This window comes from Saccopteryx bilineata, chromosome 1, assembly GCF_036850765.1.
Source record: "Saccopteryx bilineata isolate mSacBil1 chromosome 1, mSacBil1_pri_phased_curated, whole genome shotgun sequence".
Taxonomy (NCBI): domain Eukaryota; kingdom Metazoa; phylum Chordata; class Mammalia; order Chiroptera; family Emballonuridae; genus Saccopteryx; species Saccopteryx bilineata.
Window position 1 is genome coordinate 13,230,021 of NC_089490.1, and position 127,958 is coordinate 13,357,978.

At 53.8% G+C, this 127,958-nt stretch overlaps 3 protein-coding genes across 10 annotated transcripts; all 3 read left to right on the top strand.

Moving 5' to 3' along the window:
* The first annotated feature begins 824 nt into the window (after positions 1-824).
* SCUBE3 (signal peptide, CUB domain and EGF like domain containing 3) lies at positions 825-41,299 on the top strand. Of its 6 annotated transcripts, none has more exons than XM_066232981.1 (23): positions 825-1,380; positions 14,913-15,035; positions 16,463-16,588; positions 19,337-19,471; positions 20,415-20,540; positions 20,804-20,920; positions 22,972-23,019; positions 25,242-25,358; positions 26,778-26,900; positions 27,734-27,850; positions 28,303-28,428; positions 28,672-28,788; positions 28,939-29,043; positions 29,337-29,453; positions 29,784-29,942; positions 30,815-31,030; positions 31,392-31,553; positions 31,738-31,905; positions 32,422-32,583; positions 32,985-33,182; positions 33,665-33,817; positions 33,945-34,024; positions 37,070-41,299. In XM_066232981.1, the coding sequence occupies exons 1-23, from the start codon at positions 1,296-1,298 to the stop codon at positions 37,217-37,219; spliced, it is 3,030 nt and encodes a 1,009-aa protein (XP_066089078.1). In that variant the 5' UTR covers positions 825-1,295; the 3' UTR covers positions 37,220-41,299. The 6 variants fall into 6 exon arrangements, with proteins under 6 accessions (XP_066089078.1, XP_066089245.1, XP_066089125.1 ...); XM_066233148.1 differs by having other exon boundaries at positions 32,985-33,008; XM_066233028.1 differs by having other exon boundaries at positions 20,418-20,540.
* A 2,588-nt stretch (positions 41,300-43,887) lies between these two features.
* On the top strand, positions 43,888-88,922 carry ZNF76 (zinc finger protein 76). 3 transcript variants are annotated; one of them, XM_066233439.1, is made up of 14 exons: positions 43,888-44,227; positions 71,677-71,845; positions 76,630-76,710; positions 76,823-76,900; positions 78,783-78,982; positions 81,196-81,312; positions 82,103-82,178; positions 84,182-84,307; positions 84,438-84,617; positions 85,641-85,894; positions 86,031-86,132; positions 86,788-86,952; positions 87,405-87,518; positions 88,080-88,922. In XM_066233439.1, the coding sequence occupies exons 2-14, from the start codon at positions 71,773-71,775 to the stop codon at positions 88,185-88,187; spliced, it is 1,674 nt and encodes a 557-aa protein (XP_066089536.1). In that variant the 5' UTR covers positions 43,888-44,227; positions 71,677-71,772; the 3' UTR covers positions 88,188-88,922. The 3 variants fall into 3 exon arrangements, with proteins under 3 accessions (XP_066089536.1, XP_066089364.1, XP_066089444.1); XM_066233267.1 differs by having other exon boundaries at positions 85,641-85,874; positions 85,969-86,132; XM_066233347.1 differs by having other exon boundaries at positions 43,888-44,113; positions 85,641-85,874; positions 85,969-86,132.
* A 1,622-nt stretch (positions 88,923-90,544) lies between these two features.
* Positions 90,545-120,188, top strand: DEF6 (DEF6 guanine nucleotide exchange factor). Its single transcript, XM_066233951.1, has 11 exons — positions 90,545-90,726; positions 108,590-108,730; positions 109,398-109,583; positions 111,989-112,225; positions 112,315-112,461; positions 115,817-115,925; positions 116,126-116,424; positions 117,549-117,715; positions 117,827-118,025; positions 119,283-119,373; positions 119,595-120,188. The coding sequence occupies exons 1-11, from the start codon at positions 90,631-90,633 to the stop codon at positions 119,816-119,818; spliced, it is 1,896 nt and encodes a 631-aa protein (XP_066090048.1). The 5' UTR covers positions 90,545-90,630; the 3' UTR covers positions 119,819-120,188.
* The last annotated feature ends 7,770 nt before the right edge of the window (positions 120,189-127,958 follow it).

The following is a 127,958-nucleotide window of genomic DNA, read 5'->3' on the forward strand; positions in this document are numbered from 1 at the left end:
GTACTGAGAGCATTAGAATGTTTTATATGCGAGCCCAGGTCTATTCAGGTAGGGTGGTTCAGTGGGCTATCTCTAAGGCCTTCACTGCAACGGAGCTGGCCCTGGAGCTGGTAGTTTTTGCTGGGGGCAGACTGCTTTCTTCTCGGTCCTCAATGAAAGCGGACTCAGCACCCGGAATGGGGATCGAGCCCTGAAGGTGAGAAGTGTGGTGGAGTTTGGGAGGGCGTCCGTCGGCCCGTTTTCCAGCCGTTCTGTTTGTTCGAGGTCCTGTGTGTGGTTGTGCCCCGCGTGCCGGGTTGTGCCGGCGGGACAGTGCGACCCTGTCGGCCCCAGCTTGCCCGACACTCCGCGCTCTCTTTGTTTCCTCGTGGAGGTAGGTGTGCGTGCAAACCTGCGTTGCACGGCCCTCCTCGCGTGCCAGCGCGGGGGCGCGCCCTGAACCCCCACTCGTTCCGCGGGGAGAGAGGACGAGCCGCCGCCGGGTGCTGTTTGGTCTGGAGCCGAGCGGAGCTTGCATTGATCCATTGATTGTGCGCGGTCTGCGCCTGACCTCCCTGCTCCCGGGGAAGCCGTCTCCATGGAGACCGGGCCCGCTCCCCCAGCGCCGGATTGTAAATTCCTGCAGGCAGCGGCCCGGCAGCCTTGGGAGGGGGCCGCCGCGCCCGGGCGCGCAGGGGGAGCGGCCGCCGCGCCGAGGCCCCATTTGAAAGAAAAAAGGGCTCGGAAAAGGAGGTGGTGGTGGAGGAGGAGGGGGGGAGGAGGAAGAAAACGAAAAGCAGCGAGGAGAGGAGGAGAAAGAGGAGGAGGAGAAAGGCGAAGAGAAAGAGACGGAGCCTGAGAGACGGAGAAAGAGCGAGAGAGGAAGAAAGAGGCAGAAAGGGCGTGTTTCTGGCGCGGCGTGTCCCCTCCCCTTTCTCAGGTCCCTCGCCCGGGCTCTGCGCGCTCCGGCTGCAGCTCTCTCCGGGCGAAGCTGGAGACTGGGTGGGATTACACGGAGTAACCCTGCCACCGCCGCGAGCACAGCCCGGCGTGGAGAGGCCGGGGGCTCCCCTCCGTCCGCGGCTACGGGCGCCCCCAGCCTCGGGGCGCCCTCCGCCTCTCTCCGCCCGGCGTCGGGTCGGGAAGCCGGCAGCATCGGGAGCCTGCCGCCCGGGCGCCGAGCACCCGCAGCCCCCGGCAGGGCCCCGGCGGGGCGCCCCCTCCACCTCCCCCTCCGGCGCGCGGGGGCCCGGCCCGCTTCCGCCCTCCGGGAGCTGCGAGACCGGCCCCGGCTGCCTGGCTGCGGGAGCTCCAGCATGGGCTCGGGGCGCGTGCCTGGGCTCTGCCTGCTCGTCCTGCTGGTCCACGCCCGCGCCGCCCAGCACAGCAAAGCAGTGCAAGGTAAGGAAGGAGGGGCGCGCGGCGGCGGGGCTGCTGCCGGGGCCGCGGGGCCCGGGGGCGGGGGCGCGATTTCCGAAGGGCAGGGCAGGTGTTGGGAAGCGTGCTGCTGTCAGCACCGGCACCGTGCGCCACACTCCGGGGCTGGGGGCCCGAGCCCTGGGCGCTGCGCCCCGGGCGAAAGGCTGGAAGAGCCGGGGTGGCACGGGGGAGTGAGAAGTTGGGGTGTCCTGGGCAGACGTGACCACGCACCTCGGGTTCTGCCTACTCCACTGCCACCCCAGCGTCTCCGAAACGCTTCTTGTCTGCCAGAGAAGTATGGGAGAGACTCCTCTCAGACCGTGCCAGAAACTCCAGTTGTGGCCCGGAGAGACTGAGAATGAAAACTTTTCAGCCGTGCGGTAGATCTCTTCCCCTCGCCCCCAATCCTCGTGCAAAATTAGACAGAAATTTCCAAGTTGTGGTTTTATCAGTTAGGAGAACGTGAAATTAAAAAAAAAAAAAAAAAAAGATCTTTGATGGAAAAACCAACTCGTTTCTCGCTGGATGGTAGGGGGCTGAAAGAGAGGAGAAAATTTCTGTGACTCCGGTTCCTGGGAAGAATGTTACGTTTCTCCTCCTTTGGGGGGGAAATCTCTTTAGCCTAGCATGGCTTTCATTTCTTATCATAATATTTATTTATTAAGGCCTCCGGTTTCCAATTCCATTTAAATCCAGGTCAGAATTGCATTAAAATAACAAAGTAAAATTCCAGGCTGGGGAACTCTGACAGATCCCTGTAGGAATTAGAGAGAGAGACAGACAGACAGACAGGGAGGCCCTCCCTCCCCGATCCCTGACCCCAGGCCCATTGCTTGGCGGGTCCCCAGGCTGTGCTGACCGAAACCGGGTGGGTGGGCTACTGTGCTCTTGGGGACAGCCTCCCCTCCCCCTTGACCTCTCTCTGCACCCTTCCTCCATTGCGTCCTCACCCAGGAAAAAGATTTATATGGACAAAAAGAAAATTCCATCTCCAGAAGGAGAGGATCCTTCTGCCTGTTACCGCAGGGGCTCCTGAAGCCAGGCTAGGGTGTGGAGGTGGCTGGGCAGAAGGGCAAGTTGCACTTGGGCGTTGGGGAAGCCTGAGTCTCTCTGGTAGAGTCAGGGCGCCGTGTCCGGAGCCTGAGCACTTGGCCCTTAGGCAGGATGAACTCCCACCCTGTTGAAAGAAAGGAAGGTGCCATGTCCATGCCCCCCTCTCCTCCCAAAACACTGCCTCTTCAGCTAACCCTTCCTCCTCCAGCCTGACCTTCAACAGAACCAAAGCAGGAGAGACCCTCAGCTGTCAAACACCAGGCCCCTCCCCAATTCTTCCCAACCCAGACTGCTTCTGTTCCAGCCCCCCTCCTGCCCCCCACCTCCTCCCAGACAGCCCACGACCACTGCCACCCCCAGCCTGGGAGCAGCCCCTCTCCCACTGTGGATTGGCTTGTGTTTTCATAAACAAAGCTGGCTTTTGTAGTGTGTGCTGACTTACTCATAACATGGAATTAGCCAGAGAGAGTTTAGTCTGAAGGAAGGAACAGATTTCACGCAGTCATCTGGAGACAAGATAAGGGCCTCTTTCAAGTTGGAGCCGGTGTCTGTCGTGGCCTAATGAGACTGGGGGGGGGGGCTGGGGACAAAAGGGGGAGCAAGTGGTATATTCATTCAGGGGGATTCCCCGGGGGGAGGCAGATGGTGACTCCTGGAAGGAACAGGTGCTATCCAAGCCTGGGAGATCAGCCCACCCTTCAGGGACAGAATCACTCCCAGGGGACCCCGGAGCTCACTCTGTCCTTGCGGGGAACAGTGCAGCTGGAGCGAAGGCCCCTGCCCTCAGGGAACTTACAGGCTCACTGTTGTGTCCAGCGCTTATGTCATATTTGGGCCACCCACGCTCTTACTGGGCTCTCGTTAGCTTGGCATCCTTCTTCCTGCTGATCCCTAAGTCTAGCTGGGCATAGAATTGGAAGCCTGTCATTTCAACTACCTTTGACCCTGCAATTCAGGAAATTTATCCACCCAGTCTGCCAGAGATGTCCAAACAATAGGCTGACTGAGTCAGAGTGATGTCTCTGGACCCGAAGCTGCAGGCCAGTGCCACAGGAAGGACAGGCACTGACTGGGCAGGGCAGCGTCACCCACAGACAGAATGCTGTGGACACCATTTGCTCCCAGACATATCTCCTGGGTTTCGCCAGGACCCCAGAGCTGCCTTGAATGCCACATGCTGTTAAATGAAGCTGTGCTGAGTCTTGAAAATACAAATGCCCTTGGGAAGTATCTTGCCCAGTGACTACACCTCTGGGGATATCTTGATCTCTGTCCCTTCTCTCCAGAGATTCAGGTTGGGGGCGGGGACCAAAGTGTCGTGTAATGGGGAAGAGGGGAAGAACAGGGAAGAGAGCCTGAGTGTGTGGGTGAGAGAGGGAGTGTGTATGCACGCACGCGCCTGCTTGGCTCACCAGGATCACCCGCAGGTAACACAGCTGAGTGTGTAAATTGTGTCTTAGTTGTTAAGCGTGCATACTGATGTTTGAGTGTCTTTGAGAGCTGCGTGTGGGTGAGTGGGTGGGTAAGCTGTGGGGGGGGTGAGTGAGCATGAGGGTCCAAGGTTTGGAGTGTTTTTTAAGTGCCTGTCTGAGTATTTTAAAGTAGACAGACTGGATAACCAAGATAATTGTTAACTTAAAAGCATTAATTTGCTTTTTTTGGGGGGAGGGGGTGCTGCAGTGGTTAAAAAGGCCTAATCCTGGTCTAGGGCTCAGGTTACAGCTGAATGAAAAGGTCTCCTGGCCTCGGGGAAAACTTGTCCCCGGGAGGGGCGCGGGCAGGGAGAGCTGGCCAGCCTGGCCGTCTAGTTTACCTGGTTGTTTTCCCTCCTCCTCAGGGATCGAGTTTTGATCAAGTCGTGTATTTAGAGCTTCCCAGGAACACCGTCCCGGGGACTGAGAGCGCTCCTCTGGCGGCAGACAGTGTCTCTCTGTCTGGTGCGTCTCTCCGGGTCTCTGTCTGGGTGTATGTGTGTCTCTCTCTTTCTTCCCCCCACCCCTTTCTTCCTCTTTAATGTGGCTGTTTCCTCTCCTCCCCGCTTCCCTGGGCTCCTGTGGCCGGCTCTTACAGTGAGGGGACTGTTCCTCCTGGCCCCTCCCTCCAAAATATGAAATGAGAGCCATGACCATGTCAGCGGGTGAGGGTGGCCCCGTGGGCAGCGGCTCATGCCTGTTCCCCGTCCAGGCCGCCCCAGGAGAGATCTGTCCCCACTCCTGCAGCCTGGCCTTCCATCTAAGCCCCCACCCCCTCCACCTTTTCCAGGGGGTAGAAGGGCCGAACTGCTTAGAAATTCCTCAGGAATCCCTTTGACCTCTCTTTGCTCAGTGACATGTCCCCTGGGGCAGTGGGGCTGGAGAACTTTCCTACTTCTTACCCCTCATCTCTCCGAGTCTCTGCAGGGTGGGATGGGAGAGTGGGGTCTGGAGGACGCAGGAGCCAGGATTCCCCCCGGGCAGAGAGAGAGAGGGGACAGTTAGTGGCAGCCCCTCCGTGAGATGAGATTGTTTTCTGAAACCTACAGGAATCTGAGAGCCTGAGAACCAGTTTGAGATGTGAGCAGCTGGGACCTGTTGTAAAGGGAGCTGGCCCTGGGTGTGAGCATGCGTGTGCACGACTCCGGGTGTGTGTGTGCATGTGCGTGTGTGTGCCTGTGCACGGCGCTCCTGTGAGAGAGACGAGGAGGCCGGGCGATGTGCGTGTTTCGGTGGAGAGGGGAAGGAGGAGAATGGCTTGGTCCAGTGCCCTGGCCTGGGCGAGGGAGAAGGGAATTGATGACCTCGGACCCTCCTGAGAAGACGAAGGTGGAGGAGTTGCTGCTGGAACTCACCCCGGCCCCTTTCCCTTTTCCCTGCTTCGGGTCCCGCGTGTCAGGGTGTGGGCCTCCTTTGATGTCCTGTACCCCTAGCACATGACTGCTTCTAAGAAAGAGTCCCTGTCAGGTCTGGAAACTGCGGAGCTGCTCTGAGGCTGGCAGTGCCTGCAAGAGGCCCAGACCTGGGGACAGCTTCTCAGGGCTCCGCTGTGAGACAGGAGTCTGGATACAGAGAGACTAGCTGCTGGTCTTTTGCAGAAAGGTGATACAACCGCCAACCCAAGGATGTTTGAGGGGTAGAGGAGCTTGTTGCCTAGGCTAAGAGGGGACATGGACCCTCAGCCTCTGCCCAGAAGCCCCTCTGTCACCAGACTGGCCACTGTCCTCCCCCGCCAAGGGCAGGGGGTGGGGAGCACGGTACCAGCGGGTTTCCGCAGACGCAGAGCCTGAGGATGGAGGCTGCTGAGGCAGCTCTTCTCCTCCTCACTTGCAAAGTGGACCCGAGTATCAGGAGGGTCCCCTGCAGCTCTGAGATCCTGCACCGCTCACTGAAATCCTTCCCACCGAATGCTACACCTCGGCCCCTGCAGCTCTGAGATCCCGCACCTCTCACTGAAATCCGTCCCACCGAATGCGTACACCTCGGCCCCTGCAGCTTCTCCAGGCCTCTCCCCTGAACCTCTCCTCCCTGTCTGGGTCCGCTCTTCCTTTCTCCCCTCCACCCCACTGTCCTGGACCCCACGTACCTGTCCTTTCACTGGGGCGCTCCCCCCTGGAAATAGGCTCTGCAGAACTAGGGATTCTGTGAATGTGGGTGCATCCAGCAGCGCTGGGAGGCTGAGTGTTTGTGTAGTGGGAACTGAAGACTCCAGGTGAGGCCCCGGGGCCCCTGTTCCCACTCTCCTACGATACATTCTTGGCTCTGATACTGGCCCTCCGCATCCTGCTCCAACCTGGATGTCTCGCTCCTTTCCAGACCAAGGTCCCGGCTTGGAGTTGCCACTGGATGCGGGCTGATGGCTCAACGGGGCGCTGTGGCTCTCACTCTCGCCTCAGGTTTCCCTGTGGCTGTAACCATAGCCCTGGAGAGCTGGGGGCCGGGGGGGGGGGGGGCTGTTCAGAGCTTCAGACCAGTCCCGGGACAAGCTGAGCAAAGACCTGGGCTGAAGACCCAGAGTGAGGAACCGGATCTGGGGAATCCCTGGGTGAGGGGGGTGGGGTGTCAGGATATATGGACATGGGGGTGGGGTGGGAGAAGGGGGGCGCTTCAAGGGGAGACCCTGGGGAGCAGGTTTACAGAGAGGACGTTTTTACAAGTTTCTAATTATATTTATTTGGAGTTTTCCTCTGGTGGTTTGAAGCTGTTAACAGCAGGAACCTGTATCCCTGGTGTTTGTTTTTGTTTCTAACCAGCTGCTTGGCCCGGCATAGTGAATCCAAGGGCAGGAGACACCTGCCCACTGCCGCGCGGCCCACCCCTTCCTCACTGCAGCTCTGTGTGCGCCCACCGTGGCGCACTGGCCTCCGCCCGGGCCACGCCCTCCCCCTGCGGTCCCACGCCCAGAGCCGGAGAACATCAGCAGGCCCGACCTGTGTTGGATGTTCGCACCATGCTGGACTAAGCGCTGAGCTGGGGTGGGAGGGGGCACAACAGCAGTTAAGGCGTGGACTCCTCCCTCCCGTGTTCACAGACAGTGTGTGGTGAGTGAGCACTGCCCTGGGAGCACTGGTCCTGGCTCTGCGCTGGCTGTTTGCTCTTTCCCCACCTACCCTCTCTGGGCCTGGTCCTTATCTGGTGTAATGAGAGGAAGGACCATTTGAGGACCAAATGAAATAACCCACATGAAAGAACTTTGTACACTTAATCTGACATCATTGGTTTTTGTTTTTGTTTTCTTGAGACAGAGAGAGAGAGAGAGAGAGAGAGAGGAAGGGAGAGAAATGAGAAGCATCAACTCATAGTTGTGGCACTTTAGTTGTTCATTGCTTTCTCATACGTGCCTTGACCCGGAGGGGGGGCTCCAGTCAAGCCAGTGACCTTGGGCTTCAAGCCAGCGACCTTGGGCTTCAAGTCGGACACCTTGGGATCACGTTGATGACCCCACGCTCAAGCCCATGAGCCCACACTTGAGCTGGTGAGCCCGCGCTCAAGCCGGCAACCTTGGATTTCGAACCTGGGTCCTCAGCATCCCAGTTCAATGCTCTACCCACTGCGCCAACCACTGGTCAGACTGACATCATCTTTCTTTATGCTGTTATCGTTCCCATCAATGTAGAGAGATAAAACTGATCATCGGGAAACCTGCCTCTGCCCACTGCCTGCCTCCCTGGCCCTCCTCTCCAGTTCTCTGTTCTTTCCTCCCCACCTCCCCTACCCCTTCCCTCCTCCCCCCTCCCCTACCCGGTCCTCTCAAGGCCTGACTCAGGGTTGATGGTTTAGTCCTCACTGAAAGGGAGAAAAGTGTTGTCCATTTAAAGGTGTATTCAGATGAGCCAGGAGTTGGATTGGGGATACAGCAGGACTTCAGCAGGAACCATCCTCGCGGCCCCGATGGGCAGCAAGGCTGCCGGGCTCAGAGCCTCACTCCCTTCCGGTCACCAGGCTCCAGCTGCTTTTCCTGGCTCTTCAGCGGACAGGCCAAGCTTGAGTAAGAGGGAAGGGTACTTGTTATTTAAAAAAAAAGAAGAAGAAGAAAGTGCTCTGTCTTTTCTCCTTGGGGTCATCTGTGTGGTCTCCTAGACTCTCTCCGGGCCTTCCGACCCTGCCTAGGCTTTGTCCAGGCTGAGGATGGGCCCAGACTCCAGCCGAGGGAGCAGTGTCAGCCCAGTTCGGCATCGGAAAGGGGTGTTGCGGAACCCAGAGGGGAAGCCAGGCTCCGCCCATTTCCCTAGCTGCCCTTCAGAGCCAGGGGCAGAGCAGATGTGCGCATGCACAGGTATAATTATGGACGCATGTGCTGCAGGCTAGCGTGTCACCGCCGAAGCTCAGGCTGCTTCTACTTTGGATGTTACTTGGATGGTGGGAGGCAACATGGAGTAAAGGATAAGGGAACTGACCAGGAGCAGCGATGGGACACTGGTCTCAAGTGGCCCCTGGTGCTCTTGTCACTGAGGCGGGCGGAGGGGGGCATCTCTCTGACAAGGATGCTCTTAAGAGATATCAGAGCAGACACAGGTAACATCTGAAGACCCTGAGGTCCTATGGATTCTATAGAATTCCCCAGGAATCTGATCCTAGATTCATTGGTCCCAGTCTTTTCTGTCCTCGGTATCACCACATTGGGGGTGCCTTTAAACAGGTGATCTTCTCTATGTCCCGTCTCCCTACCTTTAGCTTAAGACAAAACTTCCTGGGACTGCCTAGAGAGGTTGCCACAAATATGGACCTTATCCCCTCATCCACCAACCCATCCATCCATCCATCCATCCATCTAACAAGTGTATACTATAGTAAATGCCTTCAATATATGAGCTGTCTTGCTCAGAGCTGAATGCCCAGAACCTGGCACAGCACTTGGCATGTTGCAGATACTCAGTAACTGTTTGATGAATGGATATGCTCAGCTCTTCCAGCTACTGTGTAGGTTTCAAGGACTCAGAAGCCATGGTCTCAGAGAGCTTACAGCTTCAGTAGGAAGATAATATCTATGAACTAAAATAATAGCACAAAGTAGCCTATCGGAGGGATCACAGGATAGTGATTGGTTTAGGTGATCAGACAACCTGTCGGTAGAAGCCCTCAGAGTTAAGAGGAAGAGGACATCAGAGAAGGATGGAACGGCTGCAGCTAGCCTCCCAGCAGTGGCACCTGAACTAGTCCTCACTGGTGGGCAAGATCTGAAGGCACTGAAGGTGAGGAAAATAGAGGAGAGATGTAGGCTAACACCAAACATCCCAGCTGACATGGCTGGAGCGAGAAGGATGTCACAGCTATGTGGGCGCCTTCGGATGACAGGCAGGTTGCTTTGGACCTTCTCATTGGGCCCACCCAATTTGTGTGTAACTACCCAGCCCCTGTGAGTGGTTAGGTGACTACTGGGGTAGTGTGAAGGTGGGGTAGACTCTAAGAAGGGGTGTCTGCTTAGCTGCAGCCTGTATTCCTGATCATTCCCATTTGTTGTTATTCTGAGCCAGACCTGGGAGAAATTTTGCAATAGGTGAAGTGTTTTTCAGGGGGTGGGGGGGGGAGGATCTTCCTTGCTTCCATTTTGGAATATACTTCCCCATCGTCAGAGGGGAATCTTGGGACTGACTGCCTGTGTTGTCATAACCGGCCTTTTCTGGTCTGCCCTCTAACCTTCACATCCTCACCCCACCCACCCCTCCTCCCTGTTTTTTTTTTCTGAAGTGAGAAGCGGGGAGATAGACAGACTCCTCCCGCATGCGTCCAACTGGGATCCACCCGGCACGCCCACTAGGGGGCAATGCTCTGCCCATCTGGGGCGTCGCTCTGTTGCAACCTGAGCCATTCTAGCGCCTGAGGCAGAAGCCATGGAGCCATCCTCAGTGCCTGGGCCAACTTTGCTCCAATGGAGCCTTGGCTGCAGGAGGGGAAGAGAGAGACAGAGAGGAAGGAGAGGGGTAAGGGTGGAGAAGCAGATGGGTGCTTCTGCTGTGTGCCCTTGTCGAGAATCAAACTCAGGACTTCCACATGCCAGGCCGACGCTCTACCACTTGAGCCAACCAGCCAGAGCCTCCTCCCTGTGTTTAGCAGTTTTCGGATTGCCCTGCTAGGTATACTGAAGCCAATCCAGAAGCAATGCGGGGTTGCACAGTCATGCTGGGAGAAGGTGAGGCAAGGAGGGCCTGGCTCCTCTGTGCTGTCTCTGCAGTCATCACTCGCCCCCAGTTCAGTTCTTGACCCAGCCCGGCGCCTGGGATGGGGGTAAAGGCAGGAAGGGGGTCCTTCACACAGCATTGCGGAAGGCAGCTCTGTGGTTCCCAACTGGCTTCTCACCCACTTCAGCCTCCTCCTTGGGCGGTTCCCGACACAGGGTGGAGTGGGTGGTGAGGCAGGTACGGTCTCCCCCAAATTCTCTGTACCATCACACGTCTCCCACCCAGGTGCTGCACTTCCTTACAGCGGACTTGAAATGGGGCTTCGGAAAGGGGAAGGTGGGAGGAGAGAGGAGACGGGGAGAAAGTTTGCAGAGCAGCACCAAACAGAGCGAACCTTTCCTGAGCGCTTGCCGTGTGCCCGCACTGCCGTGTTGAGTCCCTGTTCCGCGGTCCCTCCCTAGATGCTCAGGGCAGCCCCCTCCCACAGGGGCTATGACGAGGATTCCCATTTAGGCAGGAGGGAGCAGGTGAGCTCAGAGGCAGCCCGGGACCACACAGCCATGGGTGGGTTGCCATCTGAATAGACACAGGCCTACCCTTGAACCCCTTTCCTCAGACACTCCGTCCCGTCGCTGCCTGGGCCTCTTCCCAGCTTGAATAAAAGAGTCTATTCAGGTCACCTGAGCTGGGAAACGGAAGACAAACAGCAAGCCAGCTTCGCCCTGGGGATCCTGACTTGCTGGTTGAGGAGAATGGCCGGACAGTCACACTTTTTTGAAAGGCCCTCCGGCTCGGTGTGCAGCCGGTGTTGAGAACCACTGGTCTAAACCAGCCCGCTGAGCTGAGCCTGCTCACTGCTTGGTCAGGCGTGCTAGGCCACGCCCACAGCCTGGACAACAAGCAGAGATGCCGCCGCCGCCACCGTGGGTGTTGATGGGACCCGGTGCGCACACGTGGGCGTGGGCGGGCGGAAGCTCTGAAAGAAGGAACCGCAGAGGAGGAGGAGGCGGCGCTGGAGATCATGGGGAGGGGGGGGGTTCTATTTCAAGCTCTGTGTTAGGCCTGTCCTGTTTTGAAAGATTCCATCCAAGCAGTGGAAGGGTCCCTTCCTGGGCCAGTGACCAGCCAAGTGAGAACAGAGCAACGAACCACACGAGGTGACTTTGACACCGTAGCAGAGCGGTGCAGCAGCAGCAGCTGATGCTGAGCCTGATTTGGGGAGCTGGGCACAGCGCGCCAGGAGAGAACAGAGGTTGCGTCCCAGGTGTGAAGACAGAGATGTGTGTGAACGTGTGGAAAGTTGTTGTTGGGGAAAGAGGGAGGAAACAGAGTCTTCCAGGGGAGGGAGATCCTGAACCAGGAGATGGGGGGGGAGGGGGTCAGATGGCGGGAAAAGCCCAGCTGCTGGAACATTCCAGCGGCTCCCCCAGGAAGCCCAGGTTTGCTGCGGTCAGCACCAGGTCCACTCTGGTACCAGGGGGCTGCACAGGAGGCTAGGGAGGGCAGGGAGTCCAGGCAGCCAACCGCAGACCTTAGGGAGGTGCCCACTGGTCCAGAGACAGGCCATTGGGGAGGGGCTTCGGGATGAATTCCCAAGTCCCCTTGCTGGCGGCTGGGGACGGGATGGAGAGACACCAGAGAGAGCACTCCAGGCCGGATGGACAGGATGATTATTAGGCACTGGGATTGTCCCATGTCTCCCCACTACCTGCCTCTGAGACTCCCAAGGGTCATCACAGGGAAAGGGGTGATCAGTCCGCCCTCTTCCAGAGACCCAATAAGAACATATAAAACTAAGCCTTAAGTCATTCAAAGTTCAGAATTAGTTTTAAAAATCATTTCCCCCAGCATAAAGAGCATGTATAAATGGGGGCGGGAGGGGGACGCAGAATAAGGACCAGCTAGCTCTGGGTGCCCGGTCTTGTGTCACACATTCAACCACATGACAATTCCTCTTTCCCATTCTGACTGTCCAACATTTATCCCACCTTCAAAACTCAACTCGAATCCCACTCTGTGGGGAGATTTTTGGTCCACCCAGGCCCTGGTGGAATCCCGTACTCGGAACTCTTGGGGCAGGGCCGTGATGTTGGCCATGCCCCGTGTCTGTGCTGTCCACGGTAGTCACCGTCTGCCACAGGTGGCTATTGAGAACTTGGCCTGTGACTAGGGCAGCAGAGGAACTGAACTTAAGTTTAAATTGCCGCGTGTGCCTGGGGGCTGACATCTTACACCAGGGGTCCCCAAACTACAGCCTGCAGGGCCACATGCGGCCCCCTGAGGCCATTTATCCTGGCCCCCGCCGCACTTCCGGAAGGGGCACCTCTTTCATTGGTGGTCAGTGAGAGGAGCATAGTACCCATTGAAATACTGGTCAGTTTGTTGATTTAAATTTACTTGTTCTTTATTTTAAATATTGTATTTGTTCCCGTTTTGTTTTTTTACTTTAAAATAAGATATGTGCAGTGTGCATAGGGATTTGTTCATAGTTGGTTTTTTTTATAGTCCGGCCCTCCAACGGTCTGAGGGACAGTGAACTGGCCCCTGTGTAAAAGGTTTGGGGACCCCTGTCTTACACAGCGCAGTCCTTGCGCGTCTGTTGTCCGAACCAGCGGTTTCATACGTAAGCATCGCCACAAAGCTTCCCTCTATTGGGGGTCTGCTATTTCCCAGACACTGACTAGGGACTTTGCACAAATTATCTCCTCAAGTGTTCCACGGCCTCTCGTGAGGAGGTATTGTCACCCGCGTTGGAGGAGGGAGAAATAAGAAAGAGGCCCCCCCCCCCGAGTGTGAGCTGGACTTGGGTCTGGTGCTGGAGCTCAGGCTCTTTCCATGTGAGCACATTTCCGAGGCCCGTGTCCTTCCTTGTCGTCAGCTGGACAGAATGATTCTCCACCCCACCTCTATATATAGAGGTCCCTCCTGCCCTCTCTTGCGGACTCGGCTTCCGTGCGCCCTTTCTCCGCGCCGTCTTTGAGCTGGCTCCCCAGGGTGGGCTGGTGGCCGGCACCATGACCATGGAGCCTGAGGGAGGTGGAGAATTGTGGGGTGGGGGTGGAGGGTCCCAGCAGTTAAGACTCTCTGGCCGTGGTGGACCCCTGCTGAGGGGTCGGAGAGGGTCGGAGGGTAGAGTGTGGAGCCGAGAAGCAGCCCAGAATGTTCGAGGCAGGGCATTCGGGGCCACTCTTCCAAATGTCACTTCTCGCCTTAGCTCCGGGAAGCCTCCTCAGCCCTGCCCCCCTGAAGCACATCTTGAGACTGGGAAAGCCGAGGACAGTTAACTGTTTCAGGCTGGGGGCTCACGAGTGTCTACAAATCTGCAGTGATGGCCGGCCCCCTTGTTCGTTCATTTAGCAAAAGAGATTTCAAGCACCTTAAGGATTCAAGGGTTCAAAAAGGTCAGCAATAGGGCCTGAGCACCTGCATTTTCACAAAAGCCAGGCAATTCTACAGTCCAATTGATCATACTCGGAAGTGAGAGACGTAGTCTTTTTTATTGACAGTCTTATATCTCTTTTATTTGCAGATGGCTCCTTATATGTTCTCTTGAGTTTCCCGATTCACAGCTAGAAACAGTCCCTTGTTCCTCTGGTCTTCCCCTTTGTCAGATTCTCAGGCCTGGCTGCGTGCTGACCTTACCTGGGGAGTTTCAGGAAACCGCTGATGTCCAGGCCCCAGCCCGGGCTCAGTGGCCAGAATCTCGGGGTCGGGGGGGTTGCTCAGGCATTTCCTGGGGGAGTCGACTCTGGTGTGCAACCACGGTTGAGGACCCCCCTGACGTCATCTCTCGTGACTCTGTGGCACTCAACAACCGCACCCTTCTTCGGGTTACTTACTTCTATCTATCTCTCCGTTTGGGTGGCCCGAGTCACCTCTGAGCCTCCACACCTTTCAGCATGGGACCTTTTACAAACACCTTACATGGCTTTCTCAACTGAAACATTTTCTCCGATTTCAGATCAGCTTTAAGGAGCACCATAACATTGCCCCAGAAGTTGTAGTCTTTTGCCAAAAGGCAACGAACGATTCTATTCTCTCTCCTACGTCCTTGCTACACCCTCCTCTTTTGGCTAGGAGGTCTTGAATGGCCTCGCCCGCTTAGCACAGGTGTTTGAGGAGCACCTTGTGTCAGGGTGAGGGCCAGGAGAGCGGAGCACTGGCCGTTAGATGACAGAGCTCAGGGTGGCAGGATGGGTGAGCTGCCTGAGTCAGCTGGAACGTCACCAGACTTGGAGCATCGGCCAGCTCCCGGTCCCTACGGCACTGACGGCACAGGGGCCCCGGGGGGATCTTCCAGGGTGGAACTTCTGTGCTCTAAAGGTTCTTGGCACCGTGGTGGTCAAGGGGAAGCGGATCTGGTCGGGGGCAGAGTCATGAGGCAAAGGAGGATTTCTCAGATGCCCCGTCTCCCTCTCTTCCTCCTGTAATTACCGATGGCCTGGACACTGCCCTTTCCCGGAGGCCATTGGCCACTTGCCTTTCCTCTTCCCCCTCCCTGTGAGCTTGCTCCCAGATCACAACGGTCGGTCGCCTAGTTCTAATCAAGTTCGGTGTGCTGGCCAGGCTTCGGGGTTTTGTTTGTTTTTAAATCAAAGAGGAGTGTTTCGAATAATGTCATTGTGGATGAAGTATTTTTGAAGGAAGTGGGGGTTTTGGGTTTTTTTGTGTGTTTTTTTTTCCCCTGAATTCCTGAAATTGCAGAGTCAGGCCATTCTGAGATCAGCTGGGTGCGGAAGAGCACCTGCCGCTGGAGGAGCCCCTGTCTCTGGTTTGGAGGAGAGGGGTTGGCCCTTGGGGAACCACCTTCACGACACTCTTTGGGAGGCACCAACAGAGGGGTCTCATGTGCGCCCTCTACCCCTGCCAGATGTGGATGAGTGTGTGGAAGGGACCGACAACTGCCACATCGACGCCATCTGCCAGAACACCCCCCGGTCGTACAAGTGCATCTGCAAGTCTGGCTACACGGGGGATGGTAAACACTGCAAAGGTGAGGCCGGGAGGGGCGCCCGGGGAGGGGGCCCCGCCGAGGAGGGGGCGCCAGCGCCGCTGCCCGCAGCTGGCCGCCGAGGCATGCCACCCCCACTGGCACTGGGAGGGGGGTCAGTGGGGAGGGGGAGGAACTATTTCTGCCCAGAAAGAGCACCGTTTTCTAATTTCCACGAAGGCACCTTATAGGCTAGCTGAGGCCCTGGTTGGAATAGTTCACAGCCCGACAAACTAGGTTGGGTGGGGGTGGGAGGGGTCCCAGTCATGGAACTAAGTAAACACCGAGATTCCCTGACATTGGGTCCTCCATCTTCAGACCCTTAATTAATCTCGTGCCCAGATGAAAACAGACAGTCAATCCCAGGGCAAGTTCATACCGTAAACATATACATCTTCCCCTCGTAATTAAAGCAATGCGAATAAAGCCATCTTGCTTTAGAAGTTATTTTAAATGTATGACCTCCACTGTTGGTAAGGCTTCTGTGGGCAATTCCTGGTGACATTTTAAACTGAAAAGTGATTTTGTCAATACCTAGCAGGAACCCTAAAAGGCATTGATACCCTTTGACCCAGGAGTTTGGCTCTTAGGAACTTATTCAAAGGAAATCCGAAGAAGAAACAGACTAATATATGGAAGAAGATATTCTTTGATACCTTATTTATGATGTGAAATAAATGGAAAGAATCTAACAATAGAGGAAAACAGATTATGTTATAGCGACACAGTGGAATATTCTGCAGCCATTTACAGTGGTAATTAGAAAGACTGGGTGGAAACGTAAAAATGTCTGACTTTATTTTTTTTATTTATTTACTTAGAAGAGAGAGGCACAGACAGGGACGGACAGGCAGGAAGGGAGAGAGATGAGAAGCATCAACTCATAGCTGTGGCTCCTTAGTTGTTCATTGATTGCTTTCTCATATGTATCTTGATGGGGGAGGGGGCTGCTGCAGCTGAGCCAGTGACCCCTTGCTCAAGCCAGTGGTGACCTTGGGCTCAAGCCAGCGATCTTGGGCTTCAAGCCATTGACCTTGGGCTCAAGCCAGCAACCTTGGGCTTCAAGCCAGTGACCATGGGGTCATGTCTGTGATCCCACACTCAAGCTGGTGACCCTGTTCTCAAGCTGGCGACCCCACGCGCAAGCCAACAACCTTGGGGCTTCTAACCTGGGTCCTCAGCGTCCCAGGACAGTACTCTACCCACTGCTCCACCACTGGGTCAGGCAAAAATATTTGACTTCAGATGAAAATAGCAAAATGCAAAGTGGCTTGCAGGCTGTGAAAGCAACTATGTAAACACAGGCACACACACACACACATGGAAGGTGGTGATTTATCTTTTTTAAAACCCTCACAGGGCTGAGCCCAGGGCTGGACAGTGGGGGGCAGACTGGTGGGTTCACCTTCTCAGCTCCTCTTTGCCCACAGATGTGGATGAGTGTGAACGGGAGGATAATGCAGGTTGTGTGCACGACTGTGTCAACATCCCTGGCAATTACCGATGCACCTGCTATGATGGCTTCCACCTGGCGCATGACGGACACAACTGCCTGGGTGAGCACGGGGGAGAGGACGTGGGTGGCGGGGGGCGTGTGCAGAAGGAGGTGCTTTCAGCATTTCCCATTTCCCAGGCAAGGAGAGGAAAAGTGACCAGGAAGCTGCAAAATAGGGAACAAGGTCAGTTTCCCTTTTGAGACTGAGGAGGAAATTGTCCTGCTGCTGGGTGAGAAGCAGCACAGGAGATGCTGCCAGAACGTGCTCCCAGGGCAGGGCCAGGGGCAGGTGGCCACAGTGGGTGTGGCCACAGTGGGCGGGGCGGGAAGGTAATTCGGTCCAGACAGAGCCCAGCTCTGCCGCTCACAGGCTGTAGTGGCCTCGGGCAGACCCACCAGTCGCTGGGCATCTTGGTGTCCACGGAGGGCTCTGGTTGAGTCACTGCGAGGGGACATGGGTAGAGTGCCCCATAGAGTCTTTAGTACAGAGTGGAGGCCGCTGGGGCTTCCCTGTGCCCTGGGGGGCCTCTGACCCTAAAGGCCCATCCTGGCATCTCCAGGCTTGCCCTCTCCTCAGGTCTGGGGCCTCCGCCTGGCCTGCTGTCCTTCGTCCCGGGCGCTGGGTCAGAGAGAGCAGAACCTGTAGAGAGCTCCGCTCGCCTTTGGTGTCTGTCACTCACTAGGACTGTGTCAGAATCTTCCCCAAGTAGGAAAACTGAAGTCCACCGCGTACAAAGATCTGAGATAGGAACCCGGGGGTCCCTCCCTCAATTCCTGCTCTCTGGTGCCAAAACAGATTGTCAGAGACTGGTGAGCAGAGGACCAGTAAGGGAACAGAGGCAGGAGCAACAATGCGCAGAGTAGCGGGCTAGCTGCTCCCTCGCCCCACCCCCAAACAGAGGAACTAGCCGAGGTCCCGAGACCTAGCAGAGCCTCCTCACTGCAGAGCCACCCTGTGACCCGGTCCCAGTTCATCCTTGGGCCAGACTTCCGGTCCCCACTCCCAACCCAGGTAGCAGAGCCTCCTCACTGCAGAGCCACCCTGTGACCCGGTCCCAGTTCATCCTTGGGCCAGACTTCCGGTCCCCACTCCCAACCCAGGTAGCAGAGCCTCCTCACTGCAGAGCCACCCTGTGACCTGTTCCCAGTTCATCCTTGGGCCAGACTTCCGGTCCCCACTCCCCACCCAGGCCTCTAAGCCCTAGTTCCTGCAGGCCCTCACCCTCAGCCTGGCCTCCTCTCTTACCACTGTAGCGACAGGGAAAAACCTCACTACCTGTCTGCCCAGTCATACGGGAGGGCCTCTCTGGGAACTCCTTTGAAAGAGAGGCTGTGGCACTTGGACCAGGACAACGATTTGCCTACAGCTTCTAAGTTTTCTTTCAGTTGCCTTTGACCTCTCTAGACGCCCCCCTCGCCAAGTCTTGTTTCCTTATAAAACAAACCAGAAGATACGAGAATGGGGGGAAGGGATGGAAGGGGTCCTTTGGAGAAAGGTCTGCCTCCTTGGCTTTCCTGACAGGTGCGTTTCCTGGGCAGGGCCCTGCTGGGTCGAAGCCCCTCTGCCCGAGGCCAGAAGGGAGAAGGACGGGGTGTTCAGGCTCAGCAGAGGGGGTGGGAAGAGAGAGGCAGACGAGGCCCTCAGGAGCCTGGATTCCAGCCGCTCCACTTGGGAGCCCTTGCGCCTCCTGGGTCACAGGAAGCTGAGAATGGCAGCCGGGCTGGCAGCAGGGGACAGAGTCAGGTGTAGAAGGGGGAGCCCCGGGTGAGCCTGGATCTGCAACCTGCGGGAGGTGATTTGGGGTGCTCCCCCACCGCCCCCCACCCTCGCTGCAAAACTACCAGACTTTGTTTTGTTATACCAAAATAGGAGAGAGGCTAGGGAATATGGCAGCCAGCCCAGGCATGGGGGGAGGGGAGCAAGGACCAGGCTGTGGCCAGTCCACAGAAATGGTCTCTGCCCTGAAGGAGTGGAGGCACACTACCTTCCTCGCCCTGCCCTGTCACACCAACCTCAGCACCTTGGCAGCCGCAGCTGTCCCTGCACGCAGCACCCTCTCCCAGGTCCTCATTCCCTGGCCACTCACCACCAGCTGCCCCCTCCAGGGCCTCGCCCCCTCCCCTCTCCTCCCTTCATCTCTGCCTGCCGTTATGTGCCCACCGGGATCCACCCAGCATGCCCACCAGGGGGCGATGCTCTGCCCAGCTGGGGCGTTGCTCCATTGCAGCCGGAGTCATTCTAGCGCCTGAGGTAGAGGCCACGGAGCCATCCTCAGTGCCTGGGCCAATTTTCTCCAATGGAGCCTTGGCTGTGGGAGGGGAAGAGACAGACAGAGAGAAAGGAGAGGGGGAGGAGTGGAGAAGCAGATGGGGGCTTCTCCTGTGTGTCCTGGCTGGGAATCAAATCCAGGACTTCTACACGCTGGGCCGACGCTCTACCGCTGAGCCAATTGGCCAGAGCCCATCTCTGCCTCTCTTGCTCTGCCTTTTTTCCTCATCCCCACTGCTCTCAGACTGAATTCCAACAGGTTATAGACAGGGGAGCAAGTAGTCACCTGAGTGAGCCTTGTTCATACGTCCCCTCCCTCCCTGCTTAGCCCCCAGCCCCGCTCCATGTGGTGGCCTCCTCCTGAGCAGTAGAACCCGGGCTGATGAATGAATGGGTGGTCACAGCCTGCCCAAGGGCTGGGAGTTGGACTGGGGAGCAGGGGGAGGTGTGTGTGCTCCCCACCCTTGGTGCTGAAGTCCCAGGGCCCAACCTGGACGCTGGCCCGCAGCCCACGGCCTCACCCACCCCTGTCCTGCGCAGATGTGGACGAGTGCGCTGAGGGCAATGGTGGCTGTCAGCAGAGCTGTGTCAACATGATGGGCAGCTACGAGTGCCACTGCCGGGAAGGCTTCTTCCTCAGCGACAACCAGCACACGTGCATCCAGCGGCCGGAAGGTCAGCCGTGGCCTGGGGGTCCCCGCACCATGCTCCCAGGCCCCCCCCCCCCGCCATCTGTGTCTGCTTGGGGCTTTCCCTCAGTAACCCCTGAGTCGCACACCGCATTCTCAACTCCATCAGCTTCTCTGGTCCTTCAACTTAGGTCACATCCCGCGACGATCATTTTGTCTTAGAACGAAATCGGAGGGAATTTATTTGGGGTTGGAGGGCCGTATGGGACTAAGGCTACTACTGGACGACCCTTGTCCAGACCCGAGGGGGATCTCATTCCTCATTAATCGTGGATGGCTGAGCTCTAAGCTGCCGTCATCTGGGGGGGGCTGCATCACCGAGAAGCCGTATCCCCTGGATTGGGTGGGGAGGGCAGGCAGTAGTAGACGGATGTGTCTTCCGTCTGTGGGGCTCCCTCACCCCCAGATGGGTGACATTTCCAAGGGCAAGGGCTCTGTCCGGTTCATGCCACTGTGCGTGGAGCTGGAGCTTAGACAGTGGTTGAACAAAAGTGTACAGTAATTACAGTTACCTGTACCGGCTCCTGTCCACTCACACTGTTGCCTCCTTCCACTTTGACTGTAAGCTCTTTGAGGACAGAGGCCATGCTCTATATTGTACCTTATCCATGGGTCCTCCCTAAGTCCACCCAGGACACAGCACAGCGCTGGGCAGCGGGTTGGACTCTAGAGATTGCGGCTGTTTGGAGGGCGGGGGTGATCATGCAGGCTCTCCAGGGCCTGCACTTTACTCGAAAGGGCTCCGAGCTCTATGGGCAGGACGCGTGGGGCCCCTGTGCGGAGGGGAGCAGGTCTCCTCCCTGTCTCGCATCCTCTGTGGAAAACTCTCCCAGCTCCCTGGGCCCAGCAGTCCCTCTGGCCCTTTTTGTCCCGGGGGGATGGCGGCGTGCGGAGGTCTCGAGCGCTCACGCGCCCCCCTCCCCCTTTAGAAGGCATGAACTGCATGAACAAGAACCACGGATGCGCACACATCTGCCGGGAGACGCCCAAAGGGGGCATTGCCTGTGAATGCCGCCCCGGCTTCGAGCTCACCAAGAGTCAGCGGGATTGTAAACGTGAGGTCACGGGGACTGCCGCGGGTGCGGGGTGGGGCCTGGGCAGCAGGAGGTGGCGGGGCGTGGGCGAGGGAGGCGGGGCGTGGGCGAGGGAGGAGGCGGGGCCTGGGCAGCAGGAGGAGGCGGGGCGTGGGCGAGGGAGGAGGGCGCGTGGGCGAGGGAGGCGTGGGCGTGGGCGAGGCGGCTGGACCCGAGGGCCGGTAACGGAGTTATGCTAACCCCGGGAGAAGCAGACTGACAGGCCTCCTGCCCTCTCTGTACAGTCACGTGCAACTATGGGAACGGGGGCTGCCAGCACACGTGCGATGACACAGAGCAGGGTCCCCGGTGCGGCTGCCACGTCAAGTTTGTGCTCCATACGGACGGAAAGACATGCATCGGTGGGTGAGGCCAGCGGAGGAGGACGTAGTCCACCAGTGATGAGAGGGGGGAGGGGGGACCTGGGGCCCCAAGCGCTGGCACGGAATGAGTGGTGAGTGAGTTGAAGACCCAGACAATGCCAGGTCTAGACAGGGACAACTCCGAGAGGCCGAAAGGCCCACCTGATCCTCTTCTACTCTCCCAACCCGTTGATTCCACTTCCCCTCCACCGGGAGCCCCACCACCCTCTTCCTCCTGGATCAAGTGTCCCCCAGCTGGGAATAATTAGCAGAGGCACCTGTGGGCCAGGGCTGTGGCAGAGAAGGGGGAGGAAAGCTGGGATGACACAGGATTAAGTCTGACCAGAGAGGCCCAGTGTGGCAAGATGGCAGCTGTCACAGCCCACAGTCCCGTCTGGAACCGAGAGGGTGGGACAGACGGCTCTTTCCTGAACACCCAGCCCTGAACTAACAAGTGGGCTTTCCTGACTCCGGGCTTCTTTTCCCCGGGACCCCTTCCCCTGCCTCCCACTTCCCTATCTCCTCCGCTCTCGTCCACTTCCCAGCGGGATTCCCTCGCTCTGCCCGTGCGTGGCCACCTCTCACTTCCTCGCCACCTGCAGCCTTCTGTTCTTCTTGCCCTGGTGTGGGGCCTTCCTAACACCTGGATCCCTTTCCCTGAGTTCCTGAGCCTTACCTCATGTATCTTCGGGGACCACGGATGAGTTGAATTCCTTTCGTGTAATGCCTAGCTCCCAAAGTCTCTCGGTCTTGACTGTGAGCTCAGCAGAGTGCTGAGGAAGCTGATGGGACTGACGTCCCCTTGGAGAAAGGGGGCTGAAAGGGAGGAGTCAGCCAGGCACGGGTGAGCTTGTTCTGGGGTGCCGTATTCAGGAATAGCAGTTCGTCTCGTGGGCTACGACACACGGGACAGGACGTGCGAACGCAGTCGCTCTGCGTCTAGCGGAGTCTTGATGTTCAGCTTGAGAACCAGGCTGTCCCCCCCTCGCTCCGGAGACCCACCCCGTCTCTGCAGACAGCACGGCCTTCCCCCCGAGACCAGCACAGGGGCGCAGGCGCTGCCCTTACAGGCCTCCCGCAGGACCCCGCTCCAGAGACGTGGCGCGCACGGTTCTCTGGGTCTCCCAGTAACATCTCGCCTGCTCCATGTCCGCCTCTGAACTAACTCTTCAAAGACCCCGGAACCTTTTCGGGTCTTCCTGTTGCCTTCTCTAGGCTGGTCGTTCAGGCTCCTTTTGTTTCTCCCTCGTGAGTCTAATTCTGCTTTTTAAGCCCCCACCACCACCCCGGGACGCACACCTCCCCGGAGTCTCCCGAGAGGAAGTGCATGCAGTCCCTGAGGGAAAGCTGCATGTGTGAGCTCGGGGCCCCTGGGTGCAGGGCTGGGGGCGAGGGTTCCTCCCGGCAGAAGGCCCTGAGCACAGCTGCTTTTGAAAATACCCCCTGTCAAGCTTGAGCTCTTCCCCTAATGCAAGACCCATCCTGCCTTCTAAGCCGCGGCCTGGTGAGGAAGAAGAGAGCACACGAGGCCGTCCTGAGGGCCACAGCTGCGTTCTTCCCCCCCCCCCCCTCTCTCTCTCTCTCTCTCTCCTCCAGGAGAACTGACTTGGCCTTGTCCTGCATCTCGTTTTTCTCCCAGCCCTGGGAGGCGGGGGCTCCGTTGTTTGGGACCGTCAGGACACTGAGATTTAGTGGGGAGACAGGGCAGGCTGGTTTAGCAGAGAGGGTGGGCACCCTTCGGGATCTGGCAGGTTGTAAGACTTGAGGTTGGGGTCCCCGCGCTGCCTCTAGCGTACCCTGTGGTCTGGGCCCACGATGATTGCCCCTCTCTGAGACTTGCCTGTCAGTCACCTGGTGGGAGCCCAGCTTCCGAGAGGGTACCAGGCAGGACAGGGCCGGGGAGTGAAGTTTGGGAGTCTCAGGGCTCAACCCAGGGGGCAGTGGTTTGGGTCCGCAGGGCGGAGGAGGGCGGGGAGGGCTTCGCTCAGCTTGGTGGGCCCCAGTGGCTCCCCCGCCCAGCATCTAAACAGCTTTTTTACAATGTCAAACAGGGGAAAGGCGTCTAGAGCAGCACGTCCCCCCTCAGGCCGTTTCTAATGGTAAATATGTCTGCTCTCTCCGCTTGCTCTCACCGGCTTGCTAGGGGAAGGGCTAACCTGCTGGGGGTCCCACTAACCGCATGGCATGCCCGCTGGGCCGCCTGCCCCGGCTCCAGCCTGCCAGCCAGCCGCAGGGCTCCCCGGGCGGCCTGGGCACGTGGCCTCCCGAGAGTCTCCCGAGTGTCCCCAGCAGCTGGTCCAGGAGCCTTCTTGTTGGTTTCCTCTTTCTCTGCTCTTGTCACTCTCCTCTCCTGTCCCCTCCCTCCTGCCACCTTCTCCCTCCGCCAGCCTCTAACACCTCACCCCTGCCCAGCCATCAGCCCCTTCCCTTCTCTGCTGACCTGCTGGGTGAGGTACCACCCCTCCTTGGGGCGCCGTGCCCACGGCAGCTCCCAGGTCTGGCCTCACTCAGCACCTCCGCCCTGCCCCAGCGGCGTAGAGCCTGACATGCGAGTTCAGACGGACCCGAGTGTGAGTCCTGCCTCCACCACTCTCTGTGTGACCTCAAGCAGGCGCCTTTCCTGTCTGACCCCCGGGTCACTCTGTGAAACCGGCCGGCTGAGCCCTGCCCTAGGGCCGCGGTGGTCGCTGAGATAGTGTGTGTAGAGCATCAGAAGGCTCCTGGCACAGAGCAGGCATAGAGTCACCTGTGGTTCAGTACCGCAGCCTGAAGAGCAAGGGTGGAGGCCGTGCCAGCCTGATGCCCCAGCCGTGCCCACGGCTGCCCTGTCGGGGCGGGCAGCTCTGCCCAGCACTTCTCCAGCCTGGGACGACCCCCGTACCAGCTCTACCCCTCCGCATCCTGGGTCCCTCCGACTCGACCTTGACTTGACGCAGGGTCTCTGTTCCCTCTCCCTGCTCCAGGGCTCGGGGGACCTCTTCTTCTACTCAGAACATTCTTGGGGGGAATGGCTGGGCTTGGAGCCTGAACCTAGGGTTCCCTCCCGGGTTCCTCCCGCCATCTTGGGGACCCTCAGGAGAGACTAAGGTGGGGGCGTGCCACAGGGGAGGTCTCACTGTGTCTGCTCCCAACCCTGGGCTTTGGAGGGGCAGGCGCACTACCAGGGACCCACCGGCCGAGGAGGCCTTCTTGTGCCCGGGCCTTGCTGGTCTCCCCGGGGACGCGGCTTGGGCCGAAGGTTTAGGGGGCAAAGATTCCAGATGACAGTCCTCTCTGCTGCCTTTCTCACTCCGTTGCCCCGATTCTGAGAACCTCTCTCCTCTCTGCCCTCGTGCAGGCCTGAGGGTCTTGCCTCTTTAACCCCCTCACCCGACCACCCCTGAGGACGGATGGTCCCTGGTCCCTGCCTCAGGGCCTCGTACTGTTTAAGCTGATGGCTTTTCCCTGGGCTCACCTCACACTCCTTGGTGGTCAAACCTGTTTTTCTCCTGCTCTGAATTCAGAAACTACGGAGAGGGACCCATCCATTCACCCCCTACGATGCTGAGCTCTCAGCAGAGGGGAAAACCCACCAGCCAGGAGGGGGGACAAGGGGAGAGAGCCCGCTCTGAGGTTGCCTCCCTCTCGCCCACCTTCTCACGCCCTCCCTTCCCTGACTCTTCTTCTCCGCCCCCTCCTCCCCTGCCCCCCTCCCCACTAGGAAAGGGAGACAGTGGGCTTCCAGTCCCCCTGCACCCCGGTTCAGAGAGAGGGGGCTGGGAGGCGCAGGTGGTGGCCGGGAAGTGGCCGGGAGCCCATCCTGTCCTGGAACTGGGGACTTTAGAGACAGCTGGGCAGGGAGGGAGGAGCCGATGCCTGGACGGCCATCAGCTGCCTTAGGACTCATCGGGCGGGCTCACCCTGCCCCAGACTGTCCCACCATGACGCCCACCCACCACCCACCCGAGAGATGGTTGGTGGAGAGAGGAGGAAACTCGTCCACCCCTTCTTGCTCCCTGGGTAGCGGCTGCTCCCATCCCTCCTTGCGCCCCCCCCCGCCCCCTCAGCGCATTCCTGCCTGACAGCTCTGGCTTGTACCTGCCGCACTGCTGTCCACCTTGTTTCAATCAAGTAGGGGGCAGGGACACGGACTGCTTGGCTGTACTTGTGAGGGGATGGGGGCTGGGAGCCTCCGCTTAACGCTCCTTCTAAAGCGCAGGGGGGCAGCCAGGCCTTCCCTCTTCCCTCCGGGCGGGGGGGGGGGGCTCGTGCTCTCCACTTTGCTCGAGTTTGGGGCTCCTCCAGGCCAATAACCTGGTGACCGCCTCCCCCTCCTTAACAGAGACCTGCGCTGTCAACAACGGGGGCTGTGACAGTAAGTGCCACGACGCAGCGACCGGCGTCCACTGCAGCTGCCCGGTGGGCTTCATGCTGCAGCCGGACAGGAAGACCTGCAAAGGTACGGGCTTTCAGCGGACAGGGACCCCGCGGTTCCCAGGCGGAGGCGGGGTCTGAGATAACCGACCTATTCGAGGACCAAACCTCCTGTACCCCTTGGGACGGGCTCTCCTGATTGTAAAGAACTGATGTCACGACCAAGGCTTGTCTCCTGCCCAGCTTTCCCCCTCTCAGTTCAAGAGGCTCAAAGTCCAGCAGCCAGTCCCTTAGTGTCCCCTGCCCCTCATCTTCCCTACCCTCTCCTTCCTGTCCCCTACGGATCCCGAACCCTCTTGGTTAATGACCATGGCGTTGACATCTGTCCCTGGGTCTAGAAGGATATTTGAGCCTCGTGTGTGTGTGTGTGTGTGTGTGTGTGTGTGTGTGTTTTTACACGTGGGTTCCGTAACCCTCCTAGCCCACATCCGCCAGACCTTCCCGGCACTGGTCAGATGGGAGCGTGGGGAGCACGGCTCTGTCCCCTGCTTTCCTTAGCCAGCTCCTTAGTGTGGGGCGGCCGTACTGCAAATAATGACTCATCAGGGTCGAGTTCCCTGGGCGCAAGGGGTAGAGGCTGGAAGGAGGTCTGGGTTCGTTCTTCTTCGTGTCCTTTGGCCCAACAGCTGGCAGAGAAGACTGGGGAGGTGGGGAGAGGTGGGGTGGGGGTGCAGGGGCAGCAGGTCAGACAGCCAGAGTTGAGAGGTTTCCTGCTGGGAAGGACTGTTGACAGGTATGCTGAGACTGAAGTGGCAGCCGCCCTCCCCGCCCCCGCCCCCACCCCACGGAGAGGCAGGGGTGAGGAGCCTGGGTCCTGTCTGCCACCAGCTTGGGGAACTTGACCTCAGGAAGGAAGCTGGTCACCCCCGCCCCCCCCCTCCCATCCTAGTGCTGAAAGCGCCTCAGGCCTGAGTCTCTCCAGACCTCTCCCCGCCCAGCCTCCCGCCCCCGCCTGGCCCCCTCTCCTGACCCCCATCAGCCACCCCACCTCCTGGCTTCTCCTCTCTGAAGAACTACCTGCCCCTTTGACTCTGCGCCACTCCGTGCCACCCGCCCGGCTGGGCTCCCGTGACAGGCAGGGATGGGAGGGCCGGAAAGCAATAAACCCTATCCACCATCCCTATCCAGGGATGGGGGAGGGCTGTCAGCAGCAGAGTGAAGGTACGGACTAGCCTCCTAGGTCAAACGCCCACCTACTTCCTGAGGGCCCCTGACTCAGGTCCCACGTGTCCCCTTCTGAGGAGACTCAGCCTGGGGAAGGGTGTTGTTGCTCGAGGCAGAGCCGTGCCCCCTGGCCGGGGGGAAACAGAGGCAGGAGAGGGAGAGTCCGAGGCAGGCTCGGGGCGCTCCCTGATTCCATCTGGGAAGGGGCGGACGTGTCTGCGTTTGTCCCCAGCCTGCAGCCTCACCTTTGATTTTTCTCCACTTTCTCCTGCTTTCCCAGACATAGATGAGTGCCGCTTGAACAATGGAGGCTGTGACCACATCTGTCGTAACACGGTGGGCAGCTTTGAGTGCAGCTGCAAGAAGGGCTATAAGCTTCTCATCAATGAGAGGAACTGCCAGGGTGAGCGGACCTGGGCCGAGGGGGAAGCCTGGGGAGCTTCCTGGGGTAGGAGGGCTTCCACCCGGCCAGAGCCTAAGAGACAACAATAGACACTGGGGAGAGTTTAAGTGGTGTCGTGCTGCAAATGACCGTATTTCCCCCATGTAGAAGACGCTCCCATGTAGAAGACGCACCTTAATTTGGGGGCCCAAAATTTGAGGGGGGAAATGTGTTACGTCAAGTTATTGGACTTACGTTTTATTCATCATAAAATTCATACAACTCCTCATCACTGTCTAAACTCCCATCGATTAGCTTATCCTCCTCTGTGTCTGATGACGAATCACTGTCTTCATAGATGGCCTCGTCCTCAGTTCCACCTATGGCATTTGAAATGCCACAACCACTGTATGAGACGCACCTAGTTTTTAGACACCTAATTTTTGGGGGAAGGGTGCGTCTTATACGTGGGGGAATAGGGTAACAGATGCACACCTTCTTTTTGGCGGCCAAGCTGTATGTCGGGACACATGTCTTGGCAAGGAGTGAGGGGTGGGTTTCACCCCCATTAGTGTCCTGGGCAGGTCTGACCCTGCCTAACCACACGCAACCCTGATCCTACGTAGGCGTCAGATCTTGCCGTTCCTGACCCCAAGGACTCCACGTGGAGGGCGCAGAGGGGGTGGTGGGCAGGCATCGCTGAGTCCCCGGTTCCTAGGGCTGGGCCATGAGTAGGGACTTTGAATTGAAGGGAAGAACCAAGGGCCCTCACTTAGGCCCTTCACCTGAGCAAGGGGGCCCCAGGGTCAAGTCCCCCGAGACAGACTCGGTGGTTCGAATCCTTGTCCTTCCAGATATAGACGAGTGCTCCTTTGACCGAACCTGTGACCACATATGTGTCAACACGCCAGGAAGCTTCCAGTGCCTCTGCCATCACGGCTACGTGCTGTATGGTGTCACCCACTGTGGGGGTAAGCCCCGGGCCACCAGGCCCCTCCCACTGAGCAAGCTTCTGGGCTGGCTTGCGGCCTGCCGAGGGCACTCCCCAGGGGCGGGCACACGCACGGGATGAAATGGGCTTTGGGAACTGGGGAATAGCATCCTGCCTCCAGAACGTCTTATTTCCTGTCCCCAACACGTCCCCTTGACTCCATCCTGAGCTCCCAGATCACTGCCCCACGGGTAGGTAGGAGTTGGGGGGGGGCGTCAGAAAGCTCATCAGCGTGGCTCCTTCTCAGTAGTCCTTTTGACTGTGTGGACAGAGAAAAGGGGAGAAGGCCCCAGGTTTGAGCTTGCTCTTCTCGGGCCAGCTGTCATCTTGAAGTGCCTGGACCTCGAACCAAAGATCCCTGGCTCCTTCCCCTCCCCCACTCCCCCACTCATTGTCCGTCTGTGTCTCCCCGTTCCTCCCCCCCCCCCCCAGATGTGGATGAGTGCAGCATTAACCGAGGAGGCTGCCGGTTCGGCTGCATCAACACTCCCGGCAGCTACCAGTGCACCTGCCCCGCGGGCCAGGGCCGGCTGCACTGGAATGGCAAGGATTGCACAGGTGGGCGGCGCCCTCTGCTGGCCGCGTCTAGCACCGCAGCTTCGGGGTTCTGGAAAGGGAGGTGTATGGCGTTGAGGAAAGAGGGGAGGGGGCAGGGAGTGGAGGAATGGAGCTATTTGAGTTCGCCTGTAGCTGATTCTCTTCTTCCCAATGTCCCAACTGAAGGCGGGTGTGTGTGTGTGTGGGGGGGGTGACAGGAAGGGAGCAGAAGGCCCCCTGCTCAGGCTTCTCTACCCTTCCCAGAGCCCATCAAGTGTCAGAGCAGCTCCAGTGCCTCCAAAGCCATGCTTAGCTGTAACCGGTCCGGCAAGAAGGACAGCTGTGCCCTGAGCTGCCCGTCCCGGGCCCGCTTTCTGCCCGGTACGTAGCAGGGGTGGCCGGAGGGCTGAGGAGGAGGACCAGCTTGATCCTGCCGCTCCTCCTCTGCTCCCGTTTAGGGTTGTCCAGCCAGTGCGGGTTGTTGGGGGGCGGGGGGCGCAGGTCAGAGCCGTGACAGCCCCCTCCTCTCAGAGTCCGAGAGCGGCTTCACGGTGAGCTGTGGCACCCCCAGCGCCAGGGCCACGCCAGCCCGAGCGGGCCACGCCGGGAACGGCACCGGCTCCAACCACTGCCACGGTGAGCACCCGCCCGGGGCCCTTCCTGCTCCACCCCCTTGCTCACTGGCCCCTCTTTCTCTTCTTCATCAACTCCCCCCACCCCTAGCTTTACCTTTTCTTCTGGACCCCCTTCTTTGCCCTGTGCCTTACTCCGTCTCTCTCCCCCTCACATCTGATTGCCTCGGCCTTCGCCACGCCTCTCCCTCCGGCCGAGCCCCTGGCTGACTGCCCAGCTTCTCAACACCCTCCATCCACCGCAGCCCTCGCCCCCAGGGCCCCCCAGGCTGGGCTGAGCCTCTGCCATCCCTCTAGAGGCGGCAGTGCTGCCGGTGAAACAGCGGGCCTCCTTCAAGATCAAGGACGCCAAGTGCCGTCTGCACCTGCGCAACAGAGGCCGAGTGGAGGAAGCTGGCAGAACCCTGGGGCCAGGTTTGGACTGGGGACCCCACTCCAAGAGGCTGTCTGGCCATCCAGCCCTCCCCACCCCGTGCTCCTTTGCTTAGTGGGGTCTCTAGAAACTCACCGGCACCCTGACTCTTAAGAGCAGAGACAAAACCGGACACAGGAAGCCCTCAGATATTCCCCCCCTCCCCACCCCCTCCAGCTAATTATCCTCTTAGACTAAAATGGGAGCCGGGGAGCGGCAGGCAGAGCCTGGGGAGGTCCGGCCGGCTGAGGTGGACGGTGAAGGCTGGGAGCGAGGACCTGCCCCATCCTCCGCGGGCCACCCTGGGGTTGTTGACAAGGCCTCTCCCCCAGGTGGTGCCCCCTGCTCTGACTGCCAGGTCACCTTCATCCACCTCAAGTGTGACTCCTCTCGGAAGGGCAAGGGCCGGAGGGCCCGGACCCCTCCAGGCAAGGAGGTCACTCGGCTCACCCTGGAGCTGGAGGCGGAAGTCAGAGCCGAAGAAACCACAGGTGGGGCGGGGCGGGGCTGGGAGCACTGTGGGAAGGAGGGCAGGAAGGGGAGGACCACAGGTGGGGCTGGGCTGGGAGCACTTTGGGAAGGAGGGCGGGAAGGGGAGGACCACAGGTGGGGCTGGGCTGGGAGCACTGTGGGTAGGAGGGCGGGAAGGGGAGGACCACAGGTGGGGCTGGGCTGGGAGCACTGTGGGAAGGAGGGCGGGAAGGGGAGGACCACACATGGGGCTGGGCTGGGAGCATTGTGGGAAGGAGGGCGGGAAGGGGAGGACCACAGGTAGGGCTGGGCTGGGAGCACTTTGGGAAGGAGGGCGGGAAGGGGAGGACCACACGTGGGGCTGGGCTGGGAGCACTGTGGGAAGGAGGGTGGGAAGGGGAGGACCACACGTGGGGCTGGGCTGGGAGCATTGTGGGAAGGAGGGCGGGAAGGGGAGGACCACAGGTAGGGCTGGGCTGGGAGCACTGTGGGAAGGAGGGCGGGAAGGGGAGGACCACAGGTGGGGCTGGGCTGGGAGCACTGTGGGAAGGAGAGTGGAAAGGGGAGGACCACAGGTAGGGCTGGGCTGGGAGCACTGTGGGTAGGAGGGCGGGAAGGGGAGGACCACAGGTGGGGCTGGGCTGGGAGCACTGTGGGAAGGAGGGCGGAAGGGGGAGGACTGAGGCAGGGAAACCCCAGGTCCACACAGCAAGGGGTGGGGTGTGTGGAGCCTGTACCACAGGCAGACCCCACATAGGGCCGAGCCCCGGAGAACGGTCCCTCCGACCTCTGGCCTCCGACCTCCGGCTCCTGGCTTCGCTCCCTTGCCGCTGCCCTGCTCGGGGCCTCGCCTCCTCTTTCTGTTCTGACCCGAACCACCGTCCGCCACCAGCGGGCTGCGGGCTGCCTTGCCTCCGACAGCGGATGGAGCGGCGGCTGAAAGGGTCCCTGAAGATGCTCAGGAAGTCCATCAACCAGGACCGCTTCCTGCTGCGCCTGGCAGGCCTGGATTATGAGCTGGCCCACAAGCCGGGCCCGGCATCGGGGGAGCGAGCTGAACTCGTGGAGGCCTGCAGGCCCGGGCAGCACCGCGCCGGGGTCAAGTGTGGTAAGGGAGCTGGCGGGGGGCGGGGGCGGGGGGCACGGGAGTGGGAAAGGCCCGGCCTGGGCCTGGCTCAGAGCGAGATGCTCGATGGTCTCTGGTGCATCTCTCAAACTGTGAGGCAGCCCGACCCTCCTGCCCATCTGTCTCCTCTCCTCCTTGGTCCCAGGCAGGAATCTAGAAAGACAGCAGGTGGGACCTCCAGACTCACCTGCATGTGGTTTTGGCCCCCGATTCTCCCAAGCAGGGTGCTGTCTGTCTCCAGACAAAGATTCTCCTCCTCTAGTCTGGGGAAGTGGGAAGGGGAGTCAGGCCCGGGTGGGGGACATAGGGGGGTGGGTGGCTAGCGCGGCCGACTCTCCCTCAGTCAGCTGCCCGCAGGGAACGTATTACCACGGCCAGACGGAGCAGTGTGTGCCATGCCCGGCGGGCACCTTCCAGGAGAGAGAAGGGCAGCTCTCCTGCGACCTTTGCCCTGGGAGTGATGCCCACGGGCCTCTTGGAGCCACCAACGTCACCACATGTGCAGGTGCCAGGGGAACAATGCAGAGCGGGGTAGGGTGGGCACGGGACTTCCCAAGGGCAGGCCCAGGCTCCAGGCCACTCTCCTAGTCAACGTCCTGTTCGCGTGCCTCTGTCCCCCTGAGACTGGGTGACCCCGAAAGGATGACCAGGACCATCCCCATCAGAGTTGGGCCCTCGGTCCATTGCAGGTCAGTGCCCACCTGGCCAACACTCTGTAGATGGGTTCAAGCCCTGCCAGCCCTGCCCGCGGGGCACCTACCAACCTGAAGCGGGCCGGACCCTGTGCTTCCCGTGTGGCGGGGGCCTCACCACCAAGCACGAGGGGGCCATCTCCTTCCAAGACTGTGACACCAAAGGTGAGTAGGCTGCTCACCCACCGGGGGACCCCCCTGCCCCAGCTACTTCCAAAAAACACTCTCTACGTCCCCAAAGTATACCCAGGTTGGTCGCACCACTGTCGTCCCTAAACCCAGAGAGCCCAGCTGCCTGACCAGCCGCACCGTCCTGCTCACAGGACCTGCCCCAAGCCCCAAGCCTGGGAACTGGGGAGTAAACAGCAGAACCAGTTCCCCCTCTGCTTTGCAGAGCTGGTGGCACCTTCCCCTCAACACAAACGACAAACGGGTCTCTGAACGGGGTTAGCACTGCCCGGTGCCGGGAAGAAAAGGGTGGACGCTGTGGCCAACCTCTGTTCGGTTTGTTTCTCCCCGGATTCGAATTCTGGCCTGCCTAGGAAAGGCCGGGACTCTGGAAGGGACGTTGGCGTCTTCAGTCTCCTGGTTCCCCTTGGTGGATGTGTCCTGCCCATCCCATGCCCCGGAACTCCCCCCTGCCCGCCCCTTGTAACGCCTGCCTGTCCCCCTTGCCTGCAGTCCAGTGCTCTCCGGGGCACTACTACAACACCAGCATCCATCGCTGCATCCGCTGCGCCATGGGCTCCTACCAGCCTGACTTCCGTCAGAACTTCTGCACCCGCTGTCCGGGAAACACGAGCACTGACTTCGACGGCTCCACCAGCGTAGCCCAGTGCAAGAGTACGTGGCCTTGCCAGGCGGTGGAAAGGGGTCGGAGAGGCCTGGGAGCAGTGGGCATTGGAAGAGGCAGGGCAGGAGAGTCCTACGCTCCATCTCTCCTCAACCCACCCAGTCTCGAGATCAGTGGCAGGGCTCGTCCCTGCAGCACCCTGTCCCTAGAGACAGCCAATAAACAAGGAGGCAGAGACGGGTGCAGTGAGCTGAGAAGGCGCTAAACGAGCAGGGAGGAAGGTGGACCCCGAGCCTGGAGAACAGGCGATGTGCTCAGGGAGGCGGACAGCCGCTGTGTCTAACGTTCGCTTCGGAACTGCTCCGTGACCCCGGCCTGGTTCCCCGCTGACCTCCCCTTCTCTCTCTCTCTCTCTCTCTCTCTCTCTGTCCCCTCCGGCGCCCGGCTACAGATCGGCAGTGCGGTGGGGAGCTGGGTGAGTTCACTGGCTATATCGAGTCCCCCAACTACCCAGGCAACTACCCGGCTGGCGTGGAGTGCGTCTGGAACATCAACCCCCCGCCCAAGCGCAAGATCCTTATCGTGGTACCCGAGATCTTCCTGCCATCTGAGGACGAGTGTGGGGACGTCCTCGTCATGAGGAAGAACTGTGGGTGGCTGCAGGGCTGGGCCAGGGCAGGGCAGTCCGGACCGGTTGGGAGGGAGGGACGGAGGGAGGGAGACGCTTGGCACGCGAAGGACTGTGCAGTGGCAGGGAGGTGCAGGGGAGAGAAGCCCACGGAGGAAGACAGCGGTAATGTGGCCCAGCCAGCCGGCCCTGGGCTGAGGACTCCCGCAGTGGTCCACGTGCCGCTTCCCTGTTCTAGCCCCTATGCTGTTCCATGCATGTAAATGTCCGATTGCTTACGTGATCTGAGTGTTCCGACATCAAAGCGGAGCTGTGGAACAAGCCCAGGGCAGGAGGAAGACTGTGTTTGTGAGGGCTGAGGTGGTGCTTGCGCAGGGGGGCAGCCTCTCTGGCATGCATGACCCCTGACCCATGCGCTCACAGCCCTCCCTGCGGCGGGGTGTGGGCGTGGGCGTGGTCGGCCCGCCCTGCCACTCCGCTGACCGGCTCCTTGCCTTTCCCAGCCTCCCCGTCCTCCATCACCACCTACGAGACCTGCCAGACCTACGAGCGCCCCATCGCCTTCACAGCCCGCTCCAGGAAGCTCTGGATCAACTTCAAGACGAGCGAGGCCAACAGTGCCCGGGGCTTCCAGATCCCCTACGTTACCTATGACGGTGAGCGGGGGCAGGGGCGCCTGGGAGGTCTGGGGGGAGCGGGAGGGGGCCTTGGCGGAGGGAAACGGGCGGCGCGGACCGTGTTCCCAGCCCTTGGTGAGGTCCTCGCCTTGGTTGGCTTTTGCAGAGGACTACGAGCAGCTGGTAGAAGACATTGTGCGGGACGGCCGTCTTTATGCGTCTGAAAACCACCAGGAGATCTTAAAGGCAAGTGAAAATAACAACAATGACTAGAGCCGACGTCTAAGGAACGGGGGACAGAGTGCAGGCATTCACACTGGGTGCTCACGCGGACAGTCTCGGGAGATACACAGTCACTCTGTGAATTAGGCGCTTTCCTCACAATCGCTTCGCAGACAGGAAGCCTGAGGAACAGAGAACTTCACTAGTTGCCGGGTGGTAGACCTGGGATTCGAGCCTAACCCCATCTGAACATAGTATCGCCCAGTCAGATGTAGTATCTTGTTGAGGGAGGAGAAAGGGAAGGTGAGATGAAATGTCTCTTTCCTCGTCCATCGAGGAAAGGGGGAAGACACTTGACCAGGCCGTGGTGCAGTGAGTGGATAGAGCATTGGATTGGGATGCAGAGCACCCAGGCTTGAAAACCCCAAGGTTGCCGGCTTGAGTGCAGGCTTACCAGCTTGAGCCCAAAGGTCGCTGGCTTGAAGCCCAAGGTCACTGGCTTGAGCAAGGGGTCACACGCTCTGTTGTAGCCCTCCCTTCTCCCCCATACCCATCAAGGCACATATGAGAAAGCAATCAATGAACAACTAAGGTGCCACACAAAGAATTGATGCTTCTCATCTCTCCCTTCCTGTCTGTCCCTATCTGGCCCTCTGTCTCTGTTACACACACACACACACACACACACACACACACAAAATTATTATCCACAGAGACAAACGTTTTTAAATTAATGATTTTTATTTTTGTATTTTTCTGAAGCTGGAAATGGGGAGGCAGTCAGACAGACTCCCGCATGTGCTCGACTGGGATCAACCTGGGACGCCCACCAGGGGGCGATGCTCTGCCCATCCAGGTTGTCGCTCTGTTGCCACCAGAGCCACTCTAGCGCCTGAGGCAGAGGCCATGGAGCCATCCTCAGCGCCCGGGCCATCTTTGCTCCAATGGAGCCTCGGCTGTGGGAGGGGAAGAGAGAGACAGAGAGGAAGGAGGGGGGGAGGGGTGGAGAAGCAGATGGGCGCTTCTCCTGTGTGCCCTGGCCGGGAATCGAACCCAGGACTTCCACACGCCAGGCTGACGCTCTACCACTGAACCAATCGGCCAGGGCCAAATTAATGATTTTTAAAGGACTGTGACTAGGACTATAGTTCCTTAAAGTAAGATTTTTCTTAAACTGGGATCCATAAGACCCAGGTGTCTCTATTCAATGTTGGAAACATTTCTTTTTTTTTTTTTTTTTTTTTGTTGTTGTTGTTGTTGTTGCGTTTTTCTGAAGCTGGAAACGGGGAGAGACAGTCAGACAGACTCCCGCATGCGCCCGACCGGGATCCACCTGGCACGCCCACCAGGGGCAACGCTCTGCCCACCAGGGGGCGATGCTCTGCCTCGACCAGAGCCACTCTAGCGCCTGGGGCAGAGGCCAAGGAGCCATCCCCAGCGCCCGAGCCATCTTTGCTCCAATGGAGCCTTGGCTGCGGGAGGGGAAGAGAGAGACAGAAAGGAAGGGGGGGTGGAGAAGCAAATGGGTGCTTCTCCTATGTGCCCTGGCCGGGAATTGAACCCGGGTCCCCCACATGCCAGGCCGATGCTCTACCGCTGAGCCAACCAACCAGGGCCGGAAACATTTCTTTAAAAAAAAAATTTTTTTTTTCTAAGCTACCTGGGGCTCAAACCAGCAACCCTGCGCTCAAGCTGGTGAGCCCATGTGGATAATTTTTGTATTATCATTAAAATAAGGGACATGATAACAAAAGTCTCGTAGAACTTGCAGAGTGCAAAGAACATAATTTCAGCAGTCCTTTGTGAACATTAAAAAAAAATTTTTTTTTTGTATTTTTCTGAAGCTGGAAATGGGGAGAGACAGCCAGACAGACTCCTGCATGCGCCCGACCGGGATCCACCCGGCACGCCCACCAGGGGTGACGCTCTGCCCCTCCGGGGGCGTCGCTCCGCTGCAACCAGAGCCACTCTAGCGCCTGGGGTAGAGGCCAAGGAGCCATCCCCAGCGCCCGGGCCATCCCTGCTCCAATGGAGCCTTGGCTGTGGGAGGGGAAGAGAGAGGAGCAAATGGGCACTTCTCCTGTGTGCCCTGGCCGGGAATCGAACCCGGGTCCCCCGCTCGCCAGGCTGACGCTCTACCGCTGAGCCAACCGGCCAGGGCCTGTGAACATTTTTTAAAGCACCTGAACCTTTATTTTAAATGTGCCGTGAAATTCCAATGCATGAAGGGGTGGAGCCATTTTGAGGAAGGTGGGGGCAGGAGTCTGGAAGCCCCACCTCCTGTGTTAAAACACCGGCTGAGCAATGGGAGGAACGCTAGCCCAGAAGCCGGAAATCCTGAGCCCTGGTGCACAGGGCCAGGCACCCCACGGGCCCTCCACACACCACGTTGCTGTTTCGGACAGGGTGGTCAGGGAGAGCCTCTGGAAGGGGACCTGGATGAGGTAGAGGGACCACCTGTCAGATGGTCAGGAGAGCAGCTTCCCAAGCGCAGTGTGGCATGCATGTGTAAGGACCTTGGGAGGGCCCGTGTGGCTCAGCAGAATAAGGGGGAGGCAAAGGGGCGTGGAAGAGAGAGGACAGGGCACCGGTCACACTCAGCCAATGGGCAGCGCAAGGGACGCGGCTTGACTGAGTGACTTTGAGTGGGAGGAGGACATGACCTAGTTAAAAACTGAAAGGGCGCTCTGGCCGGTGGGGGGAACAGCGGTCTGTAGGAGCACAAGGTAGGTCTGAGTGCAGGGAGCTCGAGGGGCCGTGGCCGCAGCCCCAAGGGCGAGGTGCCAGTGGCTTGGACCGGGGTGCCGGTGGCTTGGACCAGGGTGCTGGCTGTGGGGACAGGGAGACGTCAGAGCCTGGATGTGTTTGGAAGGTGCAGTCAGCAGGGACGGCTCAGAGGACTGGGACCCGAGCCCTGGGAGCCCGAGAGAGTGTCATAGGCTCTATCTGAGGAAGGTCAGGGAGCGGGGACGAGTGTGCCTGCCAGGCGTCAACGGGCTGCTGCTGAGCTCAGGCCAGGCCCCCCCTCCCGCCACCTGCGCTGACAGGGCCGCCCACCGTCCTCCGCAGGACAAGAAGCTCATCAAGGCCTTCTTCGAGGTGCTGGCCCACCCCCAGAACTACTTCAAGTACACGGAGAAGCACAAGGAGATGCTGCCCAAGTCCTTCATCAAGCTGCTGCGCTCCAAGGTCTCCAGCTTCCTGCGGCCCTACAAATAAGGCTGCTGAGCCCAGACCCAGGCTGTGAAGACCCAGACTCCTCAGCCCTCCGAGCCGCCGGCCCCGCCCGCAGACGGGGCACTCTCTCCTCTCCTTTTAGAGGGAAAACAAGTATCGCCATAGAGACCAAGAGCTCTCCCTTTCTGTCTCTCTAGCTTCCTTTTCTTGTCTCTGCCTCTCTCTCTTTTCCTCTCTCATTCTCTCTCTCTCTCTCTCTTTCCCTCTTTCCTCTTCCTCCTCTTCCTCCGTGCTCCCTGCAAAAGCCATTCAGTACTGGGTCTCTTCCCCCTGAGGGTGAAGGAACAGTACCCCCCTCCCCGCCCCAGCCACGCTGCCCGTGTTACCAGCCCACATCCCTAAACCCATCTGCTTGGAAGAGTGCTAGAGGCCCCAAAAGTGGTGGGTGTCCTGGGGGAATGGGGGCGGGGGAAGAGGGGCTTCTGCCATTATAAGGTTGTGCCTTACTAGTCAGGAGCCAGAGTAACCCCTGGCTATGCCCCCCACCCAGGTGATTCTAACAACCCGGGGTTCTGCCAAAGAAGCCTTTGACTTAGGGGCTTAATGTCCACGCTGGTGCTTGGGGGCACGTGGTCTGAGCCCTGGATGGCCCGCCCAGCCGGCTTCCCTGTCTTTCCGGTCCCTCTGCTTCCTTCCCCGCTGTCCGCCTGGGGCCCAGTCCGTGGGGGCTGACAGAGGCCCAGGCGCGGGGCTGGTGGACTCCACCTGGATGAGGAAGGGCAGCCCGCACTGCCGTGTAGAAAACACTGCTGCCACTCCCCAAGACGGACTAGAGCACTGCAGGACGGAACCCAGGTTCGAAAGCATCGCCCAGAAAAAGAAAGGGGAAAAAAGAAAAGAGGAAAGAAATCGTGTCATCGAAGGGACTAGAGACAACTGGAAGCCAGCCTCAAACACTAATCCCTTCTCCCGTCTTCCCTGGCCCAGCCACGCCCTCCCCCACCCCTCCCCCTACCCACCGGCTCCCTGGGGGAGCCCTATGCCCCTTGCTAAGTGTGGTCCTTCAAGAAACGTGGCTGCTAAGTAGGAGCCAGCCTGGGCCTTGCCCCAGAGTTGTCTTTCCCTGGTAGCCCCAGGTGGCTTGTGGGCTCCGGCAAAGAGGACCCCACTCCGCAGCCAGCCCAGAACCACCTACCTCTGGCCCCAGGCTGTGGGTAGCAAGAGGAATGTGTGTGTGTGTGTGTGTGTGTGTGTGCGCGCGCGCGCACGTGCGTGCACTTGGCAAGCCTTCTGCCCACCCTGTCCGCATCTAATAAGTGCAATCATTTTTGAGTCTTTCTATGTTGTCTAGAGGGAGGGGGGTTTTGTTTTCTGGTTTTGTTTTTTTGTTGTTTTTGTTTCTTTCTCCTCTATTAGAACAACCCTATTTATAGCTTCCCAAGAGAGAAGAGTATATGTTTGGAGTGGAAGAAAAATGGTTTTGAATCTCATGAACTTGGAGTGCTGGAGCACCTGACCTGTCTCTGTTACTCAACCAGTGGCCACCTGGACCGCCCGAGCCCTTGCGTGGGTGACCCAGGGCTGTAGCTCAGAGGCACCCAATGTGTAGGACAGTAATTCTGGGGATTTTAAGGAGCAGGAAGGACAGGGACCTGTGTTTGCTAAACCAGTCCTGCTGTCCCTGTGCCTCTCCACGGATTTAGCATGGACCTCATGATTGTAGAAGCCAATGGAATCGGTCCGTGATTCTCTACCCCAAGTGGGAACCCTCCGTTTTCCCCTGCCCTCATCCTGGTTTCTGCTGGTGTGCACATGGAGGAAGACCGGGACCAGCCCCTGGGGATGGGCTGACTCAGGGCCCTGCGGCCAGAGACCAGACTGAGGAAACCAGGAATAGGACAGTTTTCCAGGCACAAAGCTGTATGCCTGACCTTGGCCATTTCCTCTAGGGGCTGACTTCAAGCCTAGCTTCCTCAAGTAGTGCTTTTCAAAAGAAGCAAGTCAATACCCAAGCCCAGATCCTGCACATACTCCACCCTCAATCCACCACTGCCTGTAAAATTATTTTCCATTTGCTCCTTCTAGTTCACCCAAAGCTGCAGTCCTATTCAATCAAAGGCTACCAATTGACTTGTAGTGTTTATTTCTAAGTGACCATTCAAGAGGACTGCTCCCCCAGGAGAGTCAACACTAAATAAAGGAGCCTGACCACCTCCCTCCCCCTATCAGTAGCATTCACCAGCCAAAAGAGCCTTTGGGAATAGGATCCTCTGATGTCCCGTTAGCTAACACCAAGGCTCCTAAGGGTGGAGTGTTTGGCTGCCTTTGTCTCTGGATCATCTGGATCAAAGCGGGTGCAGCTATAAAGATCCAACATGGCGGCCTCCAAGCAGGGAAAATGGTTATTCAATAGAAGTAGCCATATTTCTACGTAGCCGTTTCCCAGGAAATGCCATAAAAACTGCTTTAATCAACTTCAGCCATCCTGATTGTCCACCAGAAGCTAGGATAACCTTCCGATTCCTCTCTCCCTGCCGTTGGCATCTCTCTTAGGAAGCCAGTCCAAGCGTTTCCCAATTTATATCCCTCCAGGGTCTGGCTTCTCCTTACACTCTTCCTTTCCGGTCACCTCATACATACACGAAGACACTTCTTCCGGTCATTTATTCCAGGGTTTCTGGGACCTGCAAATGATTTCTGCAGTATGGAAAGTATAGACCACTAAGCTTCTAAAACTGATGTCAAGACCGATCTTGGTGAGCAGGTGAAGACCTGCAAACATCCTCCACGTTTAATTTAGGTTGTCCAAGTTGAGGAGGTTAAGAACCCAGGCAAAGCTGCTTGCTCAGCCTACAGGAGAAGCCAGCCTGGGGTGCATCCAACTATGGATTCAGTGGACTGAACGAGGAGTCGACACTCAGGGACTCTAGGTCTTTATAGGTCAGACAGAAAAGGAGGACTTGACCAGTGTGGGGAAGTGGAAAGACTGTAAGTGGGCATCCTTCCCGAGTCAGCCCAGAGGCCACTCTGCAGGATGGGTGTCACCGGTGCACAGTACTGGAAGGCTTCATTTATCTTGGTACGAAACTGCCCTGCTCCGAGTCTAGGAAGAGGAAGCCATTTCTGCAGGCGCTCTGAGCACCAAATGATGCATATCAGAAAGGCACTTATATCCTCAGCAACATGCAATCCCTTTTATTTCTCTACCGCCGCCCGCCCCCCTTTCTGTATTATTAGACCAGCCCCATTCCCTAAACCTGAGGGAACTCTCAGAATCAGGAGAAAACTGACCACCGTCTGAACTCGAGCTGCCACCTGCCCCAGCCTCACAAGTCCCCAGAGGCTGACATCGAGCTCTCTGACTTCCCCAGGATTGGTTTAGTTTGAGGTGGTGGAGGCTCAGATTTGTTACTGAGGGTTTTCAGTAAGTGATACAGCCCTGATCTTTGGCCCTGAAGAAGTTTCTGTATCTGAGAAGTGATCTCCATATGCCTGTGTGAGGTGATGCCGGAATGGATTAGGAGGTCATCTCTCAAAATGTCAGAAAATGTTGTAGAGCATTCAGACTTTTGTATTTGCTGCTTAACCTCAATGTCAGAGGCTCAAACTAGGGAAAGGGAGACCAAGAATAACTGACCATAGCAGGAAATAATGTTAACCTGCTTGTTCGTTCTTAAGCACAGTAAGAAAAGAGTGGAGACAACACAAAGATCGCTTCAAATTCAGCCTGTCTCAATGGTAGCACAGCCTGTCCTTGGGCCATTATTTGGACTAGGAACCCTTTAAGAAAATATATGATTAGAGGAAATAGAATCCCCAGTTCTGTTATCAACTTATCTAGATAACAGACTATAGCGGTATGAACAAACTGAAAACTTGCTTTCGTGTGATTTGAACTGAAGGTTCAGCATAATCATTACCATGTAGGAGGCTTTTTTTTTTTTTTCCATGCAGAAGAAATCTCAAAATATTGTATTTATATCTGCCTTCCACTGCTGCCAACATAATAAGCATCTCCTTACACAATCAACAATAAACAGTAAATGATGCAGTTCATAGAATATTTTGCACTTGGGGGAAAAATGTATCTGAACTTGTAAAAAGAAATGTTTGGATTTTGTATTGTCTCTTTTTTATTATTATTAAAATACTTAAACAAAGCTCTTCAGTCTGGCATTGTTCCCTCTGACTCAATAGCTTTATCCTAGAGCTGGGAAAAGCTTTGAGTAGACATGTTGCAGGAAGCTACCCAACAGTGGTAAGACACTCAGATAACTTAATCAATGAAGGAAGGAGAATTTATTAAAGCTGGTAGAGCATCTGGGGCTTGTAGCTCCAAAACACAAGCTCCCTGAATTAGATTTTCTCACAGGTTATATACCTTTACAGTATCTAAGCCAGGGGTCGCCAAACTGTGGGCTGCATGAGGCCCCCTGAGGCCGTTTATCCGGCCCCTGCTGCACTTCTGGAAGGGGCACCTCTTTCATTGGTGGTCAGTGATGCATCCGCATCCTGTGCTCCTGGAGTACTGTATGTGGCACAAAGTGCAGTGTCGCTCAGGTACAGTACTACTTTTGGTGACGTGAGACGCACGCGTCACAGCTCCAGAAGTGTGTCACATCACTTGTTATGGCTAGCAGTGACAAATATGAAACCGGACATTGACCATCTCATTAGCCAAAAGCAGGCCCATAGTTCCCATTGAAATACTGGTCAGTTTGTTGATTTAAATTTACTTGTTCTTTATTTTAAATATTGTATTTGTTCGCGTTTTGTTTTTTTACTTTAAGATATGTGCAGTGTGCATAGGGATTTGTTCATAGTTTTTTTTTTATAGTCCGGCCCTCCAATGGTCTGAGGGACAGTGAACTGGCCCCCTGTGTAAAAAGTTTGGGGACCCCTGATCTAAGCAATGTGTGCATGATTTCTTTGTTTAAGGTTTCCCAGGTTTTCCAGGGCTCCAGAAGAGGGGAGGGGGAGTTTCGGTGGGGTAAGCAAGGGGAAGGGGTTTCCAGATCACTGGTCACAGCTACATACAGATTCTGCTTCTCTTGCTTTGTGTTGTAAGCAACTCTAAGCAACCATCTAGAGAACTATGGGATGTAGTTAATTTATAACTGGCTGACTCGGTTACCCCTGCTGGCTCCTTTCCCTTGTATTTTTGTTTCTTCCTTCTCAGGGAGGAGGGGGCCTACCCTTCCTTCCTCAAAGTGTCTTCTGGCTTCTACACAGCACTTATCCAAATTTCTCATTTATCCATCTTATTCCTCATGGTTCTGGGATTTGAAAAGGCTTGTCTATTTTTAAAAGCAGTATCAAGAATTATCCCCCAAGGGGAATCAGGGGAAATTTATGGAATTGTTTCCCATCACAGTACAGTTCCCAAAACCTGACCAGGTCACAAGTGGCTCAGACACCTCCCTAGGTAAGATGCCCCACCTCTAGCAAAGTTCCAGCACGGAGACTCGCCCAAGCTCGTTCTTTTTATGCAGGACATTCTCAGCCATCAAACGGAATTCTGAAACACAGACCACTCAGCCACGACCACCATTACTACAGGGCATGGGGGAGCAATCCCCAACCTCTTAGAAATGAACACTCCCAATTTCTAGGCTCACATGATAGGAAAATCTCAATTGTTGCAATTTTATAATTCCCTGATATGAAATTTTATTGGGTTTAATATCTGCATAATATAACTAATTAAGAGGATCAAGGAGGGGGAAAAAAATCTACCTGATTAGCTTGACCAGGTGGTGGCGTGGCAGTGGACAGAGCATTGGCCTGGGTCGCTGAGCACCCAGGTTGGAAACCCCGAGGTCGCAGGCTTGAGCGAGGGATCATAGACATGATGACCCCATGGTCACTGATTTGAAGCCCAAGGTCGCCAGCTTGAAGTAAGCAAGCGGTACTCTCCAAAGAGCCAGCCCTTACCTAGTTCCTTATCTAACTCTTCTTATTGACTTACTTCTAATCTTTTAGCAAAAACTCACTGCCTTTTCATTTGTCCTTAGATTTCTGAAAATATCTCAATCGTAGTCCCTGCCTGGTGGGGTGGGGGGGTATAGTAGGACTTGGTTTTGTCCACCGCTTTCCCCCAATCCAGCCTACAAGGGGAAGCAGCTGGTTTTGAGGCTGGGGGTGGGGCTGACGGGGGAGTGACAGTGAGAGCCCGAGAGGACCGTCAGGGGGCCCTCCCCGCAGAGGCAGGTCCCTCGCGGCTCATCAATGTCTGCCTTTTCAACAAGAGCTAACAATACCTGCAATTGCTTCACTTGGCGCGGGGTGGGGGGCTGGCTCGGAGGTGGAGGCTGTGCCTGCGGACCGCGCACAGTGGAGCGCGTGGGGGCAGCACGGCGCCGGGGGGCAGCCAGGAGCTTGTAGCCGGAGCAGCGCGCCCGCGGCCCCGTGCGTGCCAGAGTGGGACCGCGGAAACCGCCTGCCGCACAGCCCGCCCCTCCGGCCTGCTCTCCCGACCCTGGAGCGCACCTTCCCACCCGCGGGCTGCCGACGCAGCAACACGGAGCCCGCGGGGCCTGGGGCGCCCCTCACCCCCGCCCCAGTCTCAGGTGGACGCAATCCCCCGGGGCGTGGACAGGTGGCGGCTCCGCGTCGCTATAGCGACGACCGGGCCCGCAAGCCGCCCAGGTCCCGACCGGGGCGTCGTGACGTCATCACGCCCTCCCCAGGCGCCCGGCCTCGCGGGCCGAGCGTCACCCCGGCCGGGGGCGGGGCTGCGCCCGGCACGGTTCCCGTCCTGGACGCCCGGGCTCGGTCGGGGGCCCGGGAACCAGGATAAGTAGGACAGCGGCCGCGGCGACTGGGGGTTCGGGGTGGAGCGTGCCCGGTGTTTTACATGCGGGTTCCGGGGCCCGGTAGAGGCGCGCCCAGAGGACAGCAAAGTGCGGTGGCCCCGGAACCTGGATATCGCGCGAGGCAAGCTGAGCGCGGGCGGGCGGGCTATGGCGCAGGCGGGTTGCGGGGCCGGCGCTGGTGGCGGGGCCCGGTGCATGGCGGTCTGTCGGCGGAGTCGCCCTCGGGGGCTGTCAGGTTGGTGGCTCTGGGATGAGTGGGTCCACCGTGCCCAGGTGGGAGGCCGGGCGGGCGCAGGGCCCCGGGAAGGTCCCGAGCCCGGCGGCCGGGCGTCTGGACAGCGGCCTGACCCTTCCCCACTCTTGCCCCCCCCCCACTCCGGCCCCATCCCTCCCCTCAATTCCTCCCTGCGACTCCGCCCCCAGGACACCCAGACCCCACCCCGTGACCGCGCCTGCCTCCACTTCACCTCCGTGAACCCACACCCCACCAACTGACCCTAAGACCTCACCAGGTAACCCTCAATTCTTAAGTCATTGACTCTGACAACCCAGAAATCTCCCCAGCACTGTCCAGGGACCCGACTCAGTGACTTTCTCAGTTCTAATACAGTGACTCCCTATCCCCTGAGATCCCACACCCCTCCTTGATGACCACAAACCTTTTCAGTGACCCCACGGTCCGGTAACACTTCTACCGTGTTCCCCCACAAACTTGGTGATTCTAATTAAGCCCTACTCCAGTAGCTTCCTACCCAGTCATCTTCCACCGGCCCTCGATATCTGATCATCCCTTCTTTGCCCTGTTACCTCATGATCCTCATTCCATGGTCCCCCTTCAATCTAAAGTTACCCCCACGGACATCCCTCTCTGCACCCCAGCCCGCAGTGTCAATCAGCACATGACCTATAAGTGCCCTGGCACCGTGCTGGTGCCCAGGAAATAATAGAAATGAATTTGAAGTGTAATACTATATAGTTGGAGGCATCAGAGAATTCTGGATTGAGAGTGTGGGCCCTGGTTCAAATCCCTCGCACTGCCACAGTTGAGCTTTGGGGATCTGGGAGAAGCTCCTTCCTCACTCTGGATCACAGTTTCTCATCTGGATTGTGATAATGTTGAGTTCAAGGATCTCAGAGTTTACTTCAGCTGTGAAATGCTGCAATACTCAGTCAAGAGATTATTTGCAATCATTTTTGTGACCTTCTCTAGGAGTTGACTCTTACAACCCAACCTCACCCCAGGGTCCACTTGCTTCATGAACCTTCTTCACTCACTCCCGTGAGCCCCTACACTTTCCATCGTTTATATCCATTTCCCTTGATAAGGCCCCATCAGTTAACATTATCGCCAAGCAGGATGGCATGGTGCTTCAGCTCCAGGCACTGATGAGATAAGTGACCTGAACTCCTGTGTGGCTGCAGCCCTTCAGCTGTGGCACCCTGGGGCATACCATTTAGCTTGTCTGAACCCTCCTCCCCTTCTGCCGAGGGAGGGTAATAGCAGTACCTGAGATAATACATGCAAAGCACTTGGCGCCTTGCCTGTCCGCGTTTACCTTTCAACAATCCAGGAGACCAGGAGAGGTGGTTACTATTATGTCCTCCACCATTGTTTTTGTTTTTGGGTTGGTTTTAAATAAATGAAGAGCCTAAAACACACAGATGGGTAGCAGAGCTGAGATTCGAACCCAGTCTTTAAAACCCACTTGTTCCATTACTTCTTGCCCGCAAAACCTTGCCTCCTTCTCTAGATCACCATCAGCCCCTGGTTTCTTGTTTTCTAATGATTCCTAAGCCAACATCAGCTCTTCATGAACCCCATGGTTTTCGTCACCCTTTGCCCCATGGCTTGGTGACTGCTTCAACCCGTTGTTCATGACTTTTGACCCTACATGCCCTGAGACCGCTGCACTTTGATACCTCTCTTCACTCTTTGTCCACATGCCATCTCGCCCTCCGAGAGTCCTGGAGCTCCGAGCCCTCACTTCGTCATCTCGCCTCACCCTAGGGTGTCTCCCGCCTCCTTGTTGGCACTGTACCCTGCGTTCCTCACCGGTAGGAATGCATATGCTCCAAAACCCTCCTAGACCGGCAGTCTTTCCTCATATGCTCTCTCCCTATTTTCAGTCTCTACTCAGTTTCTAGCTGCCTTCCTTCCATTGTCCTCCGCCACATTCTGTTATCCCCAAACCTTCATCAGATTAGTTCTTCATCTGGTGGCCTCCATACCCAGCTGCACCCTCCCATGCTACGAGCCTCCTTTTTACGAGCTGGCCCCTGTGCCACGAGGGCCCTGCCTCTCAGATTCCTGGATCTTGAGGCATATTGGACAGGGTGTGAAAAGAAGGCTCATGTCCATCAGTGATGTCCTTTTCAAACCGGAATCCCCCTTCGCCTTTCCCCCCTCCTGTGCCCCTGTCACTTCTCACTGTGCCTTCCTCCTGCCTTTCTCTTATTTTTTCTCCCAGCCACCCTCACCTCAGCGATCTCTGTAACATTGATTATAGTGCAGACCTTCCTCCCGCCCCAGCTCTGCCCTTCCTCCACGGCCCTGTGCATCTAACTCCTGGACCCCGGGAGTGACCCTGCCGCTCAGCCCGCCTTCCTGCACCCACAGACCTGTCCAAACTCTTGGCTGCTTTGGCTTGTCCGAAGAGCTACACTCTTTTCTGGACAGTGAAGATCTGGATCAGAGGTCACCGAGATCATGGTCCTTTAGATAGCAAGGAGAGAGAGAGACCTCGGAAATTCTTCTGAATCAATCCAGCTTTGTCTCCGTGACCCACTCCCACGATCCGATCCTGTTTATGAAACTGCTTGCTGTATATGCCCTCAGGGTAGCATGCTTTGAGTGTCAGCTTCTGCCTGCCTTGAATTAGCTCCATTGTCTTCCAAGCCCTGGGAGGACTTTCCTATCCCCTCCCCTGGAAGACGGGATGGTGAGTAGCGAAATGTGACATGAAATATCCACATCCACAAGCCTGTTCTGTGGGTCACCAAATTCCCAGGTCTTCTATAACGTACTTATTGACTCTGCAACAATAAATCCAGCAGAGGGCAAAAGTAGAGTTAAGGAAGGGGTGAATCCTGCGGTCTACAAAGTAGTTCTTGCCTTAGGCTTATTTAATCTTTCTTCGGGCATGGTCCATGTTCTGCCTTGTATCTTTGTTATTTGTGTACTTTTCTCAACCCTGCTGTGATTTCTTTGAGAAAGGAGACTGGGTTTGCTCTGCCTTCTGTGTCCCTCATATTTAGCAGGTAGTCAGTAAATACTTCCGGGATCGAATGAGCATGTGCAGAAATTTTGCATCAGTACAAACAAGTGAATATAGCTGATGATATCTCCCTTCATTCTGTAAGGCACAACAGCCCTCTCCCCCAGATCCCTCCACAGGTAACAGTGGACAAGTCCCTTGATTTTCACAGTCTGGAATTTGGGCACCATTTGTTAGTAACTGCTGCAGTGGGGGAATGGTATAAGTGCTTGTTTTTAGTGTATTTCTGGTAAGAGTAGCAATTGGTTGACATAGTTATTAGAATACCTTGTTTATGCCTGACCAGGCGGTGGCGCAGTGGATAGAGCGTCGGACTAGGATGCAGAGGACTCAGGTTCGAGACCCCAAGGTCGCCAGCTTGAGCATGGGCTCATCTGGTTTGAGCAAGGCTCACCAGCTTGAGCCCAAGGTCGCTGGCTCAAGCAAGGAGTCACTCGGTCTGCTGTAGCCCCTTCATTTCACATATGAGAAGTCAATCAATGAACAACTAAGGAACTGCAACGAAGAATTGAGGTTTCTCATCTGTCTCCCTTCCTGTCTGTCTGTCCCTATCTGTCCCTCTCTCTGACTCTCTCTGCCTCTGCCCCCTCCCCAAAGCTAGATGAGGTATTTACTGGGGGTTGCAGAGACAAGAATAGAGGAAACCAAACTGTCAAAATGTTGGTAATTGTTGCAGTTGGATAGTGGGTTCATGGGATTCACTACACTATTTTTTCTACTTTTGTGTATGTCTGAAAATTCATAATGAAATTGTTTTTTTAAATGGACAGCCAGATGAACAAATGAGGGTTTAGCACGGCTCGCTGGAAGGAACCTCCAAGTAAATGAGCTGCTGTTGCTGAGTCAGTACCGTTATCTAGGTTAGTGGTATATTTAGTGCCGGCCGATTGCTGACCTCTTGGTGAGGTTCCAGGGTGCTAAATGCAAAAATTAGCACTCTGCCCAATTCTGTACCGGGTAACCTGCCAGTTGTAACATCCTGGCCACTAGCACCTGTGTCTCTGGTCCTTCCCTGCTTCTCCGCCCAGGTGTGGTTTCTGTGCTAAAGGGCTGAACTGGACCTGGGAAGAAGGTGGAGGCAGGGGGAGAAGTGAGGGAGACTAGGTTCTTCTTCCGGCCCGAAGCCTCTAGAAACCAGAAGGTCCTAGAGGAATGCGTGCTCATTTCTTCCCTCATCCATTCTGCGAGAGTCTGGTGGATACCTGCAAGAGGCCAGGGACGTGTCTGTCATTGGGAGCAGAGCAGTGAATAAAAACAAAGCTCCAGGACTTCAGGAGCTCACCTCCTGAGGAGTTGATGAGGGAGAGACATACAGTAGACCAGGGGTAGTCCACCTTTTTATACCTACCGCCCACTTCTGTATCTCTGTTAGAAGTAAAATTTTCTAACCGCCCACTGGTTCCACAGTAATGGTGATTTATAAAGTAGGGAAGTCACTTTACATTATAAAATTTATAAAGCGGAGTTACAGCAAGTTAAAGCATATAATAATAATTACTTACCGAGTACTTTATGTCAGATTTTTACTAAGTTTGGCAGAATAGATCTTTATAAAACAACTTACTATAGTTAAATCTATCTTTTTATTTATACTTGGGTTGCTCTGCTACCGCCCACCATGGAAGCTGGAACGCCCCCTAGTGGGCAGGAGGGACTAGGTTGACTAGCACTGCAGTAAACAAATGAGGGAAGTATGTCTCGAGAAAATTAAACAGAGAAGAGAAATAGAGAATACCAGGAGTCGAGGTATTAAACTTTATTTTTTTAAGACTTTACTTATTGATAAAAGAGAGAGAGAAAGAGGGGCAGAGTAGGAAGCATCAACTCCTAGTAGCTGCTTCTCATATCGGCCTTGGCCGGGCAAGCCTGGAGTTTCCAGCCAGCGACCTCGGTGTCCCAGGTCAATGCTTCATCCGCTGTGCCACCACAGGCCAGGCGAGGGGTATTAAATTTTAAACAGGATGGTCAAGGAAGTTCTCACCGAAGAGATAACATTTGAGCGAAGACCTAAATGAAGTCAAGGGGTAACCCAAGTATATATGTATATGGGGAGCAAATGTATTCTAGTCAGCAGGAACAGCAAGTACAAAGGTCCTGAGGCAGACGTATGCCTTGTATATTTGAGACACGTGAGGGTGCCGGCCAGTATGGCTGCAGTGGGGTCAGAGAGGAAACAGCGGGAGATGTAGTCATGGGAGTCAGTCAGAGACAGATCACGTTGGGGCCTCATACGCACTGGGTTCTATTGTGAATTGTGAGTGAGGTGGGAGCCACTGGAGGGTTCTAGGCAGAGAAGCAACATGAACTGACAGAAAGGATCGTTCTGGCTGCTACATTGAAATTGTAAGGGCTGCCAAGAGTGGGAGAGGGGAAACTGGTTAGGAAGCTACTGTAATAGTCCAGGCAAAAGAAGTTGGTGGCTTGGGCCCAAAGTAAAGCAGCAGGTGAATGAGAAGTGTTGGGTCCTCGACGCATTTTTAAAAGAGGAACCGGCAGAATTGGTTGATGAATTGGATGCAACAGGTGAAAGAGACAGAGTAGTTGAGGATAGCTCCCTCGTTTTTGGGTTGAGCAACCCAAGGACTGGAGTTCCCATGTAGTGAACTCCGGGAGCCTGGAAACGGGGCAGGTTGTGCGAAGGGAGGGATAAGGAGTTCCCTTTGGAGTATGTCGAATTTGAGGTGTTTTGGGGGGATATTGAGGAAGCATCTGAATTGACAGGTCTGCTAGGCCTGAGTAGATTTCTGCTCTGCTGGGAACTAAAAGAACGCTGTCACTGGGCAGAAGACGAAGGGGTGTGGTGGGAAAGACAGCAGCAGTTCGTTTGTGAGGCCCGGCCCGGCCAGTGTAGCTGTGTGAGCCTTTGGGACTCCTGGCAGCTCTGGGCACTGTGTATTTATCTGCAAAAACACCTGCTTTAGACGAGACATGAGCTGTCTTCTCAGCCTGTCCCCTTGTGAGAGCTGAGGATTGGTACTTTGAGTAAAGAAGATGATATATCTGTATATGTGAGATTATTTTGGAAACTGCTGAGTTCTACACAAGGAGGTAGCAAGTGGTAAGATTCCTTCCTTCCTTCCTTCCTTCCTTCCTTCCTTCCTTCCTTCCTTCCTTCCTTCCTTCCTTCCTTCTTTCCTTTCCTTCCCTTCTCTTCCCCTTCCTTCCTTCCCTTCCCTCCCTTCCCTTCCCCTTCCCCTCCTCCCCCTCCTCCTCCTCTTCCTCCTCTTCCTTCCTTCCTTCCTTCCTTCCTTCCCTAAAGTAATACACAGAGAGGGCCGACCACGTGCTTGGCACGCTTGGTGCCACACTGGGCCCCAAGGCCACCGTGACAAAGACACACCCGTGCCTTCCAGCTGCCTGGTGTGGCGTCACTGCTGAGTGCAGAGGGAATGGGGACAGGCTGGAGTCTGTCGGGCTGGTGTGGCATTAACCACGGCAGCCTTGTTGTTTACCTCGTCCTGGGAGGAAACAGAGAACGCGGGTGTCAGCGATGAGGCAAGGGGGTGTTCAGTGCGGGCAGAGCCGTCGTCCCACGTGGCTGGGAGGAGTTGGGGTGCTGGCACTCGGGCCCTCAGCGTCGACTCCTGAGCCAGGAATTGCTCCTAAGGAGCTCTGGTTCTGGAGTAGATGGAAGGCCTCAAATCTGGTCTTAGGAGTTTCAGTTAGATTTTGTTCACAGTAAGTGGCACTGATTCAGGTTTCAAATCTGAGCTGAAGAGCTTGGTGAGCGGTGTGACCTAATAGTATTATTCAGCTTAGTATCCGTGGGCACATGCTTTGTTTAGGTGTCGATTAAGCCAAAATGCACGCTCTCCAGGAACTTAAATCTAAGCCGTAGAACAGAAAGTAGGAGTGTGTTGTTGTCCACCCTCCCCCACCCCCCAATAAAGTCAAGTTTAAGGAAAACACTGATGGCAGGGTCATCTCCTCACTGCATCTGGAGGACAGTCACTCCGCAGTGTTTATCCTGGTGTCGTTTCGATGGCAGTGTGTTTATTGTAAAGAGAGTCTCAGGAGGCTAAACCAGGGGCACTGAGACACAGACCCAAGTTCAGCTGAGGCCACTGTCTAACTGACAGGACGTCAGGTGCCGCCTGCCCTGGCCACTGTCAGCAGAGGTGGAGAAGCAGGAGTGACCCCGGAGCGGCTCAGATGCCAGCGGTCTTTGTTTTGCTGCTGAAGTGCAGTTCAGACTCGGGAAGAGCTGCGGTGCGGATGTGACATTCAAAGCCTCACAGCATGTGAGACTGTGGCAGCTGGAAGTCGGAGTGTGTCTTCTAATGCCTCTGGGTTGACACTCACCCCAGGCATCCCCGCCGTAAAGGATTCATCTCTGAGAAGCCCAGATAAAACGTTTTAGCTTGGTAGTATTTCTCACTGCAAAACACTGCTTGTTGGCAGTCCCTGCTGCTCGAGGGTTTTGATAAAGCATGAGACCCGTGCTGTTCAGATAAGCACCAAGGAACTGGGGGGCTACTTGAGATTGTAGGACTGGCCTGAGGCTTAGAGGTGGAGGGTATGGCGGGGGTGCCTGAGACCCGAGCTCTCTTGGTCGGGGGTTGTCCTCTTCACCCAGGAAGTATCATCCTGAAATCCTAAACACAGTGAGGGGAAAGGCTGCCCCAGCTTAGCCACCCACCCCTCTAGGTGGACACTCCCCCGTGGTGAGAGTGGGACACGCTGCATCCCTGGACCCCGTACAGGTTTGCTGTTGCCTCACGCTCAGCTCGATCAGCTGTCCATAGGACACTGCAGAGTGGCACCTGTGAATTGTGAAACTGAGTTTTCACAGATGTGGTTTTGCTGCAACTCATAATATCGTGGAACCTCCCCTGTTGGTACTGGATGCACCAGGCCTCACGAGTGGAGAATCACAGATGGTCTGTGGCCAAGGAAGGGAGCCCGGAGTATGCTTTTAGACTGTCTTCTTTTATTCGTTTATTTCTGTTTCTTGTACATAGCCAGCGCATGCACAGAGCTTTAATTTTCTTAAGTATAAAAGAGATATGGTGAAAAGTCACCCTCTGTTGTTGCCCCGTCACTGAGGTGCCCTTCCGTGGTGGGCAGGCCTGGTTCCGTAGCGCCTTAGCTCTCTTCTCACGGATTTTTTCTGTGCCCGTCCGCAGCACACAACGGCACTGGTTCGTACCTTGCCTTTTTTTGTTGTTGTTGCTATCCAGGGTGGGACAAACGGAGGGTTACAGTTGTTCGCATGGAAACTGATACAAAGATGAATAAATAATAACACAAGAATAAACTCTGTGTTTCGCATGCTCACAGCTTTAAACCTCTTCCTGCCCCACCCTGCAGTTTAGAGAGTTCTTCATGTCAGCATGTGAGGAGCTTCCTCACTGATCATGTCTCACTGATCATGTCTCCACGGTAAGGAAGCCGTCTACTGATAGACGCTGCTGCTGCTTCTCGTTTTCTGCGGCTGTTGCATCAGCTGCCATGAGTCACCTTGGACATGCGTTGCCTTGCACATATATATTTCTGCTTGTGGACCAGATGTGAACTGGCTGGGTCAGACGGTGTTGGCATGGGCGATTGTGGCTGGTACTGCCCAGCCGCCCTCCACGGAGCTCATCCCGGTGCGTGCTCTCAGGAGCGGTGTGTGACTGTGCCCGTTTCCCTACAGCAGCATGGGCCTGGCTTTGAGAGTATCTATAGTGTGCCCTCCCCCCCAGGAGCTCTCCCACGCCTCTCTTCCCCCCCAGGCCTGCACATGGAAGGGTCCCCACGAGACGTGCCACCAGGGGAGCAGCGGGCAGCGGCAGCTCGTCCCGGGCTCACCCCCTGAACCTGTCCCTCTCCCAGTGTCCCTTTCTCTGACTCTCCAGTGAACCAGAGCAGCCCTGCCCAGGTGTTCCCATTGCTTCTCCTGTCCTCAGCCCTTCCTGTCCTCAGCCCTTCCTGTGTCACTGTCCCCAGCTTTAATAAACATACTCTCAAAATCAAAAGAAAAGAAAAGGTGTAGAGATCCAAGTAGGATGCTGAATCGTGGAGCCCCACCATGACACTCGATGCCACAAGACACACAGCAGCCCGGTTTGAAGAATACTGCATTTAAACATCTATCCAGAAGAGGTAACTGACCTCTGGTGGTTATCAGAGAGGAGGAGAAATCCTAGAGGAAGAAGCTGCTGACCTCAGTGCTGAGACCAGCATGAAGGAGAGGAAGAACAGACACTGCTTGGCAGTGCTGAGGAGGGATGGGGCACAGGGGGTCACCGGAGGGCTGTGGGGAGAGGAAAGGGGGCCCGACAGGGAGGAGCTGGCTCCCAGGCAGGCGCGTGGGGTGTCCCCTGGAGGACTGCCTCTCAGCTTGATGCTGTGTCCTCACGGCAGTGACTTGATTGTTTTAAAGATTCGACCCCTTCCGCCCAGCGCAGCTCTCCATTCCCTTTTGCCTCTTCTGCCGCTGTCTCCCTGGGGGTTAAGGTTTCTGTGAGCTGGGACTGTATGAATGTTCGGCCTTACGTCCTTTTTAATCATTTAGCATTAATTTGTTAGTCCTCCTCCATGAATACAGGTGGTTCATGGTTCTTGCTGAAAACATTTAAACAGGCATCCTTGTGCAAACAGCTCCCATTTTCCGTGGCTGGGGTGACGTATGAAGATGAATGATTAGACCTCCGATGCTGAACTTTCCCCAGTGGGGTTGAGCATTGACAGGTTGTCCTCTGGAGAGCCTGGACCAGTCTCTAGTGCCGTCGTCCGTGCACGCTGTGCCCGCCTTCTGCCGTTGCCAACGTCCACGGTTGGGATGTTTTTTATTAATAGCCTATATTTCTTAGAGCCGTTTTAGCTTTATAGGAAAATTGAACAATGTACAGAGTATTCCCATATACTTGCCTTCACCCCCCATTCGCAGTTTCCTCTGTTATAAGCAGACCTCGGGGACATTTCAGGGTCAGTTGCAGACCACCGCCATAGAGCAAAGATCGCAATAGAGCGAGTCACAGAAACTCCGTTTCTCTGTGCCTGTCAAAGTTATGTTTACACTCTACTGCAGTCTGCCCACTGAGCAACAGCATTATGTCTAAAACAGTGTTTTTCAACCAGTGTGCCGTGAGACATGGTCAGGTGTGCCGTGGGGAAATTAAACATGGGTCCCCAAACTATGGCCCGCGTGCCAGATATGGTCCGCGGAGGCTATTTATCTGGCCTGCTGCCAGCCGCCTCCATCCAAACATAAACATTCCCCTCACAATCCCTCCAGTTATCAGGGACAGGAAGAGTGGAGGCACAGGGAACGCTCACTGACCAATCACCTTCTAGGATTCATCCCGACCACTAGCGATGAACCAATAGTAGGCCGCCTCTCATCCATACCCAGGAAGGTCCCCGCTCGGGCTGCCGAGCACTTGTCATTGTGTGGCCGCGGCGAGTAGTTGAAGCTGCTACTCCTCCCCATGGTCCCGATTTCTAATCCTGGTCAGGACTGGAGGTAAATGTTGCCACCACTAGATGAAGCCTCAGCCTCAGCTGGTTATGTCTATCCCGATGGTGTATATAGATATTTGACCTTTTTCTTTTAAAAAGAGGCCCCCGCAGAGGATGATATACAATGCATCACAATGTTATCTAACTTTAAAGCTAAAGTTTGCTGATCTTCCTTTGGACAGTTTTTGGTTATCTATTGCCAAGGAGTTCCCCATTCTGGCCAACAAAGCTATTTTGACATTGCTCCCGTTTTCAACCACATATCTATGTGAGCTGAGCTTCTCAAGCTTGACTGCAATAAAAACTAAAAACAGAGAGAGACTGAGAACTGTTGAGGAAGAGCTTTGTGTGTGTCTTTCTACCATTCCTGCCAGGATATCCCTTTTGTGTTCATCAAAACAGGCCCAGGTTTCACACTAAGTGAGTATAAATACATTTAGAAACTATTATTAACTATATGTATAATATGTACTGTGTTAGAGTATCATTTTGTATCATTTTGGTAGGTGGTGTGCCCCAGGATTTTATAAATGTAAAAAATGTGCCCCGGTCAAAAAAGGTTGAAAATCACTGGTCTAAAAGAATAAAAGTGTGCATAACTAATAAGTGCTCATCATCGTCTGAGCCTTCAGCAAGCCCGTCTTTCCGCGGGTGGAGGGCTTTGCCTCAGTGTGGACGGCCGCGGACTAACTGGGGCGGCAGGTGCTGAAGGTCGGATGGCCGTGGGAAATTCTGAACAGGAGACCACAGTGAGGTGTGCGGCATCGATGGGCTTGTCCTTTCACAAACGAGCCTCTGTACCGTGCGGGGCTGTTTGATAACGTGTTACTCGAAGTGGGACTCTCAAAATTGGAGCTGGTCCTCTGAAACCTGCCTCTGCGTTAGCAACTGTGTCATGTTCTGGGTCCTTTGTTGTCATCTCAGCAGTCTCCACAGCATCCTCCCCAGGACTAGACTCCGTCTGGGGAAACCCCTGTCCTCGCTCATCGGGGAACCTCCTCATCCATTCGAGGTTCATCACGAGGCTGTGGCAGTCCAGCCCCGCCTTCAGGCTCCACTTCTCGCTCTAGTTCTCTTGCTGTTTCCCCCACCACTGCAGTTCCTTCCTCCGCAGAAGTCACCCATGAGGGTTGGAATCAACATCGCCCACTCCTGTTAGTGTTCACTCATTAAGTTGCCACCAACCTTCAATTTATTCAAAAAAAAGAGAAAGGCTTTCTCTGTGCAGCACAGAAACACAAGGCATGCCAGAATTTACATCTTATCTTGCCAGGGTGTGGTGTAGTTGCTACAACCAGCAAGCCAATATCCATGCATTATTAACTACTGCTCACAAACATTAGGGGATACTTCAAATGAATATGAAGTGATAAAAAAAAAGCATTTGATTTTTTTTAAAAAAAACAAGAACATCAGAAAAGCAAACAAGTCAAAGTTGTTTGATTATACAAATAAGATGAAAAATCAACTTTTATCTCATTGGTGAAAATGCACTACACAAAAGGCTGAAAGTACTGGAGTATCTGCACGTTCCCTGGTCCGCTAATGTTTATGAGCAGTGTATCAAGTCCATAGTTTACAGTAGGGTTCATTCTTTGTGCTGTACAGTCTGTGGATCGCAATAAATGCATAACGCCAGGTGTCCACCGTCACAGCATCCCACAGGAGAGTTTCACTGCCCTAATGGTGCCCTGGGCTCCACCCGCACAGCCCTTCTCTTCTCCTCCTGTGTCCTTGCCAACCATTGCTTATTTTTACTGTCTCTATAGTTTTGCCTTTTCCAGTTGAACTCATATTGTATGGAGCCTTTTCAGACTGGCTTCTTTCACTTAGCAATGTACATTAAGTTTCCTCTATGTCTTTCTGGTGGCGTAACAGCTCATTTCATTTTATCATGGAATAATATTCCATTGTCTAGATCAGCGGTAGTCAACCTTTTTATATCTACCGCCTACTTTTAGTAGTAGAATTTTCTAACCACCCACTGGTTCCACAGTAATGGTGATTTATAAAGTAGGGAAGTAACATTACTTTATAAAATTTATAAATAGAGTTACAGCAAGTTAAAGCATATAATAATCACCAAGTACTTTATGTCGGATTTTCGCTAAGTTTGGCAGAATAAATCTTTATAAAACAACTTACTATAGTTAAATCTATATTTTAATTTATATACATACTTTGGTTGCTCCACTACCGCCCACCATGAAAGCTGGAACGCCCACTAGTGGGCGGTAGGGACCAGGTTGACTACCACTGGTATAGATGTACCACCGTTTGTTGATTGAAGGACATCTTAGTTTCTTCCCATTTGGGGCAATTATAAATCAAGCTGTTGTAAGCATAAGTTTTCAGCTTGCTTGGGTAAAGCCTGAGGCATAGGATTGTTGGGTCATTTGGTAAGTGTATGTTTAGCTTTGTGGGAAACACTGTCTTCCAAAGTATCATTTTGCATTCCAACCAGTGATGAATAAGAGTCTGTTCCTCCACACACTTGGCCACATTTGGTGTCACCAGTGTTCTGGATTCCGGCTGTTCTAATAGGTGTGTAGTGGTATCTCCTTGTCTATATTAGGTATCAATACTTTTACTTTGATTTTTGGTAATTTAATAAGTAAAAGATGGTCTTGATTATTCTTTATTCTTCAATTACTAATGAGAATGAACCTTGCTCGCTTTGGCAATGCATATTCTAATGAGAAGGAACCTTTTTAATTAGTGTTTTTTGCTTTTGAGTTCATAGTGTAGCCTTACTTGCCCAGTGGGAATTTGATAATTGTTCTTAGAGGTTTGTACGTGTCTGCATGTGTTTTTTTTTCACCCAATGGTAAAATACGCATAGCGTAAAATTTACCATCTTAACCATATTTAAGTGTACAGTTCAGTTACATGTGTTTTTAATATCACATCTTATGTTTTACAGTGGTACCTTGAGATACGAACAGACCAACATACAAATTTTTTTTTTCTGTATTTTTCTGAAGCCAGAAACGGGGAGAGACAGTCAGACAGACTCCCGCATGCGCCCAACCAGGATCCACCCGGCACGCCCACTAGGGGGCGTCGCTCTGTTGCGACCAGAGCCACTTCAGCGCATGGGGCAGAAGCCGAGGAGCCATCCCCAGCGCCCGGGCCATCTTTGCTCCAATGGAGCCTCACTGAGACAGAGAGGAAGGAGAGGGGGAGGGGTGGAGAAGCAGATGGGCGCTTCTCCTGTGTGCTCTGGCCGGGAATCGAACCCGGGACTTCTGTACGCCAGGCCGACGCTCTACCACTGAGCCAACCGGCCAGGGCCTACAAATTTTTTTAAGATACGAGCTGCGACTCAGTCCATATTTTTGTTCGAGATCTGAGCGAAATTCCGAGATACGAGTCGTGATTCAGGAAGCTGCCGCTAGTGGGCGCATTGGCACACGGGTCCAGTATCGGCAGTTTGATATACGAGTTGACTGACTTAGGAGCTCAGTTACAGAACGAATTAAATTCGTATCTCAAGGTACCACTGTATTTCTTTAATATTTCCCCTAATGTTTGGGGTTTTTTGTTTGTATTTTTAACTCTTCATTTGACTTGATTTTTTTGTGCTTCTCCTTTGCCTTCTCTTTCTTGTTAGGACCTGGATATTGTTCTGTTTTAATGAACTAATGAAGTAAATGTAACCTTTTGTCCTCCAGTGATGTTTCTAAGTGACCAGGACGATCCAGTCTCTCCTGATAGTGATGGAGCATTGAATTTTCAAATAGCCCGTCATGAGCCAGTGGGGACCCCAATATTGTTCAGTGTGACTTCATCATAGCTGAACAATTTGCTTGTTGGTATAAAGCATATCCTTAGGATAACGCTTCCAAAATGTCTTTATTATGGACTTTTCTTTCAATGGACAAAGAGTAGGTTTGAGACCGCCACAATTGGGTGTTCACAAACTAAGATGTTAAAATTCGCCTAAACAAATGGCTGAAAACCAGATTTTTAAGTTACTGGCTTTAGTTTAAATGAATGCTGTTCTCCAGGAAAGAGGTCTGCCTTTTCCTCTGCTCTTTTGAAACTGAAAATAATCCACTTTGCCTAATTACTCCTTTTTTTCTGTGACTAACTCAAGTCTATAAAACTGTAGTCACCAAATAGGAATGGTACTAAAAAGTGATTTGGGCTTTTAACATCCGTGGGCCTTTTGGAAAGAGATGTTTAGCTGATGTTTTTCAAGTTTGTTATGTTGATGGAAATCTCTGTTACTCATTTCCTGTTTTCTCTTCTGAGTTTGTAAACCCGCAGAGGCAAGCCTGTCTCGCTGGGGCTTCTGTAATCACAAATTCTGAGTCATTTCACTACAGCTCTTCCAAATCAGGTTCTGATTGGCCACTTGACTCTCTATCCCGCCCAACCTAATGCCACTTTGTCCTCTCAGAAGTTTCTATAATTCCCAAATGAGAAATTTTCTTCCTTCCTTTCTTTTTTTAGGGAGAGAGATGAGAAGCATCAACTTGTTGTGGCACCGTAGTTCATTGATTGCTTTCTCATATGTGCCTTGGCTGGGGACTATAGCCAGTGACCCCTTGCTCAAGCTACTGACCTTGAGCTTCAAGCCAGCAACCTTGGGGTTATGTCTATGATCCCACGATCAAGCCCACAACCCTGTGCTCAAGCTGGTGAGCCCACACTCAAGCCGGATGAGCACGGGGTTTCAAACCTGGGTCCTCAGCATCCCAGGCTGCCACTCTATCCACTGCACCACCACCTGATTAGACCCGAATGAGGGATTTTCTGAGTGAAGAGAATTAACTTGTAGTTTTTTCCTAAGTCGAACATGCTTTTCTTTCCAAGCAAAAGTTTCTTTCTAATTTTTTTTTCTTCCAAATATAGTGGCCTTCCAGACAGAATACAGAAAGCTTTGTTCTAAACAGCCAGGGAGCTCTGGTTGGAAAGGAAATGGTGGGAGGGTGAGCAGGTGCCCCTAGTGGAGGAGAAGCCCAGCTCGCGTGTGGGTCTGCATGGACCGGAGCCCTGGCCGGCGGAGCACACGAGCACAGGGCTGCTCTGCGGCGTCCAGCCTCCTCGCCCCGATTCTCCCGCTTTCTGGAGACGGCGCCAGCATGCCTTGTTTCGTAAAGAGACCTAACACCCCACCGTATCTAGAAAGCTCCTCTCCATGTTACGTCTCCCCAGTGATTCCAGTGGATGTTTTTGCATCGAGAAACATTTATATACAGGGCGGGGCAAAGGTAGGTTTACAGTCTTAGATTATCATTATTTACTAATTACTGTAGTATTTTTCATGCAAACAACTGTAGACTGCCTTTTGTCCCCACCTGTGCTACGAAGCCATGTGATTGTTTCCTGCATCAGAGCCAATAGGTGAAGAGCCGATAGGTGAAGTTTGTTTAAAAATGCGGCAGACAGAAACTGGACCTGCTGCTGGTTCTAGGAGAGCCAGCGGTGCCCCCTTTTCACCCTGACCTTCCGTCAGGGCTCGTATCCAGCCCCCAACCCCACTTTATCTCCTCCCTGTCCCCAGCTCAGTCACAGGGGTGCCGGTAGACTTGAACTCCTCCACAGAGGACGCAGAGCAGCTGCCCCTGTCCCCTCTGTGTCCTTCCTCAGAGGGCCGTGGGAGTTCTGAATCTAAAATGCCTAGTGTGGGCGGGGCCTGCTCGGACACAGCCATCCTGGGGCCGGACAGGCCTCTCTCCGACCCGTCTGGTTCACCTTGGTTAGTGTGTGCTGACACAGGAGCATTAAAGAGAGCCCTTGGATGGTAGAAAGGGAGACAGACGGCAGTCCGACACTTGTACGCGCCTGGCAACCCCGGGGCGCCTCCCCATCCCCCTCTGGCTGACGGGCTCTGCTGGAAGGCTGCCTCGGGGATCCGGGAAGGTTAGAGAGCCAGAGTGGACCGTGTGAAAGGTTTACGTTATGAGGCTCAAGGAGAAAAGCTGACTATTTGGCCTGGATGTAAGAACATGTAGAGGAGTAGAGATGTTTTCTTTTGAGTCTGAGAAGAGTTATTTGGGGACATGTGGCCACCCAGCTATTCTCGCATATCATGGCAGTCAGGCCAAGAAGATCTGGGTAGATGTTGCCGTAGGCAAGGTGAAAGTTAACCGGTATTCGCATGTTTTGGGTGCCAACAGTGTGTTAAGGTGGATCAGCGGAAGGAAAAAATGCACCAGATACTGAGAGGTGTGGGGCCCGCCTGCCCGGCTTTGAATCCTGGCTTTAGCCCTTTACTAGCTATGGAACCTCGGACAAATCACTTCACCTCTGAGCCTCAGTCATCTCATCTGTAAAATGGGGTGATGTATCTATGTCCTCGTAGGTTATCTTTAAGCTTAAAAGAGTTCATATAGCCTGACCTGTGGTGGCTCAGTGAATAAATCGTCGACCTGGAACACTGAGGTTGCCGGCTCAAAACCCTGCACTTGTCGCTTGACCAGGCGGTGGTGCAGTGGATGGAGTGTTGGTCGGACTGGGATGCAGAGGACCCAGGTTCGAGACCCTGAGGTCGGCAGCTTGAATGTGGGCTCATCTGGTTTGAGCAAAAGCTCACCAGCTTGGACCCAAGGTCGCTGGCTCGAGCAAGGGGTTACTCAGTCTGCTGAAGGCCCGCGGTAAAGGCACATATGAGAAAGCAATCAATGAACAACTAAGGTCTCGCAATGAAAAACTGATGATTGATGCTTCTCATCTCTCTCCGTTCCTGTCTGTCTGTCCCTGTCTATCCCTCTCTCTGACTCTCTCTCTGTCCCTGTAAAAAAACAAACAAAAAAAACAAACAAAACCCTGCACTTGTCTGGTCAAGGTACATATGGGAGTTGATGCTTCCTGCTTCTCCCCTCTTTCTCACTCTCCCCCCACCCCCGTCTCTCTCTCTCTCTCTCTCTAAAAAAAAAAAAAAAAGAAAAAATAACTTTAAAAACAAGAAAGAGTTCATATAGGTAAAGGACTTTGAACAGTGGCTGGCACATATCAAGGGCTCTATACAGGGTGGCCAAACGTAAGTTTACAGTTGTGAGCACACAAAACAGTTTGTTCTTGTTTTTATTAATTATGGTATTATTTTTCACATGAATAGCTGTAAACCTATGTTTGCCCACCCTCTGTGTGATGAATATAATTAGCATGAGCATTGGGGAGGATTTTAGGGTCCTCTGGGCTAATGCTTCTTTTTACAGATTAGGTGGCGGTCACAGAAGGTGGAACTGAGATTAGAAGCCGTTCCTGTAGACCATCCAGGGCTGTCGCCACTAGTCTTGGCCGTGCTTTAGAAATACCCATTGCTTCAAAAGCATTTCCCCTTGGGCTCCTCTTCCATCCCCTCCTCCTTGGAGCCCGTATTTCCAGAGAACTTCCTGTGGCCCAGCACTGTACTAAATGCTGACTTAGGCGCCTCGTTACAGCAACCTGTGAAGAAGGTTTCACTGTTATCCCCATTGTTTAGAAATGCCATCTGAGGCTCAGAGAGGTTCAGTTACTTGCCCAAGGCTACACAGCTTCAAAGAGGTAGGGCCTGGCTTAGAATCCCATGTTCTTAACTGCCCTACAGTCAAAAGGATTGTCCTGAGAAAGTCCCACTATGGTACAGATTAGCTGAATTAAACCACCATTGTGGCAGCATCATAGGGCCCAGCTGGGAAGACCTGAGGCTGTTCTGTAATCCCTTTCAACCTGCAGACTGCTCTGTTTTCAGACCCACGTCTCATGTGGTTCCTTACTTCTGATACAGTGCCGTTACACAAAATCAGATTCCCCAAACAGTTTCTCTCCTTCATACAGAGAATGAAAGTCGAGGGCCCTGGAGCAGGCTAAGAGAAGCCAGGACCAGAGCTTCTAGGAGATGGAGGCCGTGGAGGCGTTATCGGGGCTTGGGGCCAGGTTGGGGGTCACTGCTGGGGTCCCAGCACACCAGAGAAGACGGGTCAGATGTCTGAATTCCCACCTAGACCAGTCGTTCTTCACCTTTCACCCCTGTGAGACTCTGATGACTGTCCTGGGCCTCCCCCCACCTGTCCCCCACTTCAGAACAGTGCTCAAGCTCACACTGTTTTTAGGTGGCTTCAGAGTTCAAAGTCCCCAGCTAAAACCCTCTGTACTAAGGCAGCGGCACAGAGCACTGAAGAGCCAGACAGCCTGGTTCAAATCCTCCTCTCCCACTGATTAGCGGTGTAACTTGAACAAGTTACTTCATGTCTCGGGATTGTCACGAGGATTAAATGTGTCACATGTAAAATGCCTAGAACATGTAAACCAGAAGGCAGTGTTCGCTCTTAATTGCAGTAATGCTGCTATCGCTGGAGTTCAGCCCAGTCAGTAAATGTTTCTGGACAGACATACGTGACGGACAGAACGAATGAATAATCCTAGTGGAGATGCCTGGTCTAGGGAAGAGCCTCCCAACCAGTGTGTCACAAATGGGCTAGAGTTCTGTTCAGAAATTGATCCGCTCAGCCCTCGAGGCTGCCAGGTCCCCAGCGGGTGTTGCTTCTGGCTTCAGGCAGCAGCCTCCACAGGGTGACATGCAGATATCCTCTCTGGGTCCCCTGACTGGAAAACAGTTCGGGCAGCATTGGTCTGGAGGATCACCTGGCAGGCAGTGAGGATCAAGTAGCCAGTCTCGATTCCAAGTCCAGGGAAACTCTTCGGATGAGTGGCCAAAGAGACTCTTAACCACCGAGCCCGGAGCGGAGGCTTCACCAGGGTAGGTTCTCCAGCTCCCGTAGGCTCCACGCCACAACAGACGCAGAGGAAGTCCGGCCAGCTAGACGCTGCAGTGTCTCCCTCCTGGCGCGTGAGGACGCTGTAAGTCACTCCTCAAGGATCTGTCGAGAGCCGCAGCGGACCAGAAAGCGGGCTGCAGCCCGGAGTCCCGTGTTAAAGCGGTGTTGATGAGTACTGAAGTCATGACCCCGGGGTAGGAGTGCTAGGGACAGGGCGTGCCCAGGGCTGTGGGGACTTAGGAGAGGACCTTGCCTGCAAGGTGGATTCCAAGGGTGATAGGATGCCATTGAAGACTTTTAATCAAGGCAGTGGTAGATTTAGGTTTGTACTTTTTAAAAAAGTCATCCTGACAAAATATTGCAAAATGAATAGGAAACAGGCAAGAGTTTATTTGAGGGCATAGGTTAGGAAACTCATATAAGAAGTGGCCAAGAGGTGAGAGGTGATTCTCTCCTGAAATAGGTACCTAGACTTTTTTTTCTTTTACTTTCTTTTATATTTTTAAAGATCTTATTTATTGACTTTACAGAGAAAAGGGTGAGTTTTAAAGAGAGAAGAGTGAGAAGTATCAACTCATAGTTGCTTCACCTTAGTTGTTCATTGCTTGCTTGTCATATAAGCCTTGACTGGGCAAGCCCAGGGTTTTGAACCAGTGACCTCAGCGTTCCAGGTCAGTGCTCTGTCCACTGCACCACCACAGGCCTAGACGTTTTTTTTTTTTTTGAGATGTAATTGACATATAGTTTTACACATTAGTTTAGGAATATAATGATAATGATTTAATATTTGTATATGTTGCAAAATGACCACCATGTTAAGTCAGGTTAACATCCCTCACCGTACATAGTTACAGAATTTTTTAATTTTATTTTTAGAATGGGAGGGTCATCAATTTGCTGTTCCACTTATTCATGCACTCATTGTTTAATTCTTGTATGTGCCCTGACCGGGGATCGAACCTACAACCTTGGCATATTGGAACAATGCTCTAACCAACTGAGCTACCTCGCCAGGGCCAGGATTTTTTTTTTTTCCCTTGGGATAAGAACTGTTAGGACTTACTCTCTTAGCAACTGTCAGATATGCAATATAGTATTAGTAACTATTATTCCCATGCCGTACATTGTATCCCCAAAGCTTACTTATTTTGTAACGACAGTGTGTACCTCCTGACTCCCTTTACCGTTTTGCACACGCCCAGCCCCCATCCTCTATCAGTCGCCAACCTGTTGTCTGTATGTAGCAGCTAGGTTTTGTTTTATTGTTTTAGGGTTTATTTTGTTTTTAAGATTCTACATATAAGTGGCATCATACGGTGTTTGTCTTTCCCTGTCTGACTTACCTCTCTTAGCATTTATTTATTTATTTATTTATTTTCCTGTATTTTTCTGAAGCCAGAAACGGGGAGAGACAGTCAGACAGACTCCTGCATGCGCCCGACCGGGATCCACCCGGCTCTGCCCCTCCGGGGCGTCGCTCTGTTGCGACCAGAGCCACTCTAGCGCCTGGGGCAGAGGCCAAGGAGCCATCCCCAACGCCCAGGCCATCTTTGCTCCAGTGGAGCCTCGGCTGTGGGAGGGGAAGAGAGAGAGAGAGTGGAAGGAGAGGGGGAAGGGTGGAGAAGCAGATGGGCATTTCTCCTGTGTGCCCTGGCCGGGAATCGAACGCGGGACCCCTGCACGCCAGGCCGACGCTCTACCACTTGAGCCAACCAGCCAGGGCCTCTTAGCATTTATTTTTATGGCTGAATAATATCCCACTGTAATGTATATCCCACACTTTCTTTATCCATTCCCCCATCAATAGACACTTACAGTAGGTTGTTTCCATATCTTAGCTGTTGTAAATAATGCTGGAATGAACGTGGGGAAGATGATAGCATTTCGAGTTAGTGATTCACCCAGAAGTGGAATTGCTGGACCATGTGGTAGTTCTATTTTTAACTTTTTTAGGAACCTCCATACTATTTTCCATAATGTCTGTGCCAGCTTACATGCCCACCAACAGTGCATAAAGGTTCCCTTTTCTCCACATCCTTGCCAACACTTACTTCTCGCCTCTTTGATAATATCCATTCTGACAGGTAAGCGGTGGTGTCTCACTGTGGTTCTGAATTGCATTGCCCTGCTGATTGGGGATGTTGGGCATCCTCTCAGGCACCTGTTGGCCATCTTATGTCTTCTTTGGAAAAGTCTCTGTACAGATCCTCTGCCTGTTTTTAATCATGTTCTTTGGTTTCTTGCTATTGAGTTGTATGAGTTCTTTATATATAAATATTTTGGATATTAACCCCTTATCAGATATTTGATTTGCAGATATTTTCTCCTATGGTTGTAGGTTGCCTTTTCATGTTGTTGATAGTTTTCTTAATGATGAAGAAGCTTTTTAATATCGTATAGTCCCACTTGTTTATTTTTACTCTTGGTGTCAAATTAAAAAAATCATCACCCAGAATTATGTCAAGGAGCTCATTGCCCACGTTTTCTTCTAGGAGTTTAATAGTGTTAGGTCTTATATTTAAGACTAATCCATTTTGAGTTCATTTTTGTGTGTGCTGTTAGTTAGCGGTGTGCCTAGACTTTGGAGGGAAGAGGAGAAACCAGGATGGCCCCACGGACCCCGCCGACTCTGGGTAGCTGGAGATGCCGTCGCTGGGGTAGGGGATGCTGGAAGTGGACCAGTTTTGGGTGTGGGAGATGTGAGTGTTGTTGGGGACTCATCCCATTTGTCATGCCTGTGGGATATTCCCTGAGGAGGGTCAGCAAGGCCAGTGGATGAGTGGATCCGAGGAGGAATGAAGAGATGTCAGACTGGGTAGAGAGAGCCAGCAACAGCGGGGTTGCCTTAAACGGGGCTCCCTTCTACTTATTTTTTAAGTGAGAGGAGGGGAGATAGTGAGACAGACAACCACATGTGCCCCGACTGGGATCCACCCAGCAACCCCTGCCTAGGGCTGATGATTGAATGAACTGAGCTATTTTTAGCACCCAAGGCTGATGCATTGGGATCAACCAAGCTATTCTCAGCACCCAGGGCCAACGTTGAAACCAATTCGAGCCACTGGCTGTGGGAGGGGAAAAGAGAGAGAAGGGGAAAGAGGGAGGAGGGGAGAAGCAGATGGTTGCTTCTCTTGTGTGCCCCGACCAGGAATTGAACCCAGAACATCCATACAACAGGCCAACGTTCTATCCACTGAGCCAACCAGCCAACCTGGCAGGGCCAGGACTCCCTTCTAAGCAGAGTGAGTTTAAAAGTGTGTTTTGATCAATGAAATCTTTTGCTTAGATTACTTATAAAAATTTCATAAGACATTAAACAAAGCTAGCCATCATCTCAAGTTATTTCCGTTACCTGTTTTTATAGCACATGCATGTTAGGCAAGTATCAAAAAAAAAAATCAGAGAAACAAAAAAAACTATAAGTTAAATCCAAAAATTATTTGGTTTTTTTAAAAATATTTATTTATTTATTTATTTATTTATTTATTTACAGAGACAGAGAGTAAGTCAGAGAGAGGGATAGACAGGGACAGACAGACAGGAACAGAGAGAGATGAGAAGCATCAATCATCAGTTTTTCATTGTGCGTTGCAACACCTTAGTTGTTCATTGATTGCTTTCTCATATGTGCCTTGACCGCGGGCCTTCAGCAGACCGAGTAACCCCTTGCAGGAGCCAGCGACCTTGGGTTCAAGCTGGTAGGCTTTTCCTCAAAGGAGATGAGCCCGCACTCAAGCTGGCGACCTCGGGGTCTTAAACCTGGGTCCTCTGCATCCCAGTCCAACGCTCTAGCCACTGCGCCACCGCCTGGTCAGGCTATTTGGGGTTTTTAAAAATCATTTTATTTTACTGCTGTGCTTGATCGACATGAAGTGGTGGATACCAGGCAGTTCATTTTACTGCATCCTTACTTGTACGTTTGTTCTTGGGTTGCCTAAGACATTTAAATGCAAAGAAGATGAGTGCAGCAAAAGTCATAGAAGCAAACAGCAGGTAACTTTACACGTAATGGACTGTGAACCATGTCTGCCCTCACCCGGAGTAAAGTGGGTCCCAACTGAAGGACTGCTTCCACCGCTGTGGTCAAAGGTGTGCACACTGAGACTGAGTGTTCCACAGACACACACGCGGTCGGCGTGTACGACCCATGGGAGAGCCATTATTACTGTGGCCGCTGTGTGCTCCAACACTAATACCCACGACAGTGACGCCTGTGACTGCAGCCAGGTATCCCTTTCGTTCCCCACCGGGACAAACCAATATGTAGGCGGTTTTCTTTGCTTAAATAGTTTTAACACTGGCCCTTGTGAAGCCGCCATATACCAAAAGTCCTACGCCACAGGCGGACCTTAGCATTACTATGCTAAGTGAAATAAGCCAGGCCGAGAAAGACAAATACCATAGGACCTCACTTACAGGTGGAATCGAATGAATACAATAAACTGAGGAACAGAATGGAAACAGAGGCAGGGGCACAGGGAACAGAAGGACAGCTGTCAGAGGGAAGGGGGCAGAGGGCATGGGCTCAGAGAAGGTGAGGGATTACCCGAATTATATATATTTATACAGAACTCACAGATACAGACAACAGGGTAGCAATTCCCAGAGGGAAAGGGGGGGCATAGAGGTGGGGGGCGACAGGGTTGAAATGGGGGTGGAAAGAGACTTTGCATGGGGTGTGGGGGGCACAATGCGGGGGGTTGAGGGTGTTCTATTGAGTGGGCTATTGAAACCATGTCAATATAATAAATTAAAAATTATAAAAAAACGTCCTATGCCAAACATTGATAACTTGTGTAATATTCCACATGCCCGTATTGGCCTCCTCAAGAAGAAAACAGAACTCCCTAAAGGTTAACTCGCCCTACTCCCTGGTATTAAACATAAAAACCACATGGGAAATAGAGAAATTCAGATAGAAGTAACATAGGCCTGTCATGAATTGTAAACAGATGACTGTGGACAGCGTGGGTGACAAATGGCCTGCTGTGTCAGTTTTAGAATGAGGCAGACAGAAGTTTGAAGGCCGGGTAATGTTCTCCTCTTCCTGCCTCAGCTGTGTCTCCTTGGGTACCTGAGGGCCACAGTGTCAGGTTGTCTCAGTGATTGCATTATTAGCGTGCTGTCTTTGTATGACTCGTCATTTAATGTAGCAAATTCAGCAATGGCCTCATCAAAAGCTATCTTTCTACTCAGAGTGTTTGATTATTTTTTTGAGAGAGAGACAGGAAGGGAGATGAGAAGCATCAACTCATAGTTGTGGCACCTTAGTTATTCATTGATTGCTTTCTCATATATGCCTTGACTGGGGGGCTCCAGCCAAGCCAGTGACCCCTTGCTCAAACTAGCGACCTGGGGCTCAAACCAGTGACCATGAGATCATATCCATGATCCCACGCTCAAGCCGACCCATGCCCAAGCTGGATGAGTCCAGCATGGCTCATCATTCTTAAGATATAAAAATTTCATATGACATGAAACTTTTTTTTTTTTTGTATTTTTTTCTGAAGTTGGAAATGGGGAGACAGACAGACTTCCTCATGCGCCCGACCCGGCACGCCCACCAGGGGGCGATGCTCTGCCCATCTGGGGCATCACTCTGCCGCAATCAGAGCCATTCTAGCGCCTGAGGCAGAGGCCACAGAGCCATCCTCAGCACCTGGGCAAACTTTGCTCCAATGGAGCCTTGGCTGCGGGAGGGGAAGAGAGAGACAGAGAGGAAGGAGAGGAGGAGGGGTGGAGAAGCAGATGGGCGCTTCTCCTGTGTGCCCTGGTCGGGAATCGAACCCGGGACTCCCACACGCCAGGCCGACGCTCTACCACTGAGTTAACCGGCCAGGGCTGACATGAAACTTTTTTGATTTTGGGGTTTTGAACCAGGGACCTCAGTGTCCCAGGTCAGTGCTCTATCCACTGCGTCACCACTGGTCAGGCTCTTTCAGAGTGTTTTAAGTCTAATGCTCTGTAATTTTATAAGTAAAGATATATTCATGATAAAACTTTTAATAAGTACAAAAAGAAGCCTGACCCATGGTGGCTCAGTAGAGAAAACGTCGACCTGGAATACTGAGGTCGCTGGTTCAAAACTGGGCTCCCCTGGTCAAGGCACATACAAGAAGCAACTGCAAGTGATGCTTCCTGCTCCTGCCTGCCTTTCTCTCTCATCTCTCTAAAAAATTAAGTAAACATCAAGAAAAGATAAAGTACAAAAAGAAGAGAAACACTAGAAGTTCACTCCTGGGGGTGTCGGTACCTAGCAGCCAGGCCTGTAAGTGTCTGTTGGGTGGATGAGTGAGGGAATGAATGCCTGCCTTGGTTTATTTCCTTCTTGACTTTTTCCTATGCATTAATTTGCCCAGTAGTTATTGCTATATAGTGTAGATAATGACTTTAAAAATACTTAATATACCCTGGGCATGCCTGGTCAAGGCACATATGGGAGTTGATGCTTCCTGCTCCTCCCTTCTCCCCCCCTCTCTCATTCTCTCTCTCTCTCTCCTGTCTAAAATGAATTTTAAAAGTCTTTAAAAAATTAAAAAAAAAACAAACTTGATATAAAAAGAATACAGCCTGACCAGGCGGTGGCATAGTGGATAGAGCGTTGGACTGGGATGCCGAGGACCCTGGTTCAAAACCCTGGTTCGAGACCCTGAGGTCACCAGCTTGAGCGTGGGCTCATGTGGTTTGAGCAAAGCTCACCAGCTTGGACCCAAGGTCGCTGGCTCGAGCAAGGGGTTACTCGGTTTGCTGAAGGCCCACGGTAAAAGGCACATATGAGAAAGCAGTCAATGAACAACTAAGGTGTCGCAATGAAAAACTGATGATTGATGCTTCTCATCTCTCTCCCTTCCTGTCTGTCTCTATCTATCCCTCTCTCTGACTCTCTCTCTGTCCCTGTAAAAAAAAAAAAAAAAAAAAAAAAGACATTCTGCCTGACTGGTGGTGGCACAGCATCGACCTGGGACTCTGAGGTCCTCGGTTCAAAACCTGGAGGCCACCGGCTTGAGCACTGGTTCATCTGTATTGAACATCGGGTCACAGGCTTGAATGCAGGATCATCGACATGATCCCATGCTTGCTGGCTTGAGCCCAAGGTTGCTGGCTTGAGCAAGGGGTCACTAGCTCAGTGGGAGCCCCTGCCCCCGCCCCATCAAGGCACATATGAGGAGCAATCAGTGAACAACTAAAGTGACTCAACTCGAGTTGATGCTTCTCCTCTCTCTCCCTTCCTGCATGTGTGCGTCTCTCTGTCTGTGGCTTTAAAAAAAATACATTCTGCTTGTAGAATCATTGCTAATTTACTACCTTCATCTTTTCTCTTTGCTTATATTTGGTATGTATATATGTGAGTACATTAAACAATTTGTTATATTTTTAGGGGAAGGGAAGCTATCTTTGCAAGAGAGCAGGGAGCTCAGGATTTCACAGTAGAGCACAGAGAAGTCAGGGGCCTGGCCCCCTCTGACTTTTGCTGATTTAAAAGCCTTTTCCTATGCTTGTGACCGATCCACAATCCCTTTCTTGGCCTCCCCAACAGCAACCTCAGCCAAATAACTGTAGTTGTCTCCTTTCGTTTTCAAACAGAAGACCTTGCTGTCTGCTTGTGGAGCAGTGGGGATCAAAAACTTTTCCAAAACAGCCAGTGCATCATTGCAGATGTCTCTTAGCTCGGTCTCAGGTTTCCCTGTGTATTCTCGAGACATCGGCTGTTTTTTCTCAGCACCTTCCGTCTTTTGCTCAGTACTTGAGATGACACTCCAAGACGACCCACAGCAGCCGAGGGAAGATTCCTCTCCTCATTGGCTGGTTCAGCTCCTTGCGCAGCTGCAGACCACACGGAGGCTGCCATGTCACCCCACCGCTCACCTGCTCGGCCAGTCTGGCCTTCTGCAGCAGGTCGTTTTTATTGGGATGTCCTGGAAGGTGCCTCTGGACAGGCCTTCGCTCAGGACCCGGGCCCGGGCCCGCCCTCCCGCTGCCTGGATTGGCGGGGGAGGCTGGGTTTCGCTGCCGCAGCACCTGAAATCATAATTTACAACCCATGTGGCTGGCATGCTTCTCTTCCATACCCAAGTTTTAGAATTTTTAAATGAGTATCTTTTGAACCCACTTTATAAAAACCGACCTCGTCACCGACTGAGGAAATTGCCTCTCTGTCCTCTTGGCTGCCGCCATCGCCATTCCCTTTCCCGGTGTGTCCTTGTCACTGGGAAGCTCTGCAACTCATACTGTGGGATTGTCCTTTTCCGCAGACTTGTGACCCAGAAGGACATCTCTGACCTCAGCTGTGGCTCTTGGTGCTGGCCAGAAGCCAACTTCATGTCTGAGTGTGCGAGTGGCAGTTGGCCATGGAGAGCTTGGGGCTGCAGACGGTCACCCTCAGTGACGGGACGACGGCCTACGTCCAACAAGCGGTCAAAGGTGAGTATTTCCAAGGACCTCCGGTCCCCTTCTGTCCCCCAGCTTCTGGGGAGGATTGACCCTTCCAAGAGTCTCAGCCCCACCCTGCCTCCCGGCCGCTTGCCACAACTTGGTCTGTGTGAGAATCTCTTGCAGTAATTGACTCAAGAGGAAACTCTCTAAAATAAAATGCCATCCGGGCAACTAGAGAATCGGACCAGCCCCCCTGTAGGAGCCACAGCCTCTGAAGGGCAGAATTCCTTCCATGTAGTGAGTGGTTCATAACTATTTCTGGACTAGATGAACACAGTGCTAGTAATGATGTCCTGCTGTTCAGACACTCCCTGTCCAGTTTCTCAGTGCTTTGAAGCACTCAAACCTGACCGGTGGTGGCGCAGTGGATAAAGCGTAGACCTAGAATGCTGAGGTCACCGATTCAAAACCCTGGGCTTGCCTGGTCAAGGCACATATGAGAGTTGATGCTTCCTGCTCCTCCTCTCCCCCACCCTCCCCTTCCTTTTTCTCTTTCCTCTCTCTAAAGCCAACTAATAAAATCTTAAAAAAAATAAAAGCACTCAAGCCATCTACCAACTATCTACCATGTACAAGATACTCTTCGAGGTTCAGAGAGGGATGCCCAAGAATGGATCTCATGCCGTAGGCCCCACTAGGGTTGCCAGAAATAAAACCACATGGTGCACTGTTAAATTTGAATTTCAGGTAAACAGTATAAGTATGTCTCAAATACTGCATGGGATAGCTATGTATAAACATGGGCTTAAGTGCTGGAAATACTAAAATAATAATACCAAGTGCTAAAAAAATTCATTGGATAGCTGAAACTCAGATTCCCTGGCAACGTAAAATCAAGGTGAGGGAGGCGTTCGAACGGTGTCGCTGGAGAGCGGGGTGTTGGGCCAGGACACTCCTCTCACCGCCGGCTCCTCCTTTCTTGCCAGCACCCTCACATGCCGGATGCAGGCACGTCTTCCTTCAGCCGCGCTGGGCAGGCTCTGACTCAGTCCTGCCCTTTTTTTCTTTTTCTTTTTTTTCTTTTCTTTTCTTTTTTTTTTTTTTTTTTTTTGAGAGAGAGACAGAAAGGGAGAGTGATGAGAAGCATCGACTCGTAGTTGTGGCACTTTAGTTGTTCATTGATTGCTTCTCAAACGTGCCTTGACAGGTGGGGGGGCTTCAGCCGAGCCAGTGACCCCTTGCTCAAGCAGCGACCTTGGGCTTCAAGCCAGCAACCTGTACTCAAGCTGGTGACCCAGCTCTCAAGCCGGATGAGCCCACGCTCAAGCTGCGACCTCAGGGTCATTTTAAACCATTGTCAGTTCCCAAGTTTACAGATAATTTGTTTGTTGGTTTTATTTACAATTTTCTGCTTTCTCATGACAACAGAGACCCCTTAATCTCATCAGTCAGCTCTTCCTGTAAGGCAGCATGCGGGGGGGCGGGGGGTGTGCTTTCTGCAGGATCTGAATGTCGGTCTGGCCCGCTTCGTTTTTTGGGGGTTTTTTTTTTGTAATTTTCTGAAGCTGGAAACGGGGAGAGACAGTCAGACAGACTCCCGCATGCGCCCGACTGGGATCCACCCGGCATACCCACCAGGGGCAATGCTCTGCCCACCAGGGGGCAATACTCTGCCCATCCTGGGCGTCGCTATGTTGCGACCAGAGCCACTCTAGCGCCTGAGGCAGAGGCCACAGAGCCATCCCCAGCGCCCAGGCCATCTTTGCTCCAATGGAGCCTTAGCTGCAGGAGTGGAAGAGAGAGACAGAGAGGAAGAAAAGGGGGAGGGGTGGAGAAGCAGATGGGCGCTTCTCCTATGTGCCCTGGCCGGGAACCGAACCTGGGACTTCTGCACGCCAGGCCGACGCTCTACCACTGAGCCAACCGGCCAGGGCCCACTTCATTTTCTTGAACACGGAACTTCTCCAGAATTTCTTGGGAGCCCGAAGCCCTTTGTTGGCAGGCCTCCCGTCGCAGGCGCTGCGGGGACTGGGCTGTGTTACCCCACGGACACTGTTCCCATGCTTCCCTCTCCTGCTACAAATGAATGACCGGATGAATAAGGAACAAGCAAATGGCCGCACGTGGCCTCCTTTCATATGTCTCTCCCTCTGGGTCTCTTTGCTTCCCCCTCGTCCCCGTTTGTATTTTTCTCTCGTCACTCTTCCTGGCTGTGTCCTCCGCCTCCCCCAAGGTGCTGCAGCGTGTGCTTGTATGTGCATGCATGCACACACACATGCACGCACGCACTGCCGGGGCATTGCACACCGCCCTCTCTCTCGGGAGGCGCCTCCCTCTGCTGACCTCCTCTGAAGCCCTTGACTGGGGCCTGTTCATCTCTGACAGCAGGCAGCTGTGTCTGGGCCCCTGAATGAGCAGGCAGCCCTAAAATGTTAAGAGATTTATCTGAAAAGCATAAAGCGCGGCATTCCCACCCAACCCTTCTGAGAGTGGCGGAGAGGGGCGTGAGTAAAGCATCGGGCTGTTCCGCCCAGCCGGAACAGAGGGTCGCCTCTCTGTGTGGGATGTCAGGGCCATGTCAGCCAGCTGTTCTCTCCCCCTCCCCCCACCATAGTCTAGGGGACACTCGATGACATTTTTTTCTCTGCCAATATTATACATTTCAAAACAGATTTTAAATTAATATGTAAATTATGTAGGTTAAATGTTTATCAGTAAAATATATGTAGTGTGTTCAGTATAGACTTACTTTAAGATCAAGGATTGTAATAGAAAAATAGAAGTGTAAATAATTGATGTATTGATAGCTCTGTATTAAAAAAAATTTTTTTGGCCCTGGCCAGTTGGCTCAGTGGTAGAGCGTCGGCCTTGCATGTGGATGTCCCAGGTTCAATTCTCAGTCGGCACACAGGAGAGGCGATCATCTGCTTTTCCACCCTTCCCCCTCTCCTTTCTCTCTTCCCCTCCTCCCCTCCTGCAGCCATGGCTCTAATGGAGTGAGTTGGCTAAGGATTGATCCATGGCCTCTGCCTCAGGCACTGAAAATAGCTTGGTTGCAAGCTTGGCCCCAGATGGGCAGAGCATCGGCCCCAGACGGGTTGACAGATGGATCCTGGTGAGGGTGCATGTAGGAGTCTGTCTCTCCCTTCCTCTCACTTGGAAAACGAGGCTGGGGGGGAAAGAAGGTCTTTCCAATACGGAGCTGAGATAAAGGAAGGACAGTATCTTAGAAACTCTGGAGTTTTGTTCATTTTTATAGTGCTTATTTTGTTGTCTTAGGTGACTCAATATCTTATTAGAACACTGAAATGAAAATGTCAGAAGTCACAAAGGAAACACTACCTACCACTGGCAGGGGAACATGACCAAGATGGTCACAGGTCACACAGTGGGCACATTCCCACTCCCCCCTGTTGCTTCACTTCCGGTTCCTTCTCCCATGCAGATTGGGCTCATTGTAAGGAAAGCTGTTTATTGGTGGCAGACCACATGCTGGGCACTGCCCTGAATGTTTTATGTTCATTAACTCATTTAGTCCTTTAGCAACCCAATGAAGAAGACACAACTTTTAATCACATGAAGAAGAGGAAGCTAAAGCACAGAGAGGTTAAGTAAGCTGTCCAGGCACACACAGCGAGTAAGAGGTGGAGCAGAAACTCAAGTCCAGGAGGCTTGGACTGGTTCCAGAGCCTAGTACTTCTAACCATTGAGCTGTACTGCCTTCTCAAAGGGTCTAGGTCTTAGCCTACTGCCCCAGTGGGAGACAGGGCAGTGTATTTCTTTTCTTTTTTAAATATGGTTAACATGCATTTTTATTTTCCCTGTTTCTCTTTTTTTTTTTTTTACAGAGACAGGGAGAGTCAGAGAGAGGGATAGATAGAGACAGACAGACAGGAATGGAGAGAGATGAGAAGCATCAATCATCAGTTTTTCATTGAGACACCTTAGTTGTTCATTGATTGCTTTCTCATATGTGCCTTGACCGTGGGCCTTCAGTAGACCGAGTGACCCCTTGCTCAAGCCAGCGACCTTGGGTCCAAGCTGGTGAGCCTTGCTCAAACCAGATGAGCCCGCGCTCAAACTGGCGACCTCGGGGTTTTGAACCTGGGTCCTCTGCATCCCAGTCTGACTCTCTATCCACTGCGCCACCACCTAGTCAGGCAGGGCAGTGTGTTTCAATCTAGTCAGTTTGAGCCATATCTGAATTTTGACCCATCGGGGCTTCTCTAGTTTCAGGGCATCCTTTGTTCTCCACTCATTTCCGTCTCAGCGACCTACTGTTAGGTTGGAAGTCCCCACTTTGCTGGGCATGTGTAGAATAGTGAATAAAGTTGTGCCTGACCAGTGGTGGTGCAGTGGATAGAGCATCGACCTGGGACACTGGGGTCCCCGGTTCAAAACCCTGAGGTTGCTGGGTTGAGTGCGGGCTCACCAGCTTGAGCACAGGAGCAAGGGATCACTGGCTCGGCTGGAGCCCCTGGTCAAGGCACATTTGAGAAAACAATCAATGAACAACTAAAGTGACTCAACTATGAGTTGATTTTTCTCGTCTCTCTCCCTTCCTGTCTCTCTCTCTCTCTAATAATAATAATGATAATAATAATAAGTGAGGTTACGCCTCCTGTGAGTGACAGGGAGTCTGTTGGGATCTGTAGGGTCCCTCATGGCAGGATGTCTTCACCCCCGTACCTCTGAGACCCAGGCCTGTGGAATGTCACCTGTGCTGAGGTGCACAGACGTGGCACCTGCATCAGGCAGGCCTCTGCTAGAACCAGCGGTGTTCTCCGCCCTCTCCGGGCCCCGCCCACTCCTCTCCGTCTCCACTTCCGTAGGAGAGAAGCTGCTGGAAGGGCAAGTGATCCAGCTGGAGGACGGGACCACTGCGTACATCCACCAGGTGACGGTGCAGAAAGGTGAGGGCACCCAGGACGCCCCGCTTCGCGCTGGGAGGCCTGATGGTTGGTGCCGAGGAGCCCCTCCCCGGCCCCGCGCTCCAGAGAACAGCGGGCCCTGCTCTTGTTGCAGAGCCGCTCTCCTTTGAGGATGGGCAGCCCGTGCAGCTGGAGGATGGCAGCATGGCCTACATACACCACACCCCCAAAGGTAGGGCCGTGGTCGTCATGACCGGCGGAATGGCGGGGGGCGGGGTAGACCTGGCGGAGGCCGGGACGTGGAGCCGGGGTCTGTGGGAGCTGTGTCCCCCAGGCTCGCCTGAGCTAGCAGTCTCAGCCGCCTCGTCCGGGCGTACCACAGGAGCAACTGTTTCCGTCCCCAGGAGGCGGGCATGGGGGTCAGTAGTGTGGGCCTTTGTGGCAGCTTTGGCTCCAGCACAACCACAGAAAGTCTTAGGGCTTGAAATAGGACCTAAGGAGATCATCCAAGACCAGGAGCAGAAACTTATTAACATTTCAGAATAAAGCTTTTAATAAGACGTGCAGATGGTGTGCTGTAGAACTGTGCACCTGAAACCTGTATAATTTTGTTAACCAGTGTCACCCTAGTAAATTAAATAAAAAAAGAAAGAAAACAAAAACAAAAATTATATGCATTAAAACATTGATTTTTAATAGCATTTGAGACTTTGCTCCCTGACATATGTCGTCAGTTTGGTGCAAATACATTTCTTCACTTATGTATTGATTGCTTGTTTGATTTTAGAGTGAGAAGAGGGGGCAGAAAGAGAAAGACAGAAACATCATCTGATCTTGTATGTGCCCTGACTGGGGATCGAACCCACAATCTGCACCAAGCTATCTGGCCAGGGCGCTCAAATAAATTATTTTTTAAAATAAAAATTAAATAAATAATAAAAATTGATATTTTTTAAAAATTGATTTTTAATGCAAAGAGAAGGACTAAAGCTTCTAAGGTTCTGAAGAAGAACAATTTATTCCTTCTACAAGTAGTTTCTTGAGCGACTACTCATGTGTGCGCCTGGCGTTGCGCTAGGTGGGGTGTGTACTAGGGAGAACCTGGTCCAACACGGCCCTGCCCTCCTAGAGTCTCGTGGGGCTGGAAGTGATGTGATTCGTCACTGGTGAACTGTCCGCCACAAAGGGGACCAGGCTCAGGGGGCGTCTCTGACCGCCACAAAGGGGACCAGGCCCAGGGGCCGTCTCTGAGGAAGGGGCATGAGAGCTGAGAGCTGAGAATGAGGTGGGCTTAGCTCGGATGAGGGTGGCAGGGAGGGAGCAGTACTCCGGACAGAAGGAACCCCATGCGTGGGCCTGGAGTTGGGGAGGAAGTCGGGCACGTTCCAGAAACTACTAGACGCTAGAGCACTGAGGGTGAGGGCAGAACAGGAGATGAAGCCACTCTGAGGGTGAGGGTGGAACAGGGGAGATGAAGCTAGACAGAGGGTGAGGGCAGAACAGGGCAGATGAAGCCAGACAGAGGCCGGGTCCGGAGCACTGAGAGTGAGGGCGGAACAGGGGAGATGAAGCCACTCTGAGGGTGAGGGCGGAACAGGGGAGATGAAGCCAGACAGAGGGTGAGGGCGGAACAGGGGAGATGAAGCCAGACAGAGGCCGAGTCCCGGGCTCATGGGGCTTGAGTGTCGGAGAAGGGTTTTGGTCTTTATCCTGAGACCCAAATGGGAAGCGGCTGAACTTGTTCAGACCCTCAGGTCACCTGATCATGTTTGTGTCCTGCAAAGATCCCTCCAGATGCTGTGCTTCCTGGAGGAAGTAGAGGGGATATGGGGCCACCAGTGAGGAGGTTCTTGCGGTCATCTGGGCCAAGATGATGACTGACCCCTCAGGTTCGCAGGGAGTTTATGAGTTCCCCATGAGAGCTCCATGGGCGACCCATCCTCAGGAGAGGAGCCCCAGGAGGGCCACCAGAGTGAAACCCCAAGGGGACGGACCAGGAGAAGCCCGGTGCGGGAAGCCTCCCTGGTCTATGCACCGCTCCTGACCTTAGAGCCGGGGCTCCAGCCCTCGCTCTCGCCCGTGTGCAGCGTGGGGCTAACCGCGTGTTCCCGTAGAGGGCTACGACCCCAGCGCCCTGGAAGCCGTTCAGCTGGAGGACGGCTCCACTGCCTACATTCACCACCCTGTGGCTGTGCCCTCGGACAGCACCATCCTGGCCGTGCAGACGGAGGTGGGCCTGGAGGACCTGGCTGCAGAGGACGACGAGGGGTTCAGTGCAGACACGGTGGTGGCCCTGGAGCAGTATGCCAGCAAGGTGAGCCCGCAGCGCCTGCCACCGCCCATCATCTCTGCCCGGCCAAAACTGCCCCCTTTAGAGGGTCAGTGCTTGGGCATGGCCTGGGCTGCCCCCTACCCCCCGTCACCCAGCTCCCCAGCTCCCCAACTCATCTCTCTCACACCCTCGGCGGCCGGCTGGGCTGGGGCGTGCGTCCAGCCTGGCCGGGGATGCTGACAGCTGTTCACACTCAGCCTGTGTGGGAACTGGGCGTCTGGGCCTTGCCTCACTCTGGCTGTCGTAACAACCCTCTGTGCTGTCTGGAGAGCCCTTGCCAGTGACTTTTATTAGTCTTCCAGTCCTCGGAGGTCAGCTGTGCTCGCATGTGTTTCCTCTCTGTGACTCATTTAGTCCTTTGGGGAAGGAACCCCAGTGCGCAGTGGCAGGAGCAGATGCAGCAGAGCAGCGGGGGTTCTTGGAACACAAGGCCCGCACGGTAGCTCCGCTGCCGGGGAGAGGGAGCCGGCTCTCCAGACAGCAGTCCTGGCTCCCGTGTCCCTCGGGGACCGATCTGTGACCTTTCCACACTGGGGTGCCCCCTCCCGGGATGAACCCAGAGCCTCGGGGAAGATGTGGAGGGGCTTTCTGGAGCACTAGTTTACCCCAAGATGGGGGGGTGTTTGTAATAAAACTCAGTGTAGCTAGTTGTATGGTAGAGGAGAAGAGGAAATCCTTCTGTCTTTGCAAAATAAAGCATGGAACTTCATAGCAGGCCGCTCTGAGCTGTGCCCGTCCCACCCCATGCCCCGGGCTGTGCTTTAGAAGCAGAATTTGAGACTTGTTGCTGTTGGACAGACACCTAGGCTTTAAATCATGAGCCCTGAGGAGTGTGCTGGCTCTGTCTCTACCAGTGTGACCTTGGGTAGTCACCCCCGTCCCAGGCCTTGGCTTCTTCCTGTCCCTCTCTACGACAAGATGGGACCGGTGAGCTCAGAGCTCACCTGCAGCCTGAAGTCCCTGGATTCCTTCAGTCACCTCCTGAGGGCCAGTGAGACATGGGAACATTCCTGCCTGAGGGGGTTAGCTCGCTGAGCAGGTCTGGCCACCTGTGACCCTCCCTCACCAGCCACCAGCTTCTTAAGTGTCCAAGAAACTTTGTCAGCTGATTGACCCCTCTGACCTAGAGCTGACTAGACAGACCTTGTCATGAGTTTGGCCTCATGCCTTGATCCCCTGCCTGCCGTGACTGGTGACTTTGGGAGTTGATTCAAGAGCTCCTGGGGAGGCCAGAGTGTCCGGAAACAGAGACTAGGGACAGTGTGCCCACAGGGCCCTCCCCAGGAGAGCAGACTGTGGAGCCCCGCAGCCTGGGGCTGGTGCGGATGGGTGGCTCTGACCGTGTTCCCAGGAGGAGGGGGGGGCTTGTCGTGTGGGAGCTGTGCTGAGAACTGCTGGTGCCGGTGGGGACTGCGGGCCTTGGGCGCGCCTGCGGCCTGCTGCTTGTGGCCACCTCACATCATGCTGGTGGCCCTAGGTGAGCTCGTCCCCATAGCAGGCCCCTTGTCAGCGCCCCTTCTGAGCACAGGTCTCCCGCAGGGAGAACAGGCCCCCTCCCACCGATGGAGAGGGGTGTCCTCCCAGCCTCGCTCAGGTGTGGCCGTTCAGACCACCACCGCCCCGCATGACCGGTCATCAGGGCCCCAGGACAGTTAGCCCTTCCTCTGTCCCTTAATGACAGGTGTGGTCGTTCAGACCACCACTGCCCCGCATGACCGGGCCGTCAGGGCCCCAGGACAGTTAGCCCTTCCTCTGTCCCTTAATGACAGGTGTGGCTGTTCAGACCACCACTGCCCCGCATGACCGGGCTGTCGGGGCCCCAGGACAGTTAGCCCTTCCTCTGTCCGTTAATGACAGGTGTGGCTGTTCAGACCACCACTGCCCTGCATGACCGGGCTGTCGGGGCCCCAGGACAGTTAGCCCTCCCTCTGTCCCTTAGTGACAGGTGTGGCCGTTCAGACCACCACTGCCCCGCATGACCGGGCCGTCGGGGCCCCTCTGTCCGTTGGTGACAGGTGGTTTTTCTGCATTGTGCCCCAGCGTCTGTGCCCTCTCTGCCTGCACCTGTCACCCAGGTTGTCCTTCTCCCCTGACAGTTTAGCCCTGTGTTTGGGGTCTTAGTGGGCCCCATACCTCACCTCTTCCCTCCCTTCATTGAGGAGAATACAGAGAGGGACCCCAAGATTTTTCCTCAGGTTCTGCACGACAGCCAGGCTCCCACTCACGGCAAAGGGCCTCAGGTGGGGGACAGAGCTTTCCGCTGTGGCTACAAGGGCTGCGGGCGTCTCTACACCACCGCTCATCACTTAAAGGTAAGCGTGGCCATCCCATCTTCCTCGCCCACCTGTAATTCTACCTGCCTGCCTTGCCTGGGGTCCCCACCCTCAAGTTGCTCATCGCCTACTGGGAGAGATGAGTATTCAGAAATGTCAGCACAGGGGGGCTGTGATACACATGAGGAGTACAGGAGGTAGCCCTGGCCGTTTGGCTCAGCGGTAGAGCGTCAGCCTGGCATGTGGAAGTCCCAGGTTCGATTCCCAGCCAGGGCACACAGGAGAAGTACCTATCTGCTTCTCCACCCTTCCCCTTCTCCTTTCTGTCTCTCTCTTCCCCTCCCGCAGCCGAGGCTGCATGGGAGCAAAGTTGACCCAGGCGCTGAGGATGGCTCTGTGGCCTCTGCCTCAGGTGCTAGAATGGCTCTGGTTGCAACAGAGCAACACCCCAGATGGACAGAGCATCGCCCCCTGGAGGACATGCTGGGTGGATCCCAGTCAGGCACATGCGGGAGTCTGTCTCTGCCTCCCCACTTCTCACTTCAGAAAAATACAAAAATAAAAAAAAGTGTAGGAGGAAAGAGAACCAGGGGATGCTCCCTGGAGGAGGTGGTCTCAGCTGAAAAGGAGGCAAAATTTTAGAAATGACTGATACTGATATCCTGGACCCTACAAAGAATTGGAGAGTGCTATTTTAACTGTTAGTAGCAAATAAATGAATGTAGAGGGCATCTTATTACAATTTGAGGCTAAATAAATAAGTAAATAGAATTGAGGAGCCCGTTTGTATCCTTGTACCTCTGAATTATGGGATTGCTTGTCCTCACAGGTGCATGAAAGAGCTCATACAGGTGACCGTCCGTACAGGTGTGACTTCCCCAGCTGCGGAAAGGCTTTTGCCACAGGTAATCTCCCTGGATGGAGACTGAAAGTGGACTACTTCTAGTTGGGGACAGAGGGTTCTGGGTTGGCTTTGGGAACTCTGTCTAGGAAACCCGACACCAGGTGGCCTTCCTGGAGGAACCGCCCTCAGAGCACTCTGACGTGCAGGGCACTGACCCTGGCGGAAGTCCCATCATGTCAAGGGAGCCAGCGGCAGCGTGATCCAGGCCAGCAGCAGGAGCCTGCAGGGCCGGTCGGCAGGGCGACCCTGCCTCTGTGTCAGCTCTGACACCGACCAGCGGTGGGGTGTTGGGTCGGCCGTTGCATCTCTAGGCTTCACTGTTTCTCTGAATGGAAGACCTTCAGCTGTGGGTCCTCTAGGTCCCTCTCACTCAGGTTTGGGGTGGGGGGTGCCAGCTGTGTCTGGAGAGAGAAGAGGGGCAGAGTGGGCTTCCCAGCCCTTCTTATCTGCCCAGGCAGGAGTGGCATAGAGGCAAGCGTAGGCTGCTTGTGACAGAGAAGGTCTGGAGCCTCACAGAGCACATCTTCATATGGAAAGACAGCCTGTGTGCAGGGGAGATGGGGGGGCGGTGTGCACTGGAGAGAGGGGGGACAGTGTGCACCGGAGAGAGGGGGGAACGGTGTGCACTGGGGAGATGAGATGGGGAGATGGTGTGATCCAGGGAGATGAGGGGGGAACGGTGTGCGCTGGGGAGATGAGGTGGGGGGACAGTGAGCACTGGGGAGATGAGGGGGGGATGGTGTGAACCAGGGAGATGAGTTGGGGGGATGGTGTGATCTGGGGAGATGAGGTGGGGGGACAATGAGCGCTGGAGAGATGAGGTAGGGGGATGGTGTGAACCGGGGAGATGAGGTGAGGGGACAGTGAGTGCTGGGGAGATGAGGTAGGGGGTTGGTGTGAACCGGGGAGATGAGGTGGGGGGATGGTGTGAACCGGGGAGATGAGGTGGGGGGACAGTGAGTGCTGGGGAGATGAGGTAGGGGGTTGGTGTGAACCGGGGAGATGGGGGGGTGGTGTGAACCGGGGAGATGAGGTGGGGGGATGGTGTGAACCGGGGAGATGAGGTGGGGGGACAGTGAGCACTGGGGAGATGAGGTGGGGGATGGTGTGATCCAGGGAGATGAGGTGGGGGGACAGTGAGCGCTGGGGAGATGAGGTAGGGGGATGGTGTGAACCGGGGAGATGAGGTGGGGGGACAGTGAGTGCTGGGGAGATGAGGTAGGGGGTTGGTGTGAACCGGGGAGATGAGGTGGGGGGACAGTGAGTGCTGGGGAGATGAGGTAGGGGGTTGGTGTGAACCGGGGAGATGAGGTAGGGGGATGGTGTGAACCGGGGAGATGAGGTGGGGGGATGGTGTGAACCAGGGAGATGAGGTGGGGGGACAGTGAGTGCTGGAGAGATGAGGTAGGGGGTGGTGTGAACTGGGGAGATGAGGTAGGGGGATGGTGTGAACTGGGGAGATGAGGTAGGGGTTGGTGTGAACCGGGGAGATGAGGTGGGGGGATGGTGTAAACCGGAGATGATGAGGTGGAGGTGGTGTGAACCGGGGAGATGAGGTGGGGGGACGGTGAGTGCTGGGGAGATGAGGTGGGGGGACGATGTGAACTGGGGAGATGAGGTTGGGAGGATGGTGTGAACTGGGGATGATGAGGTGGAGGTGGTGTGAACTGGGGAGATGAGGTGGGGAGGATAGTGTGAACTGGGGATGATGAGGTGGGTGGTGTGAACCGGGGAGATGAGGTGGGGGATGGTGAGTGCTGGGGAGATGAGGTAGGGGATGGTGTGAACTGCGGATGATGAGGTGGGGTGGTGTGAACTGGGAGATGAGGTGGGGGACGGTGTGAACTGGAGAGATGGGGGATCGTGTGAACCGGGAGATGAGGTGAGGGGATGGTGTGAAATTGGGAGATGAGGTGGGGGGACGATGTGAACCAGGGAGATGAGGTGGGGGAGGACATCCCCCGCTGAGCATTCTCAGCCTTCCCTCCACATTCCACTGGACAGGGTACGGGCTAAAGAGTCACGTGCGCACCCACACTGGTGAGAAGCCGTACAAGTGCCCAGAGGAGCTGTGCAGCAAGGCCTTCAAGACCTCAGGAGACCTGCAGAAACATGTCCGGACCCACACCGGTAGGCGGGCCTGCCCTTGGCCCGGTTCCAACGTGCCTCTGGAGCCGGTGCTGTCCCTGCTTCTCGCTCCAGCGTGGCCCCGCCCCTCACCTCGCCCATCCCCACCCCTCACCCCCGCTCATCTCTGCAGGTGAACGCCCATTCAGGTGCCCCTTCGAGGGCTGTGGCCGCTCATTCACCACGTCTAACATCCGCAAGGTACATGTGCGCACCCACACGGGCGAGCGGCCGTACACCTGCCCCGAGCCCCACTGTGGCCGCGGCTTCACCAGCGCCACCAACTACAAGAATCACGTGCGCATCCACACAGGTGGGCCAGCTGGCATGTGAGGACCGCACCCTCTAAGGCCCCACCCCCACTGCTATAGGCTTCTGACCTGAGCCCAGAGCCCTCCTCTGCAGCCCAGCCGGGCTGTTTGTGGGCGGGCTGGAGGGTTCTGTGGTCCCAGCCTCAGAACCACTGTTTCGCTGGCTGGCGGTGAACAGCCTCCCAGGGGTCACCCGCTCTCTGTCGCCTCTCCACTCATCCCGAGCGCTCCTTCCCCGCTGAGTGCCCCGGAGTAGGCCCGAGTCAGGAGTGTCGGGGGGAGAAACAGGGCACTGTCACTGTCAGCTCCTCACCGAGTCCACTGTTCCCGTGACTCCTGTTGTGCCCTCCCCGCCCCAGTGTTACGTTCCCCCTCCAGCCCTCTGTCCCCACACTCCGCCATTGCAGCTGACAGGACAGTCATCCCTGTCCGTACCCGTCCGCTTCCTCATGACCCTCAACCTTACGAGCCTCCAGGGCTCCCCTCGGCCCCTTTATTAGCCCAGCCTTGCCCTGTGCCTCCCTTTTCTCCTCACCTGTCTCTGGGCTCACTGGGCTCACACTCGTGACCCCTCTGGCCCTCTTCCCCAAGACTGTCCATTCGGAGCCCCAGGTCTTAGTCCCTCTCCCTCGCTCTGGCTCTCTGTTCACCCACCCCGCCTCCAACTCGTCCCCGTCCCCATCCCCGTCCCTGTCCCCGTCCCCGTCCCTGTCCCTGTCCCCGTCCCTGTCCCCATCCCCGCCCCTGTCCCTGTCCCCATCCCTGTCCCCATCCCCGTCCCTGTCCCCGTCCCCGCCCCTGTCCCCATCCCCATCCCTGTCCCCGTCCCTGTCCCCATCCCCGCCCCTGTCCTCATCCCTGTCCCCGTCCCTGTCCCCATCCCCGCCCCTGTCCTCATCCCTGTCCCCGTCCTCATCCCTGTCCCCATCCCCGTCCCCGTCCCTGTCCCCATCCCCGTCCCCGTCCCCGTAGTCTCCCCCTCGCCAGCCCCGGTTCCTGCCCCCCTCATAGCCCACTGTCCCCAGGGGAGAAGCCATACGTGTGCACGGTGCCGGGCTGCGGGAAGCGCTTCACCGAGTACTCGAGCCTGTACAAGCACCACGTGGTGCACACGCACTGCAAGCCGTACACCTGCAGCGCCTGCGGCAAGACCTACCGGCAGACGTCCACGCTGGCCATGCACAAGCGCAGCGCCCACGGCGAGCTGGAGGCCACGGAGGAGAGCGAGCAGGCCCTCTACGAGCAGCAGCAGCTCGAGGGTGAGGCGCCCGGGCAGGAGGTGAGCGCGGGGGCACGCCAGGCCTCCCCGTGGCCGCCCGGTGGCAGGGGTCAGCCTGGGCTCTCCTCCCCCAGCCGCCTCCACAGCCGAGGAGAGCCTGCCACCCAAACGCCCTCGCATTGCTTACCTTTCGGAGGTGAAAGAAGAGGGTGACGGCGTCCCAGCCCAAGTGGCCATGGTGACTGAGGAGGACGGGGCCCCCCAGGTGGCTTTGATCACTCAGGATGGTGCCCAGCAGGTACGGACCCTGGCGGTAGGGGCCGGCGGGTCACTCTGGCGGGCACCCTGTCCCACTCTCTCGGAAGCCCTCCCTCCCGCCACTTTCTCTTTCCAGCCTTGGGAGTCTCCGTGAGCGGAGGGTGCCAGTCTTGTCACACGACCCCTCCTCACGCTTCCAGCGAGCCTCTGGGGCGTGCGGAGCACAGTTACCCGTCTCCTGCTTTACTGGGGGGCTGATGGGCCCTGGCCATTCGAATGAGACACTTGGGTGTCCTTTTCTAGAACAGCCTGTTGGTGTCGAGGCCAGCGTGGTGTGAGGGCTGGAAGCCCGGGGTTTCTAGCCAGCAGTATAACCTGTCCCTGCAGCACCCCTGTCGGGCACACTGTGCCTCTCGGGTAGGCGTGAGGGAGAAATAGGTGGAGACCATGGTCTGCATGGGACCAAGCCCTGTGGCAAAGGACTGATCAGTGGCAGAGTGCTCGGCAGACTTCCGGTGTGGCCTCTCTGTCACCTGTTTTACTTCCCTGTTGCTGACCTCCTCCAGCCCTGTGACACGGAGCTAATCTAGCTTAGCAGTGACTCCGCCTGGGCTGCGGGAACAGGACGCCGACCACTCGGGACGTTCAGACAGCCCTCTGCCACCTGCCTGGCTCACCTTCCTTCCCTGTGGCAGGTCAGCCTGTCCCCAGAAGACCTGCAGGCCCTGGGAAGCGCCATCAGCATGGTGACCCAGCACAGCAGCACCACCCTCACCATCCCCAGTCATGGCGACGGCCTGGCCACAGCCGGCACACACACGGTCACCGTGGTCGGCGCCGACGGCACCCAGACGCAGCCTGTACGACCACGCGGTTTGCCTGGGGTTTCCTTTTCCCTCGTCCCAACCCAGTGCACGCTGACCTAACCGGGCTTCCTCACGAGGACCAAGATTTCCCCACAGAAAGGGTGTCGTGTCCCCCCTAGTTCCTCCGGGCCGTTTCACAGAAGGTCTAGAGACAGTTTCAAAATCTCAAATCTACCCTTTAGTTCTTTTGCTGCCACTTTCATGGACTTCAGTCCATTTTCAAAGGAGGGAATTAAATGATCTCTGGAGCCTTCTACAGCTCTGTCTTGTGATTCAGAAATCCCTAAATGAACTTGGCCATCGCTTAGCTCCAAGCCCCAAGCTATTGAGGCTGATCCGTCATGGTTTTATCCGCTCTCTCTTGGGTTGTTTCTGGACATCTCGTGGAGTGGGGCGGGGGATAGTCCCGTAGGTGAGTGGGAACACCTCATTCACCTGTGTTTCAGGTCACAATCATCACCTCTGGGGCTGTGGTGGCCGATGACTCAAGTGTGGCATCCCTCCATCATCAGCAGGTGGCGCTGTTGGCCACAGCGAACGGAACACACATTGCAGTGCAGGTGGGTAGGGTCTGGGAGGATCCCTTGCCCGGAGAAAGGAACCCAGGAGGGGAGGAGAATTAAATGAAGATCTTGAAAGAAGGGCATTTGGCTCAAAGGAGAGTTCACTTCAGAGGACAAATCCCTTTCTTCCTGAACCCGCGTACCTGTCTCAGCCTCTTTCTGGACTGAGGCAGTGTGGTGAAGCCTCTTGCGGCCTCAGAGTAATAACTTCAATGGCCATCTGTCCAGTGGTCTGAAGCCTTCATCTGCTCATGTCTTCATTTCTTCATCAGGAAAATAGGGGGCTGCCGCAGATGATTACTAAGCTCCTCTCCAACTGGTCGTTCCCTCCTGTGAGCAGGGCCACCTCTCTGACCTGGGGCCGTGCTGTGGCTCCCCGGCCATACCTAGCCTGATGGGACCCTGTGTTAGCGAACTTCCTGTGTACTGGGGCCCCCCTGGGTGTCTGTGTGTGGGGGCGGGTGGGGGCGGGGATTCGAGCAGTAGTCCACGTGCTGTGGCCCCCAGCATCTAGGAGGGGTGCCTCACCCCCTCCTTCCTCCGCCCTCTCCTCCACAGCTAGAGGAGCAGCAGACCTTGGAGGAGGCCATCAGCGTGGCCACCGCTGCCATGCAGCAAGGGGCCGTGACTGTGGAGACCACAGCGTCAGAGAGTGGCTGCTGCTGAGCCCTAGAGGACAGGGTCCGAACGAACGTGTTGGAGGAGGCGCCCCATCAGGTGGCCTCCAAGGGCCCAGGCTGCGGCTGACGCGGAAAGCAGCCACGCGGATCTCCAGACAAGAAGGCCACAGACAGCAGCCTAGCTGGGGGGACCGGGGCCCTGCCCAGGAGGAAGGCTGGACAGCCGGCATCGGGGAGCACGTCACCCTCAGGAGCTACGGAGGACGACAAGTTTGATCACCGGGCTGCACTAGGGCACCCTCCCCTCTGAATCCACTGGGCACTCCCTCCCTCCGGAGAGCGCCCTTCCTGCCCTCGGTCCACACCCCTTCTCAGGCGACAGTGGGGGCTGCTGTGGGGGTTAGTCATCCACTCTGACTGGTCACTGTCCCCCAGGGGAGAGGTCTTAAGCCCAGCAGGGGCAGAACAGTCCGATTCTTGCCCCTCCCAGCAATAACCACCTCCTGGAGGTCAGCCGAGATGCCCAGCCACTTGGCAGCATGGACTTCCTGCCACCGCAGCCAGAATTGCTCAGGGCCTGTGGCTGGAGAAAAGGTGCCCAGCCTCCCACACCACCCCAGTTGCCCCTCACCCTTTCTGCGGTAGAGAGGCAAGGGACAGCCTTGGACAACCTGGGGATTGGGTTTAATTTTTTTTAATTGCATTTTGATAATTTTTTTCTCCTGCTCTGGGAAGTGGTGGCAAACGGGTGAATGACTATTTAATAAAAGTTTCAAGTTTCCGCACGGGTCCCTCCCTTCCTCCTTTTAGCTTTGGGCCCCGGTGGCAGGGCTGCTCGGTGCAGGCCCTTAGCTCTGTGTCCCTGGCACAAACTTCAGCCTTGGTGCTGGGCTGGTGGGCCTCCCCTACTGGGCTGGGGCACAGGTAGGAGGATGCTCAGGAATGAGGTGAGCCCTGAGGGGCTGTCAGGGGCTTCCTGCCCACAGCTGACCCGGTGGGCTTCAGGGGTGGCCCAGCAGGACCGGTGCCGCCGCTGCCTGCAGGCTCTGGCTGGATCTCAGGGCGGTTCGGCTGGAGGAAGTCTGGTTCTTCCCCACCTTACCCTGTGTTACTTAGAGCCCTCCCACACCCAGTTAGCTGCTCCAACTGGGCAAAACCTCATGTTGGAGTGGGACAGGGGCTGCCTTTGCCAGGTCATGGGGGGGTCTATGGTGCTGAAGTCCTGGCCTGGTACCCAGCTCTGGGGGTGCCCGCCTATGTGTCCAGGGGCACACTACAGCATTCCAAAACCATAGACCCCGCAGAAAACTCTGGTAGGACCAGCCCAGCCCTGGCCGGGAGAAAGGGAGGCGGAAGGAGGGAATTGATGGAATCTTTGTGTTTGACAGCCCCCTCCACACCGCCTGGGAACACTGCAGGGATTGGAGGTGCCCCAACCCCCTCCCCGCCACCTGGGGATGGCACTCTTCCCCCCGGCCCAGGCCCAGGCCCGGGTGTTCTCTCCTGGGATGCCTAGCAAGCTCCTGCTTACTCTTGCCACCTGCTCCTTGGAAGCAGAGGGGGCAGGGGCATGCCCCAGCTGGAGGGTATCTCAGTTGCCTGTGCGGGCACCTTCAACACCCACGACCCCTATTCCCGGCAGGGGTGTGTCCCATCCCGATGGGCACTGGATCTAAAAAAATGGGAAGCCCTGTTGTGTGGAGGGCCCTGAACCCCACACCTGCCACTGCCGCAGCACCAGATCACCCTGGTGCCCCAGCAAGGCTCAGGGCCACTGGGCCCCAGAACGGGCCAGGCTCTGGGTGCCCTTCAGAGCCCAAGCCCAGAGGATGGGGAGGCAGCGGGTCACGTGCCAGGTCCGCCTGACCAGGAGAGGTGCCCCGGCCGGCCCGGTTCCTCCTCCAGCTTTGTGTCGTTGCCTTTGTTTCCGTCTGCTTGGGAGGAGCTGCCACCACAGTAATGTTAGACGGGCACTAAAAGAGAGGCTTTGTCCCGCGCCCACTCTGCGCTCCACTCCCGTCCTCAGGCCTTCTCACCACTCTCAGGGAAGGGGGGGGGGGGTCCTGTCCTTCTTCCCGCTTTACCAGTGAAGAACGGCCCGAGGAGGTTGAGTAACTTACCTAGGACCTGGTAAGTGTGGAATTGAGACGGAACCTCCCTCCACTCCCCCCATCTGATCCCGAGTCAGGATGGGCTGACTTTTCCCCTCGGCACCCGCAGCCTCTGGCCGCCCAGGAGGCCGGGCTGCACAGGACGGGGCTCTGCCCTCCGGGGCTCGGCCCGCAGCCGCCCTCCTGGAGCGGGGCCGCGGAGCAGAGCGGCAGAGACGGCTGCCAGCTAGCTGCCCGCCCGCGCAGGCCGCCGGCGCGCAGGCAGGTGGAGCTCTTGCTCTGGGCCCCGGCTCCTCTGCGGTCTCCGCAGCCGTTTGCATTTCCTGAAACCGGATCTGGGTGTCAGAGCCGCCCCCGGGCCGGGCGGGCGCCTCAGCCATGGCCCTACGCAAGGAGCTGCTTAAGTCCATCTGGTACGCTTTCACCGCGCTGGACGTGGAGAAGAGCGGCAAGGTGTCCAAGTCCCAGCTCAAGGTGAGGGGCGCCTGGGGCCCCGGGGAGGCTGGCAGACGTACCCCATCGGACCCGACCTCCCGGGCCGGGCATGTACACTGCTGCTCGCGGCACCCAGCCAGCCAGCCAGCCAGTCCCGGGCCTGGAGTGGGGGCCAGTGCCCCGCCTCTGGCGGCCTGGTGGGGGCTACTGCCCCCTGTTCAGACACCAGGGCAGGGGTGCGCAGAGCTATTGCCCAGGGCCCTGCCCCTCCACTGTCCGGAGGGTGGAGGTGGCACCGTGGGGTTCCGAGGGCCACAGACCAGGCACATCCCAGACTCCATGTGATGAGCACACATCTCCCCAGAGTCAGGCTGGGGCACGTCCCCTGCTCCTTCCTGCCACTTCCTCCGGGCTGTGCAGAGAGACAGTTAGGTCCTGCCTGTCAGTCACTTCCTCCGGGAGCTCAGAGAGGCTCGGAACCCGGCCCAGTGCAAGCCGGGCCAGCCAGGTCACGGGGCAGAGCGGCCCCTCTGCAGCCTGTCTCCCAGGTGGGACATCGGGGAGGGGATGTGGACTGAAGACCCCATTGTTCTGCTGCCCAGCTTCCCCTTCCCCTCCCCCACAGGCCAGGTTAGGAAATTGTTACCTTAGGCCCTGAGGCCCCAGTGGGAGGGTGTGGAATCCGAGCCCAGAAAGAGCTGTGGGTGATTGCCCTACAGTCCATGGGCCCTAGACGACTCCTGACAGGCCCCAAATTCCTCCAATCCTGGGTTAGAGTGTCTTCTCCACCCTGGTTCGTGGGGAAGAAGCAGGGCCCTAAAACCAGCGATATTCAGCCGTCGTTCTGCGGGAATATTTGAAACGCGCACTACCTGACTGTGTAGTCAGGGACACTGACCTCTTTTTCCCTTAGACTGTCAAATTAAAAAATGACAACAGCCAACACAACAATAGCCGTTCGGTATGAAGAAATCAAAATGATACCTATTTTTTTTGTCAGTGCCACAGAATTTTAGTAATTAGTTTGTGAGTGCCGTGAGACAAAAAAGGTTGAAAAGGCTGCCCTAGGCCGTTGGAAGCAGGGGACAGTGGGAGACAGGACTGGGGTGTGCCTCCGCTCTCTGGGACCCGACGTCGGTTCATTCATTCACGCCACAACTGTGTACCAGGCCTGAGGCTAAGGCTGTCCGTTCCTGGTGTCTCAACCGGACACCCCAAAATAGGGGTGCAGTCTCAAGGAAACCTCCATTTTTTAATGACCAAGGTAGGAGGTGCCTGGAGACCCCGAGAGATGAATGGAACTGGTTAGATGTTATTCCCCGCTCCCCCACACACACCCCACGCCCCATTCCTACCCTCCCCTTGCCAAACTTAGAGGTGATGTAATTGGATGTTCCCAACTGGTCCTAGCCATAATCGACCCCTTTGCCAGGCTTGTGAGCATCCAATTAACGGTTCTTGAGTCCCGGGGAAGCAGAGTTCACTCCTGGCTTTGATTAACGTCCCTGCAAGCAGGGACTCCCTTATACGCTACTTAATTCCTTTCCTGCCCATCATGTCATAGTGGGCTGTTTAGTTTAGACAGAAGAAACACAGATCTTCCAGAACCGCTCGCTCACGTCCTTGAACTGTTGGCTCTCTGTACCACACCAGAGCTCAAACTGAGCCCACTGCCCCCCGCCTCTTTGGTTATACGAGATCAATGGTGGATTTCTCCCTCCCCTGGACAGAAAACGGGTTCCTCTGGGAATCTGAGCTAGCTGTGGAAGTCTCCGGTGTGGGGGCGGGTGGGCAGGGGGAGAGAACCGCAGAGCCCGGCTCATCAGAGGAGAGGTGGGTGCCTGGGTGGGAGGAAGTCCTGTGGAGGGGGTGGGGGTGCCGGAAAGGCGGAGAAGCAACAGAGAAGTGGTCAGAGGCAGAGGAAGAAAGCAGCCGAGAGGAAAGACAGACCAGCAGGGCCCACCCTTCCCCGCCCAGAGAACTCAGGGAGCAGGGAGAAGCTTGGAGCTCGCCTCTCCTCACTGCAACCGTCCCTGGCCTTGAGGTCCTCTGTTGGGACTGAGCAGGAGACCTGAGCCAGCCAGAGCAAGCTCTGTCTGTCGGTGACAGTCGCCACCTCTGCCCTGCTTTGCTGACAGAAGGGCTGCCACCGGCTCTCCTGGGCAAAGCCGTGACGAGGCCAGAGGGAGAGGGGAGAACAGCGGGTTCTCTGAGAAGTAGCCCGAGGGGTGAGGACTGCTTTCTCCAGAGAACAGAGGCTGGGGGAGAGGTCAGATGAGTCTTCTGCTCTTTGAATTCTTTTTTTTTTCCAAATTTTATTTATGGATTTTTAGAGTGAGGAGGAGAGAGAGAGAGAGAGAGAGAGAGAGTCAGAGAGAGAGAGAGAGAAGCGGGAAGCATCAACTCATAGTAGTTGCTTCCTTTATGTGCCTTGACCAGGCGAGCCCAGGGATTCAAACTGGCGACCTCAGCATTCCAGGTCGACTGCTTTATTCACTGTGAATTCTTGTAGAAAGTATACCGCTCACAGAAATGAGGGGATGTTTCAAAATTCATATGAAGCAATAGAATACCCCCTCATTTTTGTGAGCCGTATACAATGGCCTTTGTCCGGTTGGGTTGGGAACACCAGAAACAGACCCGGAGGAATGACATTTCTGGACTTGGGTTGAACACAGCATTTCTCAGGAGCTGAAGACTGAGTTTTTGTAGGTTCTCCAGAACCTCCTTCTCTGAAGAATTTTAGGCCCTGGCCGGTTGGCTCAGTGGTAGAATGTCGACCCGGCTTGTGGAAGTCCCGGGTTCGATTCCTGGTCAGGGCACACAGGAGAAGCACCCATCTGCTTTTCCTCCCCTCCCCTTCTCTCTCTCTTCTCCTCTCACAACCATGGCTCGATTGGTTCAAGCACACAGGCCCCAGGCACTGAGAATGGCCCCGGGGTGCCTCCAGCTCAAGTGCTAAAAATAGCTTGGTTGTGAGCATGGGCCCCAGATAGGCAGAGCATGGGCCCTAGATGGGGGGTCACAGGGTGGATTGGAGCAGGTGCAGGAGTCTGTCTCTCTATCTCCCCTCCTCTCACTTAAATTTAAAAAAATAAATAAATGAATAATTTTAGGCACTAGTAGCCCTGGCAGGGCTGCAGGGAGGGGGAGCCCTGGGAAGGCTGGGCTTCTGTATGGCCACACCCTCTCCCCTTGGGGAGCAGCTTTGGTTTCAGGCCTGATGGGGGATCTGCTGAGACTTGGGCATCCTCCCTCCTGGGCTGCCAGGCCCCAAGGGAGGGGCCTATTTTAGGGACGTGGGTGGAACATCTCGGCTATGGTTGGATGAGGATCTTAGGAGGTAGCCTGCTACCACTTGCCCTTGACTGACAGCTGGGGAGGACAGGGAGGCCCCACTGGGGCCCCTCCTACGTGGCCTGCACTCAGGGCGGTCCTAGGGGCAGGGAGGGCTTGCTTGCCCATGAGACACCATGATGGGCCTCACTCCTCCAGGCAGCACCTTCTTGGTGGAGGGGAGGTTGACAACACCTCCAGTCTAGGAGTCTGCTGGCGGGATCATCAGCTTTGCCCTGACCCCTACCTGCAGTGGGTCTCCTCAGGCTAGGATGGGGGGGGGTGATTTAATGAGGTGCAAACCACCAGACTCATAGCCATATAGGTTTGCTCTGGCTGGATAGCTCAGTTGGTTAGAGCAGTTGGTGCCCAACCTTTTTTGGGCCACGGACCGGTTTAATGTCAGAAAATATTTTCACGGGCTGGCCTTTAGGGTGGGACGGATAAATGTATCACATGACCGAGACAAGCGTCAAAAGTGAGTCTTAGCCAGATGTAACAGAGGGAATCTGGTCATTTTTTAAAAATAAAACATCGTGGGCCTGACCTGTGGTGGCGCAGTGGATAAAGCATCAACCTGGAAATGCTGAGGTCGCCTGTTCGAAACCCTGGGCTTGCCTGGTCAAGGCACATATGGGAGTTGATGCTTCTGGCTCCTCCCCCCTTCTCTCTCTCTGTCTCTCTCTCTCCTCTCTAAAAATGAATAAATAAAATAAAAAAATAAAATAAAAATAAAACATCGTTCAGACTTAAATATAAATAAAATGGAAATAATGTAAGTTATTTATTCTTTCTCCGTGGACCGGTACCAAATGGCCCATGGACCGCACCGGTCCATGGCCCGGGGGGTTGGGGACCCCTGGGTTAGTTAGAGCACCGTCCCGGAGGGCAGAGGTTGCCAGTTCGATCCCAGGTCAGGGCACATACAGGAGCAGATTGATGTTCCTGTCTCTCTCTCTCTGTCTCTCGCCCTTCCTCTCTCTAAAAATCAATGAAAATACACATTTGAAAAGAAAAGCCACATAGGTTTAGACCTATACTACTCCCCAGCGGGGTGACCTTGAGCTAGTCTCCATCATCTTGGAACCTCCAGTTTCTCATCCGTAAAGCCATCAGGTTGAAGTGGGAATCACTAAGCTACCCGGCTAACAACCCACGGAAGTAAATTTTAACACAGCACCTCAAGGTGGTGAGAGCGAGCTTTCCTGCAGCCTGTCCTTCCCGGCCTGGGCCCCTCCTCTGCTGCCCACGCCCACCCTCCGGCCCCTTTCTGCTCTCCGCAGGCGCAGAGCAGAGTCTCACCTTTTAGAATTCCCACGGCCCCTCCCTCATGACTGTAGCTAAGCTTCAGGCCCCACTGGTTGAGGAAAATACATTCGGTAACTTAAAAAGGATCTGCGTATTGTAAAAGAATCGCTTAGCAGCTGGATACATTTAAAGACTGTAGGAGAGGGGGAGAAGAGAGATTGATTCTGCAGTCCTAGTTTGGTGCTGGTATGGGTTCTCGCACCCCCTGTATCTACCTCTACCCCTGAAGGCTGGAAACGGCAGAACCGTGAGCATGGCACCAGCCCAATCCCTGCACCTGAGCTTTTAGGGAACTCCAGACCCAGAGGATAACCCCTCCCCCGCATGCCTCCCGAGGAAACAGTGAATACAGGAGGCCTCTTCTAGGTCGATGGCTGTCAGGCTGGGGGGCCAGGGGCTACCTGGGTGGGTGGAGGAGCCTGGGTGGGCCTTCTCTCTGAGGGGGGCCTTACGGCAGCTTATGAAAACGGCAGGCACCTGGACCCCACCCCTGGAAACAATGAGTCAGTGGTTCTGGGCAGCCGGCCTGTTTCGGTTTCCCCAGCTCCCCCAGGTGATTTTAATGCTCAGCCAGGACCAAGGGAGCTTAGAGATCAAGAGCGGGGCTTTCGAGTCCTTCCTTTGGCGAGACACTTCGCCTCTCTGAGCCTCGACCTCTCATGGATGAGGATAATGAGAGTCCCTGTCTCCGGGGCTGAGGGTTGACCTGCTCCTGCTGACCTGCATCCCAGCCGTTTCCTTTCCAGCGTGCCCCTCTTCTGGTCACACCTGCTCCCCGCCCCCGCCCCCGCCCCAGCCCAGCCCAGCCCAGCCCCCACCGGACCCAGGCACCGGAAGCCTGGCAGTCTGAGGTCTGCACACCGACCCGAGAGAGGCCCTGAGCCCCGAGTGTCTGCAGCCGGTATTCCTCCCTGTCCTGACACCTGACAGCTCCTCCGGGTCCGGTGCTCTGCCCTGGGCCTCTCCGGTTCCACAAGCAAAAGGCGCAGGTTAGGGAGGTGGGTCTTCCAGGTGTGGGCAAATAAACCCAGGAGAAAAACAGCTCAAATGATGTGAGTGCCGCTGGCTGAGTGGCAGGTTCTATCCTGGGGCCGGCGGGGGTTCGCACGTTCCTTCATTGAACCCCGTTTTTTCAAGAGGTGAAAATAGGTCCAGTGAGGTTAACTCGCTCAGAGATGGAGCCCAGGTTCTGTCTGACTTCTGTATTTTTCCTACTTCTCCCCATGGAGCATTTGAGTGCATCTGACAGATGTATTGAGTGTCCGTTATGGGCCCAACCTAGTGATTAGCAGTGAATAAGACGAATAATCCGCAGCCCTCATGGTGGCAACTTTGCAGTCAAAGAACACGTATGATAAACAAAATTAGGGGAAAGGTTTCCTGTAAAGCAGCAGTTCTCAACCTGTGGGTCGCAACCCACAGGCTGAGAACCGCTACTGTAAAGGAAGATGATACACGACCTGGAGGCAAAGGAAGGAGAGAGGGGAGGATGAGAGCCTGGGGGGTCAGAGAGGGTGGGGTTAGAGATGCAAATGAAGTGGTCAGAGAGGCCCTGCCTGGGAGGTTGACAGCTGAGCAGAGCCTAGGAGGAGAGGGCCTGAGCCGCGGGCTGTGGCCCAGGAGAAAGGGAAGAATGTTCCGGGCTGAGGATATAGCTAGTGCAGAGGCTTTGAGGCCAGAGTGAGTCTGGCTGGTCTGAGGGATGCCAAGGGGGCCAGCGTGGTGGCTGGAGAGATGTGAGCAAGAGGGGTGAGGGCAGGGAAGGGGCAGCAGGCCAGGGCCCACGGGGCCTTCGGTTTCTGGAAGGTCTTGAGGATTGACTCGGAGAGCAAGGGGGAAACCACTGGAGCGTTTAAGTTAGACCTGCGGATCAGACGGCAACGGTCAGCGTGTGGGGGACGTGGCACTGAGCTTGGGGCCGGGGCTGAGGCTGGAGTCCTTGCTGCCCTTCGGCGTGGCGCACACCCAGCACCCGGCCGCGCTCACGCAGACGGGACAGCAGAAGGGTGTGATCACGGGGCAGCTTAATAACAGGGCACAGTAATAACAGTGGTTAATGGCACCCTTTGCTCTTTTTTTTTTTTTTCACCTATAGTTTTAAACTTTTGTCATAAAAACAGTCTATGCTCCTGGTTAAAATAATAGTAATAATCAAAATGCAGCCCTGGCCGGGTTGCTCAGTTGCTTAGAGCGTCGTCCCCATACACCAAAGCGGCAAATTTGATCTCCAGGCAGGACACATACAAGAATCAACCAATAAACACGTAGATAAGTGGAACAATAAATCATCTCTCTCTCTCTCTCTCTCTCTCTCTCTCTCCCTCCCCTTTCCTTCTCTAAAAATCAATAAATTATTTTAATAATTAAAAAATCAGTGCAAAAGAATACAATGTTTTAACATATTACATTTATTATAAAAATAAAACATATTACTAATTAATCAAGTTAGAAGGCAAATATAGCCTGACCCATGATGGCACAATGGGTAAAGTGTGTCGACCTGGATTGCTTAGGTCACCGGTTCGAAACCCCAGGCTCGCCCAGTCAAGGCACATACAAGAAGCAGCTACTACAAGTTGATGCTTCCCACTCTTCCCCGCCTTTCTCTCTGTCTCTCTGTCTCTCTCTCTCTCAAATCAATAAAACCTTAAAAAAAAAAGAAATGTAATGTTAAAGAAGATGAAAGCCTTTCCTCTCCCTGGGAGAAGAGACGAGATATAGCTGTTAACAGTTTGTTCGCTCTTCTAGATTTTTAAACAGATTAGGTTGAACCATATGAAATTGCTGACATTTAACTGTCTTGACCTACTAATATAGCAGTTTGAATGGTTCAACCTAATTTTGTATGTGTGTGTGTGCGCGCGTGACAGAGACAGAGAGAGGGACAGATAGGGACATACAGACAGACAGGAAGGAAGAGAAATGAGAAGCATCAGTTCTTCATTGTGGCACCTTAGTTGTTCATTGATTGGTTTCTCATATGTGCCTTGAAGGGGAGGTGGTGGCTACAGCAGAGCAAGTGACCCCTTGCTCAAGCCAGAGACCTTGGGCTGGTGAGCCTTGCTCAAACCAGATGAGCCCACACTCAAGCTGGCGACCTTGGGGTTTTGAACCTGGGTCCTCCGCATCCCAGTCCGATGCTCTAACCACTGCACCACCACCTGGTCAGGCTCAACCTAATCTTTGTACACACGTTTTATCCTACACTTACTTTTTCTCACCTGCCAGTGTGTTCTGCATAGCTCTCCTGTCTGTCCGTATATATAAATAACGCACAGCTCTCGTTAAGCAATGACGAGGCACCAGGTGCTGTGCCAGGCTCTGCACTCTATAAACTCTCCTGTGGTCCTCACAGAGAAGACTAAGGTCTCGGAGAAGTTAAATTACTTGCCCACGAGCACACACACGTAGCAAAAGTAAAATCCTTTCAACGACGCACAGGCCTGTGACACACTGCACCTGTCCCATATTGAAGGAGCCTCGGGCTGTCTCCAAGTCTTCCTCTTATACAACGCTTCAGTGAACGTTCTTGCGCCTGTAGCGGCGTTCCCCTGAGCATCTGCAGGTTGCATGATGAGGAGGGCTGGGCTCACGCCTGTAGGTTCCTGCCCCGCCCCCTGGAAACACCAATAGGGTAGTCAATCAAGTCTTCTTTCTCCACACCAGTATTTTGCACCTATGTCAATTTGTTAGGTTAAAAAAAAAAATCACATTTTCTTTTTTTTTTTTTTTTTTTTGTATTTTTTTGAAGCTGGAAACGGGGAGGCAGTCAGACAGACTCCCGCATGCGCCCGACCGGGATCCACCTGGCACGCCCACCAGGGGGCGATGCTCTGCCCACCAGGGGGCGATGCTCTGCCCCTCCAGGGCGTCGCTCTGTCGCGACCAGAGCCACTCTAGCGCCTGGGGCAGAGGCCAAGGAGCCATCCCCAGCGCCCGGGCCATCTTTGCTCCAATGGAGCCTCAGCTGCGGGAGGGGAAGAGAGAGGCAGAGAGGAAGGAGAGGGGGAGGGGTGGAGAAGCAGATGGGCGCCTCTCCTATGTGCCCTGGCTGGGAATCGAACCCGGGACTCCTGCACTCCAGGCTGATGCTCTACCACTGAGCCAACCGGCCAGGGCTCAAATCACATTTTCTATACAAGAAGGGAACTAACATTCGCTCAGTGTAGACCTACTAAGCCCGGCCCTCCATCTTCACAGCCCTTCTGCATGGCAGGCATTATCCTGTTTGTACTGACCACAGAGTTGAGGCTCAGAGAGTGACGGAGTTTATCCAAGGCCCCACAACTAGAGAGTGAAGGTCCCTGGTCTTCCGTGTCGTCCCCCCCACAGCCTTGCCACTGTGTAGCACTTCAGCTGGATTAAGCAAGAAGCTTCTTAGAGAGGGGCTTTCAGGGGCTTTCAGGGAGATAAGAACTGGGTACATTGAAAAGAGGCCGGGAGAGGTGGAGAGATGTAAAACTCTTAGTAACACTTGTCGCTTCAGAAGTGGGTATTTCTCTTGTGAATTTTAAGGGGCAGAGAGTCAGTGGCACCTCTTAGAGTGGGGACAGGTATCCTGTGGTCACAGATGTATTATTAGTCAGGACTTTCCTGGATATAAATGACAGAAACCCAACTCAACCGAAGGGAGCCCTGGTCGGGTAGCTCTGTTCATCAGAGCATCGGCCCCGAGATGCCAAGGTTGGGGGTTAGGTCCCCGGGTAGGGCACATACAAGAGTCAACCAATGAATGCATAATTAAGTGAATGCAAATCATTGTTTCTATGTCTCTCTGTCATTAATTAAAATAAATAGAATTTGGTGGATTTTTTTAGTGAGGGAGAGAGATGAATGAGAAGCATCAACTCATAGTTGTGGCATGTTAGTTGTTCGTTGATTACTTTCCTATATGTGCCTTGACCAGAGAGCTCAAGCCAAGCCAGTGACCCCTTGTTCAAGCAACCATGGGGTTATGTCTATGATCCTGCATGCAAGCTGGCAACCTTGGGGTCTTGAACCTGGGTCCTCAGCATCCCAGGCCGATGCTCTAGCCACTGCGCCACCACCTGGTCAGGCTAAAGGGAGATGTTTTTTATTGGCTCGCATAACCAAAACTGTAAGCATAGCGCTGACTTCAGGCATGCATGGCTGGATCCGGGTTCTGAAATGAAGACTCTATCCCTTGACTCTGCTTTTTTCACTGATGGCTTTATTCTAAAGCAGGCGCTTCCCACACAGGGACAAAGTCGTCCGCTGCATCTGGCTTCCAACACTTCACCATTCTGTGAAAAGAGTGTACTTGTTTTTTTCACTAGAGGAAGCAAACACCCTCAGGCCAATGCTGACTGGCCCAGATTTGGTCACAGGCCCTTCCTATGACTTTGATGTGCCCACCCTTGCAGACAAGTGTGGTAGGGGTGCAGATGGGGGGTGTGCAAAGAATGGAGGAGAAGTGCTTCTCAAAGGGAAGTCAAGTCTCCATGACCACAATGGGGGGGGGCCGGAGTTCATGAGAAGGAACTTCAGCTGTGCTCCAGAATCAAGAAGAGGCGAAAGCCAAGATGGCATATGAGATCATTTAAGGAGTGTGGGAGAGAGGGTTGGGGTGGGGATAGGGGTGGCGGCCCAGAGGGCAGTGAGGGAAAAGAAGACCACTGATGCCCTCCCTACTCAGCCCCCCAACAGCCTACCTTGCCGAGTGGAACCCGCGACCCAGGAGGACACTGGGGAGAAGTCTCAATCCTTTCTCTCCTCCCTCTCACAAAAGAGAATAAAGAAGTGTAGACCTGGCCCACAAAGTCAGCTCTAGACCTTGCCAGCCCCCGCCTCAGAGAACGGACCCCAAGGTGAACTGACCGTGGTGGAATCGGTCATGAAATACGGCCTTGCTGACTGCCTGGGTGTGCAGAGGAGGACAGAGGGGTCGTGGGCCGTGAAGACGGACAGAGACCTTGTCCTCAGAGTTCATAGTCCAGCTGGGAAAGAGGCTGAGGACCAGTCCTCTGGCAGGGAGGCGGCCTTCAGAGCCAGGGACACCTTGTTCCAAGCTCACCTCTGCCGTTTATTCCTCTTAACCGCTCCAAGGCTCGGTGTCTGTATGTAGTGTCTGTGTATCACAGCCGTGGAGATCAGACGGGGTAGAGAAAGCACCTCATACAGCGGCCAGCACATAGTATCTGTGCAATAGTGACTAATGCAGTCAGTGATAAGTGCTGTAAGAATGACCCCAAGGTGGCCCTGGCCGATGGTTCAGTGGGTAGAGCATCAGCCGGGCATGCGGATGTCCCGGATTCGATCCCCGGTCAGGACACACGTGAGAAGTAACATCTGCTTCTCTTCCCCCTTCTCTCACTCTTCCCTTGCTGCAGCCAGTGGCTGGGTTGGTTCGAGTATCAGCCCCAGACAGGGGTTACTGGTGGGTCCCCCTCAGGGTGCATGTGGGAATCTGGGAATCTGTCTCTCTGTCTCCCCTCCTCTCATTTGAAAACAAAAAAATTCCCCAGGGCGATTTTTTTTTTTCCTGGTTTCCTTGTTCGAACTTCAACCTCTTTGTTCTTTTTTTTTTTTAAGATTTTATTTATTGATTTTACGGGAGGGTGGGGGGAATAAGAAGTATCAATTTATAGTTGCTTCACTTTAATTGTTCACTGCTTACTTGTCATATGTGCTTGACTGGGCAAGCCCACGGTTTCGAACTGGCGACCTCAGCATTCCAGGTCCCTGTTCTATCCACTCTGCTACCACAGGCCAGACTCAATCTCTTTGTTTTATTGATAATATCATGAGTTTGTTAACCAACCTATGCTTCCCCTCCGGCCTGTCATGGCCACTGCCCCTTGTAAGCCTTGTCCTCCACATCGCGCAGACATTTGTCATGTCCCTCCCTCTGAGCCCCCTCCAGCTCCCTTCCACCTTTAGAAGGGCGGTGACTGGAGTTGCACTCGGCCTCACTGAGGCGGACACACCTGGGTCCAGGCACACTGCAGCCCGAGCCCTGTGATGGAAACCGATAAAATCATGGGTGTCGGCCCCGGGCTGACAGGCTGTCTTCCCGCAGGCAGCCCGGCCTCATAGAAAGTGCCCAGGCAGGCCCTGGCCGGTTGGCTCAGCGGTAGAGCGTCGGCCTGGTGTGCAGGAGTCCCGGGTTCGATTCCCGGCCAGGGCACACAGGAGAGGCGCCCATCTGCTTCTCCACCCCTCCCCCTCTCCTTCCTCTCTGTCTCTCTCTTCCCCTCCCACAGCCGAGGCTCCATTGGAGCAAAGATGGCCCGGGCGCAGAGGATGGCTTTGTGGCCTCTGCCTCAGGCACTAGAGTGGCTCTGGACGCAACAGAGCGATGCCCCAGAGGGGCAAAGCATCGCCTCCTGGTGGGCGTGCCGGGTGGATCCCGGTCGGGCACATGCGGGAGTCTGTCTGATTGCCTCCCCGTTTCCAGCTTCGGAAAAATGAAAAAAAAAAAAAAAAAAGAAAGTGCCCGGGCTTTGGGACCTGTGGAGCTGTGTTAGACTCCCAGGCTCTTGCACATGATAGGTCCTCGGGCAAGTTACTGAATCTCTTGAGCCTCGGTGTCCTCGTGTGCAGAGAGGGGACTGATCCCTTACCTAATGAAGTGGCTAAGAGCATGGGTTCGATCCCAGCTCTGCCAGCTCTTGTACCTCGGGTGAGTTACTTCCGGGCTCAGGGCCTTGAAATTTTTGCATCTCTAAAACGGGAATATTAACCTGACCAGGCGGTGGCGCAGTGGATGAGCGTCGGACTGGGATGCGGAGGACCCAAGTTTGAGACCCCAAGGTCGCCGGCTTGAGCGCGAGCTCATCTGGTTTGAGCAAGGCTCACCAGCTTGAGCCCAAGGTCGCTGGCTCGAGCAGGGGGTCACTCGGTCTGCTGTAGCTCCTCCCGTCAAGGCACATGTGAGAAATCAATCAATGAACAACTATGGAGCCGCAACGAAGAATTAAGGTTTCTCATCTCTCTCCCTTCTTGTCTGTCTGTCCCTATCTGTCCCTCTCTCTGACTCCCTCTGTCTCTCCCACAAAATAAAATGAAATAAAATAAAATGGGGATATTGATTATTATGGGGGTTAAGTGATTTAGATGTAAAGTGCTTAGCTCAGTTCTTGGTGCATAGTAAGTGTATAAGTTTTAGTTTAGTTTTTTTTTAAAATTATTATTGAGGTAGAATTGACCTTTAACTTATTAGTTTCAAGTGTACAACATAATGCTTTTAATATTTGTACATACAGTATAGCCCCTTGGAAGGGGGTTTGAACTGTGCGGGTTCACTTAGATACGGATATTTGTCAGTAAGTGTACGTTCAGCCCTCACTATTCACGGGTTTTACATCTGTGGTTTCAACTAACCAGGGATCAAAACCACTGGCTGGAACCAGCGGAGGTGGAGGGCTGGCTGCGTGCAACTTCCCTGCCGTTTTTAATTTTTATTTATTTTTTTATTTATTCAATTTTTTAGAGAGGGAGAGAGAGAGAGAGGAGAGAGGGAGAGGATAGACAGAGAGAGAGAGAAGGGGGAGGAGCTGGAAGCATCAACTCCCATATGTGCCTTGACCAGGCAAGCCCAGGGTTTCAAACCGGCGACCTCAGCATTTCCAGGTCGACGCTTTATCCACTGGGCCACCACAGGTCAGGCTTCCCTGCCGTTTTATATAGGGGGCTTCGGCATCTGTGGATTCGGGTACCTACCCATGGGGTCCGGGAACCAGTCCCTCTGGATTCCAAGGGACAATTGTTGTTTTTACTTAAGTCAAAAGTTATACTGACTCAGATTTCCAACTATGCAGAGGTGTGTGTGTGGGGGGGGTGTTGGAGCTGCTAATGTCATGTTGTTCAAGGGTCAACTGTAATGCGGAACCATCACCACAGTAGGTCCAGTTAAGACTCATCAGCAGCCTGACCTGTGGCAGCACAGGGGATAAAGCGTTGATCTGGAAATGCTGAGGTCACCAGTGTGAAACCCTGGGCTTGCCTGGTCAAGGCACATATGGGAGTTGATGCTTCCTGCTCCTCCCCCCTTCTCTCTTTCTGTTTTTCTCTCTCTGAAATGAATAACTAAAATCTTAAAAAAAAAAATAAACTGTCACCATTCACAGTTATAAAAAATGTTCTTCTTGTGAAGAGAACTTAATATTTTTTTTTTTGTATTTTTCTGAAGCTGGAAATGGGGAGAGACAGACTCCCGTATGCGCCCGACCGGGATCCACCCGGCACGCCCACCAGGGGCGAAGCTTTGCCCACCAGGGGGTGATGCTCTGCCCCTCCAGGGCGTCGCTCTGTTGCAACCAGAGCCACTCTAGCGCCTGGGGCAGAAGCCAAGGAGCCATCCCCAGCGCCCGGGCCATCTTAGCTCCAATGGAGCCTCGGCTGCGGGAGGGGAAGAGAGAGACAGAGAGGAAGGGGGGGGGGCGGAGGTAGAGAAGCAGATGGGCACTTCTCCTATGTGCCCTGGCCGGGAATCGAACCTGGGTCCCCCGCACGCCAGGCCGACACTCTACCGCTGAGCCAACCGGCCAGGGCCATGAAGAGAACTTTTAAGATTTTACTGTCTTACAAAAAATATTTTTTTAATTTCTCATTTATTTACCAAGAGAGACTGTTCTGTAGCTTCAACATTCATGCTTCATAGTTCAGGAGCAGAGGACAGTGACAAACTTTCATGGAATTTAACCCAAAGAAACTCTTTACATTCCAAAGTCACTTTGCACTCCGAAACATACCAGACTCCTTCATCTCCTCACACTTTCCTGGAATCGTCGTTTCTGTAGAAGTCTGCATAGCCTCCTTTCTTGGTTCAGCCACAGTAAGCCTATAGAAAGCTGCAACCAGTGGTGGGATTCAAATAACTTAACCGGTTCCCTGCCCTCATGACCGTTTTAAGTATAAAAAAATGATACACCAGTCTGACCAGGCGGTGGCGCAGTGGATAAAGTGTCAGACTGGGATGTGGAGGACCCAGGTTTGAGACTCCGAGGTCGCCAGCTTGAGCACAGGCTCATCTGGTTTGAGCAAAGCTCACCAGCTTGGACCCAAGGTCGCTGGCTTGAGCAAAGGGTCACTCGGTCTGCTGTAGCCCCATGGTAAAGGCACATATGAGAAAGCAATCAATAAACAACTAATGCTTCTCATCTCTCTCCGTTCCTGTCTGTCTGTCCCTATCTATCCCTCTCTGGACTCACATCCTGTCTCTGTAAAATAAAAAACAAAACAACAAAAAAACAATACGATACACCAAAAGGGAGTTTATTAGATATTTCATGCATTTAATACTTAAATAAGAACAATAAAAGAGGTACACAAAACTAGATTGTTATAAGAGAAGTGTTTTAAACTATTAATGGAAAAATATTAAGTAATACCTGACAAAAAACAATAGAACTGTTATTTAAGATATTTCCAGGGACAGCTTGTCACCTCCTGGTTCGTCAGCACTTTATCTCTTTATGTTACATGTTTGTTTACTGAAGCAACAAACGCGAGGGAATTAAAATGTAGTCTTTCGCCTGACCAGGCGATGGCACAGTGGATAAAAGCGTCGAACTGGGATGCGGAGGACCCGGATTCGAGACCCCGAGGTCGCCAGCTTGAGCGCAGGCTCATCTGGCTTGAGCAAAAAGTTCACCACCTTGGACCCAAAGTTGCTGACTCAAGCAAGGGGTTACTCGGTCTGCTGAAGGTTCGCGGTCAAGGCACATATGAGAAAGCAATCAATGAACAACTACGGTGTCGCAACAAAAAACTGATGATTGATGCTTCTCATCTCTCTCCGTTCCTGTCTGTCTGTCCCTATCTATCCCTCTCTCTGTCCCTGTAAAAAAATTAATAAGTAAAAAATAAAGCCTGACCAGGCGGTGGTGCAGTGGATAGAGCGTTGGACTGGGAAGTGGAAGGACGCACGTTCGAGACCCCGAGGTTGCCAACTTGAGCGCAGGCTCATCTGGCTTGAGCAAAAAGTTCACCAGCTTGGACCCAAAGTTGCTGACTCAAGCAAGGGGTGACTGGGTCTGCTGAAGGCCCACGGTCAAGGCACATATGAGAAAGCAGTCAATGAACGACTAGGAAGTGGCAACGCGCAACGAAAAACTAAGGATTGATGCTTCTCATCTCTCCGTCCCTGTCTGTCCCTCTCTCTGACTCTCTCTCTCTCTCTCTGTAATAAAAAATAATAATAATAATAATTTAAAAATAAAAAAAGAAAATGTAGTCTTTCATCAAAGGTATCAATATAATGAGTTTTATGAAATGAATAAATAAATATTACAAGTATCGTTCTGTCAAATTTTTTTCACCTATGGACGGAATAAACATGACAACGAGCGCTTAGAATACGCTGTTGCGCAGATGAACGTTAACAAGGAGGAAGGGCCTGACCTTTGGTGGTGCAGTGGGTAAAAGCATTGACCTGGAACGCTGAGGTCTCTGGTTCAAAACCCCAGGCTTGCCTGGTCAAGGTACATATGGGAGTTGATGCTTTCTGCTCCTCCCCCCTTCTCTCTCTCTCTCTCTCTCTCTCTCTGTTTCCTCTCTCTAAAAAATGAATAAATTTTTTAAAAATCTAAAAAAAAAAAAGAGGAAGGAATGTCAAATTGTGATTTCCACATCAGGCCGCTGCCCAGCCGCCCACCTTAGAGAGAACCCTGTGACGAGTACCATTTCAACAACCGGTTTGTCGAATTCAACAAAAAATTAGGTGTCCGTTCTGCCGAGCTGGTGCAAACCAGCTGAATCCCAGCACTGGCTGCGACCCCCAGGGATACAGCGATCGCCCCAACAGTGTGGAAATGCAGACACTCAACGAGAAGGCCGCGCGCCTGAGGTTTTGTCAAAGCGCTGGAAGCCCTTACTTACCCTCCTCAACACCAGCGTCCTTCCTGCTGGGAAAATGGACTCTTAGCAACTTTCAAATACGCGATACAGTACTACTCGCTCATCACCATGCTGTACCTTACCTCCTCATGATTGATTTTATAGCCAGAAGTTTGTACCTTCGGACCCCTTCACCCATTTTTCCCACCCCCACCTCCTCTCTCTGGAGACCCCAGTCTGTTCTCTGAAACTGTGAGGGGCTTTTTTGTTTTGTTTTGTTTTGTTTTGTTTTTGCAGAGATAGAGTCAGAGAGAGGGACAGACAGGAAGGGAGAGAGATGAGAAACATCAAGTTGCGGTTCCTTAGTTGTTCATTGATTGATTTCTCATATGTGCCTTGACCAGGGGCTACAGCAAAGTGATTGACCCCTTGCTTGAGCCACTGACCTTGAGGGACTCAGGCTGGTGAGCCTTGCTCAAACCCTATGAGCCCACGCTCAAGCTGGCGACCTTGGGGTCTTGAACCTGGGTCCTCCATGTCCTACTCCGATGCTCTATCCAGTGCACCACCACCTGTCAGGCTTGTTTTGTTTTGTATCCATATTTGTCTTTCTCTGACGAACTTCACTTAGCATAATGTCCTCAAGCTTCATCTGTTGTTGCAAAGTGGCCAGACCATTCTACAGTGTGTCCGTAAAGTCATGGTGCACTTTTGACCGGTCACAACAAAGCAACAAAAGACGATAGAAATGTGAAATCTGCACCAAATAAAAGGAAAACCCTTCCAGTTTCTGTAGGATGATGTGGCAGCATGTGCGCATACACAGATGATGATGTAACACTGTGTATACAGCGGAGCAGCCCACGGCCATGCCAGTGGAGATGTGGACAGTACAGAGGAAAGTTCAGTGTGTTCTGTGGCTCACTAAATTTAAATCCATGACCAAAGGGCAATGTGAATATCGGCCCGTTTATAACGAAGCGCCACCACATAGGAATAACATTACTCAGTGGGATAAGCAGTTGAAGGAAACCGGCAGTTTGGTGGAGAAACCCCGTTCTGGTAGGCCATCAGTCAGTGACGAGTCTGTAGAGGCTATACGGAATAGCCACCTAAGGAGCCCTAAAAAATCTGTGCGTGAGCCCACATCAAACTGCACTGAATAGGTATGAAACTGGGAGAGTTTTCCTTTTATTTGGTGCAGATTTCACATTTCTATCATCTTTTGTTGCTTTCCTGTGACCGGTCAAAAGTGCACCATGACTTTACGGATACACTGTATTTTATGGCTGAATAATAAATATTCCGCTGTGCACGTGTGTTTCGGTTGTGATTGGATTGAATAACGTGTGCAGAGGACTTGCCAGGATGGGGACGGGGCCAGCGAGCTGGCCTGGGAGCTGTCCCTTGGCCTGGCTTCAGTTGGGGTTCAGGAAGGCCAACTGTCACTCTGTCACAGGTGCTGTCCCACAACCTGTACACGGTCCTGCACATCCCCCACGACCCTGTGGCTCTGGAGGAGCACTTCCGAGATGACGACGACGGTCCTGTTTCCAGCCAGGGATACATGCCCTACCTCAACAAGTACATCCTGGACAAGGTGGGTTCCAGCGACAGGGGGGCGGCTCTGACCTCTCCCCACGGCCCAGCCCGCGCCCCCGGTACGTCTCCTCCCTCTCTCAGCTCCCGCTTCTGCCCCTCTGCCCCTCTGCTGCCCCCTTTCTGTCCTTCACCTCCTGGCCACACGCCCCTCCCCGCCCCCTCAGCTCACCTCCAGTCTCCCTCATCTCTCTCCCAGCTTCCTTCTTTCCCATCCCCAGCACCTCCCAGCCCTTCCCTGCCCTGCCGAGGCCCCCTCCGGCTTCCAGCTCTGACCGGTACAAAGAGCTCGCGACTTCCCCCCAGTGCAGGCCTCCCTGCTCCTCCCAGCTGTCACTGTCTCCTCCGGCTCTTGACTGTCCATTCCTCCTAGGCTTCCCGTCTTTCTCCTCTGGGCTCCGGGACTCGAGTTTCTCTGTTGGCAGGGAATGTGGGGTGGGTGTGGATGTGTGTGTGTCAGGGGGTGAGAAGGATAGGGTGATTGGCACCAGCGAGTTCCCTGGGAATCAGCTCAGGGATTCCTCAAGTTAGAGCCTGAGCTTGGTTGGGTGGGGGTGGGGATGGGGGCTGGTGGGAGAATCAGACTCCCGGAAACCAGCTGGAGCCTTGCGTGGGGGTGGAACCGGGATGGGGCAGCCTTCTTGGCTGACCGGCAGGCCTGGTGGCAGGTGGAAGAGGGGGCTTTCGTTAAGGAGCACTTTGACGAGCTGTGCTGGACCCTGACGGCCAAGAAGAACTACCGGGTGGACAGCAATGGGAACAGCATGCTTTCCAACCAGGATGCCTTCCGCCTCTGGTGCCTCTTCAACTTCCTGTCTGAGGACAAGTACCCTCTGATCATGGTTCCCGATGAGGTGAGGGCGAGGGCAGCTCCAGGGACTAAATCACTTGGGGCCAGGCCTTCGCAAAACCATGGAGGAAGCCAAATCACCTTTGTTCTTTTCCACGCCCCTTTTCTTTTCTTTTCTTTTCTCTTGGGGGGGGATTTTTCCAAAGTTAGAAGCAGGGAGGCAGTCAGACAGACTCCTGCATGCGCCCAACCGGGATCCACCCGGCATGCCCACCAGGGAGCGATGCTCTGCCCATCCGGGGCGTTGCTCTCTTGCAATCATAGCTACTCTAGCACCTGAGGCAGAGGCCATGGAGCCATCCTCAGTGCCCGGGCCAACTTTGCTCCAATGGAGTCTTGGCTGCAGGAGGGGAAGAGAGAGATAAAGAGGAAGGAGAGGGGGAGGGGTGGAGAAGCAGATGGGCGCTTCTCCTGTGTGCCCTGACCGGGAATCAAACCCAGGACTTCCACACGCCGGGCCCACGCTCTACCCCTGAACCCACTGGCCGGGGCCTCCCACACCCCTTTTCTTCTTTGCCTCTCTGTACAGGCGCCTGTCCACACTCAGCTGTGTCCAAGTGCCTAGAACTGCTCATAGCAGAACACCTGTGCCTTCTCCCAGGAGAACCAAAACTAGAGTCTCTTCAGGGCTCTGCTGGCCCTCACGGGAGGGAAGTGGTCTCTTAATTCTATTTCCACAGAGGTACAAATGCCTGATAAAAAAACAAAACAAACAAAAAACATTTAAGCCTGACCAGGGGGTAGCACAGTGGATAGAGAGTCGGACTGGGATGCCGAGGACCCAGGTTCGAGACCCTGAGGTCGCCAGCTTGAGCGCAGGCTCATCTGACTTGAGCAAAAAGCTCACTAGCTTGGACCCAAGGTCGCTGGCTTGAGCAAGGGGTTACTCGGTCTGCTGAAGGCCCGCAGTCAAGGCACATATGAGAAAGCAATTGATGAACAACTAAGGTGTTGCAACGAAAAACTGATGATTAATGCTTCTCATTTCTCTTTGTTCCTGTCTGTCTGCCCCTATCTATCCCTCTCTCTGACTCTTTCTCTGTCCCTGTAAAAAACAAACAAACAAAAAAAACAAACCACATTTAAGCTCAAATGGCAGGGTTTTAGGCACTGGGGCGATCGGAGAAGGGTGCTCTGTGAAGGGAAGGGAAACCTTTCTGGGACATCTCTCCCGTCATTCCAGGTGGACAACCAAGTCTGGTCCCGGTTCCCGATTTTTTCCTTCCTGCCTTCTGCAATACAGGGGAGAGCCAGGGCGGGCTCAGCTCGGGGCCCCAGAGAGGGGTCCTGGAGTAAAGGCCTAGTAGCCCACCCCTCCCTCCTCAACTCTCGGTGAAGCCAGTGCAGGCGCTCCCCCCCCCCTTTCCCAGACCACCTGCACCCTCCCTCTGTTCTCCACGTCTCCCCCATCCGCTCAGCCTTCTCCGGACCTTGACCCTCTTGGCGATGAAGATGCCAGGGTGAATTTAGGTCTTTAGGGTTGGGTATACAGGGGCGGGCTCCTCTGCGTTTACCGGAGGACTGGCATGTCTAACGGCGCTCAGATGTGTTATCCTTGCTTCTGTTTGCGGGAAGAGCGAGGGCAGCCACCTGTGCCCTGAACCTGCGTGCCCCACCTGAGTCCCAGCTGAGGTCCCCCTAGAGTGCTAGTCCTGATGAGGGTTTCCCACGCGGCTGCTGGGGCAGGAGAAGGACACGCGTCCATCTGCGCAGAAACCTGGGTCCGTGCCCCGGCCGGACACCTGCCAGTCAGGGCGCGGTGGCCTCTCGCTAGCTTGGAGGGCGGCTCGCTGCTCTGATCAGCATGCAGTGAGAACACCTGCAGCAGGATGTACCCCAACCACCACTTCCTGTTCCTCTGTAACACGTTTCCTGTCCCTGCCCTGCTTACCCCCATCCCCAACCCCCCTGCCCTCCCTTAAGGGAGGGTCCCCCAGGGCTGCGGCTTGGAGTAGGATTCAGATGGGATTTAGGAGATCCGAATCAAGTGCTGACTGCCACACACTGGCTGTGGGATTGAGGACGAGTCTCTTCCCGCTTCGGGCCTGGGTTATGTCATCAGCTACGCGAGGGTGTTAGAGAGGGCCCTGCACCCCTCTGATATTTTCTATGATTTGCCGCCTCTGCCTGGCCCCCAGCCCTCCACTCCCCTTAAGTTACAGCAGAAAGGAATGGGATTAGAGGTTAGGGGAAAAGGAGAGGATGCTTCAATTGGGATTGGGCCTCTAGGATCCCCTCCCAAATATCTACCCTGCTGACCATCAGTTTAGTCCTCTGCCACCATCCCCAACCCCCTCTGTTTCGGATCACCTCTGCCCAGGCTCTGGGGGCCAGACCGAAGCGCCCCCTAGTGGTGGTACCAGCAACACCGCCAGCAGCGGTCACCAGGCCTCCTTTCTCCCCCGGCAGGTGGAGTACCTGCTGAAGAAGGTGCTCAGCAGCATGAGCTTGGAGGTGGGCTTGGCCGAGCTGGAGGAACTGCTGGCCCAGGAGGCCCAGGCAGCCCAGGCCACCGGGGGGCTCAGCGTCTGGCAGTTCCTGGAGCTCTTCAACTCCGGCCGCTGTCTGCGCGGCGTGGGGCGGGACGCCCTCAGCATGGCCATCCACGAGGTCTACCAGGAGCTCATCCAAGACGTCCTGAAGCAGGTCAGGCCCAGCTGGGAACCAGGGGAGGACCCCAAGGAGCAAGGGAGGGGCGGGGGCAGTGAAGCGGCTGACCTCGCTCTGGCTGGCAGGGCTACCTGTGGAAGCGAGGGCACCTGAGGCGGAACTGGGCCGAACGCTGGTTCCAGCTGCAGCCCAGCTGCCTCTGCTACTTCGGGAGTGAGGAGTGCAAAGAGAAAAGGGGCGTGATCTCCCTGGACGCGCAGTGCTGTGTGGAGGTAAGGGGGCGGGCGAGGGTGTGGAGCGCCTTTCAGGTTCCGGAGGGCCTTCCGTTTGGAGGGAGGGCGCCAGGGTCAGGAGGAAGGCGAGTGGAGAAAGCCACCCGACAGACCTCTGCTTAGATGAGTGTAACCCAAATATACCTGGGTACCTCAAGGCCACTCTCATTCATGGCAGGCGTTTTTTTTTCTTTGTTTTGTTTTTTATTGATTTGAGAGAGAGAGAGAAACATCAATTTGTTGTTCCACTTACGTATGCATTCATTGGTCGATTCTTTGTATGTGCTGTGACTGAGGATTGAACCCGCCACCTTGGAGTATCAGGATGATGCTCTAACCAGCTGAACTACTCACCAAAGCCATGTCAGGCTTTTTTTTTTTTTTTAAAAAACAAACTGCAAATCAAATACTAAAGTCGTTGGTGAATAATGTAGATTTTGCTAAAGATTTCAGAGAAGACGGCTTATGTCACACACTACACGGCAAAGCTTTCTCAAACTCCCCTTTAAAGGTCTTTCTTCTTCGCCCAAATCTCATTCTCTTTGGCAGCTCTATACCTTTCTATTCTTTCTCCATACTCCTCTGCTCTCCCCTTTGCCCTCCCTTTCTTCCCTTGGCTCTGCCCATTATTAATTGTTTTTTAAAGATTTTATTTATTGAATTTTACAGACAGAGAGAGAGGGACTGAGAAGTATCAACTCATAGTTGTTTCACTTGAGTTGTTCACTGATTGCTTTTCGTACATGCCTTGACCAGGCAAGCCCAGGGTTTCGAACTGGCGACCTCAGCGTTCCAGGTCAACACTCTATCCACTGCACCACCACAGACCAGGCTGTCCAGTATTATTTTAGAGGCTTAAAACAACAATTTTTCAAAATTTTATTTTTATTTATTTATTTATTTATTTTAAGATTGTAAGTTATTAATTTTAGAGAGAAGACAGAGAGAGAGAGAGAAAGGGGGGAGGAGCAGGAAGCATCAACTCATAGTAGTTACCTCTCCTATGTTTCTAGAGTGGTCAAGCCCAGGGTTTCAAACTGGTGACCTCAGCATTCCTAGTCAACACTTTATCCACTGTGCTACCACAGATCAGGCAACAAGTTAAAAAACTGTAGTAAAAATATATTCATAACATGAAATTTGCCATTTTAACCATTTTAAGTGTACGATTCAGTAGCATTAAGTATATTCACAATGTTGTGTAACCGTCACCATTCTCTATTTCTAAAAGTTTTTCATCATCCCAAACAGAATCACTGTTACCATTAGGCAATAACTCATCCCAACCCCCTCAACTTTCTGTCTCCATGAATTTGAGTATCCTAGGTCCTTCATATAAATATGCGTTCTTTTGTGTCTGGCTTATTAATCTTAGCATAACATTTTCAAGGTTCATCCATGTTGTGGCGTGGATTAGGACCTCATCCCTTTTTGTGGCTGAATAATATTCCATTACAGCCTGACCTGTGGTGGCGCAGTAGATAAAGCGTCGACCTGGAAACGCTGAGGTTGCCGGTTCGAAACCCTGGGCTTGCCTGGTCAAGGCACATATGGGAGTTGATGCTTCCAGCTCCTCCCCCTTCCCTCTCTCTCTCTCTCCTCTCTCTCCTTCTCTGTCTCTCCCCTCTCTAAAAATGAATAAATAAAATTAAAAAAAATTAAAAAAAAAATTCCATTACAGATATACCACATTTTGTGTATTCATTCATTTGTTGTTGCCATCTTTTTGCTATTGTGAAAATTCTATTATGAATACCCATGTACCCAATTTCTGGGTGGAAATGTTTTTATTTCTCTGGGTACATATCTAGGAGTGGAGTTGCTGGGTTGTATGGTTACTCTGTTTAAATTTTAGAAGAATAGCAAACTGTTTTCCATAGTGGCTGCACCATCTTACATTCTTACCAGTAGTGTATGAGGATTCCAATTTCTCTACATCCTCACCAACACTTGTTATTTAACACTTTAAAAAATTATTATAGCCACCCTAGGCTCTGTCCATTTTTATCAAATGAGGAAACTGGCATCGCTGTGGAAAGAACACAGATCTAGGCAGAAATCCCAACTCCACCACTAACATGCAGTGTGAATTGGCAAGTTCCTGGACCTCTTGGAGGCTGTTTCTTTGTAAAGTGGAGAAAATTATGCCTGCCTGGCAAGGTTGGCTGGGAGAAGTGAATGAAATGATGCATATAAAACACCAGTACAGCCTGACCAGATGGTGGCACCGTGGATAGAGCGTCAACCTGGGATGCGGAGGACCCAGGTTCGAAACCCCGAGGTCGCCAGATTGAGTGCAGGTTCACCAGGTTGAGCATGGGGTCTCTGGCTTGAGCGTGAAATCATAGACATGACCCCATGGTCACTGGATTGAGTCCAAAGGTTGCTGGCTTGAGCCCAAGGTCGCTGGCTCGAGCAAGGGGTCACTTGCTCTACTGTAGCCCTCTGGTCAAGGCACATATGAGAAAGCAATCAATGAACAACTAAGGTGACACAATGAAGAATTAATGCTTCTCATCTCTCCCTTCCTGTCAATCCTTATCTGTCCCTCTCTGTCTCTTTGGAAAAAAAGAAAAAGAAAGAAGAAAGAAACACTAGTACAGACCCTAGAACATACTAAGTAGCTCAATAGGTGGTAGCTATTATTTTCCACTAGAGTGTGGCTTAAGGAAGGCAAGGATTTGGTCTATTAAATACACCTCAGTATCCCAAATGTCTAGAGCAATGAGTGGTACTCAGTAGAGGCTCCAAAATGTTTGTGAAATGAATGACTGGAGAACATTTTCAATAGGAGGCAGGGCCATGTCAAAACGAATGGTCTGGCCTGACCTGTGGAGGCACAGTGGATAAAGCGTAGACCTAGAATGCTAAGGTTGCCAGTTTGGAGCCCTGGCCTTGCCAGGTTAAGGCACATGTGGGAGTTGATGCTTCCTGCTTCTACCCCTTCTCTCTCTCTCTCTCTCTCTCTCTCTCTCTCTCTCTCTCTCCCTTTTTCTCCTCTCTAAAATGAATATATAAAATCTTAAAAACAAAAGAACGAATGGTCTGGATAGAGAGGGAGCGTTCAAGCATGATCTGCATAAAGACCCAGGGGCAACTAGATGGAGAAATATCAAGATGAAAACAGCCCACCCCACCTGCAAAGAGCAAAGGCTACAAGAGTTGTGGGGACACGAGTAACCTCATAACTAACCTCTGAGCGGGGTCACACAGGTTTCTGGCAGAGTGGGAGGGGTCCCGTGGAAGATGGCCAGCCAGGAAGTCTAGGGGCTGGAACTGGAGCACCCTTGGGGCAGGACGGGTGTGAGCGTGACCCCGGTGAAGCCAACCTGTCTGGGGCCACCCGCCCTCTTAGGTGCTGCCGGACCGCGAGGGAAAGCGCTGCATGTTCTGCGTGAAGACGGCCTCCCGCACCTACGAGATGAGCGCCTCCGACACGCGACAGCGCCAGGAGTGGACGACGGGTGAGCTGCTTACGGGATGGCCTGGGTCTGGCTGGGCCTCGGTAGCATCATCTGTCTAGAGGGGGGTGATGACACTTTGCCCAGCGGGTGGCTGGAGACGGCTTGAGCGACTCTTAAGGCCCCTTTCCATCGGTGGCCCACCTCGAGCCGCCCTGCCCTGGGCCAGCCCGCAGCTGATCCCCTCCCGACCCCCCCCGCAGCCATCCAGACCGCGATCCGGCTGCAGGCCGAGGGAAAGACGTCGCTGCACAAGGACCTGAAGCAGAAACGGCGCGAGCAGCGGGAGCAGCGGGAGCGGCGCCGGGCGGCCAAGGAGGAGGAGGTGCTGCGCTTGCAGCAGCTGCAGGAGGAGAAGGAGCGGAAGCTGCAGGAGCTGGAGCTGCTGCAGGAGGCGCAGCGACAGGCCGAGCGCCTGCTGCAGGAGGAGGAGGAGCGGCGCCGCAGCCAGCACCGCGAGCTGCAGCAGGCGCTCGAGGGCCAACTGCGCGAAGCGGAGCAGGTGATGCCCTACCCCGCAGCGAAGGCGCTGGCTGAGGGGTGCGGCGAGCCCAGTCCCGCGAGCTGAGGACCGGAGGGGCGGGGCCTGGGCTGGGGGCGGGGCCTGGGCCAAAGGAGGAACCCGCGGGACCGAGCCGGTAGGCTAGAAAGATGGGTATGGGGCGGGGCCTGTGGGTAGGGAGGGTGGGGCTCCGGAGGAGCGCAGGGGGTGGCTTGAGGAATGTGATGATGTGGGGCGGGCCCGAACCAGCGGCTGGGTGGGACTGCTGCTGAGTGTTAGGTGTAGATTGGGACCCGGTTGGGGGCGGGGCTTGGACTGAGGAGCTGCTCAAGACCAAGTTATTAGGGATGAGTTTAGAGATCAAGGTTGGAATAGGTTGCACTAGACTTGATCTGAGTGTACCAGGACACCAGTTTGGGGAATGCAAGATAGGAGGAAGGCGGGACTAAGCGTGTAGAGGCGATTAGATTTAGGATTTTAAGAGAGCTGGAACTGGAGCTAGAGACACGTGGATTCATTCCCAGCTCGGCCTCTTAGGAGCCCTGTGATCTCAGGCAAATTACTTAGCCTTCTCTGTACCTCAATTACTCACCAGTGACCTGATGATGCTCATGGAGGTAGGGTGAGAATCAAATGAGGAAACAGTTGTTATAACAATTATTATATCCTGGAAATGCTGAGGTCGCCAGTTTGAAACCCTGGGCTTGCCTGGTCAAGGCACATATGGGAGTTGATGCTTCCAGCTCCTCCCCACCTTCTCTCTCCTCTCTCTCCCTCTCTCTCTCTCTTCCTTTCTCTCTCTCTAAAATGAATAAAAAAATAAAAATAAATATCCTTAAAAAAAAACAAAACAATTATTATAATTAGGGTCACTCCCTTCCTAGCACCGGCCTTAATTATAATGATAACATTATAATATATAATCTGAGCCCCTTCCCCCACGCAGCATCAGTTCACTGATCGTTATCTGACCAAGTCAGGCTCTCAGAGAGGGATCCGCTCAGGAAACCTTGTCATGGAGGAACACCTGCAAAGAGCTGCTGGTTGCGCCGGCCTAGCAGAACCCTGGGGCGAGGGCAGCACACCTGCCGCCCCCACTGACCTGGCTGTGCGTCCCTGCGCAGGCCCGGGCCTCCATGCAGGCTGAGATGGAGCTGAAGGAGGAGGAGGCTGCCCGGCAGCGGCAGCGCATCGAGGAGCTGGAGGGGATGCAGCAGAAGCTTCAAGAGGCTCTGCACCTGGAAGTGAAAGCGCGGCAGGATGAGGAGTCCGTGCGCCTCGCCCAGACCAGGTAGGACGGAGGGACCCTCCGCTTCCCCTCCCTGACTCCCCGGCCGTCCCCACTTGCTGAGCACCTGTCAAGTGCCTTGGCTCTGGAGACGACAAGGTGCACGCCCGGCAGACTGCTGGAGGAGGAGGAGGAGAAGCTGAAGCAGCTGCTGCAGCTGAAGGAGGAGCAAGAGCGCTACATCGAGCGGGCGCAGCAGGAGAAGCAGGAGCTGCAGCAGGAGATGGCCCAGCAGAGCCGCTCCCTGCAGCGGGCCCAGCAGCAGCTGGAGGAGGTGCGGCAGAACCGGCAGAGGGCGGACGAGGACGTGGAGGTGAGACCCGGAGTAGGACCGGGGTGGCGGGGGATGCAGAGTGCGTGCATAAACTCAGGTTCGGGGCCCTCAAAACCTGCCCCCCCCCCCCCGGTGAGTTCAAGTCCTGCACGGGAAAGGGAGACTGGTAATAGCTTTGTTATGAAGATTGAACGAGATAATACCTGATGTTTAGTACAGTATATAGTAAAGGCTGAAGAAACATTAGCTGCTATTTTTATCATTATTATTAATCTGGGCAAAAATTTTCCTTCTACTCTTCCAAGACCATATTTTCTCTCCTTGTATTTTATATTCACTTCTTGGAGCCCCAATCTCCCCAGAAAAGGGGTTTTTAATTTTGATGGCTTCTTTTTATTAATATTGTTTATTTTATTTTGCTGTGTTGGCTTACATGGTCATTGTAAAATAAAATCAAACAGAAATATGTAATGTAGAAAGGGAAAGTTCCTCTATGATCCCACCACCCCACTGCAAATGGCTGGCTGAACACTGGAGCAGAGGTTTTGTTTTGTTTTTATTTTAGTGAGAGGAGGGGAGGCACAGACTCCTGCATATGCCCCCACTGGGACCCACTCGGCAAGCCCACTAGGTGTCGATGCTGTGCCCATCTGGGGCCCTTGCTCTGTTTCAACTGGAGCCATTTTTTAGTGCCTGAAGCGGAGGCCATGGAGCCATCCTCAGCACCCAGGCCAACTTGCTCTAATCAGCCATGGTTGCAAGGGAGAAGAGAGAGAGTAGAGGAGGGGTGGAGAAGCAGATGAGCACTTCTCCTGTGTACCCTGACCCGGCATCAAACCCGGGACATCCACACGCCAGGCGGAGACTCTACCACTGAGCCAACCAGCCAGGTCCTGGAGCAGAGATTTTTGCATTAGTTCCTGGAGAGGTGGTGTAGAGGTCAATGTGTAACTCTGAGCAAGTCACTTAACCTCTTTTGCACTTGTTTGTTGTTAACTTCTGCTCTGGAGGTTAAATAAGATACTAAATATACTTAGCATACCTTAGCTGCTGAATAAATGGAAACTATAATTATGGTAATTTTTGACCCTTTGGGGAGGGAAGGGGTGACGATGATGACAAGGAGTCCCCTGAAATTGGACAACAACTCTGTACACACACATAACTGTGAAGGAGTTTCTGAGCAGATGGTCAATCGCCTTTGCCACATTCTAAGGGGCCTGTGTACCTGAAAAGGTCAAGACACCTTGTCTTGGATGGTGGCTCTGACCCACTCCCACTGGCTCTGCCCCACAGGCTGCCCAGCAAAAGTTGCGCCAGGCCAGCACCAACGTGAAACACTGGAACGTCCAGATGAACAGGCTCATGCATCCAATTAAGCCTGGAGGTGAGGGGACCGGGGGGGGGGGGGGGTAGACCCGGGGGCTATCCCTGGGATGAAGGGGGAGAGGGGAGGGCAAAAGGGATACGTCCAGGTCACCAGAGCTCGCAGGACTGAAGAGCGAAGGTCAGGAGGTTCTCCCCTTCCCCGGGGCTGAGGCCAGGCCCGTCCACTGTCCCCTCTGCACCTACCTCTCTCCTGACTCCTGCCTGCCTTGTCTCCGCCAGACAAACGTCCCACCACCAGCAGTTCCTTCACGGGCTTCCCGCCCCCTCCACTCGCCCGCCGTGACTCCTCCCTGAAGCGCCTGACCCGCTGGGGGTCCCAGGGCAACAGGACCCCCTCACCTAGCACCACCGAACAGCAGAAGTCCCTCAATGGTGCGGATGAGGCGCCCACCTTGGCTTCCGCCCCTCAGGAAAATAAACTGGACCCGGAACCAGAAAATTAGCCTCTGCTAGCCCCTTTTGCTCCCAATCTCATGCCCACCCTCCAGGACCTGGCCACAGCTGGCCTGTCGGTGACACTGGCCCCTACCAAAGCGGGAGCTGAGGACCTGGTGTTTGAGGCCGAAGCCCTTAGACCGTGGAATAGCCCAGAATGGAACCTGGTTTATTTTATTTTATTTTTTTTGCGTCAGACCCAGGGTCCAGGCCACTGAGGCCATCTAGGATGTTGATTCTTGAGAACTTGATCCTGTGCCTTAACCCAGCCCAAGGATCCTGTGCCCCGGGCTGGGAAAGAGTAAACAAACCTGCCAGGGGCCATCTGCCCCTAGACTGTCACCAAGTTGTGGCGTCACATTTCCAAATAAAAACTGTGCTTGGAGTAAATTATTGATCACGTCTGTTGTTCATTTCTCCTGACATTTCCTCTCTTCCTCCCTCAAGTCTGGTAACAGGTCCAAGAAAGAACAAGGGATATGGTACAGAGACTAGGAGGGCACGCTCTGCCACTGACTGGGCACTTGGGTCAAGTTTCTGTACCTTTCTAGGCTTCAGTCCCCATGTTAATAAAATGGGGATAGTAATAGCACCTACCTTATTGGCTTGTTGTGAGGGTCAAGTGCTTGGCACATAACCAAGCACTGTTATTCGTAGCACCCAAAAATGTTTATTGAGCATCTATTCTGTGCTGCACAATTTCCCAGGTTTAATTCTCATGGCAGCTCTGAGAGGTAGATTTTTATTTTATTTTTTTACAGAGACAGAGAGAGAGTCAGAGAGAGGGATAGATAGGGACAGACAGGAGCAGAGAGAGATGAGAAGCATCAATCATTAGTTTTTCGTTGCGACACCTTAGTTGTTAATTGATTGCTTTCTCATATGTGTCCTGACTGAGTGCCTTCAGCAGACCAAGTAACCCCTTGCTCGAGCCAGCAACCTTGGGTCCAAGCTGGTGAGCTTTGCTCAAACCAGATGAGCCCGTGCTCAAGCTGGTGACTTCGGGGTCTCGAACCTGGGTCCTCCGCATCCCAGTCCAATACTCCATCTACTGCGCCACATCCCGGTCAGGCAAGAGGTAGATATTATTCTTGTTTTTACATCTGAAGAAATTGAGGCTCAGAAATGTCAGGAGACTTGAGAATTGCCTGACCATCCCATCTCAAAACTGGGATGCAAAGGACCCAGGTTTGAGACCCCGAAGTCGCCAGCTTGAGCACGGGCTCATCTGGTTTGAGCAAAGCTCACCAGCTTGGACCCAAGGTCGCTGGCTCGAGCAAGGGGTCACTTGGTCTGTGGAAGGCCCACGTTCAATGCACATATGAGAAAGCAATCAATGAACAACTAAGATATAGCAACGAAAAACTGATGATTGATGCTTCTCATCTCTCCATTCCTGTCTGTCTGTCCCTGTCTATCCCTCTCGCTGACTCTCTCTCTGTCCCTGTAAAAAAGAGAGAGAGAGAGAGAGAGAGAGAGAGAAAGAGACTTGAGAATTTTTTTTTTTTTATTTTTTTTTTATTTATTCATTTTTTTTTTATTCTTTATTTATTTATTCATTTTAGAGAGGAGAGAGAGAGAGACAGAGAGAGACAGAGAGGAGAGAGAGATAGGGGGGAGGAGCTGGAAGCATCAACTCCCATATGTGCCTTGACCAGGCAAGCCCAGGGTTTTGAACCGGTGACCTCAGCATTTCCAGGTCGACGCTTTATCCACTGCGCCACCACAGGTCAGGCCGAGACTTGAGAATTTAAGATGACTTTCTCCCTCCCTCTCACCCACCTTATGCAACCCATCATCAAATCCGGTAGATTCTCCTTCATTCACTCGTATGTATCCCTCCTTCTCCACCTCCACAGCTACTGCCATGGCTAAGGCCTCTTCCACTGCAATGCTCACCTTTGACTCCTCCATCTTGCCCCATATCTAATTTGTCTCCAAATCCAATTGATTGGATTTTCCTGGTCACTCTCAAATCCGCCCTCTTGGGGGCCGTGTCTCATGGCCACTGCCTCATTCTGGCTCTCATCACCTCCCGGGTGGGCAAAAGCTTTCACGGGGGTTGTTCTATCCAACTTCTTTCATCTAACAGCACCCATAACTAGATGCTTGAGTTTCTTGAGGACAGAGACATATCTTCTTCAACTTAGGTCCCCAGTGCCTAGCACAGTGCTTGACTCTTTGGAAGCATGCAACACATGTTTTTTAAAATGAATTCATGGCCTGACCTGTGGTGGCGCAGTGGATAAAGCGTCGACCTGGAAATGCTGAGGTCGCCGGATCGAAACCCTGGGCTTGCCTGGTCAAGGCACATATGGGAGTTGATGCTTCCTGCTCCTCCCCCCCTTCTCTCTCTCTGTCTCTCTCTTCTCTCTTTCTCTCTCCCTCTCTCTCTCCTTTCTAAAATGAATAAATAAAATAAAAAGTAAAAATAATTTTAAAAAAAAGCAATATACCAAAAAAAAAAAAGGAATTCATGCCTGGCCTGTGGTGGCACAGCGCAATGGCTAAAGCTTTGACCTGGAATGCTGAGGTCACCGGTTTGAAACCCCGGGCTTGCCCGGTCAAGGTACATACAAGAAGCAACAATTACAAGTTGATGCTTCCTGCTCCTATCCCCCTTTCATTCTCTCTCTCTCTCTCTCTCTCTCTGCTCTCTAAAATCAATCAATAAAATCTTAAAAATAAAATAAAATATATTCATGAATAAATTCATTCTAAAATGAATCACTGGAAGTCACACAGCTTAAAAGGGATGAAGTAAGATCCAAATTCAGTCCATTCATTTGTTCAACAACTAGGCTCTTGTTCTACACCAGGTATTGTGCTAGGTGCCGGCTATATGGCAACACCAGGTATTGTGCTAGGTGCCGGCTATATGGCAACACCAGGTATTGTGCTAGGTGCCGGCTATATGGCAACACCAGGTATTGTGCTAGGTGCCGGCTATATGGCAACACCAGGTATTGTGCTAGGTGCCGGCTATATGGCAACACCAGGTATTGTGCTAGGTGCCGGCTATATGGCAACACCAGGTATTGTGCTAAGTGTTGGCTATATGGCAACACCAGGTATTGTGCTAGGTGCTGGCTATATGGCAACACCAGGTATTGTGCTAGGTGCCAGCTATATGGCACAGAATGAAACAGAACCGCTTCCCTCTTGGAACCTCCATGCTACCTGATGTCAAAGTTCATGCCTTTTGCAAGTACAATACACCAAACTCTATTGCAAAGAACCTCATTACAATAATCTATTTAAAGTGTCAGTGTAACACTATGTGTATTTCAGGGATGGGAAGTAAGTTTCCAGCTCTAAGTGCAGTAGAAATTCAAGAAAAAGGGAAGCATTAGAGAAGATGGGATTCGAGATGGCCCTTCCATTTTTTCCCCATTGATTTGAGAGAGAAAGGAAAGGGGGAGGGTAGGGGGAAAGGGAGAGAGATTAGCACCCACTCATTGTTTCACTTTAGTTGTGCTCTCATTGACTGTCTCTCGTAAGTGCCCTGACTTGGGATTGAACCTGTGACCTCAGGGCGCCAGGATGACACTTGATCCACTGAACTACCCAACCAGGGCAGCCCTTAACATTTTTAATAAATAAATAAAAAAGAGTAGGGAACAATACAAGCAGAAAGAAGCATAATACATTCATGGGCACCAAGAGCTCTGGAATCTGGGCGTCGGATCCGTGGTCCTCTATTGGCGCATCTCTAAGGTACAAGGTGTTTTGAGAAAATGAATTTGCAGATCTTCAGCTTCCAAGCTCTGTTTACCAAATGTGCTTTCCTCTTTCACAATTTCACCTTCCCTGCTTTCAGTAGCCAGGTTCACCATTCACCCATCTACTTGCCTCTCAAAGGGGTGAAATTCCTGGAACACTAAACAAAATTCTAACTTGAAATGCTAGTGCACTCTGGCCAGGTAACCCAGTTGGTTAGACCGTCACCCCAACACCCCAAAGTTGTGAGGTTCAATCCTGGCCAGGGCACATATGAACAGATCGATGTTTCTGTGTCTCTCTTTCTCTCACTCCCTTCCTCTATCTAAAATCAATAAATAAACTTAAAAAAAAGAATCAACCAATGAATGCATAAATAAGTGGAACAACAAATTGAGGTTTCTTTCTTGCTCTCACTCTCTCAAATTAATGAATAATTTTTTAATTGCCTGACCGGGCGGTGGTGCAGTGGATAGAGCGTCGGACTGGGATGCGGAGGACCTAGGTTTGAGACCCCGAGCTCACCAGCTTGATGCGGGCTCATCTGGTTTGAGCAAAAGCTCACCAGCTTGAACCCAAGGTCCAGCAAGGGGTTACTCGGTCTGCTGAAGGCCAGCGGTCAAGGCACATATGAGAAAGCAATCAATGAGCAACTAAGGTGTTGCAATGCGCAACGAAAAACTAATGATTGATGCTTCTTATCTCTCTCTGCTCCTGTCTGTCTGTCCCTGTCTATCCCCCTCTCTCTCTCTGTCTCTGTAAAAAAACAACAACAAAAAAACCCCAGTTTTTTTAATTAAAAAAAACAAACAAAAGAAATACTAGTGCGTGCTGTGAGTGCTGAGATGAGAAAATGAATGGCTCAAAAACTGGACAACAAACTCTTTAGGTTTTCTTGTTTTGTTTTGTTTGTTTGTTTGTTTACAGAGCAACGCCCCAGATGGGCAGAGCATTGTCCTCTTTTTTTTTTTTAATTTTTATTTATTCATTTTAGAGAGGAGAGAGACAGAGAGAGACAGAGAGACAGGGGGAGGAGCTGGAAGCATCAACTCCCATATGTGCCTTGACCAGGCAAGCCCAGGGTTTCGAACCGGCGACCTCAGCATTTCCAGGTCGACACTTTATCCACTGCGCCACCACAGGTCAGGCCAAACTCTTTAGGTTTTTAAGTTAGGAGATTTCCCAATCTTTTTTTTTTTCTAACTTTTTTTTTTTTCTTTACAAAGGGGGAGAGTCAGAGAGAAGGATAGACAGGGACAGACAGACAGGAATGGAGAGATGAGAAGCATCAATCATTAGTTTTTTGTTGTACGTTGCAACACCTTAGTTGTTCATTGACTGCTTTCTCATATGTGCCTTGACCGCGGGCCTTCAGCAGACCGAGTAACCCCTTGCTTTAGCCAGCGACCTTGGGCTTAAGCTGGTGAGCTTTTGCTCAAACCAGATGAGCCCTCGCTCAAGCTGGCGACCTCGGGGTCTCGAACCTGGGTCTTCCACATCCCAGTCCAATGCTCTATCCACTACGCCATTGCCTGGTCAGGCATAAATTCAATAATTTTTTTTTTAACAGAGACAGAGAGTCAGAGAGAGGGATAGACAGGGACAGACAGACAGGAATGGAGAGATGAGAAGCATCAATCATTAGTTTCTCGTTGTGCATTGTGACACCTTAGTTGTTCATTGATTGCTTTCTCATATGTGCCTTGACCGTGGGGCCACAGCAGAGTGAGTGACCCCTTGCTCAAGCCAGCAACTTTGGGTCCAAGCTGATGAGCTTTGCTTAAACCAGATGAGCCCACACTCAAGCTGGCGACCTCGGGGTCTCGAACCTGGGTCCTCCGCATCCCAGTCCAACGCTCTATCCACTGTGCCACTGCCTGGTCAGGCGATTTCCCAATCTTTGCTTTCAAAACCTAAAAGGACTTAATTACATTGTCAGCTGAAAAATGGTTAATAGTGTTTTGTTAGTAACAGAGCTCTATGGTTTGGGGGTGGAGGCAAACAACTCAGAAGTAGATGCCATTGTTATATCAAAAGTCTCAATTCTGCCTGACCGGGCGGTGGCGCAGTGGATAGAGCATCTGACTGGGATGCGGAAGGACCCGGGTTCGAGACCCTGAGGTTGCCAGCTTGAGTGCGGGCTCATCTGGTTTGAGCAAGGCTCACCAGCTTGAACCCAAGGTCGCTGGTTCCAGCAAGGGGTTATTCGGTCTGCTGAAGGCCCGTGGTCAAGGCACATGTGAGAAAGCGCAATGAAAAACTAACGATTGATGCTTCTCATCTCTCTGTTCCTGTCTGTCTGTCCCTGTCTATCCCTCTCTCTGACTCACTCTCTGTCTCTGTAATAAATAAATAAATAAATAAAATTATTTAAAAAAAGTCTCAATTCTCATGTACTGATCATGTGAACAAGGTTCCTTAGCTTTAAAATGAAAAACAAACAAACAAAAGAATTAGAATTGATGCTGAATGCAGTCTCATTCTAACAAGTGATATTCAACTGTGAACATATAAACTATCTGGGGGGAAAATGTAGCTCATAAATTTCATTGATAAGCCCGACCAGGCAGTGGCTCAGTGGATAGAGCGGGGGACTCAGGTTCGAAACCCCGAGGTTGCCAGCTTGAGCGCGGGTTCATCTGGTTGGAGCAAAAGTTCACTAGCTTGAGCCCAAGGTCGCTGGCTTGAGCAAGGAGTCACTCAGTCTGCTGTAGGCCACCCCCCCCACCCCCCTGCCCAGTCAAGGCACATATGAGAAATCAATCAATGAACAACTAAGGAACTGCAACGAAGAATTGATGTTTCTCATCTCTCTCTGTTCCTGTCTGTCTGTCACTATCTGTCCCTCTCTCTGACTCTCTCTGTCTCTTCCACAAAATAATAATAATAATAATAATAATAATAATATGTGATGGCCACTCCAACCAGATGAAAGTTTCTCACTTAGAGCTTTATAGTTACACAAAACTTTAAAAATCTTTAAATTTTAACTTAGATACATATTTTGGTTGCAGAGAATGTATGATATGATGACCAATAAGAGACTAAAACATAAAAAGATATTATATTGCCTGACTGGGTGGTAGCGCAGTGGATAGAGCGTCGAACTGGGATGTGGAAGACCCAGGTTTGAGACCCCAAGGTCTCTAGCTTGAGCGAGGGCTCATCTGGTTTGAGCAAAAGCTCACCAGCTTGAGCCCAAGGTCACTGGCTCAAGCAAGGGGTTACTCCGGTCTGCTGAAGGCCCGTGGTCAAGGCACATATGAGAAAGCAATCAATGAACAACTAAAGTGTTGCAATGCGCAACGAAAAACTAATGATTGATGCTTCTCATCTCTCTCTGCTCCTGTCTGTCTGTCCCTGTCTATCCCTCTCTCTGACTCTCTTTGTCTCTGTAAAAACAAAACAAAAAAAATAATAATAATTAAAAAGGTATTATATTTAGATTGCTGAGGGGAAAGAAATAGAAATACAAGTATAAGGAGAAAAAGAGACTAAAGTTATTTTCAAAGGTTGGAGTTTTATTCAATACATTTAAAGGGGTAATATAGCAGCTTTATATTAAAATGTCAATATATATTAAATAGAAATTCCATCCTCTGCAACTATTAAATTTTAAACTAATGATGAAGAAAATATTAGATGTTACCTTTAAAATGTGTAAGGAGCCTGACCTGTGGTGACGCAGTGGATAAAGCGTCAACCTGGAACACTGAAGTCACTGGTTTGAAACCCTAGGCTCACCTGGTCAACTCCCTGGGAGGGAGTTGATGCTTCTTGCTCATCCTCTACTTCTCTCTCTCCCTTCTCTAAATTGGATAAAGTCTTTAAAAAAATTTTTTAAATAAATAAAATGTGTAAAGATTCACATAGTTCTTATATATTCTTTTAGGAGTAGAGGGGCAGAGTTGTGAAGACTATTACTATGAAGGCCTTGTAACTAGAGAGGTAAAACGAGACCTGGCTACAGACATTCTTGGAAGCTGGGTAGAGTTTAGACTTGAGGTGGCCAGCCAACCTCTTAGCCTCAGTTTCCTCCTCTCTACATGGGGTCCATTCCAGGCTTTTGAATGTTCTATGATGGGACACAGGAATGTTCTATCATGGGACTGGAAGGAGAAACTATCAGTCTTTGGGGACATTACGAGGGGGCAGGAGAAGATATTTCCCAGTCTTTAAAAAAAATTTTTAAATTGATTTTCAAGAGAGAGGAAGGGAGAGAGAACCAGACAGACAGAAACATGATCTGTTCCTGTATGTGCCCTGAAGAGGAATCAAACCCACAAACCTCTGTGCATAAGGAGGACACTCCAACCAACGGAGCCATCCCGCTAGGGCATTTATTTCCCTGTCTTTAAATGCCAAGGTTAGAAAATAACTCCTCTGCTCTTTCCAGCATTCTGGACAAAGCCGAGTGTATCCGATCTT

Excerpts from the sequence above, each read along its gene's own strand:
- ZNF76 (XM_066233267.1), top strand. The coding sequence starts at position 71,773 with ATGGAGAGCTTGGGGCTGCAGACGGTCACCCTCAGTGACGGGACGACG. Across the intron at positions 71,846-76,629 it reads CGTCCAACAAGCGGTCAAAG|GAGAGAAGCTGCTGGAAGGG; the intron begins GTGAGTATTTCC and ends CCACTTCCGTAG. Across the intron at positions 84,618-85,640 it reads TCACGTGCGCATCCACACAG|GGGAGAAGCCATACGTGTGC; the intron begins GTGGGCCAGCTG and ends CACTGTCCCCAG.
- DEF6 (XM_066233951.1), top strand. The coding sequence starts at position 90,631 with ATGGCCCTACGCAAGGAGCTGCTTAAGTCCATCTGGTACGCTTTCACC. Across the intron at positions 109,584-111,988 it reads TGATCATGGTTCCCGATGAG|GTGGAGTACCTGCTGAAGAA; the intron begins GTGAGGGCGAGG and ends CTCCCCCGGCAG. Across the intron at positions 112,462-115,816 it reads ACGCGCAGTGCTGTGTGGAG|GTGCTGCCGGACCGCGAGGG; the intron begins GTAAGGGGGCGG and ends CCGCCCTCTTAG.
- SCUBE3 (XM_066232981.1), top strand. The coding sequence starts at position 1,296 with ATGGGCTCGGGGCGCGTGCCTGGGCTCTGCCTGCTCGTCCTGCTGGTC. Across the intron at positions 31,554-31,737 it reads CAACGTCACCACATGTGCAG|GTCAGTGCCCACCTGGCCAA; the intron begins GTGCCAGGGGAA and ends GGTCCATTGCAG. Across the intron at positions 32,584-32,984 it reads CAGCGTAGCCCAGTGCAAGA|ATCGGCAGTGCGGTGGGGAG; the intron begins GTACGTGGCCTT and ends GCCCGGCTACAG.